Genomic DNA, 122,760 nt, shown 5'->3' with positions numbered 1-122,760 from the left:
TTGTTTCCACAGAAAACAAAGCTATGTATTCTTCCAAAATTAATAAAGATCATATTTGACCAAAGGAGACCTCTTGGGGATCTTGGCTGCATATGTGAGGGAGGAACCCAGGAAAGACTACAGGACAGGTGATCCCATGCTGATCCTTCTGCATGGGAACAGCTCTGAGACTGGATGAGACGTGATAAATCTTGTTGGCTACAGAGTCCTCATAACAGTTTGGTTATACAGCCCAAATGGACTTATACAGTTGATAGATGTCTTTTATCTTCTCAAACTTAAGTCAAATCATCTTTATCTGACTTGTGCACACCACACATTCCATACTTGTGCTAATACAGACATGTATATTACCTTTAAAAGTTTGTATGTTTTCAGAATAAAAGGGCCAGACATGAATAAAGACAAGTAGCCCAAATGATCCAGCCTCTCAGAATGCCTTAGTTAAAATTACCTCAAAAATCTACATCCAGAACAACTTCAAAGTTGCTAGCTGAGATGGTCCATCCTCACAGACTACTCCAGCCAGGACTTCAGATAAGCTCTACACTTTCCCACCGCACAAAGACTAAGCAAAAAATAGTACAGCTAGCTCTCACAGGACTTGACCATTATCCTAATTTTCTAAGGGTCCTTGAGAGAAGCCATCACCTCCCAGACCACAGGAAGTAGTCTAAAGAATACAATGTCCTCATTCCCAAGAGGTAGGATGGATAGATAGTCTCTGATCATTCCGTGGATGTTTGTCATTCTTTTTGGGGGCGTGCCTGTTGCAAGTTGTTATTGGTTATGGTCAAGGAGGAAACTAAACAAAGGATGTTAGATTCAGAGATCTTCTTTTTTCTTTCTTTTTTTTTTTAAAGGGCCTATATGAAAGGGGTAGATTATTGAATCTACTTTTAAAATAAAAATGATAGAATAAAAAGGTAGGTTGTTGAATCTACTTTTTTAAACTAAAAAGCAACTACTATTCTCAAGTTTTTCATATTGGTATGGATTTTTGTATTTTGATACAAATTTAAGGTTATTTTTGTTATACTGTATATATGTTTTTACTCTTATTGAAGATATTGTACCTGTAAAGTTCATTTAAAAATGTAATATATAATTAAGAAATACAGGTTAGTGGTTAGTCACCTATAATACTCAAACTTATAGTCATGTTAGTTATGTTTTCAAGTTTAAGCCTAGGTTTGTTTAGCTCATATATAAGTAATAGATAATGGTTCTCAAACTTGTCAGAGATGATGAATATGACATTTAAATTGTTTAATGAAAAAAGATTACTACAGCAGAGACTCCCAGCTCCTAGTAGTGACCCTGAGGTTTCCAAAGATGATGACAGGGAACCACAATGACTCCACCTGGGTTTGGTAATGCTAATCACTGGCCAAGACTGCCCCAATGCCACACCTGATGCCAGGAACATGCCCAAAATGTGGACAAGAGAGACACTGGAGAACTGATTGCCTACTAGGCAAAGTAAGGTCAGTTTTCCCCCAGGTTCCTCCTTCACAGGGAAGTCTTTCACCTTCTGGGCCTGTCAGCTGAAGATTGATGCTGTCCTGCTACTCATGCCCCCAAGACCATGGAGACCACAGGAGCCTGAGATGACCATCTAGGTAAGGGACTAACTAGTCTCTGCCGCCTTAATTGATTGGATTTTACTTAACACTATAATTTATCCTTTACAGATCTCTGGTGGTATAGACAGCTAGGATAGCTGTAGCTTTGTCAGCTTAACAGCAAAGGCAACCAGGTTCTTCCTGAAGGCCGCAGCCAGACTGTTAGCTCATTTCATATCTAAAAATCAAGCCTTGCTTTTTTCTAGCGCTACTAGGTCTTCTATTGAGAAAAGGTAGACAGGTTTGCCTTGCCAACAAGCTTCATATTAAAAGATAAACAGGTTTCAGGTACAACTTTCCACTAAAGGAACATGATTTGAAATGACTGTTCTCAGTAATAACTGCTCGTGTTTCTGGTAAATGATTAAATGAAAAGAAAGAATGTTAAAGTCTATGCAAATTTTAAGGGTCTAAGAAAATGTTCTAAGGTATGTATATGAAGGTGTGAGGATCTGAGAGTCTATATAAATTCTGGAGGTCTAAGATATATAACGGCTTGAGGCTGTAAAGGCTTAAATAAGTTCTGAGGGTCTCAGAAAATGATGTGAGATGTAAATGCAACCTGGTGGTGGCGGTGCATGCCTTTAATCCCAGCACTTGGGAGGCAGAGATAGGCATATATCTGTGAGTTCAAGGTCAGCCTGGTCTACAGAGTGAGCTCCAGAACAGGCTCTCAAAGCTACAGAGAAACCTATGTCTCAAAAAACAAAAACAAACAAAAAAGATGTAAATGCAAATTGTAGAGGTGTGAATGGATGATTTAAGATATGTGAAATGTTTCAGATTTCTTTCCCCTTCTGTGGTGTCAGAGCTTAACATTAACAGAGTTCTGAGAAAATGGTAGAGCAGTGACTGCTTACTATTCAGTCACAAGCTCAAGATTTTAGATTTCTTTTGGCTGTCATCTAAGTATAGATCCTAAGGTGCTTCTCACTGGGCCAAAGTCATTTCATTCCAATCCATGTCTTACTCTTTGGACAGAAAGAAAATGTTCATGCCTTTTAACCTCCATAGAGTTTGCTAGGACTTAAAGGTGTGAGTCTACTCCAGCTGTTTTACCTGTTAGCTGCTTTTTCTACAATATGGATTTCAGTACACATCAAGTAATGCTAATATATCTGAAACTTTTATGTCTTTTTGTAAACTAAGAAGTTCATGTAAGCTTCAGAGAATCTAGGGAGTCTTAAGACTTGGATCCACTTCTCACAGGTCAAAAGGACTCCAGACAAACACAGCTTAATTTTCCCTACCTGTCCATTCCTGAGGGTGGTGTTTCTCTCTCTCTCTCTCCTGGTCTTGGGACTCCTTAGGACAATGGGCCTGCAAGTCCCAAATATAATATTTTCCTAAATTTTAACTTCTGTTCCTAGTCTATATCTGTCTCAGCAGATTCCCACTTGCCCGGCAGACACATCCAAGCATCAGCTGCAAACTACAACCTACTCCAACAACTGCTAGCCCTGGACTTGCTAAAAGCTGATGTGGACCAGTCTAGTCCATGTCTTTGCTCTCTGTCTCTTCAGCTGGGTAGTGAACCAGATGCTTCTGATGGAAGCCCCATCAGCTGAATTCCCTCCTTGCCTTTGCCTAGCATTCCAGCCTCCCTGGGCCTTGACAACAACACCATAGTCTCAGCAGGAAATAATTACAAAAGAGAGTATGTTGCCCCTTGTCTCCCAAGAGGCCGGAATGTTAGATCAAAGGAAACTCCCATAGGGGACAAAATGGCAACCTAGAGTGCCCATTGGCATGCCAGGAAAGGTACCGGTTATTCAGGGACATTGCCTGGCCCATGTGGCTATTTTCTGTTTTTCTTTTCCCTGGCTGTCAGAGACCCCTACCACAAAACAAATATGGATCCACCCATCCTCCATGGATCCATCTATCCACTCACCCACTCATCCATGCATACATCTAAATGTCTGTCTGCCATGTATCTATTAACTTATCTCCTCACTCCACATATCATTCCATCTATCCCTCCATCCACCCATCGGTTCACTTGCCCCACATTCATATATATACCCACCCACCCACCTATGTATCCATCCAGCTCATCCATCTCATCCATCTTATCTATGCATCCATCCATCCATCCATCCATCCATCCATCCATCCATCCATCTATCCATCCATCCATCCATCCAGTGGCTTCACATACAGCTCTCAAGGGCAGTATTCTGTAAATCCAACTGCTTAGTGTTACATAGCATTGCTACTCTTAAAGCCATCAATTACAGGACATAAGTGAAATAAATGTGTTTATGTGGTAGGCATAAATGTACTTTATATATATTTAACTAAATGTTAGCACAGGTTTGCTGTGCCGTTCCATCTTACTCATGCAAACACTTAGGTTGTGATAGTTGGAAGCTCCTAGATTTCCTACACACCTGGGGGTCCTGTTAACCTATTGACTCTGCTGTGGCAGACCTGGCATCGGGTCTGAGATCTCTAACAACATGACTGCCACTGTCCCTCTGCAGTTGCTGATATCTGTCTGTCAGCCTCCTTGAGTGGCAAGGGTCTAGAGCAATGGTTCTCAACCTTCCTAACACTGCCACCCTTTAGTATAGGTCCTTATGTTGTAGTGACCCCAGGCAGAAAAGTATTTTTACTGCTGCATCCTAACTGTAATTTTACTACTGTTATGATTCATGATATAAATATCTAATATGCAAACCCCAAAGGGGTCGAGACCCACAGGCTGAGAATCACTGACTTAGACTAGATCTACAGCTGTGAAGTAAAAGGGACATAGGTCTGTACATGACTTCAAGTTCAGGGTTCTTATTTTGTCAGTCAAATCCACAAGTCTTGAGCTCTGGCATTTGTACCGAGGACACATACATGCAAATGGGATCTAGACAGATACCTCGACTCATTCATTGAATATTTATTGAGGTGGGGGCTGAGTCACACAGCGGTTTTGTTTCTACATCTCTCACTTACTAGGTTGTTATACAATTATAAGTCTGTTGAGAACATCCCATAGTACCTAAAATCCCAGAAATGCCACGCCCAGAAATACCCTCTTCTGGCCTCCCCAACTGAATCATGCACTTCAACGTCCAATGCTGGACCTTCCCATTTCATCAAGTTCATTGTCATCCTATGATGGTGGTGAGGCCGCCTTCGGAGATCTCTCAGCATATTTACTGTTGAAAGTGTACACTTTGTCCACCTGATAAAAGTTAGAAAACCCCAGGGCAAAAGCCAGAGCTGATAGTCTTCCTAACCGTCTAAAAAAAGATGGACACCAGAGGGCGCCCTGGGATCACACTTCCTGACAAATGAGGGTCAGGCTGGCGTCCCTTATAAACCATTTTTGATTTACGGCCTTATTTCCTAATGGTTTGAGTCAGTTACAACAGATGCACCTGCCACCCACCTCTTTCTTTTCAAACAGTGAGGTGCTTCACCTTTCAAAGTTCCCGATGACGCATCCCTTTGATTTCATGCTTGTAGAGATCACATTGAACCATGGAAAGGACAAAGGGAGTGGGTATTTATCAAGTGTCCTCTGGGAGACTCGCCCTGTGCAGTGTTTACACTGCTTTGTGCCACAGAGCAGGCTCTTCTCGAACCTTACATCGCTGCCCACTTGTTACCATGGTGGAGATATTACAGCTGGTCCTGTGAGAGGACTGTCAGAGCATCTTGTTTCTGGCATGGCTGCAGGCCTCTCCGCTGGGAGTCCTGGAATGGGCCTGGCAGGGTGAATTCCATCCTCTTCTTCCTCGGTCAGGAGCCTGAGCCAGCTCTGTGCTCACATCTGGACCTGGCATCTGTTAGGTCCGATTGACAAAGCCACACCAGAATGTAGCAATGAAGTAGCTGGTGCCAACTCGTGGAAGCAGGGAAGGACCTGGTGTGAGGGCACCTCTTGGGAAGAGTGTGCCCTCTCTGGCCCTCACATACCCATCTATCAAAAAAGGGATTGGACTAGAGATGCGGCTCAGTTAAAAGGTGTTTGCTTAGCATGCATGAAGCCCGGGGTTTTATCCCCAGTACTGTGGAAAACCAACTGTTCATGCATGTAATCCTAACTCTTAGGAGGTGGAGGCCGGGGGATCAGAAGTGCATAACTATTGTTGGCTGCATAGCAAGTTCAAGGCCAGCCTGGGCTACATGAATCCTTGCCCTAAAAAGAGAGAGAGAGAGACAGAGAAAGAGAAGAGAGGAGAGAGAGAAGAGAGAGAGAGAGAGGTCTTTCTTCCTTTCTTTTTGTTTTAAGTGAGGGTTAGACAAGATTTAGGTTTTTTTTTTTTTTTTTTTTTTTTTTTTTTTTTGCTTCTCATAGTAACCCATTTGGCCAGAAATGTCCCTTCCAGAAAGAATCACGACAGCCTTGGATACGACTGTAGACCAAAAAAGCAGAAGAGGCAGCATAGTCCGGTGTGGTGGGGCACGCCTTTCATCCTAACCCTCAGGAGGCAGAGGCAGGCGGGTCTCTGTGATTTCAGGGCCAGACTGGTCCACAGAGTGAGTTTCAGGCCATGGACAGAGAAGCAAGGAAGCATGGGCACTTACTCTTGTAGGAAACAAAGGATTTACTGCTGACCCTGCAGGCAGGAGCCACCAGATGGATGGATGAGTGAAGGGAAACTACCATCTAAATTCTGGGAAGACAATGGAAGACTATTAGACTTACAGGGAAATATAATGCCCTTGTTCAGAAGAGGGAATGGAGAGGCCAGGGGAGACTTAGCTGGCCTTGTGGGTACTGAAGGGTCCTGCGGCTCCTTTAGCTGATCCTAGGGAACAGGTGTGGCCCTAGATGTCAGGGCCTAGGAGCTCTGAGGGGAGGGATGCATTTGGAGGAGAGGGATTTGGGTTCCAAGCTTCATCAGGCCAGGGACAATAAGCGCCTGGGGTGGCTAGGGAGACCTTGGGGCCTCAGCAGGGTGGGGTTGGCCCGGTGCACAGCTTGTTGGGGTAGTGGGCATACTTGCGGTTATACGTGCCCAGGTTGTGCCGAAAGCAGAGTGCAGCTCTTTTGTCACATTCACAGGTCTGCCGCTGGCAAGTCGTCCTACCAGCTAGAGAGGAGTGGGAACAGTCAGGGACTCTGCGGTCTCTGACTCTCAGCCACTGGATGAGAGTGACCCTGGCTTCTCTGTGGTCCAGGTTCCCAGCCCCATTGCCCCCTACTTTCCCACTTTCTATGGAAGCCCACACTCAAGGGGGTGGTGATCCATAATTTTACCAGTCAAGGGCTGGGTAGGGGCTGGCATGCCAGGCCCAGGACACTAAGAACACCAACATTTTTCCCTTCCTCTCCAAGCCGGATCACATGGTCTCAGCCCTCTCCTGCCTTGAGAGGACCCTGGCTTCACAACTTCACACCTTCCTCCCGCCAGGGCATAACAACCCTCCTTTACGTGATGGCATCATTAGTGATAGCCAGTATCCAGGCTGGAGGCTACTAGACTAATGCTGGGGGCTTCTCCGGGCTTCAGCCTGTCTCTATCAGATCAGACAGAACCCGTGTCTAGCCTGGGTATCATACTGCCCCACCCCCACCTTCCCCAGAGCCTGATGGCATCAACGTGGCAGGTGCCAGTCGGCTAGAACCCTTACTTCAGTCCATTGTGATTGTCTCATTTCTGCCCAGAGTGGCTCTGCCTCTTTAGTCCCTGTCTGGAAGGGTCTGGTATCTCATTTCCCCCTTCAAACATGAGCATTTCCCTCTAGGATTCTGCCCACATCTGCCATCTTAGCAGGACCCAGCACTGTGCTTGAGGTCCTGAGCCTGGGCAGCTGGGGAAATGGGCATGGCTATCTCGGCACGCTAGGCAAGGGGTCACACAGCCCTTCCACAGCTCAGTTCCTTGTCAAAGACCCATGTCCCATCCACCTGACTCCTCCCCTAACATCCTCTAGGTGCAATGGGGGACTGTCCCATGCTTGCCCGAACCCTCAGTGGCAAGGACTTGATGCAACCTCCCTGCTGAGGGATCTGCAGGTGCGAGACAGTATTGAGCTCTCTGCCTCAGTAGCTCTAGCCTTGGCTCACGCTTTGGCAAGGACCTGAGTTCAGTGCCGAGCCTGTTCCTCGGACTGCCTGGGCCCTTCCCTGCAACCCACAGCCACCAAGCCCTACCCTCCTTCAGGGTTCCTGATTACACTGGGAGGAGAGTTGGATCCTCTGATCCAAGTATCCTTTGGGCATTCTTGCGTTCAGCTATTTTCCCAGCTGAGGCCCAGAGGAAATCTAATAGGGCCAAGGGGGCATTGAACTTGGCAAAGTGGAGGAGGTGGGCCCAGCTCAGCAGCCCCCCTGAGGGTTGTGTGAATGAAGCTCTGGTGTGTGTGTGTGTGTGTGTGTGTGTGTCCATGTGTGTCTCAACTCTGATTACCCCAGAGGCTGAGATAGGCTACACTGATGGGTCGTAAGGTTGTGGGGCCCAGATGTCCAGTAAGAATCCAAACAAGTGTTGTCACTCTTACATGATGATGGGGAGCCTAATGGGTCTGGCCCTGTGACAAGGACCAATGTCGCCAACTAGAGGAACTACTGCCTACCCAGTGTCTGGCTCATTCCAGGGTTGACCACCTACCGCAGAAAATGGTGTCTCGACCAACAGAGAAGAGGTACTTTTCCAGCTTGGGCTCACAGCCCAGCTTCTCCAAGCGTCCATAGCAGCAGTCATGGGCGTGGCAGCACCTGTGGGGTCAGAGTTAACCTGGAGGGGCTGGCTGGGCTGGAAGCAGGAGCTGCTGGGCCGCCAGGACTCAGAGGAGATGAAAGTAGAGTGTGAATCCCTTCTGGCTAGGTGCCCCAATGCCTTCTTCCTCCCAGGCTGCTTCCCCACCTGCTCCTCAAGGGTCCTCCTGCTCACCAATCAGTCTGGTCCACTGGCCAGTTGGAGCCGCCCACACCACAGTAGCAGCCATAGTCATTATACTGGAGGGCAGACTTCCCTGTCATCCTCTCAATCATCACTCCGAACTGGACCAGGTTCCCGCCAGCCAGGGACACTGCAGAAGAGGAGGCAGAGGCCGGTGAGCATCACATCCAAGGTCCCATCCTGAAGGTCTTCAGATGCAACTCCAGACATTTCCCCAACTATTCAGTTAAGCACCCCCCCAACATCCAGCTATCAATAACAACGATGCTGACAATACAATGGCATGCTTTGTGCTTTAATCCTCTAAGTCCAACCTCATCATTCTCTCTCCCTCCCCCCTACCCGTGTGTGTGTGTGTGTGTGTGTGTGTGTGTGTGTGTGTGTGTGTGTGTGTGTGAGAGAGAGAGAGAGAGAGAGAGAGAGAGAGAGAGAGAGAGAGAGAGAGAAAGAGCAATATGTGCATATCCATGGAGGCCAGTGCTTAGTATCAGTAGTATCAGGTGTCTTTTTGTTTGCTTGCTTTTTTTTTTTCCCCCCCAGATAGGGTTTCTCTGTGTAGTCTTGGCTGCTCTGGAACTTGCTGTGTAGGCCAGGCTGGCCTCAAACTCAGAGATCCACCAGCCTCTCTCTCTCTCTCTCTCTCTCTCTCTCTCTCTCTCTCTCTCTCTCTCTCTCTCTCTTCCTGCTGGGATTAAAGGCCTGAGCCACCACCACCCTGCTGGTATCTTAATTACTTCCCACCTTACTTTTTGAGACGGAATCTCTCAGTGAATCTAGACCTTGCCTATTTGGCTAGACTAGGTAGCCAGCAAGCCACATCTACCTATCTCTGTCCCCCCCCCCCCAGCACTGGGGTTACAGGTGTGTGCCACATGTTTGGCTTCTATGTAGGTCTTGGGGGGTCGAACTCAGGTCCTCATGCTTGTCCGTCTTCGCAGTCTCCTACCCACCCAATACTGCTCACCCCTTCCACATGCTCATGCTGTGTCAGAGCTCTCCATGACTCTTTAAACCCCCTCCGTTTTAATCTCCCCAGACCTCAGCCCTGCCTCCCCAGCAGCACTCTGCTCCCCACAAAGACCCTCTGAGTCAGCTGTAGGGAGGCGCCCATCTGGAGTGGGGTGCCACAGCCTCCCCCCCCCCCGCCCGCCCTTCCCCATTGCCTTCTCCTCAGCCCTCTCCCTGCCTTCCTTCTTTTCTAGTCACTGCTGGCTCGGGCAGCACATGCCCAGGGGTCACCAGGTGGCTGGCAGGAAGGCGGGTGGCCTTTAGCACTTGGTCCCCTTGATGCCCTGTGCAGGGCCACCATGCTCAGGCATCCAGAGAGCTTCCTACTGAAAGATGGGGTAGGAAGCAGCAGGGAGGTCATGAAGTTCACTTACCCAGGAGGCAAAGGAAGGCCAGGGCTAGGGGAGGTTTCATCTTGGGGGAGGTGAGCAGGGGCACAGGAGCCTGCTGCAGTGGGAGCAGGGGCCTCTGATCTCAGGCCACCTCCCAATTAGTTAAATACACAGGTCCTGCCCACTCCCCGTCATTAACCCTCGAGTGCCCAGTGATGCAATAACTCTTCCAGCTTTGACACTTTGGCTACACTCCCAGGGGAGGGGCCGGTTAGTGTCCTTGGGGTTCTGCCTCCAAGGGGGTGTGGGAACAGGGGCGGGGCAGTCTTGTGGCCTTCTTCCTTCCTGCCCACCTTCCGGACCCCTATGTTTCAAAATTGTAATCCTTGCTCTCCATGACTGTGCCATTCCCTCCCCCCTCCCCCAGCTTCGTATCATACCCATTCCCTTTAAGTCAACGCACAGGGCCAAGCACCAAGTCTGTCCAGCATCCATGGCTGAAGTGCCCCTCCCCATCCTTCCCTGACTGAGATAATGTGTCATTGTCAACACTCAGGGCCTTCTGAATCCACCTGTGATCACAAGGTCTTGGGCAGGCCTTTCCCCCTGCTTGGGACATCAGTGCTCCTGTCTGTTACAGAGACAGGCATCCTGCCTTACCTCCTTCATGAGACCTGGCCCTTGTCTGAGCATGTGCGTGGAGAGGCGGGCAGTCGAGCCACTCATAAACAAGGCCAAAGGACTTGAGCCTCCATTATTTCCCTGTTACAGAGGAGGGAACAGATCCACACACCCCAGTAAATGGGGAGCCACAATGTGGATGAAGGCAGCCCCAAAGGCCTTACCCAGGGCCAACTTAGCCGCTTGGGGGGAGCACATTATAAAACCAGAGGGATGAGTATGGTAGTCTGACTTCCTGTTACCACAATTACAAAGCCTGACTTCTTATACTCAGGTTTTCTTTCAGTCTGGGGAAGTGACCAGAGCCTGTGACTAAAGACCGTTCCTCCCAACTTCAAGCCTCAGCTGCTCATTTAGGGAATCTGTCTTCTTTCTTTGGCCTCATGAGAAGGGATCCAGACACCCTGGTCCAGAGGCCCCTGTCCCTGGAGGAGCTCAGGAGGAGGAGAAGGCTCCTGGGCTGTGCGATTTGGGACGAAAGGTTTTGAACACAGAAGGGAAACCCTGTAAACAAGACTGCATACAGTCCAAAGCCCTACCTCCAGCCCTGCCCATCCACTTCCTTCTACTAGGCCCCCACCCTACCTGGGGCCCCTGGGTGCTGCCGGCAGGCTCTGTCCTCGATGCAGAGGTGATGGAGACCAGAAATGAGTCCCCCTGCCTGGTACACCCAGCAGCTGTGAGTCACAGTCCAGTGAGAGGTCCCTTTTCTTGCCATTTCCTTTGATTTTAATGAGGCCTCTCCTGGCAGTCCCTGGCTTCTGGCCTGGGTCACGCCAAGGCCTTAAACCATGAGTCACAGGAAGAGCTACCTCCTAACAACAGGGCGACATCGATTTCGTCCCCCAAAAGCACGATCTTCAGCAGGGTCAGATCAGAAGAGCCTGAGTCTGAGAGAGTTGCTTTGTCGATCTATTTTGAATACCATAGATCTGTACCTATGGTGGGAAATCTGGGCTGCCTTCCTGGAGGAGGCTCCCCGCTGAAGTGCAAGCTGATGGAGGCTGGACTTGGAGGGGTTCAGACATTCCAGACGGGGTTGGTGTTTAGGCCTTCACAACTCTGGTACAATGAGGCAGAAATTACAGTAAAGCCAGGACTTGAATGGTAGCACCTTCACTTAGGGGCTTGAGTGACACCGGTCAGTTTTGTCACCTCTCGAGCCCAGCTTCGTCTTCTATAAAAATGGAAATACTTAGACCGACCTTTTAGGGCTATAACCCTGATGAAAAGGAAATGAAGCAGAAAGGCTTTTTATAGGTAGCTTTGTCCCCGAGGGGAGCCCGTCGATATTGAGTCCTGTTCCCCCATCCTTCTTTCTCAACCCCTCTTCTGAGTCCAGAGGAGACAGCTGCTGTGGGGAGTTGAAGGCACTGCATCCACCGGGAGAGGCATACAGGCAGCCTGTGGAACCTCTGTCACTGCGTGTGAGAATGTAGGGAGGGTGGAGATATAGGGTGATGGGTGGAGGAGGCGCTGAGGGGATGAAGCGCTCAGGAACTTATCACTGTTTTTGCTCCTGTATAAATCTGCATCTTTGGTGGGGCTGCAGATGGAGCCTACGCAGCACAATGCTTGCCTGGTGTATGTGAAGCGCTGGCTTTGATTACCTGTTCTGCATGAACTGGGTGTTGGGGGCACACTGGGAACCCCAGCATTCAGGAGGCAGAGACAAAAGGGTCTGAAGCAGATGTTCATTTTTGGGTAAAGAGGAGTTTAATGCCAGCTTGGGCTTTAAGTCTAAAAAACATAAAAAGGAATAGGGGTTTAGGGAGATGGCTCAGTGGGCAAGAGTGCTTGCTGTCTAAGCATGAGGCCTGGGTTCAAATCCCCAGCACCCAGTGACAGAGCTGACACTTGATGTCCTCCTCTGGTCTCTTCATACACATTCATGGGTATGCATACCTGTAAGTACATGTGCACAACACACACACACACACACACTCATGAATACACACAGACACACACACTCACACATAAACACACACACACACACACTCATGAATACACACAGACACACACACTCACACATAAACACACACACACACACACACTCATGAATACACACAGACACACACACTCACTCATAAACACACACACACACACACCTCTTTGTGCTCAGAAGTCAATGCAATCATCATTTTCATCAAGTCAAAGACTACAGTTAACTAATTTCCTACAGAGCACGGTGTTGCAAGCCTACTGTCGCCCCTCAGGAGATATACTGGAGAGCAGAAGCAGGGGACATTCCCTGCTACTTACAGCCAGTGAAGATTCTGGAAGTACAGAAATCTTCAGGCCTGCTTGGATCACGGAACATGTTCTCTACGTGCCTTTCCTTCCTTTCTCTCCTGATCCTTCTCTGCACCATTCTTGTGTTTAAAGCTGATTTCTGTGGTCACGTGTGAGGAAGGGCCTCCAGCTTTCTCCTCTCCATTAGGGAAAACAGAGAAGGCTGACCCTCACCAGTCCTTTGTTCTGTGGACCCAACCTGGCACCATCCTTGTTGCAATGGGCAGTGCCTGAAAGCTGGTTGGCTTGTCCTTCAGGGCCTAACTGGAGCTGTATGCAGTCATGAGCTATCCAATGTGGGTGTGGGGAACCAAACATTCTTAACCACAGAGCTAGCTCTCCAGCCTCTCTGAGGCATTTCCTATAACCCTTAGGTTTTAGTTCACATATCTTTTAAGAAGTCAACATACCAAGGGTGGCTGCCAACCAAGCCCCTAAAAATCTGGATTCTTTTATCCAGAGAGAGATGGCGAGCTTGGGAAGAAGAGCCAGCAAGAGGCAATGTAAATGCTGGGCTAGTGTTGCAGGTCCTGGGTAGAGCACTTGCACAGCAGGTGAACAGTCCTCTGCTACCTCAAACAGAAACTGTGTGAGAGGGGACTGGGGAGATGGCTCAGAAGTTAGGAGAATTTTCTGTTCTCTAGAGAACCCACATTTGGTTCCCAGCACCCACGTAGAGTAGCTAATAATCAGCCACTTGTAGCTCTGGGTTGGACACTGACCACTGAAAGGGTCCACTGAAGAGACTGACACTGTTCTGGAGAGTGGACAATGGTTAGAGAGACCACTGTCTTGATTTACATGTTTAAGTAGATTATATGCTCTTTTCCTTTCCTTAGGGAGTTTATTTTTAACTATATGTACTTGTAGGTTTATGTCTGTGGGGGTTTATGTACAGGGTGCAGTGCCTACAGAGGCCAGAAGAGGGCATCAGATCCCCTAGCGCTAGAGGTTGTGAACTGATTGGTGTGGGTGCTGGGAACCAAACTCGGTAGGTTCTCCTCAAGAACAGCAAACTTTCTTTCCTCTGACCCAAAGTCACTAGCACAGGCCTGCTTCCTGAGCAGTGTTTTCTCTCTTGGTGATTGACAGGCCTGTTTAAGGGAGGGGACAGTGACCTGTCCTTGCTCTTCATCTAAAAGCTTTCTGCCAGATGGTTATCTTGGGATCTTTCTGACAGTTCACAAAGTCATGACTCCACCCAGGGCCAGAGATGCATACAGTTCAGATCGCATTCTCCCGATAAGAAAAGCACATTACAGAACAGATTTAACTGAATTAAAGAAAGATGAAATTAAACACATAAAAATCATCCATGCATGGGACTGGGTAATGGCTGATTGCTGAGCAAGCATAGGAACCGGAGTTTTGGCTCTTAGCACTCTCTTTTTTGGTTCTTTTTTTTTTTTTTTAAATTAATTGTTTACATTCCAATCCCAGTTCCTCACCCCTCCTTTCCTCCTAAACCCTCCACCACCACCCCCCTTCTCGTCTGCTCCATGGAGAAGGTAAGGCCTCCCCTAGGAAGTCTACTAAGTCTGTCCCATCATCTAGTTGAAACAGGACCGAGGCACCTCTCCCCGCCCCCCGCCCCCCTGTATCTAGGCTGGGCAAGGTATGTCTCCATATAGAATGGGCTCCACTAAGTCAGTCTGTGCATCAGAGTTAGATCTTGGACCCACTACCAGTGGCCTCATATATTGTCCCAGCAACACCATTATCACCTATATTAAGGGAGTCTAGTTTGGTCTTGTACAGGTTCCCCATTTGTCAGACCTGAGTCAGTGATCTCTCACTAGCTCAGGTCAGCTGGTTCTGTGGGTTTCCCATCATGGTCCTGACTCCTTTGTTCTTATTTTCCTTCCTCCTTCACTTCGATTGTACTCTAGGAGCTTGGCCTGTTGGTTAGCTGTGGATTTCTGCTTTCATTTGTTTCTGGAGGAGATTCAAGCTTCTCTGGTGTTGTGGATTATAGGCTGGGTATCTTTTGCTTTATGTCTGGTATCCACTTATTAGTGAGTACATACTATATTTGTCTTTCTGTTTTTGGGTTACCTCACTTAGGATTTTTTTTTCTAGTTCTGTCCATTTCCCTCCATATTTTGGATGTCATTGTTTCTTACCACTGAGTAGTACTTCATTGTGTAAATGTACCGCATTTTCTCTATCCATTCTTCAGTTGAGGTGCATGTAGGCTGTTCCCAAGCCCTTGCTATCACAAATGATGTTGTTAGGAACATACTTGAGCAAATGTCCTTGTGGTATGAATATCTTAGCACTCTCTTATAAGTAGGTGTGGAGGCTTGTATCTGTGGGGATGTGGAGACAGGTGGGCTCCAAGACTGGGGGCAGCCCGCTTAGCCGAACTGGTGAGTTCCAGGTTCAGTGAGACACTGTCCTGTTCTCAAAAATGAAGGTGATAGAGCTATTGAAGGAGTATCACACCAACCCTGGCCTGTACCTGTGCTGTCACAGTAACGTGTGCGTGCGAATGCCTGTGTGTGTGAGTGTGCACACAGTTAGGATTTACTAGGATGGTACGGTCTCCCCTGAAGGGGCCTCTCATGTCCCCAACCCATCTTGTCTGTAATCTGTTAGCTGTCCTTTCACATAGAACTTTACATTTAAATTTTAGGGTAACTGTCATGAGCATGGTCTACTAGAAACATAGATGCGTATATCTGTGCCTTTCCATAATGTCTGAATTTATTGAATAACATTATTAGTTTCATTGGCTGTAGTTTACCAAGTAGTCCTGATTTCCCTAGAAAGCTGTGGGCAATCACAGGTCCTTTTTATTACAATCCTGGTAACTGATATTAACTCAGAACACACACTACACACTACACAGTTGAATATGTGTGTGTGCATGTGTGTAGGAATAGACACATTTAATATCTCACATATTATATCTCTCAAAGATCTCTCTCTCTCACACACACACACATGTTACAGAAAGAGGCCTTACTGGAGGCAGAGGCAGAAAGCTGCAGGAGGATGATAGAGGTTAACACAAACATGGAGAACTTCTGGGATTCAGACAGAACTGACCTGGGGATTCCGAGTTGCTGGGTCTGATCAACAGGGAAGGGGTGATCCTAACTGCAGAGGCGTGGGAGCATGGAGGTGAGGTGCAGACTTTGTGTGGGTGAAGGGATAAATGGGTGAACATACAGATGCCAATTGGGATTGGGCCACACCGGCCACACCAAGCATGTTTATGCTGAACTGAAGCCCCTGAGAGAGTTGGGGTGCCGTGGAATAGTCCCTTTGTACACTGGGAAGATGTGTTGCTGTGATTAGTCCAATAAAGAAGCCTACTGGCCAATAGTTGAACAGGATGAAGTTAGGCGGGAGAGCCAAACTGAGAATTCTGGGAAGAAGGGCAGAGTCAGGGGTTGCTAATGAGATGTAGAGGGAACAGGAGAGGAGCGCACCATGCTAATAAAGGTTTCACCATGGGGCAGAACATAAATAAGTAATATGGGTTATCTTAAAATGTAAGAGCTAGTTAGTAATAAGCCTGAGCTATTGTTGTAGCATTTATAATTTATATTAAGCCTCTTGGTCAATTACTTGGGAAGCGGCTGCTGTGCTGTGTATTTGGGAACAGGCTATTGGGGGAACAATGTCTGATTACAGTTGAGGGTTGCCTGTCAATTGGTCCTTTAACACACACACAAACACACACACACACACACACACACCAGGTAGCTGGATGACAGGAGGTTGGCAGAGCCATTGATCTTGTAATATTAGGAGGTTGTCACGCCCTCTGTTGGTCTGGTGTGTTTGGTCTCATACCCATGTGTTCTCAATGTACTTTGGTGAATGCATAGGTGTGGCTTTTTTAACTTCTGGGAATAAGTTACTATCAGTCCTTGCCTCCTGGGTGGCGCTGGACAGGGTGGTGTCTGCATGCACCTGCCCCTGCATTCTTGCTCAATATGGGACCGTTTCACTCGGTATGGAGGGACTGAGAACAAGTCAGTGGTGACGACATGCCCTCCCTCCTTTCATAGTCAGGCCAAATTCCAAGGGGAAGCAATTACAGCCTTTCCCTTCAGGATGAATGGCAGCGGGACACAGGAGATGAGGCCTGAGGCTGACTATGATGGAGGGATTTTTTGTTGAGGACCTCTAAGCCTGCTCATTTTCAACTACCCAGCTGTGAGAAGCGCAGGAGACCTAGAGATGAAATTCTGTAGCCTTAGGTTAAAATGCTTTTTTAAAATTAGTTGGGTGATGGGGCTGGAGAGATGGCTCAGAAGCTAAGAACACTGGTTGCTCTTGAAGAGGACCTGGGTTCAGTTCCCAGCACCCACACTGGGTGGCTCACACTTCCATTCCCTGGAGATTTAATGCCCTCTTCCAGTCATTTCAGGTACTGCATGTAGGTGGTGCACACACGTACACTCAGACTAACACACATGCATATATAATAAAGATAAAGACTAAATTAGTTGGATGAGATGACATGCTCTTTCAGGTCTGGGTTGACGGGAGATTGACTGTGACCATCACTACAGAAGCTTCCTTAATGGAAAGCAAAAATAAAATGGGCAAAGAAATCTCCAGAAGTGGTCATGGTATAGGAAACACTATATAAACTTCCATAGCAGTGCAGCATAACTTTGTATGTTGTAACTTTGTAAATAAACTAAATTCCCTTAAATCAAGGAGTGTTGGTACTTATTGCACTGAAAGCGAAATCTAGCTATCACTTTGAAGATCACAGATAGAGAACGGTGTCCATGATGAACAACGCCTCAGGAGCCTCCGCAGTCACAGACGGAGGAATGACTCCTGTTGGTTAAACCCCACAGCAGCAAACCCAAAGACCACAGTCACTCTGCAACCTTGAAGGACACGTGGCAGCACCGTAGAGTACCCCACAGCCAGGAGCTCACTGTACTCATGAATGACTGCCACGGAAGAGAAGACACCTCACAAAAGATACAGAAACGGAATCCCAAATGCATTAGCAGAAGGAAAAAAGAAAAGAAAAGAAAACGGCCATGTGTTTTTATTTTTAAGATGTATCTGCCTATGACTACACTGGAGATTTCTTTAAACGTTGGAAAGAGAGGAAGCAGACTTTCAGGTCGTAGCAAGGGATGGATGATGACCATTGGAAGCTGCCCACCTGCCTACCCTACTATTGTTATCTTCCTTCTCTGGTCTTTGATGAGGTTGAAGATTAGACTATCACAATTATTATTCTCTCTTCCTAGTTAGATATATTAGGTACTAGACTTAAGCTTTCCAGCTTAGGACAATTCTATCGTAAACCCTGTTATGCCTTCACCCTAGGACTAGATATGTAGGTCTTATGTTCTTGATTTTCCTTTTCTTAGAGCATACCTGATATTCACTGTTTTTGTATATAGTTTTGTATCAAGCCTAAATCTTTTCTTTAGACTAAAAGGAGAATTTTTAATGAGATATTCACTCTGTCTGCACCTGTTGCACTGACCACACCCATTGGGAGTGAGGACAGGTGGAGATGTGACCTGGGGGAACTAGGTCTGAGGTAGGGGACCCAGGAGGCTCTCTCGATTGCTGGATGGAGACAGCATCTGGAGGCATCCTTAGGACAGGAACCTGCTGGTGTTCATCTGTCTCTGTTATAAGTTATTTCTCCCTCAATAAGCATCTATTCAGCCTATCTGTTTTCCCTGATCCTTATTATTCCACAATAAATGGTAGTTGTTTTATTTTTTTTTTTAATTTATGTTTGTCTTGTTTTGAGTCAGGTTTTCATGCATCCCACACTGTCCTAGAACAATGTCAACAAGGATGACTTTGAACTTCTGATCCTCCTGCCTCTGCCTCCTCCCAAGTTCTGGGACCACAGCTGTGTGCTGCCTCGCCCAGTTTCATAGGGTACTCGAACCCAGGGCTTTGTGCATGCCAGACACATCCCCAGCCTGAGGATGAGTGTTCTTATGTGGGAACACTTATGCCCTGCTCATGATGTCTCTCTGCTGTGCAGACCATCCATTGGTGCAACTTCTCCCAGTTCCCCAGTACCCATACCCTATTCCTTCCTTATTCTTCCACGAGGGACAAATTTGGCAGAGGACTCTGGGTATGCCCAGCTCATCCCCTCTTTCCTTCGTGGCACAGTATTGCTTACCTGCAGAAGGCTCTTTGGGTTGTGTGGCCAGCTTAGCTGGAGAAGGCTGTCACACTCTGGTTGTTCAGCAGGGTTCCTGGCCAGGCTGGTTAGTCATCTAATTCTAAGGAAGTAGAATTAGGAAGTTTACTGCTTCCACAGTCATCAGCTACCTCCTCCAATTTAGCTTTAGTCAATACTTTTTGAAGTCAGGGGTAATTTCATCTCTACTGACTGACTCACTTGTCTCTCAATCGGTCTAGATCTAGACAAGGAAGCAAGGTGTTATTCTTCACTGACTTTGTCTCCAGGCCCTGGAGCTGATGACTGATCTGGGAGCTTAATAAACAAGGAGATGAACCACGGAAGCCAAGTGCAAGTGGCATTTGAGGTAAGCTTCCAAGACAATCTCAGGAGCCATAGCAGGGTCACAGGGCGGGGCATGGCAAAATGGGAGTGGCAGGGCCCAGGCACAGCAAGGGACTCCACAGGCTTTAGTATTTAGGTCACTGCAATGTGACCTTGAACCCCACAGAACTGGCCTGAGCATGAACTCTGGGATAGGGCTGGGGGTGGGAGTGGGAGTTGGAGTTGATGAAGGCTGCTCAAGGAGTAAGGACCCCTCTGGTCCTTAGCAAGCCTGCCTGCCAACAAATCCTGCAGTCACCACTGAGGAGCAATGACATCAGGCCGGGCCTTTAAGTCAACTAAATTCCTGTAAGTGTATAAAGGATAAGGGCAGCACTGCTCAAAATGCGGTGGGAATTTTGTTAAGGATGTCCATTCTGGTCCATTTGGTCTGAATTGAAGGCTAAGATGTAGGCATACCATGGGCACCATGGTAACTCCCTCCCCAAGACTATCAAGAAAGGTAGCTTTTCATCCTCACTAACTGCTCCATCTCATCTTTGGTGTATGACACTCCTGAACTTCTCAGGCTAGCCACATCAGTAGTACCCTTCCAGTTGCTACATACATGTTCTCTAGATGTTTCCAAGTGCCCCAGGGCAGCTAGTCACCCCTGGTTGAGAACAATGCTCTAGAGGACACTCAACACAATGGGAATGAACTGGCATCCAGGGAGCCATCCAGGCCTGTGATCAGTTCCAGTAGAAATCAGAGGTGAGCCCTGGGGATGGAGGGATGGCCGGGCAGGTCAGAGGGCTTGTGTTTCAGTCACAAGATATGGGCTGGTGCCTCACAAACACCTATTACTGTGCTTTCAAGGGACCCAACACCTTCCTATGGCTTTCTTGGGCATACACATACATTCCTACACACACACACACACACACACACACACACGTAATTTTTTTTAAAAGGCTAGTTCTGGATATCTTGATTACAGAAGATGGGTCACAACTAATTGCCAGATTCTACCATGGAAAGTTTAAAAAAGTTATGGACACTCTATGTATAAATATGACATGTCTGCTGATGTATATTAAGACACAGGAATTAATGCCATTAAGTTAGGTTCTTGTTGACTCCTGGGTCAGGAAGCAAAAACAGCCAATGTCATACAATTCTGCCTCTAAGATCCAGATTGCACGGGAGTTTAAAAAGAGCCCAGAATGACTTGAGAAGTGTGACTCAGTATACTTATTTTTTTTCCCTAAAAAAAGAATCTGAACAGGAACAGTGAATGAAGGAAAATGAAATAAATACAGGAAGACAGGAAAAGAGATTTGCACAGTCCCCTACCAGCAGAATCAACATCAGCTGCTGTGATGGTTCAGCCTGTCGACTCTATCTCCACAGAAACAAATCTTTGGGAATGTTAGGAGAGATCGTCTAGACTGATTGATTGAGGTGGGAAGACCCAACCGCCACATGAGTGGCGCCATTCCCTAGGCTGGGGTCCTAACTTAAAACAAAGGATGAAGGCAGCTGAGCACCAGTATCCATCTCTCTGCTTCCTGACTATGGACTGGATGTGGCCAACTGCCTAATGCTCCATGGCCATGATGGACTTTGTCCCCTGGAACTACATGCCAGCATGATCTCTTCCTTCCTTAGCTTGTTCATGTAAAGTTTTTGTTACAGCAAACAGTGAGCCCAGGGAACTAGTAGAAATAAATGTAGATGCTTGGGCCCTGCCCAGACCTGCCAAATCAGAAGCTCTGTGGATTGGGCCCTGGAAGTAAAACTTCCTGGCTCGTTATGGTAATTCTGAGGCTTGTCTACATGTCAAGACCACACTGCCTTAGGAAAAAGGGTGATGTACTAGGAGTGACAAGAAACAAGAAGAAACAAGGTTTTGTGTGTGTGCATGAATACACACACACACACACACACACACACACACACACACACACACACACGAGTGCAGGTGTGTGTCTGCCTTTGTGGACCTGTATAGAGGGCAGGGTTTGATAACGGTCATCTTACTTTTTTGTTTGTTTGTTTGTTTTTGAGACAGGGTTTTCTGTGTAACAGCTCTCACTGCCCTGGAAATAGCTCTGTAGCAAGGCTGGCCTCAAACTCACAAGAGACTCTTGCCTCTGCTGGGATGAAAGGCATGCGTCACCACTTTTTGGCCCAAAGCTCACTCTTTGACTAGACTAGCAGGCCAGCAAGCCCTTGGCATTTTCCTGTGTCTGTCCTTCAGGGCTGGGATTACAAAAGCACACTACCACATCCCTCTTTTATGTGGGGGCTGGGCATTCAAGCTCAATTTCTCCTGCAAGAATTATACTCACTGAGCTATTGACGAAGTTCCTAGGATGAGATCTGAAGGGCCAGACATCCAGCATCCTCTAGCCCAGGCTGAGCCAATGAGAAGCTGGGGAGAATTAACTGCATCACCATCCTTGGGCTTTCAGTGTTGGGGATACATCTCATTTTCTTTCACCTATCATGCTGCAGTCCTGACTTTAAAATTTTAATTTTGAAAGATGTTCTCCTATGTCGCTCTGACTGACCTGGAACTCACAGAGATCCACCTGCCTCTGTCTCCTGAGTGCTGGGATTAAAGATGTGTGTCACCACACCCAGCAGCTGCTGGCTCTTTATATACAGGTTTGGAGGTTTCACACAGCCTGGCCGTGAGTGAATGCCAGGTAATTGTAGGACACTGATTTAAGGCACATCCAGGTTATAGAGATGTTAAAACCAATAAGATGTCCTTTCATAATATGTGAATTTTTAAGACTGTGTCCTCTTCTTGAGCCTTGGATAATGACAGAGAGCTCGTATTTAACTAGGGTCACTTCCTTCATAGATTTGCTCTTGGAGTACCTGTCTCATGTTATTGGAAGTGATCGCAGACCATGAATCAGCTGTGCTGGGCAATGAAGAGGAAATGCGTGGAAATGGGACATAAAATATGAATTGCATTTTTGGCTTCCAGGATTCAGATCCTATTTGGATCACTCAAGCTGTGGATAATAGATATCCCTGAAAATGGTGACTTAAACATTGCATAAGGGTATATAGTCTTCTGGAGATGGCTCAGCGTATAAGAGTACTAGCTACCACGCTTGATGACTGGAGTTCAATTCCTGGGAACCACGTTCGGAAAGGAGAGAGCTAACTCCCATAAATTTTCTCTGCCTTCACACATGTGCTGTGGTGAGCATGTACCTATTACATGAACACACACACACACACACACACACACACACACACACACACACACACTAAATAAAACAATGTAAAAAAAGAAAAGTCTGGAAAGAAAGTCTTGAATACAAAGGTGAGTTCACAGAACTCGTGAAGGACAGTGTTGAATGTGCAACACCTCCTGGTTCAGTATGATTGCCTGAGAGCCAGCCATTGTGTCCACACTCCATCTTAGAAAAGAATGTTAGGAGAGAATAAGGATCTAGGACCAAGCTTAGGGGAACTGAGGTGAAGTAGGGGAGGAAGCCTGCCTTGGAGATAGAAGGGGAGGCAGGAAAATGGATGGATCAAAGTGTGGAGATGGGGGGTGGTGGCTGGCTATAGCTCTAACAGCAGAGTGCTTCCCTAGTATTCATGAGGCCCTGGATTTGATCCCAACACCACATAAAACCTGGTGTGATGGCACATGCCTGAAACTCAAGCTCATCCTCTGCTACATGGTTTGAGTCACCTATGCTACTTGAGGCCCTGTCTCAAAGAGGGCTGGGGTGTGGTGAGACCTTGATGGAGGAGAGATTGGGGAGCCTCTTTGGCCAAACTTACCAATTTCTCTTTGTCTTTGGAAACACTCTATTTTTTTTTAAAAAAAGTATGTATGTATGTATGTATGTATGTAAGCATGCCCATGTCTACATGAGGAGGTCAGAGGGCATCAGATCCCATGGAGCCAGAGTTACAGGGAGTTTGTGAGCTGCCTAATGTTGGTGCCAGGATTTGAATTCAGGTCCTTTGAAAGAACAATGTGTGTTAAATCATCTCTCTTAGCTCCTGGAAATAGTTTATTAAAAGATTCATCCCTTTGCAATTTTATCATCTCATCCACAATTGTGGACTTCTTTTCCCTCTGGCACTATTTGTACACACAGGACACTATGAATTTAGAATGTTCTGGAAATGCCTCAAAGCTCATCAGAAATACACAGCACACACTCGTCTCAGGAAACTCCTCTGTCCTAATGTCCTTCATTAGACCTTGAATCTCAGTCTCCATCCTGCCACGGGTTCCTGCATCCCCAGAGGCTGCATTTTCAGGGCCCCTTGATGCCAGAGGATTATTCTCCAGGGCGAATTCCTGCAGGGGAAGTCTGTCTTCATTGCATAGCTTGTGCCTGTCCATGGAGGATCCCACCTTGGGTCCCTGTCCTCACTACTGGCTCTGCATCTCCTTTTCCTTATCATTTTTGGCAACAGTAATATTGGTCTCAATGTTTCACATTCCCTGTGATTTCCCTGCTCCACCCATGTCCTTACTCAGTATCTTTCTTGAATTTTCTTGAACTGTCCAATTGGAAGGGCACCTCTTCTCCGCCTGCGCCCCCCCCAAGACCTTGAATTATTTGCATCTACCAACCAAGCTATCTCATTCTGGGGAAGTCATTAGGCTGCTCACACATGGCCAGCCTTCATCTCACCTCTCTGACCCATCACAGTTCTTCCTCTCTGGCTCCCTGGCTGCTCATCCCCCCTCCTCCAGCTCTCCTAACCCTCCTCCTCCCAGCCACTCCCCACTATTTTGGATCCCATCTTCTCATCCAAACTCTCCTGGAGACATCCATTTCTCAGGCAGCTTCAAACACCACTGAAGGGCTGGGAACTGCCTGGGGTGCAATTGCCTTTCTGGTAAGCACATCACACTTAACATGCTTAAGCCATCCTCCCGACCCACCCTGCTGACAGCACCGCCGACACCCAGTTGCTTTGGTTGAAAACCTTGTAGCCGTCCTGAACGCCCATCTCACCCTCACACCCCATATCCAATCATCAACAGGTCCTATTGGCGTGGCCACAAGTCAAAAGGACAATAATTTACTCTCAATGGGCCCCATTAGGGATTCTAGAACCAAGGAGTAGATTACTCTAGAAAAGAGAATGAGGGTCCCCCAGGCTGAGCAGACAGAGGAGGGCTCAGGAAGGCAGAAAGGGGACTGGGTGACAACTGAAAATTAACACCAGGCGATGTTAAGTCACTTTTAGTGGAGGGAACCGTATGATTATGCTGGCTGGACTGGTCTGTTTGGGAGATTTGGCTGGCATTTATGTCCCCATTTGTTTTTTAATTGATTCATTATGTTTTAAATTTTTAGTCACGTATACACATGTATAATCTGTGTGTATGTGTACAAGTGCAGTGCCTTGGTAGGCCAGAAGAGGGCGTGGCCTCCCTGGGAGCTGGATTATGAGCCACCTGATGGGAAAGCTGGGGTCTGAACCTAGCTTCTCTGCAAGAACAACAGATTCTCTCAACTGTTAGGCCATTTCTCCAGCCCCACTCTTTAACACTCTTCAAAAATTACCTTTATTTATTCCTTTGTTTGTTTGTTTATGTGTGTGTGTGCATGCCACCATGCACGTGTGGAAGTCTGAGGACACTTGCCAAGTTGGTTTTCTCCTTCCAATACATGGGTCTCAGGGACTAAACTTAGGTGTCATATTGTGGAATATTGGTTGAAAATGTGTCACATGTGTTTGTGCTGTGGAATATTTCTTTTTTTTTTTTTTTTAAATGAAGCAAAGATGTGTTTCATTCTTTTATGTTGCAGGTGTTTAACTCTGTGAAGCTGTGTTACTTTGCCTGTCTAAAACACCTGATTGGCCTAATAAAGAGCTGAATGGCCAATAGCAAGGCAGGAGAGAGGAATAGGTGGGGCTTCCAGGCAGAGAAAAGAAGAGGGAGGAGGAAAAAAAAAAAAAAAAAAAAAAAAAAAGGAGAGGAAGATGCCAGGGGCCAGTCCCCTATCTACCCAGGCACCTAGTTACACAGCCAGCCAGAGTAATATGGAAAGAAAGGTATGTAGACAAAAGGTAGTTGGGATAATTTAAGAAAAGCTGGCTAGGCTGGGCAGTGGTGGAGCACACTTTTAATCCCAGCATTCAAGAGACAAAGGCAGGTGAATCTCTGTGAGTTCGAGGCAAGTAGGGTCCACAGAGCAAGTTCCAGGTTAACCAGGGTTAGGCAGAGAAGCCCTGTCTGGGAAACAAACAAACAAAACCAAGGTTATATTTATTTACTCTCTGAGTTCAAGGCCAACTTGGTTTACATAGAGAGTTCTAGGACAGTCAGAACTGCATTTCAAATCAAAACAAAAAAGATTACATTTATTTATTTGTGTGTGGGTGGTTATTTTATGTAATACTCACCTGTGCATGACAGCAGGCATCTGGTGGCCAGAGGACTGCTTGCAGGAGTCATTTCTCTCCTTGTACCATGTGGGTGCTGGGGTTGGTCTCAGGTTATGCAGCTAGGTAGCAAGTCCTTTAATTGCTGAGCCTTCTCACAGCCCCCTTAGCTGCTTTTTTCCCTCTCTCTCCTCATTCCTCCTCCTCCTCTTCACTCAAATTAACTACCAGAATATTCAGGTTGCCAAGAACTGTGGGTCTCGCCAGCCATTTGAGGGAATTCAGGACACTCCTGGTACAGGGGACTGTTTGCCTCCATGGCCATTGCCCACCGGCTCGTCTCTGTCTTCCTTCAGTGTAGGCCAAAGCTGGCTGCTTCTTCCTTGGAAGCTTTCCCACCCACAACCTGCTCTGGCATCAACTGTCCATCAACTATAGACACATGCCTTGATTTCCTGGCCTTTCAGGCTTCCCCAACCACCTCTGTGAGTGTCTGTCTGTTTTCATTCCTGATGACAATTTATCAAATTGTTACAAACTTGATGGCTTAAACTAACATTAATTCTCTCAGCAGTGGAGGCCTGAAGTCCATGATCAGCTTTACTGTGTACAAAGCAAGTGCAGGCAGGACCCGATTCCCCCTCCAGAGGAGGAGAAGCATGCCCTTGCCTCTCGACCATCCTCCATCTGTGGCATCTTGCTTCAGTGGGTATGCCTCTTCCTTCCCCTGTGGCAGAACCTCCCTTTGCCTCCATCCTCTAATAATAGACATTGCGTGGCTCCATTTAGGACCCACCTCGCTAATCCAGGGTAATCTCTTCATTGTGCTTTCCTTCATTTCCTCACTCATGCCTACTTCCTGTGAGGCCACATTTACAGGTTGCAGGGATCAGGTCCTGGACATCTTGGGTACCATCTGAACATCTTCAGAGTCACATAGCCTCCATCCTTGTAACCTCTCCCCCAGGGCCTTTGACACCCAAGAAGGTACGTTTCTTTACAGCCTTGCCCTTCCACATCTGTCGTGATCCTAGGGGCCCTGGGAGGCTGTGCATGCTGAGTTTCCCTAGGAGGGGCTGAGAGCCCAGGGCCCTGAAGGGTGGGAGCTCGTCTCGATTGTGCTCCTGCCACCCGCTCTACGGTGTCCTTCCTTTCCATAAACCTTCTTCCTTGAAGCCTTCATCTTCGTCAGTCCACAACACAGACTCTGCTCTTGCTGGCTAAAGCATCTATCTTGAAACCTCCCCTCCTGAGCAGCCCCCGGGCCTTCTGGCCCCCACTGTTTCTGTCCTCATAGGAATGGCATCCCAACTGACTGAGGTACCATCCTTGGCCTTCTGCTTGCAGGTGGTCACTATGCTCCAGAGCCCCTGGGCCATCTCTGGGAATGTTTTTCTATTTGAGCATAGTGGAGATCCACTCAGCCCTTCCCAGTTTTAACACTTTCCCTCAGCCTTTCCACACTCCAAATTCCATCCCTCCTCTGCCCCTGTGGTGGAAGACAGAACTCCATCCACTCCTGGCTCCTCAGGAGCTCCACTCAGACCGCAGGCAGCCATCTTGGCAGGGTGGTGCCAGTTCACTCACCTCAGAATGGAACACTGATAGGGTGAATAAATCCCTTTCATGCAGCTGTTGAGGTCGTCTCTTAGCACAAATGACATTCCTTGCACCTTATTTCCTCAGAAGATGAGGAAAAGGAAGAAGAGAACAGAAGCTCTCTTCTGGCAGCCAGCTTTCAGGCTCTGTTTCCAGAGGGCTCCCATCCCAGGGAGTAGCAAGATGGGAGTCACTCTCATAAAGCCTATGGGGCATTATGTGATGGCATTTTGTTTGTGCTTTAACAAATAAATCTGGCCTGAAGATCACAGTGTGGAGCTAGTTAGCTCCTGAGAAAAGAATGAAGGCTCAGAGAGGGTAAGTACTTGTTCTGCAGTATTTCTTAAAGATTTATTTTATTCTAATTTGTGTATGTGTGCATATATCTGTGTCTTTGTATGTGCATGTGTGTGTGCGCGCGCACGTGTGTGTGCATGTGTGAGTGTGAGTATGTGTGAGTGTGAGTGTGTGTGTGCACGTGTGTGTGTGTGTGTGTGTGTGTGTGTGTGCATGTGTGCATGCACGGGTGCCTGCAGAGAGTGTTGGATCCCAGGGTTGCTCTTTGACAACAGCAAGCAGCTATGTTTGCCGTGTGGCTTCTTCAAGCACTCAGTGGAGTGTTCATGGTAGGTTCTTAGTATTTTACTCAAGGAAGCCAGGGCATCAAGGAAGTGTCTGACAACTGTCAATCAAGGGGTCAGAGCACATCAACCCCATGTCCCATCCCCACATTCCTCCCCCCCCCCAGCATTGTAGTTTACATTATAAACATCGTTAACACTAACAGTATTTCAATAGCATCTTCCAGTGCTTAACTTCTGCCTGGAACTCTGAGAGAGCAGTGAACACTTATTCTATCCTATTTCCTCTGCAAACACCACTCTTGGGGACACTTTTATCCAAGGCGGGACCTCTCTGAGCCCCTGACATGAGGAAAGGTCTCCACTGCAATGAATGCTCATGACTTGTAGTAAGGACTGACCCAAGACTTCTGTCTGCTTCCATGTCTGGATTCCTGCTGGGGAGCTGTGATGGGGGGGCAAGGTGAGGATGTGGGTTCAGGTCTCCCGAATCTTCTCTAGTTCTGTGGCCAATGCATGGGAACCTGTTAAATGTCTAAATTATCACTGGGAAGCTGACCATCAAGTTAGTCATTTGGCTGCATGGTGTCTCTGACCTCAATTGTTGGTTAGGAAACCATGAAGAGACCCAGATAATGGTGGCACCAAATAACAACTATGTTTTAAAGGAAATAGTAAGTCAGGCAGTGGTGGCACATGCCTTTAAACCCAGTAATCAGGAGGGGAAAACAGGAGAATATCTATGAGTTCAAGACCAGCCTGCTCTACAGAGTGACTTCCAGGACTGCCATTTCTTTTGGGAGGTAGGACCCCCACCTCCCAAAATAAATAATAAAATGATATTATCTGAGCCAAATACAGGTGAGCATGGCCTTGGGAACATAGACTCAAGTTACCCGGATGGCAAACTCTTCTACCCACAGAAAGGCTGCCTTACATCAGCTTGGGTGGTTGTACAGCATCATGTGGGGTCATGAAGCAGGCTGACTGCGGAGACATGGGCAGAGTAACAGTTCAGATGCTGTCTTTCACAAGCTCAGAAAATCTCTGCCAAGAGACACACATTGTCTCCTTCTTAGCTTAGGTTTGCTACAGCCAGAGGAACATCAAGCTTGATGTATATTCTAAGCATTGTATCCAATGGTCAGTGTGTGTGTGTGTGTGGGGGGGGAGCTAAGTTTACATGTTGCCTGGGCTACATGTGCAGGTAGATGTCAATCACGTGTGTGCAAGTCCATGAGGAGGCCAGACACTGCAGTGGCCTCTGCTCAGGCTCTATCCACCTTGCTTTTGAGATAGAGTCTATCACTGACCTGCAGCCCCTTCCCCCACTCCTGTTTTGGCTGTCCAAATCTCAGTAGGACTGGGCTTATAGGCATGAGCCACCACATCTGGTTCCCATCCCCATATCAATTATATCTTTTTATGGTTAATTTAGTAATGTGGGAAACAAAAAAACAAAACAGGCTCAGCTGAGATGATCACAGAGTACTGTGTGGGCAGACCTACACAGGCAAACAGACAAGCTCAAGGGTGTTTTTGAGCACAGATCAGCACTTGGGAAGGTGGATGATATTGTTGGGTTGCAGCAGCCCAGCATCCATCTGTGCCTTTGGGTTCCAAGAGTTGAACTCAGGACCTCATGCTTTTAGAGAAAGTTCTTTGCAAACTGAACTATTTTCCCAGCCCCCAAATAACCCATGATGACTCTGGCTTCTTCTTTTAAGATTTTTTTTATTTACTATATAAAGTGTTCTGTCTGCACGTGTAGCCTGCATACAGGAAGAGGTCAATAGATCTCATTATAGATGGTTGTGAGCCACCTCGAGGGTGCTGGAAATTGAACTCAGGACCTCTGGAAGAACAGTCAGTGCTCTTAACCTCTGAGACATCTCTGCAACCCTGACTCTGGCTTCTTGATCTCTCCAGAGCCACAGCGCTCCAATGAGCACACTCGCTTCAAGCCCCCAAGCACTGCAATAGTTTCTTAGGAACGCTTCATTTCTGTGGCTTGATAGGGTGAGATCGGTGTCTACAAGCTAGAGCAGGATCATGGGGAACCTATTTCTGGACCTGAGTCCATAGAAGCCTCCATAAAGATGGCGTTCATGGGTCAGTGTGACAGTGTGACAAGGCCAGGTGGTGGAGCTCAGGAGAGATCGGGGAAGGGTAGACGGTGAACAAAGATGCTTTGTTTTGTTTTGTTTTTAAGAAATTTCTATTGTAAATAGGAGAAGAGAGAGAATAGAAGGCTGCTGGGAGATTTATTTAGTATGAGTGGGATAATCAAGGGTGCTGGAAGATAGAACTCAGAGTTAAGATTGACGGTTCTTTAAGGCTTTCCGTCTCATACCAGGGCTCCTCCAATTCAAAGATGGTGTCCTCTCATTGTTGGATTGGGTTTTATACATCAGAGGAGAAGCTCTTTCTAGGAAGGGGCTGTCTTCCAATACTGTGGGAGCTCCCCTGAATAGCAACCATGCCTCCATCATTAGATGTATGCATGTTGGGGAGATAAAGGCTGTTTCCTTCATCACACTCAAAGTCCCTTGAGGGCAGTCTAAGCTTCCCTCAGAATGAGTGGTCCCTGGCTCCAGGTTCTATATCTCCTTTACTTGACTGAGAGGTCCTGATACAATGCATTGTCTTCATTGGTCTGGAGGTCCTAGAATAGCAGTTCTCAATCTGTGAGTTGAAATGCCTCTGGGGATTCAATGACTCTTTCACAGGGATCGCCTAAAACCATCTGGTATATCTACCATATAACACTATGATTAAAAACAGTAGTAAAATTCCAGTTATGAAGCCCCAATGAAAATAATTTGATGGCTGGCGGTTCTCACAACATGAGGAACTGTATTAAAGGGTGGCAGCATTAGGAAGGCTGAGAACGACTGCTCTAGAAACAAAGGTCAAGTACCCCCCCTTTCCTGTATATGTCCATGATGTATCCAGTGTTGATATCCAGGCGCTTCTCTTCTTGTCCTGTGTCTATTACTCTGGTTTTAAAGGGTGACTTCTGCCAGGAAGCTGCCTGATGCAGATGCAACTTGCTGTGTCCTTGACAACTGCATCACCTACAATAGGACTGTTATAGTTCGACTGTCAGTCACCCATGGCTCATGTTTTGAATGTTGTGCCCAGCTGGTGGTACTATTTTGGCATGTGGTCTTTAGGAGGCAGGGACTGGCAGACAGAAAGAAGCCACTTTGATGGGCTGTGAAGAGGGGACCATCCCTGGCTCCAGCTTCCCCCTCTGCCTCCTGGTCTGCTATGGTGTGAATAGCCTTTGCCTTATACCCCTGCCACTATGAACTGAGATTCCCTCCACGAGTCAATAGAAGTCTTCCCTCCTTTAGGCTGTCCACCATGTCATGCATTCTGTCTCAGAGACATAGAAACAATACAAAGCCACTGGGAGCCACCACAGCTCCTGGGTAAAAACCTGGTTCCCCAAAGCCAAGTTACTTTTTCCTGCAGTAAATATACATCATCCCATCGGTGGTGGCATTAATGAGTATGTCCCCCATAGGCTCGTGTATTTGAACACTTATTTGTATTTGATATTATCCTGTTGGCCAGTTACTAGTTTCTTATTGGCTAGCTCTATCTTAATTATTAACCCATTTCTGCTGATCTATGTATTTCTCTTACCGGGAAGCCGGCAACATACTGCTTTCTCCAGACTCTCCATCTTGACTCCTCCCCACTACTTCCTATTTCCTCCTTGTCTGCTAGTCCCTCCTATCTTTCTTTCCTATTGGCCAACAGTGCTTTATTATTAACCAGTATGAGAAACATATATACATAATTGCATCTCCCATCACTTATTCCCCATTGTGTTATGGGGAGGTTATGGAACCTTTAGGAAGTATAGCCTTGATTGAGGAAGTGTGTCTGTGGGGGGTGGGCTTTGATGGCTGATAGCCTCACACCACTTCCTGATCTCTCTCTGTCTCTGTCTCTCTCTCTCTCTCACACACACACACACGTCTTTCCTGACATGATAGGCTCTTTCCCTCTGATCATGATATTTTATCACGTTAACAGCAACATAACTAATATTATATTGCAGTATCAGTACCACATACTTAAGTAGTTACCCTCATAATTTATAAGGTTAAAAACATATAGAACTGGGGAGATGGCTTAGTGGTTAAGAACTAGCTGCTGTTCTAGGGAACCAGGGTTCAATTTCCAGGTCATATAGCAGCTCACAACTGTCTGTAACTCTAGTCCTGGGAGTATGATGTCCTCTTTTGGCCTCCTTGGCCACCAGGAGACATGCATGTGGGGCATATACATACTTGCAGGCAAAGCACCACACACATAAATGCATGTTAGAAACAACATAGAGAACACACTCCTGATTCGTTTAAAACATGAAATTCTTTACACCAAGAGAAGAATTCAGACATGAAGAGCCTCCTAGTGTATTATTTTATATAGCCATTCTAAAGCAAGCAAAGTAACAGGGTGAATATTCTACAATTGTGCCTTTCTGTGTGCTAAGGGTTTAACTGTGCCCCCCCCCCATTTATATGATCAAGTCTCTATCCCCAATGTTTCAGAATGTGACTATGTCCATGTGATCCCAGCAGTTGGGAGGTGGAGGCGGAGGATCAGGAGTTCCAAGTTCATCCTTGGCTACATAGTGACTTTGAGGGCAGCTTGAAGGACTTGAGATTTTTGTCTCAAAAACACATGACTGTGTATGGAGGTAAAGGATTTAAGAAACAATTGAGCTGAAATGAAGCCATTAAAGTGAGCCTCTACCAACATGACTGCTGTCCTCATATGAAGAAAAGGTCTAGACAGGGATGACACAAGGAAGAGGTGAGCATCCATGGGTTCCTAGAGACCCCTTGGGAGAAGCCACCCCACGTTCATTCTCCCTGTTTTCCAGATAGAATCTATTTCTGTTACTTAAGCTCTCAAGTTTGTGATAGTTCGCTCTGGCAGCCTCTGGAACAATCTTATACTTTTGTGTTGCTCTGGCAACCGTTTAAAGTTGGACTTGCGCAGATTCAGTGTTCAGCCAATTTCTAGTTAATACCTCTTCCAATTTCCCAAAAGGTCAGTTCAGATATCTGCCTCCAGTCCCTTCCTCCTAGGCGCCATCTCCCCACTATTCTGACTCACCCCACTCATTCTGCACAGCCTATAGGAGCCACACAGATAAACCTCCTGAGTGCTGGCTGACAGTGAGTGTCTTTGTTTGTTTGTTTCTCTGTTGCTGTGACTAACATCATGACCAAAATCAATTAGAGGAAGGAAAGGGTTTATTTCAGCTTGCAGTTTGCAGTCCACCATGAAGGGATGTCAGGGTAGGAGCTTGAAGCAGAAATGGAGGAAACGGAGCAGAAATGCTCACATGCTTTTCTCCCCATGCTTCTCCGCTGCCTCTGTTATACAGCCCAGGCCCACCTGCCTACAGAGGGCAGTGCCCCCAGGGGGATGCACATTCCCATGCCAACCTGAAATCAAGAAAACGCCCTACAGATATGCTTACCTGCTAATCTGATGGGGGGGGGCAGTTAGATTTCCAGCTGACATTCCCTCATCTTCGGTGACACACTAGGTTTGAGTCACATTGACAGCTGAAGCTGTGGCAGGTAAGTCACCACACCTGGCTACTTAGTGAAGCTTCCTAAGTTAAGTCAGTCTTAGAATGGGCGGCCATATTACCCGTCATCCTCTAGAGAACTTTCGGTGCAGTGAGGAACACTATGCCCCCATATGAGAGGAAGACTCAACGAAAGCCTGAGATCTTACATTCTAAAAGTATTGACTGGCCTACTTTCTGGTATGGCTACCTTTTACTTACATTAGAAAAATTCTCAGGAAGCTGCAAATCCAGAGGTCAACAGGGGTTGGTGGAGTTGGCCACTGAGGGGGAAGCCTATATTGAGGAACTACCTAGATCACATTTAGTCTGTGGGAGAGTGTCTCATTTGGTCATTGGTGCAGGAGGGCCTAGTCCAGTGTGGGTGGCACCATTCCCTACCCAGATTGTCCTGGGCTGTCTCAGAAAGGTACCTAAGCACAAGCCTCCCAGTTGAGCCAGGAAAGGAGCCAGCCAGCAATGTTCCTTCAGAGTCCTGCCCCAACTTGCCCCAAACATTGAATGGGGGCCATGGAAGTGTAAACTCAGTAAATGCTTTCCTCCTCTACATGGCTTTTAGGTCTGAGTGTTGTGTCACAGCAACAGGAAGGAAGCTAGAGCCCAGGGGAAGGGGCAAAGACTCGTCCTTTAGTTAACATGTGCCCATCACACTGTCCTTTAGTTAACATGTGCCCATCACACTGTCCTTTAGTTAACATGTGCCCATCACACTGTCCTTTAGTTAACATGTGTCCATCACACTCTTCTTAGTGTGTGTTCATCACACTGTCCTTTAGTTGGTGTGTGTCCATACATACCTCCTCAATCTCTTGATTGCTTAGAGGCTTTGATAGATGGGCTGGGGAGCTTCCTTTGGGGAATAGAAATGATGTGTTCACAGGAAAGCTCTCAATAGACTGCCTGCCATTTCCTTGTAGCTGTGGGGACAGAAAGAGGCCAATGTAGGTGAGTGTGGCTTGAGTGGCCACTAGCGCAGACCTAATATCTGACTCTAAACTTGGTGATAAAGGCATATATCTGAAACAAAGCAAATTCAGCTAGAGAGTTGTTTCAGGCATTGTCATAGCTGCAATAGGGAATGTTCCAGAAGGACGGGAAGACTCACCCAAGTGTTTCCCTTTTGGAGGTGGAGAGGGGGATCCTACACCTTAGAAACAATGAGATGTGCTTTTCATTCATAGGAAGAAGCTTCTAAAAATATCTCAGGATAGAAAATGTTGCCTCTAAACGATGCCTTACAAGTAGATGAATAAAAGCCAGGCAACTCATGGATGGAGAAATTCCAATCTTGTAAACAGAAAAATGATGAGTAAGTGCCTATGTAAAAAGCAAAATTGGTATAATTTAAAATAGCCCATGAGGCCATTGAGATGGCTCAGAGGACACTTTAAATTAGTTAATTCCGCATGTGCGTATTGCGTAGAACTCAGAGGACATCTTGTGGGAGTCACTTCTCCCAACTTGTGGGTGCCTGGGGTCTAACTCATGTATCAGGCTTAGTAGCAAGCATCTTCACCCGCTGAGTTACCTTACCAGCCCCAGGTGCTCTTTGGATAACAGATTCATTAGACGTTATGTAATACTATAGACAGCAGGGCAGGAGGTGTAGAGTTTGCTCACGCAAAGCAAAGTGCGGTTCCCTTCTCATGGGTTCAGAGAGCAGAGGAGGGTCCCAGGTCATGTAGTTAGAACAAAGTACCTTCTTTCAATCAGACTCTGGGTGTCAGGAGAAGTTGAGCCCATTGTAATGACAGGGTCACAGGGAGTGCCTGTCAGCTCCTCTGAGCTCTGTGGGCCTCTGGGGTGTGGCTTGACCTGTGAGACTATAGCTCCTGATCCAACACTTCCAAAGCTTCCCCCTCCTCACTGTCCCCTCCCTCTCGTCTTTTCTTCTATTTCTCCCATTGAAGGGAGAGCTCACTTTGCATTCCAGACTGGCCCCAGACCTGCATCCCCCAAACCGCAGCATCCTGGGTGCTGGGATTAGAGGTCTTTGCCTCCAAGAGGGGTCTCTGCCTCTCTTATCTGTAGCCAATAAGAATTTGGTTTTTCAAGACAGGGTTTTCTCTGCAGTTCTCTGCTGCTGATGTAAAGAATTCCGCTACAGTGGTGCTCAACTTTCCTGATCTGGGACCCAATGCAGCGGCCCTTTAATACAGTTCTTCATGTTGTGGTGACCCCCCAGCCATAAAATTATTTTGTTGCTACTTTGTCAACTGTAATTTTGCTGCTGTTATGAATCACGATGTAAATATCTGATATTCACAATGGTCTGAGGTGATCCCTGTGAAAGGGCCATTTTACCCTCAAAGGGTGGTGACCCTGAGAGCCAAGGACCTGAGAGCCAAGGGCCTAGGACTTGGCCTTTTTTCTACCTAGCATCTTAAACAGCCCAGTCAAGTTTTTAGTTTCAGATATCCTTCAGCCCGTTGGTTTTGCTTTCATGGTCCAGACTCCAGGAATTAGGAATTATTGTAAGGAGACATGACGTGGTTTGTGTCCTTGGAGAGTTCAGGGGGCACCTGGAAGATAATTTACTCTTCCCTGCCCCCAAATGTGGGGATGCCTATTACCCAGTAGATGGCAGCACAGGACAGGCCAACCTCATCCAATCCTGGCCCATGCACTAAGGGGTGAGGATCCCGTGTTGTTTTTGACTATTTCCTCTTCTCTTACCCTACCCCCACCCGTGTTTTGTTTTGTTTAAATACACAGAAGTCAGCAACAGAGAGATAGTCAAAGCTGTGGGTGACCATCTTTTCTCAAGAACAAACCTGTAGGCTGCATCTTACCACTTTAAAACAAATGGCAGAAATAAAGAGCAGTTAGTCATTTTATATAATAATGTCATTAGTTCCCTGCACAGAGAGGAAGCGATTTCTCTCAACCATGGAAGCTTAAAAAACACGCAATTCACCAATTAAGTTTGTCTTGCAAAGGAAAGGGCAGTGGTCTGAGGCTCTGTGCTCAGATATTCGTTGGCACTGAGGCTGACCCAAAGGGATTCCCTGGTAAGCCTCTGTCTGGGAAGCAGACATATCTTCTGTGCCCAGCATGAATCTGTGTTAACTGCAGCCCACTGCATTGTCTGCTGAGCCTGAGAATTGCAGCCATCTATGTCTCCCCAGTTCTCAGGGTAGGAAATGTCTTTCCTTCTGGAAATCAGCAAATGATAAATGGATCAGAAGAACACATATCCCCTCTCATTTTAAAATAGCTCATCAAAACTACATTTTCTTTAGTAAAGGAGTCACCTTTTATGCTGTTTATCTCTTTCTATTTGTTTGTTTGCTTGTTTGAGACAGGTGCTCACCTGACTGCCTCTGCTTCCCCTGGGTTGCTGAGACTAAAGGTGTGCACCACCACACCCTGCCAAAACCAAGGGGCTGACACACATGTTGATTTAAATTGCTGGTCAGAGAAAATCGAATTCAGGTATCATGGTTTATGTCTGTAATTCCAGCACTTGGGAGGCGGAGGCAGGAGATTCATGGCCAACCTGATCTACCTAATAAGTTTCAGGCCAGCCTGGACTAGAGTGGGGTTTTTGAAAGAAAGAAAGAAAGAAAGAAAGAAAGAAAGAAAGATCGAGAATCTATCCTTAAAGAGAGAGTTTTATTAGGAGTTATTAATGCCATAGGCAGGCAGGGGCATAGTGTAGCTAGGGTCTGAAGAAAGAGGGAGAGAAGGAAGAGAAGGTGAAAGGGAGGGAGAAAGACTAAGAGAGAAAGAGGAGAGAGAGAGAGAGAGAGAGAGAGAGAGAGAGAGAGAGAGAGAGAGAGAGAGAGAGCATCCTTCTTAAAGGATTCTGAGACAGGGTATTGGTGCACCAGGGAGCAGCATGTTTGGGTACTAAGTGTGTCCATGGTCAGGTGCCTGGATTCAAGGATGTTGGGGGAGCCATCCACTCTAGTGAAGGGGTGAGGGGAAGAAGGCCCAGTTACAGCAGGCACTGCAAGGAGCTTGTCAGCTCTTCACAGCAACACCTGGAGGGGACTGTGACTGAAGGTTTGTGTGGCCCATCTGTGAGACAGCAGCACCTGTGACCTGACTGACACACTGGGTTTCCAATTTTCCCAGCAGCGTTTCTGAAGAGACTCCATTGTCCATTGCAGGTTCTTAGCATTTTCTGTAAAAAAAAAAAAAAAACAAAAAAACAAAAAAAAACAAAATCAAACACACACACACACACACACACACACACGCACACACACACGCACGCACGCACGCACCCCAAACAAACAAAACCAAAAATAGAAACAACAACAACAACAAAAACAAAAAACCAAACCAAAACAAAAAACCCTCAGTAGGTTCCGTTTCACTAACCAGTGTGTCTGGACTCATGCCAGCAACATGTCCTCATTCCAGCCCTGGAATGTGGTTTTAATTAGGCAGAGCAGTTTCTCCTGCTTGAGTCTGCTTGAGATGACTTTGGCTCTTTGGTATTAGTGTTTGTATGTGTGTATGTGTGTCTGTGAATGTGAGTGTGTTTGTGCATCTGTGCTTGTGTGTTCACATGTGTCCGTGTGTTGGTGTCTCTATGCATTTGTATATGTGCATATACATTCATGCACATTGTGTCTGTATTATTTTATGAGTGCATATTTTGTTTATGTGCTTGTGTGTCTCTGTGTACAATAATGTATTTTCATGTATGAGTTTATGTTTGTGCACATGTGTAGTAGAACTGTGTGTTTGTGTGTATAATGCAATATGTGCTTTTATGTGTGCATATGTTTGTATGCTTGTGTGTACTTAGTGTGTATATGTACACATGTTCATGTGTCTTATGTGCATATGTGGGTTTGTTTTTCATGCATCTGTGTTTGTGGTTTTTGTTATTACCTGAATATCGTTTTCAATGTGTGTGCACTGTGTGTATGCTTATGAATGTGTATTTGTTGTGTTTGTACAATCTTGTATTTGTGTGTCCTTGTGAGTTGGTTGTGTGTGCTCGTGTATGTGTATATGTTTATGTGCATGCTTTTATATGCCTGTGTGTTTCTACTTATAAGTTTATGTGTGTATTTAGGCATGTTTATATGCATGTGTATTTGTGTGTTTATGCTGGTGGTGAGTTTGTATGTGTACGTTCGTGTCTGTTCATTTATGTGTTTTGTCTACTTGTGCATTGTGTCCTTGTTTGTAGGTGTGCATGTGTATTTGTGTGTGTTTCTGCATGTTTGTGCATATGTGTGCACATGTGCATGTAGAGGGCAGAGGTTGACATTGAATATGTTCCTCAATTACTCTCTGTCTTTTTACTTTTTCAGTCAGGGTCTCTCGCTGAACCTGAATTCACCAACTCAGCTAGACTGGCTGGCCCAGGATCCTTTTGTCTGCCCCCCACTCCCTTAGATGTTGGGGTGACTGACATGCCTAGATCTTTGCATGGGTGCTGGGAATCCAGACTCAGATCCTTGCACTTGTAGAGCAAGTGCTTTGCCCATGGGACCAGCTCCTGCCATTGGTATCTGCCAGTGACCACACTGGACTAGCAGGACCCTTCATGTCATCCATGCTGGGTGGGGCGGAGGGGCGTGATGGGCCTGCGTGGCTCAAGGTTGGTCTCTGTTGGATACAGCATCATGTCTGTCACATGGTTTCTTCTAGCCTCATATGTCTCCTTAGTAGTTACAGAGAAAATTCCCAGCCATCTCTGTGTCACCAGAATGAACCTGGCTAGATTCCAACTGTGACCAGGTTGTCTTTGTCCTAAAACTGGGGACAGGAATGGAATAAGATGGACTCCCCTGTTACCAACGAGCTCAGAGCTGAGATGGAGATGAGAAATCAGTGTCTCCCTCTGGCTAGGTGCTATGAACTTGTCAGAGGCCCAGCCCTCTGCTTTGGGAGGGGACACTCAAAGACCAGCCCTTATTCCAGATGGCTCTGGTTTTGACTCTCACTCTTCCCGACGCTCCCCAGGGCTCATTGTGTGCTTGTGTGCTTGTGTATGAACGCAAGTCTAGAGCCTTTTCTATAAGGAAGGTTTGTGAGTTCAGGGATAAGAGTTCATTTTTTATTTTAAAAACTATTACTTGTAGCACAAACTCTAACTGGTTTTAATAATAAAAACCCTGAGTCAGATATTGGGGTAAATGCTGAAAGATCAGAGAAGTAAAGGCCACTTAAGATTTTTCTTACCTTTATTGACTCCTCAGACTGAAGGGTTGAGTTCTGTTTCTTCCAGACTTATATTCCTCCCTCTGCTCAGCCATATCACTTTCGGTCTCCACCTCCCAAGTGCTGGTATTAAAGGCAAGTCCCTCCCAAGTACTGGGATCAAGAGCATGAGATCCCAAGTCTGGGTTCAAAGGTGTGTGCCACCACTGCCTGGCCTCTATGGTTAATTAGCGGCTAGCTCCACCCTCTGATCTTCAGGCAAGCTTTAGTTGTTAGAAAACAAAATACCACCATATTTCCCTCTTTTGTCTAAAATAAAAATGTTATAACTTGTTATGAGCACTTTTCCAGCAGCCTCAAATAACACACAGAGATGCTGTATTAGATATAAAGCTATTGGCCTGTTTCTAGCATTTCTTATTGGCTAGCTGTGTCTTAAATATTAACCCATTTCTATTACTCTAAGGTTTTCCATGTGGTCTTGGCTTACCAGAGAGAGGGTCTGGACCTCTTCTCTCTCAAGTCTCTATATCTTGTCTCTCCTCTACTACCCCTATCTTGCTTTTCTATCTAATAAATACAACAGGGCTGTATTTATTAACCAATAAAAGAAACATATTTACAGAATGACATCTCCCATCATATCCTCTTTTCTTTCTAAATAAAAAGAACTTTAAAATAGTAAAATATATAACAAAGCAGTTATCAATCAAATAAGAACTATAGTTAACAATATTTAGTTCATTAACTTTTAGCAACATTTTAAAAAATTCCATAATCTATCCTATCTTTGTGAGTCTAACATCATATATGTAACTTATCTTTAATCTTAACTAAGGAAAATTATAATCACAACTATCTGTCTTCAACTCCATCAAAGACCACAGAAGGATAATATATAAACTCTAGAAATGAAAGAGACATCTTGCTACCTGGTGAGTCACCCAAAGTTCTTCTGTAATGTTCCATCTTCAGCCTATAGGCCATAGTGTGTCTGGCAGACTCCTCAGCAAATCAAGAAACTTTAAACTGTCCACCTGTATTGGCAGTTTGTCAGTCATTTTTCACTGTGTCCTGTAGACTGTCTGGCAGACTCTTCCATGAAGCAGGAATCCTACGGCAATGTCCATCTTGAATCAGCAGTCACTTTCCTGTGGGTCCTGCATGTCCAGTTTATATAGCATAAAGTCAAACAGTCCAGACAAGAGCAGTATCTTGCCCAAATGGCTAGTCTTGCCATATTGGGAGTAAACTCCATAATGAATTTCTTAGATGTCCATCTTCCTTTCTGATGCAGGTGGTGTTGCCAGGAGCAGTAATGTCTCACTGGTAAGAAAAACCCTACACCATTTTAAATGCCATATTCTGTAGGTCTTTGAAAGGTTTGAAGAACCCCTATCCAATTGAAATATATCTCTCTATATCTAGAAAACCTAACTCACTTAACCATAAGTTTTGAGTATTATAGGTAACTATCTATAATCTGGACTAAATTACACATTGCATTTCTAAATGAGCTATGTAAACACAGTACCTAAACAGGAGGAGAACTATACTTATCACAAAACTGACCTTAAATTTGTATCAATAAATGAAAATCCATTCCAAAACAAAGTATTCATTTCTATACCATAATCCCCTTTTTACTTTAAAAAGAGATTGGCTGTGAACATTAACCATTTATAACCAACCCCATTTAAATGAAAACAAGCATTTATAGACAATATTTGGGAATTTTGGGCGTCATTCTTTCCAAACTGCTTCCTACTGCTTGGGGACGTGCAATACCATGGGAATCCTAAGAAGACACAGAAATCTTATCTGTAGTCTGCATGCATGGCTGCCTTGTCTAAGCTGTTTTGAATTTGGATCACCTGGGACACTATTTCAGGGGGTCTTGCTTGATCAAACCATGTTAGTCTAGAAGAAATCCACAGCTTTTCATTTTCTGTGGAAACAAAAATAGAAATTCTTTTCTCCAGTAACCTGTCCTTAGACTTAATTCAACACATTTTTAAATATATAAATTGGATTAATTCAGCAACATTGGTAATCAAGTGTATTTTAGTTGTTGTTCCTTTCTTAGCAATTGAGCAATTCAAAGACAACACAATAGTATAAGGTGTCCAGACTCTCTGTGTATTTCCATTTTTACATGGCTTTTTTATTACTCTATTTCGTTTACTTCTATTTTTTTTTTTTTTTGGAGACAGGGTTTCTCTGTGTAACTTTTACCTGTCCTGGAATTAACTCTGTATACCAGGTTCTCTTTGAAATCACAGAGATCTGCTTGCCTCTGCCTCCTGAGTGCTGGAATTAAAGGCCTGTGTCACCACACCCAGCTACTCTCTTTCTTTCTATTATTTTTTAAAAACCACTTTATCTTGTTTCTTTTTCTCTCCCAAGCCTACGTATATTTTAAAACACACTGTAAACCTTTAGAGATTTTTCTTAATCGGAATCTGTCTTTACTGCAAATCTTTATCTTTTTCTGGCCACGAGTCTTTTATCTGCTAAACAACATTGCTTTTCAATATGACAGGGTTACATTTACCACCAGCACTGAGAGCTGTGCTCACTGCCTTGGTCTATGCTGCCATCCAGCAGTATGCTGCCAGCTTGGAGATGTGGTCACTTCCATTGCTGGCTCTTGTACACACCAGTAAGTTGTTAGCAGGGTTTGCCACTTAATGCTGAGTCAGGAAACCTCCCTTAAAGGAGCCATGCAAATCTCTGCTTGTCTCTAGCAAAACAGAGCCCATCGGAGAAATATGCTGCTATCAAGACTTGTTATTTTGTTTTTAAAATCCTTTCTAAACCTTTTGCCAAGTTTTAAGTGGAAGTTCTTAGTACCCATGTTGCAGGCGCCACTTTATTACGTTCGGTTTTCCTGCCAGCCTGGTCCCACAGTAGAGCTCAAAGAGGTGAAAGGATCAATATTTGCTATGTACACCCAGAGTAAAATAACTTAAATTCTAGTTACTTGGTAGAGACTCAAATCATGTACAGGAATCTAGATGAAATCTTTTTCTAGAATCAGTACTCTAAATGAGCGTAGTGTCATGACAAAAGTTAAAAAATGCATACATATATTAATCTTACAAATTTGAGATAATAGTTATACCTTAAGAAAAGCTGTTAGAGAGTAAAAATAAAACCAAAGATATGAGATTAGTGGCAATGAAATAGTCCCTAAATATTGATTTTTCTTCTGTCCCTATCAGGTGGCTCTTTTGACATACAACATATATTTTGTATTTTACTTTAATAAGCATGTTTGGGTTTAGAGAAGGAGAGAGCCACACTCCAACTCCAAAGCCAGCTTTAATTTTTAATTGGACAGGGAATACAAAAAGGCCATTTGCATTATATGTCTGTAGAGAACTGCAGAAACAAACATTTGGAAAGGTTTATGAAATTTTATGCTGTTGAAGATGTGACATACCAATAGGCCAATTTACTCTTTTTCTTGAGACAATTTTTGTGGGTGATTTATCCTTTTGATTCAGATGTCTCATTTGTTCACTGGTCTTCAGCTTCCTTAGCTGGGTACCTTCATTCTCCTGAAAAGACAAAAAATAAAACCCTTCACTAACCCTAACTTTGGAGAGTTTCCTTTTTGGCAAGTTATAGCTGATCCAATGAGAAGCATTTGCTACTCATATAACTTAGTTTAGACTGAATGGTCACACTGTTTGATGAACTATCAGCTCTTCTAATCAAGAGGTTCCTCTTGTTCCAACTGAACCTTTTTCAATTTTGATGGTATCCATAGCTTTTCTTCTCCTGTGTGAAACAAAAGCAAAACTCCTTCCCCAATGGAACACATATCCAGGTTTCCATTCTGAGGTCAACACATCTTTAAAGTTTACAGGCTGATTTAATTCAGTAGTTTTTTTTTTTTTTTTCTACTAGCCAATGTCTCTCTGCAACTGTCATTCCTTTCTCATTAGCATTTAGAAAATTCAAAGTCAATAAATCATTATGCAATCTATTTCTGTGGGTCTTTATTTCCCCTTTCTGTTTATTTAGCATATCAATTTGATCTTTCTATAACTACTTGCCCTGTGGATTGTGTAGTATACCTGTAATATGCTTTATATTGTAATAAGCAAAAAACTGTTTCATTTTCTTATAGACATAGGCTGGAGCATTTGTACAGGTATTCCCATGATGGCCATAACTTCTAACAAATGTGTGATTACAGAGTCAGCCTTTTCAGAACTCAAAGCAGTTGCCTATTGACAACCTGAATAGGTGTCAATGATATGGTGTAAATATTTAAATTTTAAAAATTCTATAAAATGGAACACATCCATCTGCCAGATTCCATTCTTTTGACTACCCTTTGGGTTACTTCTACCACTGCAGGTGGTAGAGTTTGGTTATATGAAGAACAAGGAGGACATTTCCTAATAATTTCCTTGGCTTGTTTCCAAGTGATGGAAATAAATTTTTTCAAACCGTCGCTATTGACATGATTTTTTAAATGAAATTCTGAGGTCTCTAGCACATTTCCAATCAATGGTCAATTTCTGCATTATCTTGTGCTAGAGGTCCTGGCAGGCCTGTATGGGATCCGATGTGATTTATATGGGATGATTCCTATTCCTGATTATTATTATTATTATTTTTGTTGTTTTTACAGGGTTTCTCTGTATTGCTTTGGAGCCTGTCCTGGAACTAGCTCTGTAGATCAGGCTGGACTTGAACTCACAGGAATTAAAGTCGTGCACTACCAACGCCTGGCCTGATTATTTCTTGTAACTGAATAAATAATAAAGTCAATTCTGTATCATCTGGTATGAATCCAGCAGTTCCCATAAAATCCATTAATACCACAAGAAAAGCATATAATTCTGACTTTTGGATAGAACAACAAGGGCTTTGATTTGTATCCTGCCTTTCCTGATTTATTTGCACCAGTATAGAATGTAGGGGCTCCAGATATTAGTGTTCCTTGTACAATGTCAGGATGCATCCAGTTAGTTCTCTTTATAAGTTGGATTCTATTGTTTTTGGGATGTTTGTTAATCTTGCCACGAAATTTATTGCAAGTTCTTTGCCAAGGTTCACTTTGTTCCTGTAATTTGTTAATCTCATCATAGTAAAAGGTACTGTAATTTCTGCTGGGTCTATTTCTGGTAATTGACGAATTCTCAATTTTTCTTTTAGAATCAAGTCAGTGATCTTTTCCACATAATGCACTCTGTAACTTCTTTTCCACCAAAGCCAATTCTTGCTCAGATTTTGCTGATAATTTTCTTGGACTATTTAAGTCCTTGACACCATCTAATGTTTTGAACAAATTAGTCAGTTCATAATTTTTTTGTTTTACCTCAATAGTGGGCTGTTAGGAATAGGTTTTCCCTGCCGACCTGGTCCCACTGCAGCGCCAGCCCCAATTAACACACAGAGACTCTGTATTTGATATAATGCTGTTGGCCAGGTACTATTTTTTTTATTGGCTAGCTCTGTCTTAATGATTAACCCATTTCTATTAATCCAAGTATTTCCATGTGGTCTCATCTTACTGGAGAGCAGGCCCACATTCTCTCTCCCCAGTCTCTCCATGCTGACTCCTCCTTACTACTTCCTCTTTCCTCCTTGTCTCCTGGTCCCGCCTATCTTGCTTTCCTATTGGCCAACAGTGCTTTATTCATTAACCAGTATGAGAAACATATTTACAGAATGACATCTCCCATCAGTGGGCTGTAGATCAGAATGGTCTCCTAGCAATCTTTGAAAGTCATTAAGAGTCCACAATTTATCTTACCTGATTTGTACCTTTTGGGGTCTAATTTTTTGTAGATCAAGAATCTACTCTTTGTAGTTTTTCCAGAGCAATTTGTCATCCCCAACAAGGCAAAAAATTTCTTTACTTCCTCAAATAGTCTTACTAAAGTATCTACATTTGAATCAGTTAATAAGATGCCATCCGTGTAATGGTAAACTGTAGATTGCAGAAAGTGGTTACATAATGGCTGACTTACAAAATGTTGTCACAGGGTGGGGCCATTTTACCCCTTCTATTGATATCTCTTAACAGGTTGAGAATTATTATAAGTATGCACCGTGGAGGCAATTTTTTTCTCTGTCTTTTTCTTGTAAAGGTATAGTGAAGAAACAAGCTTTTAAATCAATATGTATAAGGGGCCATCTTCTAGGTAATAAAGAAGGCAAAGGAATTTCAGACTGTAGAGTGAACATTGGCTCAACTACCTTATTACCAGCTCTTAGATCTGTTACCATTCTTCGTTTTCCAGATTTAAAAAACAACAACAAATACAGGAGAATTCTAAGGTCTGGTTGATTCTTCAATACACTGAGCAGTTAGCTGATCTTGTACCAGCTGTTCTAAGGCCTGCAGTTTCTCTGTTGTTAAAGGCCTTTGCTCAACCCATATAGATATGTCCATCAACCATTTTAAATGTAGGGCTGTTGGTAGCTTTGACAGGTCAGCAGCTGTTGTGCCCTGTTCTTGTACTGCCTGAATGGCTAGTTACTGTTCTTTGTAATTCCCTCTAATATTTTTTCCAGAAACATACATTAATTTATGCTCTGTTTCTAAGATTGGAGTAATGCTAATATGAGTATTTCATTGCTGTAACAAATCATGTCCCCACGAGTTCATTGCTGTGTTAACCACATATGGCTTTAATTTTTCTCTCTGACCTTTTGGCCCTAAATATTTGATCCATCTCTGTGTGTTTTACCTGAGGTAAAGCTCCAATCCGTAAAAGCTGAAATTTGCCTCCTGAAAAGGCCAATTTGTATGCCAAGATTGTGGTGGAATTATTACTACATCCATGCCTGTATCTACTACACCTTCAATCACAACATCATTTATTTGTATTTTTAATTTGATCTTTGTTCATTCATAGAAGTTTGCCAAAATATCTGCTTTATGGTTTCTTCTGAATTTTTTGTTCTCTCTTCTATAGCTGTTCTATCATCCAGAGCAGTATGATTTCTTACAATTTCTTTAATTGTTCTGGGAAAGGAATTTTCTCCATGTTGATAGGAAATGACTGAACCAGGTTTGGCATAGAGAACTGCAAAAAGGCCCTCAAAAAGTTTCCTGCTAGCAAAGGATTACCTTGACTGTTCTACATTTATTAGTACAATGCCTGCCTTTGCCATATCTTCTGCATAATTCAGAAGAAAGGGGTGTTCTGCTTGGCTTATGCTTAGAAAACAAAACAAAAACAAAACCCCATTGTTTGTACGAGTGCCCTGTTTACAATCCCTTTTGAATTGATCTTGTTTACCACAGTTGAAACATTTGGCATTTTGATTTTCCTTCAAAATTCTTGAAATCACTTCTCTTCTCCATGTAACATCATCATAGTCATGAGATTCAATATTGATTGTATCTCAGATGTATTCCTCCAAAGTTTCTGATCTTGCCTTTAACAGCCTAATTACCTTTTCACATTGTGCATTTTTGAAAGATAGAGATTCAATTATTATTTGTCTAGTCTGAATGTCAATCTTTATAAGAAATCCATGAAGGTTTCTTTTCAACCCTGTATAACTTTAGTAAATGACTCAATATTTCCTATTTCTTCAATTCTGTCCCAAGCATTCAAAGGTGCTGCATGGAATAAAGCCAGTGTGTGGTCATAGAGAGATTGTCTTTGTACATTAGTATAATTTCCTTCTTCATGAAGTTGGTCTTGGGAGATTTCCATACTTCTAGCTCTACTTCATTCTTTAATGGTCTTAGCCTCATCTTTCCACCAGGTCTCCATTGTAATTGAGGACCAGGCTCCAAGACTGCTGTAACCAAGTCTCTCCAGTCTTGAGGGATAATTCTATTACAAGTTGACCAGGAGTTTAACATCTGGTTCACAAAAGGTGAATGGATGCCATATGAGACTATGACTTCCTTGGATCTCCTTAAATCTAACATTTCCACTGGAGTCCACTCAGCTCTTGCACTGCCTTGGGGATATCTATAATTTAGCAATTGTTCCTGTAAATTTACTGGATAAATAAAGTTGGATGTTTGAAAACCTTAGGCTGTTTTCTAATATTAAAGTATAATGCTGAAATTGGATCTTTTTAAACTTTCTCTGTCTGGGTCTGAATATCTCTGTGATCTGATGTAATAAGTTTTTCTAAAACTTGTACCTTAGCAACCATAAAACGAACCTTTTTGTGATTGATAAAACTGATATGTTTATTATTGACATCACATAACCATCTTCTAAATTAGTTATCCTCTCACTTAATTGTCTCATTTTCAGACTTCCCAGCATGTTATCATACAGGGACCGAACTCCCTCCATTGTAATAGTGTTTCCCATTTTTTAACACGGGAAAAAAAATCTCTCTTTCTGCTTTTAACTAATTACCTCCTTGAAAATTCCCAATTGTCTCACCAAATCTGCTGCCAATGATGATTCAGACGATGATGAAGGTGGGAGGTACGCGCTGCTGTGTAGAACTTAGAAGTTCAAAGCAGCTGCCTGGTGTGGCAGCAGCCCCAGGAGGGGTTCAGGGAAAACCCACATCACTGCGAGAGGGAACCTGCCGTCTGAAAAGTGCACACAAGGGACTGTGGGGGAAGGAACATGTGTGGCAGGAGCTGCTGAAAGGCAGAGACAGTTGGTGGTGAGGAGCTAACTTCAGCAGCATGTATCTCCAACCTCTGCCAATGGCTGCAAAGGCACAGGCAATTGGCTTTTTCATGAATTTGTGCATTAAAACTGGAATGCTATATCATGTACATCCAGTTCTAATTGGTGTTAATAGTACAAACCTGGGGCAGATACGGGGTAAATGAAGAAAGGTGGGAGAGGCAGAGAGGCAGAGCACCAGCCATTAGGGTTTTTTTTTTTTTTCTTTTGACAGGGTTTCTCTGAGCAGCTTTGGAGGCTATCCTGGAACTTGCTCTGTAGACCAGGCTGGCCTTGAACTCACATAGATCCGCCTGCCTCTGCCTTCTGAGTGCTGGGATTAAAAGTGTGTGGCACACCAGCCAATTGTTCTTTTCTCTAAGGAATCCTCAGCTGAAAAGAGAGAACTCCCCTCTCCAACCCACCTTATTATTTCCTCTTTCAACCTGGTATATCACTTCCTTTCTGTCTGAACAGACCTCCAGACCTCTCTATGGCTAACTAATGGCTAGCTCTGCCCACAGGTCTTGGGCAAGCTTTATTTCTTAGAGCACAAACAAAATACCACCCCAATCAGTGTTAGCCCAATTGTCCCTTGAGGGAAGCCTAGAGCTGCAGAGGTGAATCTCACTAGAATACACAACCTGTTTCCTTGCAGGAGAGATCCAGAAGGGTCTGGCTTGAGCTGACCTGGGTCCAAGGCTCTTCCCCACCAGAGATGGAGCCCAAGTCCCCTCCCAGGCACACATCCTGCCACAGTAGGCCTTTGTGGAATGACACAGTCTCTGGTTCCTTGTGGTTTCCCAGCCCACAGCAACAGCTTCTATTTTGTTCTGTCCTCTGCTCAGGAGCAGCCATGGGAGCGGGGTAACTCACAACCCTCTTCCTTCTCTCCTTCAGCCCCAACTTTCTCTGCAGCCTGTATGCTCCCCATAGGGACAGTGCAAGATGCTGCTTCCCTGGTCCAGCTGTACCACCTATTGTCATCTGACTCACTCACTGTTGAAACCCTACACCCAGCTTCTCTCCAGGGGCTACTTAGTAGCTGTGTGACCCTGGGCAAGTAACTACCCCTCTCTGTTTCTTCATGTGAAGCCTGAACACCATGGCCCCCACCAAAGCACAGTGAGGAGGGTACTGGACAAACTATCCAATAATGTCCCACAAAAAGCATGTGGCTCAGTGGGTAACGTCACAGATTGTCCATCCTGGGTTCGAATCTAGATGTTCTCACTAACTGAAAACATCATGTCAGGTAGTTCACCTACTTGGAAGAGCTGTCAGGAATCTTCAGTGACTCAGTGCATTTATTCACACTTGTAACAAAGGTAGAGGCTGAATAGTGCTAGCAAAAGAAAGATGGACATTGTGCACTTGTGCGGAACCCAGCTAACTGGCTGTCTCTCATCATCACTATCATCATCATCATCATTTTCTTCTTCTTCTTCTTCTTCTTCTTCTTCTTCTTCTTCTTCTTCTTCTTCTTCTTCTTCTTCTTCTTCTTCTTCATCATCATCTTCAGGCACTGCCCTCTTCACTTTTGGAGCAGGGTTTCTGACTTTCACTGGAACTTCCCAGGGCAGTCAAATTGTCTAGCTATGAACCCAGAAGAGCTAGGATTATCAGTGTTTGCTACCATGCCTGAGTTCATTTTAACACTAGGGATCAAAGTGGAGCCTCATACTTGTGTGGCAGCCACTCTGCTGCCTGAGCATCTCCCCAGGCCTCTTGCCTCTCTACCCCTCCTCTCTCCCATCTCCAGCAGCAGCAGGAGGAGGGGAAGCAGTAGGAGGAGCAGCATCATCCAGGAGCACTCAGAACTACTTCTCTCCCTAGGACCCAACCATAGGACGTCCCTTCCACTTGGCCCAGGAACTCAGACTCACACAGAAATACTTGTCTACTGTGTGTAGGCACTGAAGGGATCCCATGGTGAAGGAGACAGAGCCCCTGCCTTCTGGTGGGGAGAGACAGTGAACAAAGACACGCTATAAGCAGCGGCAGGTGCTGTGACCAGAACCATCTATTCTGTGTGCTCATTTCCCTCCTTGACCAGTTGTCTTCTCCTTGGGGAAGGCTGGGTGTGTGTGGCCATGGGACATGCAGATGTCAGAGAAAGCTTGTAGGAGTTGGTTCTCTTTGACTTAGTGGGCTCAGAGATAGAAGTCACAGAAGCAGGCTTGGCAGCAAGTCTTTACCTGCTAAGTCAACTTGCCAGCCCCTCAAGTTACTTCCTCTGTCACAAACACCTGCTGGCCTCACCATCCTAAATGGGACAAAGCTGACTAAATAATGGAAAACAAGGAGATGTCATTTGTAACTTTTATAACAATGATAAAGGCAGAACACTGTTAATAAATGAATGATGGAATGTTCTAAAAATAGGACATAGTGTGCCTGTGTGTATCCTGTGTGTGTGTGTGTGTGTGTGTGTGTGTGTGTGTGTAATAAGATTGCTTGCTTGGCCTGCAGAAACCACTGTGTTCAACCCTACCTCATGTAAACTGTGTGTAGTGGTACACACCTATAATTCCAGCATTCGGGAGGTAGAGGCAAGAGTGTCATTTTCCATAAGTATCAAGGCCAGCACCAGATATCAAAACTGTGTCTTAAACCCCCAAACTGCTACCTCCCTTCGCCTCTGATGGCTTCTCTGGCTTTCATGTTCCTCTAGACATCCCATTTCTGGGACGAGGCCTCCATGTCACCTGGTCTTTACCCTCCCAGCTGGGACCTGCAGTGCCCCAAGTCAGGCAGCCTGCACTTGAAGTTCATTCCTAAGTCTCTCAGGACATTTTTACCTCCTTCTCCAGGCTCCCCTCTGCTGACACAAGCCCCACTGGTCAGCCCCCTTTCCTGATCCTCCCCTGACCCTGCTGCCCATCCCTAACCCCAGACACAGGTGGACTCCCCACCACACATACACACCCTGACCCTCTCTCAGGAGTGTCCCTGCAGCTCTCCCTGGGTGGGCCATCAGTGTTCAGGGACTCCATCTCAGTCCTGAACAGGTGTCTAGGTGACAGGTGTCTGGGGGACAGGTGTTTGGGGGGACAGGTGTCTGGGTGACAGGTGTCTGGCTGACAGGTGTCTAGGTGACAGGTGTTTGGGGGGACAGGTGTCTGGCTGACAGGTGTCTGGGTGACTGGTGTCTGGCTGACAGGTATCTGAGTAACAGGTGTCTAGGTGACAGGTGTCTGGGGGACAGGCATCTGGGGGACAGGTTTCTGGATGACAGGTGTCTGGGTGACAGGTGTCTGGGTGACAGGTGTCTAGGTGACAGGTGTCTGGGTGACAGGTGTCTGGGTGACCGGTGTTTGGGTGACAGGTGTCTGGGTGACAGGTGTCTGGGTGACAGGTGTCTAGGTGACAGGTGTCTAGGTGACCGGTGTCTGTGGGACAGGTGTTTGGGGGGACAGGTGTCTGGGTGACAGGTAGTCTAGGTGACAGGTGTCTTGGTGACAGGTATCTAGGTGAGAGGTGTCTGGTTGGGTGTGGGGACTGGGCTGAGTTTGGTTATACTTTTGACTCAGCAAGTCAGGCTTAACCACCAAAGGACAGAATGTAGGGTTCAGAGGACTCAGTGCCAGCCAGGGATGCCACGTTTCCAGTCACAGACCGGATTCCAATCCGCAGGTCCTCACCCTAGCAGGGACTTTCCGGGCTCAGGAGCATAGTTTGCAAACACAAACTACAGTGAAGCTGAGCCTATCTTCAGCAGTGGCAAAGAAACCCTGCTGAGATGGGTTGGGCTCATGAGGGCAGAATTCCTGTGTGGTATTGTCTGATGAGTCCCAAGAATGGCTTGTCACACTAAAAGGGCCCCAGGAATCCCTGTGGGATAAATTGAGCATCTCACAATATATTCACTCTCTGAATTTTTCTGGATCTAAGAGCAGCAGGCCAAAGCAAGGAGTCCTGGCCACCCCTGCTCCAAGAATCCACAAGTACACAATAGCCCTGGCTGTGGACTCTGGTTTGTGATCCCCAGGACAGTTCACTCAGGAACCCCTGGCAGAAAAATCTGCTTGCAGGCCTCCTCCTGCAGGATGTCTTCCAGGACTCCTCTTCCTGCAGGGAGCTGGTGGGTCACAGGAGCGTGCTGGATCTTACCATATATAACTGTTCTCATGGGTACTTCCTGAGGATGGTGGTTCAGGAAGGAAGGTGGGAATTCAAGACCCACTGAGCAACCACTAGGTCCAAGACCAACCGGCATCTGCAGTCTTCTCAAACCCTGTTGGAGTGGGATGCACGGTGATTCCCCTCTCATGAGTAAAAGACTGGAAACACAGGGGCAGGAGTGGTGTGAGAGCTTGCTGAGGTCACACAGCTGGACCCTGAGTCTGACCTGCCACCCAAACACCTAGTGCTTTCCTCTCAGACAAACGGGGAAGGGAAAGTCTCAAGAGCTCAAGATCCCAGGCGTTTCCACGTGACTGGCCCAGGACATTTGCTTGTTTCTTTTCAGCCCAGACTTTGGAAGCTTGGGCTCTTGGAGCAGGAGTGGCCAGGCATCCTTGCTTTGGTCTGGGTAACAGGCTGCTCATTTTAGACTCAGGAAATTCCAGAGAGCAAATTTATTGTGTGTTCTCCTAGAAGGGCCTGGCTTAGCCCCTGTCATGCTTTTTCAAAAGATGTAACCAGGATAGGGAAATAGCTCAGTCAGTAAATTGCTTGCAATGCAGTCATGAAGATGAGTTCTATTCCCAGAACCCACATAAAAAAAAAAAAAAAAAAAAAAAAAAAAACATGATGGTTTTTCCTTGCAAACCTAGCATTAGCAAGGCGAGACAGTACTAAAGACATCCAAGTGTTGTTCTATCATACAGCTATTGCCTATGAAACACAAACAGGAGACTCAGCGCCCTCATGGAGTTTTTTTTTTTTTTTTTGAGAGAGAGGGGAAAGAAAAGCGGGGTAGCTGGTGGCCAACCGAAAGCAGGGGGAGAGAGAGAAAGGGGTGTGGGGACCTTGTTTTAAAAGGGGGGCTTGTGCATGCATAATTGAGTCCCCTGCACAGCCAGGTAAAGTTTGAGCAGCCAGGTAAAGCCTGAGGTAGGGATGACATGGCCATGAGTGTCCAGGCCATTGTCGGGGCGTGGTCAGCAGACTGCTGGTTCCCAACACCAAGAACTAAGGAGATGGTTTGTCCATACAATCATGCAAGCATGTAGACCTGAGCTTTCCCCCCAGAACCCATGGAAACAAAGAAACCAAACAGAACACTGGCACAGCGTGTGTGCCTGCCATCCCAGCACTCGGGAGGCAAGGAGCTTGCAAAAGGGCCAGCATATTCAGTCAGTGAGCTCCACGCTCAGTGAGAGGCCCTGCTTCCAAACATGGGTTGGAGATGTGATTGAGGTAAACCTCTGGCCTCCACATACATGTGCATGCATGCTCGTACTTATGTATGTGTGTACATATATACACAACCTTATACACATATACAGGCACATACACACACGTACATGTACAGACACATCTGAGGAAGTTGCACAAACCCTCAGGAGAATGTAAGCATTGAGCTTAACCACCCTGCTCATAACCCCGCCTGCCTTGTCTTTGTTCATTTAGGAATGGCCCTCTGAGTACCCTTACTTTAGACACGACCTGCCTCAGGAACTGTCCCAGCCCTGGTCTGACAAAGACTCCTCCTGCAAAGGATCCTGAAGTCCTAGGAGCTTCCTCTGGCAGAAGCTGTGCCCACACCTACCCAGGCCCCTCTTGGGTTCTTCAGACCCCACCTGCCCAGATTCTCTCTCTCCAGCCCGAGGCTCCTCCCTGTTTGGGGATCCCCTCTCCCCATAACTGACCTCTTTGGCCTGGTTAGTCTCAGCTCCTGCCCCCAGGAGCCTGTCCCCATGAGCAGCCTCAGTCAGTTTATGGTCTGCAGCCCAAGCATTAGGGCTGACAAGCTGCTAGATAGGAGGGGCCCAGACTCAGGGATGCTGTTTGTGGGAGCACACAGTGATCACTGGCCTGCAAGCACCCTGCTCAGCCCCCAGCAGTATTCATGGCTGCAGAAAGTCCAACAATAACAGAGACAGGCACAGCACTAGCCCTCCTGCCACAGGCCCTGGGCAGTTACCCAGCACATTCCAGCAGAGGGGAGTGGCCCAGGCCCAGGTTATCCAGGTCACAGCTTTATTTTTGTCACAAGCCTTTCTTAATCCCTTCAGTCCTGACTAACCCCCATGGAGCCTGCACTGGAACCTTGTTAATTACCTGAGAGGCTGCTAAGTGCCTTGACTGTCAGAAGGTCTCAGTGCTGTCCTGGCCAGGAGTCTGAACACAGATGCTGCAGTTGGGATGGCTCCAGGGACAGTGGAGGAGAAATCAATGCTGCTGAAGCCACTGGAGAGGCCAGAGCATCTCTGCATGCTGGGTCTGAGCCAGGAGAGCAGGAGCAGAGGAGCACCAGTTTCAGTTTCGATTACTGGAAAATTCTTCTTCTGACTAACAAGGGAAAACCTCTGTGGGAGTCTTTGGCTGGGGCTCAGATTCACAAGGGAAAGCCATGGCCCTGGGGAACTTGGAGTTCAATCCTGGACACTGCACACAAGCAGGCATGTGTCCAAAAACATCACCCAAGTGAGTGACAGGTGTACTTAGAGCAACAGAGGGAGCAGACAGCCCCTTCTTGCCCAGCCAAGACAACAACAGGGAAAAGGAAGGAAGGGACAAAGGAACAGGAATCATGGGTCACCAAGAACTCATGTGTCTCCCAGAATTTCATTCTGAAAAGTTCATAATCTCCTGAAAGTTAAGAGATGTACCCATAAATCCTTAATTACTACTGTTTTACTGTTCTCTCTCTCTCCCTCTCTCTGTCTCTGTCTCTCTCTCTCTTTCACACACACACACACACACACACACACACACACACACACACACACACACACTTGAGGGCAATTTGCAGAAACTTACCCTTAAATCAATCCCCATCCCCCCTCTAATGATTTGAGGGTATTTTACATAAACAAGCAAAATGTGACCGTGGAGAAATTTAGCACTAACACAATAACACAATCTGGCATCCATTAACTATCTAACAATCAAAGTTTCCTGCAGTAAAGACAATAATGCCCTTACATATAATTTTCTTCATCTTGTCTTTGCTTTTCCCCCATAGAATTCAGACACTGGGTATTCCTAAGGTTGTGACTTGTTCATCTCCTATAACCTGTAAGTCCTTACTCCTTGGTCCTGTACATGACACTGGATGTTTGGAGCCAGGACATTTGTTCAGCCAAAGCCCCTCCTGCTGGACTTGTCAGTTTCCTCCCAAGAACAATGTTAAATCTCTTTTTAATAAGACCATCACAGTGGGTAAAGTCTGGCACCTGTGTTTTCAACCTTGCTAGTCATTCTCTGTCTCAGGTATTTCTCATCACTGTGGTAAAATACCCAACAGACCCAGCTTAAGCAGGGAAGTTTAGCCCATGGTGGAGGGAGAGGCATAGTGGAGCCTCTCCCTTCATGGCCACTGGAGTGCATCACAATAGCTTCCTTGGTCTTGGTGAATAAGGAGCAAAAGCTCAGACAAGAACTAGAAACTCGCAGCAGTTTCAAGGCCAGCACCAGCTTTTACCTAGGCTTCTGTATCCGTCCAAACTCCAAAAACTCCTCCTAATAGTGCCTCCTTCTGGACACCAAGTGTTTAAATTCGTGACCCTGTGGGTAACATTTCAGATTTAAATCTTGACAGTTTTCCAATATTATCCCCAAGGGACCTGATTATTTTCTGTTGCTGTGATATAAGCACCATAACTCAAAGCAACTTGGGGAGAAAAGGCTTTATTTCATCTTACAGCTTACAGTCCATTATGGAAGAAAAGTGAAGACAGGACCTCAAGGCAGGAACCTAGAGACAGGAACTGAAGCGCAGGCCATGGAGGATGTTGCTTACTGGCTTGCTCCCATGACTTGCTCAGCTCACTTTCTTCTATAACCCAAGACTACCTGCCCCAAGATGGCAACATCCACAGTGGGTTGGGCCTCCCCTATCAATCACTAATCAAGAAAATATTGCACAGATATGCTGGAGACCAGTCTGATTAAGACAATTCCCAGTTGACATTCTCTCTTCCCAGGTTAATGCATTCGTGCCAAGTTGGCAAAAACTAGCCAGCACACACACCATCCGAGTTTACATTTGTAGCTACAGAAAATGGAGCAGTTGCTCTTCTAGACACTCTGACCAAATACCAACAAAAGCAACATAAAGAAATGAGGGATTTATTTTGGCTCCTGGTATGAGGGGATACACTCCATTGTGGCAGGAAAAGCAGAATGAATTCCAGGACAGCCAAGGCTACACAGAGAAACTCTGTCTTGAAAAACAAACAAACAAACAACAACAACAACAAAAAGCCATAATGGTGAAGACCTGGTCCCCAGCCTGTGGCATACTGTGAAACCATGGAAACTTAGGAAGATTGAGTACAAAGGGAAACCATTAGGGCTATGCCAGGATGGGGAATCTGAATCTTAAAAACTCTCTCTCTCTCTCTCTCTCTCTCTCTCTCTCTCTCTCTCTCTCTCTCTCTCTCTGTCTGTCTGTCTTGCCCCCACTTCCCCCTGTCCCCTGTCCCTGCCCCCACCGTTGCTTATCTCTCCCCTTTGTGTTTTGGGGATAGCAGCCTACACCAACCGTCTGGGGTTGCCATTTGTCTTCTGTCCCACTAACACATACATCATCACATTAACCAAGTGGTTACACATGGCTGCATGCAGCCCAAGCTGATCCTTTCCCCCATCAGCCACTTCCCACTGAAGTAAAACCATGCTTCTGGCTACACCATGGAAAAGAATTTCAGGGTGGTGTAGAGCCGGAGTTCACTAACAGGGGTTTTTGACTTAGATTTGAAGCACAGGTGCCCAGGGGAAGAGTGAGACAGACCCCAGTGTGGGCGTGGCTTCTCAAGGGAGAGTCACCCTGGTCTTGGCCATGGCTGCACATGGAATCCCTGGGCTTTGTAATCCCCATCACTAGGAGAAAACCCTTCACAGCAAGGTAGAGGTTAAAGCATTTCCTTTTATAGGGGTTGCAAGTCCTATGAGTCCAGAAAAGGCACCGTTTGCTCAGTTTACTCATTACCTTTAATGGTTTTGGCTTGTGATGTCTTAAGGAAAGTGCCCATCATCTCCTCGGGCAATTTTGGCTTTACCTGAGGTGTGTGGAGCTTCCTGAGTCTGCCAGCAGGACAGACAAATCAGCCAGATCTCAGGACACAGGGTTTCTTTTCCCTCTCCCACCTCCCCAATCTTCTCTCTGCCCTGCCTCTTTATGATTGGCAAGTTCTTGTTGGGTCTCAGGAACAGTTTCAGCTTCCCATGCTAGAACGTTGGCTAAGGCGTTTTCATAAACAGAGTTTGCATTTTATCTAATTGTTGAGAGGATTTTTTAAATCATAAAAGTAGATTGTATCTTAAGAAATGCCTGTTCTACATCTGTTGAGATGGCTGGATGGCTTTTGCTTCCTCCTCTCCCTTGACACACAATGCATTTTTCATCAGTTTGAAGATACCAAACCATCCTTGTATTCTGGGGATGAATCCCACTTGGTCCTGGTGTGACCTTTTTAATCTACTGTTGCATCTTGTTTGTGAGGATGTTGCTGAGGGTTTTTGAGTCTGTTCATCAGAGAGTAAATGTTTGCCTTCATCACTCTCAACCAGTATGTGATTCCCATTTGAGCAGGCATCTTGTCCTGGTCAATAATGTCTAAGAGCTTAGGGTAGACATCGGTGGAAGGAACATAACTTAATGGCCAGAATTCTGAGAAAAACATTCTGAAGATATAAGAAATGCCATCTGGTGTCACTAGGGTCCTTAGTGTTGATGCAGCCCTAAAGCTGAGACATGGTGGGGCCACCAGGATGTATGGAGTGGGAGGCAGCATCTGCCTATTGGGTAGTAAGTGCTCCAGAGTCTGAAAGGTTGAACCAAAGTGGGATGGTCCACCCCAGGGGATGAGGTGCTGAATGGGAGTATATCTCCCTGAACCTCGTTCCCTCCCTGCTGATAGAAGTAGCAGAAACTGATTGGCTCAGGGCCCTGAGGTAGAGACCAGAGAATTCCTGATGTTTGGGACCTTGTGAAGCCTCAGAGAGAGTCTGTCCAGGACTCCCCTGCTTTCTGTACTTTGCAGGCATCTTGTCCTCCTTGGATGATAGAAATGTTTTGTTACCCTGTGAACACTTCTCTGAACCTACATTTCCTATTTGTGTAAAGACATCAAGGTGTATAGGGTCAGGGTTCTAATGACATCATCTTTAGTATTCATGTAGGAATAATACCTGTCTTGGAGAAAGCAAACATCAAAGTAAATGAAGAAAAATTGAAAATGATCCCACTAAAACCAGAAACAAGACAAAGGCTGTCCATTCTCTTCATGTCTAGTCAATATAGTACTTGAAATTCTAGTTAGAGCAATAAAACAACAAAAGGAGATAAGGAGATAAAGAATATACAAGTTGGAAAGAAAGAAGTCAAGCTTTTGCTATTTGCTGATGATAGGATAGTGTATATATGTATAAATGACCCCCAAAATTCTAATAGGGAACTCCTCCAGCTGATAAACACCTTCAGTAATGTGGAAGGGTATAAGGCAAACTAAAAAAAAATAAAATAAAAAAGTAAGTAGGCCTCCTATATACAGATGATAAATGGGGTGGATAAATGGGCTGAGAAAGAAAATCAGAGAAACATCACCCTTTACAATAGCCAAAAACAACATAAAATATCGTGGGATAACACTAATTAAACAAGTGAAAGACCTGTATGGCAATAACTTTAAGTCTTTGATGAAAGAAATTGAAGAGGATATCAGAAAATGGAAAGGTCTCTTATGCTCTTGGATAGGTAGAGTTAACTAATAAAAATGGCAATCCTACAAAAGTAATCTATAGATTCAATGCAATCCCCATCAAAATCCAAGCATAAATCTTCACAGGTCTCAAAAGAACAATATTCAATTTCATATGGAAAAACAAAAAACCCAGGATAGCCAAAGCAATCCTGTACATGAATGGAAGTTCTGGAAGGATCACCATCTCTGACTTCAAGCTCTATTATAGAATTATAGTAATGAAAACAGCTTGATATTGGAATAAAAACAGAAAGGTGGACCAATGGAATAAAATTGAAGAATTGAAGAACCCGATATTAATCTACACACTTATGAACACTTGATTTTTGACAAAGGAACTAAAATTATACAATAGAATAAAAAAGCATCTTCAACAAATGGTGCTGGATGCTGGTGTATAGAAGATTGCAGATAGAGCCATATCTATCACCATGTACAAAACTCAAGTCCAAGTCCAACTGGATCAAAGACCTTAACATGAATCCAATCACATGGAAGAGAAAGTGGGAAATACTCTTGAGCACATAGGCACAGGAAATCACTTCCTAAATATAATATCAGTAGCACAGACACTGAGAGCAACAAATAATAAATATGGCCTCCTGAAACTGAGAAGCTTCTGTAAGGCTAATGACATAGTCAACAAGACAACGTGGCAGCCTTCAGAATGGGAAAAGATCTTCACCATATCTGACAGAGGGCTGATCTTCAAAATATACAAACAACTCATGAAACTAGACACCAAAAATATCAAATAATCCAATTAAGATGAGGTACAGATCTAAACAGAGAATTCTCAACGGAAGAAACTCAAATGACTGAAAGACATTGAAGGAATTGCTGAATACTCTTAATCACCAGGGAAATGCAAATCAAAACAACTCTGAGATGCTATCTTACACCTGTCAGGATGGCCAAAATCAAAAACACTGATGACAGCCTATGCTGGAAAGGATGTGGAGAAAGGAGAACACTCCTCTATTACTGGTGGGAATGCAAATTTTTACATCTGTTTTAGAAATAACTTTGGTGGTTTCTCAGAAAATTGGGAATCGATCTACCTCAAGATCCAGCAATACCACTTTTAGGCATATACTCAAAGTATGCATAATCATACCACAAGGACATTTGATTGACTATGTTCATAGCAGCATTAGTCATAATAGCCATAATCTGGTACCAACCTAGATGCCCCTCAACTATAGAATAGATAAAGAAAATGTACATTTACACAATGGAGTACTACTCAAAAGCAAGCAAGCAAATAAGCAAACAAAAAACAAAAAACCCAAACAAACAAATGATGATATCTTGAAATATGTAGGCAAATGGACATAACTAGAAAAAAAAAAACCAGAAAGGCAAATATAGAATGTACTCACTCCTAAGTGGATATTAGGTATAAAGCAAAGGATAACCAGCTTATAGTCCACAACTCCAGAGAAGCCAGGTAACAAAAAGGACACATAGAGAGACATACATGGATCAGCCTAGGAAGGAGAAATAGATATGATCTCCTGAGTAAATTGGAAGTGTGGGAGGGAAGGGAGAGGGTGGAATGGGAGAAGGGAATGGGAGTAGGGAGGAGAATATGAAGGAACAGGATGGTTGAGTTGAGGGAAGGACATAGAGGAAGATCAAGGAAAGAAATAACTTGATAGAGGGAGCCATAATGTGGTTAGGAAGAAATCTGGTGCTAGAGAAACTTCCAGGAATCCACAAGGATGACCCCAGATAAAACTCTAAGCAATAGTGGAGAGGGTGCTTGAACTGGCCTTCCCCTGTCATCAGATAGAGGACTACCCTAATTGTCATCATAGAACCATCATCCAGTAACTGATGGAAGCAGATGCAGAGATCCACAGACAACCACTGGGCTGAGATACCGGAATCCAGTCGAAGAGAGGTAGGAGCCATGAAATGAGCAAATGGGTCAAGATGAGGATATTAACAGCAATAGCTGATTCCACCCAGTGGGACCTCACTGACTGCGCACTAACAGCAGGGGAACCTGCATAGGACTGAGCTAGCCTCCCCCAATCACGGAATACAGGCGACAATGGGTGGCTTGGGCAGTTTGTGGGGCCACTGGCAGTGGGACCAGGATCTATCCCTAGTATATGAACTGGCTATTTGGAGTACTTTTCCTATGGAGGGATACCTTGCTCAGCCTAGACACAGGTGGACAGCCTTGGTCCTGCATCAACATGGTGATGGGACAGACTTAGTTGACTCCCCATGAGAGGCCTTACCTTTTCTGATGAGCAGATGGGGGTGGGGTGAAGAGAAGGTGGGGAAAGCATGAGGTGGGGAGGGAGGGGGAATTGGGTTTAGTATGTTAAAAAAAGATTAAAAAAAAAAAAGAAGAAGTGCACTGCCAAACAGGTGAAGACGAGGAGGGACAGTGGTGGCCGCAGTTTGGTGGAAAAAAATCAAAAGCATCTGCTGGATTTTTTTCCAGGCTTTAAAATTCATATGGGAATGGTGAGATGGTTCAGTTGGCAAAGTGCTTGCCGTGCAGTCCCAAGGACATGAGTTCAAATCCCCAGAACTGATGTAGAGAAGCCAGGTGTGATAGCACAAATTTGTAATCCAGTGCTGGGGAGGGGGAGGTGATCTTGGGACTGGCTGGACAAATAGATTGGCTTATTTTGTGAAGTCCAGGTCAACGAGAGGCCCTATGTCCAAAAACAAGGTTGACAGCAGCAGAACAATGTCCTAGGTTGTCATCTACACTTCACACTCATGCACACACATGTCCACACACAGCTGTACACATGTGTACACACACAGCTGCACAACACACAACTACACACACCTGCACACAGAGTTGCACACACAGCTACACACACGGCTGCACACATGACTGCTGCACACACATGTGCACACGTGTACACACACAGCTGCATACATGACTGCACACACACATGCACACACAGCTGCACATATGACTGCATACACGTGTGTACACATAGCTGAACACACAGGTGAACACATGCACACACAGCTGCACACACTCATGCACACACTCATGCACACACAGCTACACACACATGCATACATGGCTGCACACACATGCACCTGCACGCACAGAAACAACACAGATGCATAACACAGAGAAGATCATATGGGATGAAAGATAAGGAGGACCGAAGAGGGGAGGAAGAAGAGAATATAGAGGTGCTGGGCAGTGTGGGGCACAGAATCCACCCCATCCAATCCTCCCTATGCTGGAGTGGACTGTGGGGATACCAAGAACTGGACTCCTGCATTATCCTCATCACCCTCAAGAAGTTTGTGCAGCCTTGACTCTTCACGGGGCTTAGCATGTACCTTCTGAAACTGACTGAATGGTGGATGGATGAAATGAACAAACACTACTGATGATTCAGTGTCCCCTTTCCTATGCCCAAATGTCACAAGTGATCAGGAGAAAGGAACATTGTGAACACTCTCAGTCCCAGCCCTGGACAAAGTCCTTGCCCACTCCTGGATGTGGCTGCTGGGAGGTGACCTGTTGGCCACATCCAGATTGGATTATGGAAAGGTCCTTCTCCAGGAACTGAACCATTTTCCCAGAAACCAGAGAGGTTTCAAAATCAGCAGGGATTTATTATGGTGTCAACCCAAGGTATGAAGGATTTTCCAGCCGTCATGGCCCTCCTGCCAGTTGATGAGGGAGAAAAAAGGGGATTTCCAAGGGCACTGGGTATGTCTATCTATGAGGCCATTATTGGCCACACCCAGATCTCCATCCCCGTGCCTCACCAACCCCCAACCCTGCAGAAGGAAACACTATTTAAAGACAGTTGGAGTTCAGGAAAAACATGACAGGCCCCTGAACAAGAAACTGCAGCATCATCTGAGAGGTAAGTACCCAGAAACTCCTGCCTTGTGGCTGCATTTGAGTGGTTGTATAGGTGAACGCATGCATGTGTGTGCACATGGACATGCGTGTGCATGTGAGCCTCCATCGTGTAAACATGTACTAGGCAGTATTTGTATGCAAGTATTTTGTAGGGTTTGTGAAGGTGCTGAGGGAGAATCAAGAGCATGTGTGTATATGTGTGATCTACACAGGGTTAGAAAGGCTTGCAAAGAGAATGTGCAGTTTTAGCTAGAAACAAAGACGTTGGCAATGAGACTCCATAGATGGGATTCTCAAGCCTTGAATCTAATGTAAGGAAGCAGGTGGAGTATCTAATGAGGAGAGGATTTGCCTTCAACCTCTCAAATTTGTGGAACAAGTCCAGTCTCCCAGGAGGAATGAAGGAGGTGCAAGGATGGTCCCGGTAATGTATCATATTCCATAAAGTCAGGAAGGGACAAGAGGTGACATGTGTGACACACTGTCAGAAGCCACTCTCCATATATTCTGTCTTAACCCCATGCAAGAGCACATCTCTGCTCCAGGGTTGCTAAGTCAGACAGCAGAGCAGGGCCTGGGGCAGAGGCTGAGACTCCTGGGAGGAAATGCCCAGGCCAGTCCTTCTGCACTGTTCTTCACAGACTGACAACATGAAGGTCCTCCTACTGCTAGCAGTCTTGATCATGGCCTTTGGTAAGAGCTGACTCTGAACTCAGCAGGGTGGGGGTCTGAGGAGCGAGACACCCCATCCTCCAGCTTTACTTTCCCTTGCCCCAGCCCTGTCACAGTGGGAAGAGGAAGGCATCCATTTGTGGGGAGAGAAGGTAGTAGAGAGACGCTAATGCAGGGGAGGGGCACAGGGTTCACTGCCCTTCCTCAGCCATTTCTCCATTTCCTTTCAGGCCCAATCCAGGTCCAAGGGAGCCTTGTCGAGTTTTGGCAAATGATCTGGCTAAAGACGGGACAGAGACCTGAGATCAGATATGCCTTCTATGGTTGCCACTGTGGTGTGGGTGGCAAAGGAACCCCCATAGATGAAACAGATTGGTAAGGACACCCTATCTCTTGCTCACTCTAGTTGAGATGGGACTAGGACGGAGTCGATACCCTCTGTCTCAGCGCCCTGGGGGAGACCAGACTAGGGCAGACCTGGAATCCTCTGCCTTGGTGTCCTGGTGGATCACCACCAGCAAAACTGGGAACTCTGCTCTAGAGTGAGTCTCTGCTCAGGGTCCAGGGTCAAGGGAAGTACTGAGGCACCAGGACTGCAGAGATGAGAGAAGGCAGCCTCAACCAGTGTCCCCCACCCAGGTGCTGCTTTAAGCATGACTGTTGCTATGCCCGTCTGGAGGAACTTGGCTGTGGCACAAAATTTCTGACCTACGATTTCGACTACAAAGAAGGCCAAATCACCTGCTCTGGTAAGAAATACCCAAGATGCCTGCAAGCTTCCCTCAGGTGGTTTTTTTTTTTTTTTTTTTTTTTTTTTTTTTGAGCATACAAATCCTGGGCAGTTTCCTGGAGGAGAAGGGGAATTTATCCCTGCTTTAAGACCCTCACAGAAGATTCCAACGGGAAGGCAGAAAGAACCTTTGCACACCTGGGGCCTGAGGTGGATCCTGCAAGCAGCACTATCTAAGCCGAATCCTGAAAGTCAGTGAGGCATACAGCCAGAGAGGAAGGCTGGGCCACCGCACACACAGGGCACAGCATGGTCAAAGGGTCAAAGAGGACCACAGGCCACTCTGTGCTGCCCAATGGGCATGTGAGGATGAGTCTGAGCAGGGAGACAAGGAAGGGACAAGGTCAAGCCAGGTCGTCCTGGCCATTGTCGAGAGGTTTTTTTGGACGACAGCAACAGGGACCTATTATTTGCCAAAACAGCAAGAAAGATGTTTGCAAAAAGAGAGCTCATCCTGGCTGGGCGGATGGGCAGGAGGGAGGGGGAGCCAGTGGGCCATGCTGCCTGCAGGGGAGTGGCACATGGTGTGAAAGGGCCATGGTCAGATTGGAAAGGTCACAACCTGTGAGAATTCTAGAGCAGTGTGGTGCCAAGTCTGGCAACTTCTAAGCCCAGGGTCAGGCCTGCTCCTGAGCTCTGAGCTGTTGCCAACATCTGTGCTTAGACTATAAGACACAGGATAGCTCCAAGATCTCCCCAGCCTCCAACCACAGGTGGCTTTCTCTCACTAAGACACACTGGAGAAGGGAAACGATCACTTCCCAGCAACTTCTATTGACCTGCTCTTTTGGCACTGTATTCAGAATACAGCTGCATGCTACCTTAAGACCAATACCGGCCTAGGAGAAAGGGAGGGTGGACCACACCGGTATTCACCAGTTCCATCCATCCCAAGGCCAGTGAGGCTGGGCTTCTTCACACAAATAGGTCTGTTAGCAAGAAGGTGGGGGGGGGCAGAGATATAGCTTAGTTGGCAGAGTGCTAGACTAGCATACAATAGTGCCTGGCTTCCATCCCTAGCACTGTGTTATTTAGCATGCCTGGAATCCCAGAGATCAGGACGTGGAGGTAGGAAGATCAGAAGTTGAAGTCCATTCCCACTTACATAGATTTCAAGGCCAGCCTGAGCTACATGAGACCCTGTATTTTACAACAAAAACAAAAACAAAACACAAACAAAAAAAGAAAACAAAACAAAACAATGAAAACTAGAAGAGGGTGTCTAGGAAGAGAAGCAAACCTCTATTAGTGCCAGGCTTGGCGTCTGTGTCCCCATCAGATGAGGTTCTGCCTTCCCAGCAGCTCTAGCAATTTTATCAGAACAGGCAGGTCCCCACAAGCAGCCACAGGATATTAACAACCATCAGCTCAGTGTCTACTTTCTCTAATTTCAGAAAACCAGGACTCCTGTAGGAAACAACTGTGCCAGTGTGATAAACATGCTACTATATGTTTTTACTGGAACTGGCATAGCCACCGGAATAAGTACCAAAAATATGCCAAAAACTTGTGCAGAGGAAAGACACCCAGCTGCTCAGAGAGAATGTATCTCATTTAAGTCCCCCCAGGAAAAAAGAAAACATCCCTATTCTTCCTTAGAAGTCTTCTGTTCAGAGACTCAAAGCCTGATGTGTTAGACTGATCTTTCCCACCATTCTACTACCTTGGACTGACAGATTGTCCACATCTACCTCCCCTTCTTATCCAACTTCGTGCCTGTCAAATAAAGTAATTCATCAATGGACATGTGTGTTCTCCTAATGTGAATCGAGACTGATATAAAGCATGCATGATGAAAGTTCAGGCACTGTGGGAACTCATTCAGCCAATAGCTTTTGAGGTATAGGCCCCTTCTGGACATGGCCTCAGATGCCAAGCATGCACTGAGAAGCATGCTCTCTCTCTCTCTCTCTCTCTCTCTCTCTCTCTCTCTCTCTGGCTTGCTCTTTCTCCCTCTTCTTACCCTCCCTCCCCTTACTTTCCCTTAAGTCCCGTTGACTGTCTTGTGCCAGTATTTACCTTTAAAAGGAGTTCACCGCCCACTTTGGGTTGCATTCCCATCTCCATTCTGGGAAGACTAGGACTACCTGCCTCACACCGTCCATGGACTGGTCCTGCATCAGAAGGACATGATGACCATGAGTGGTGCCCAGGAGTGGGTCTTCTGCAAGCTCCTGCACGATGCTGCGTGGTCAGGATTCCTTCCTGGGGTCTTCCCTGTTCAGTTATCACTGACTAATATGCTTCAATTCAATTGAATACCAAATCTGATTTGAGGCCACACAGCACCAGAGACCACGCCAAAAAGAAGTCAGCACCTCAAAAGTTATTGGCTGAATGATTTCTCACAACATACATGCTTTGGGGTTGGGGAGACAGCTCAATCCATAAAGTGCTTACCATGCAAGCATAAAGACCTATATTCAACCTCCAGAACCCACATACATAAAGCACACACTTGTTTACAATCCTAGTGTTGGGGAAATAAAAACAAGTGGATCCCCGGGGCTACCTGGCTTGTCAGCTAGTCTATTTAAACCAGCAAGTTCCAGGCTAGTGAGAGACCCTGCCTCCAAAAACAACATAGATGGTGTCCTGAGGTCCTACACCAGCGCTTGATCTACAGCCACCACACATAAACGTGCATATATAGGTATATGTGGGCATAGGCCGGGACACAAACACACTGATATACACAGAAGAACAGGCTTCCCAGTCAGTCTAGCTGGGTACAACCATAAGTCCCCCACCACTTAAGCCCTGATTCTCTGGTACAAGTGGAGAGACCCTTGTCAAAGCCTCCTGCTAGGGTTTGTTTGGGAATTAACAGGGGACACAGAAATTAGGCAGTGTCCAACCACTGTAGCTGCCATCCCTGTCAAAGGCAGGCCTCCTCCCCCCCACCTCCCATCCTCAGGCAGAAGTCATTTCTCTGGCCAATCTGGGGGATATGGAAGCCTAAGTTGTCAGAACAAAGTGGAGTTCTTCTGTGAAGGTTCAGCCACTTTGAACTGAAAGAAAACAGAGATAGCTAAAGACAGCATCTTGTGCTCACACGCCTGTCACAGATCTTCTCCCGGAGGACTGACTGCCAGGGCCATGGCGTGGGCAAAGCTGGCCACCTAGCGAAAGATGCCTCTGCCTCTGCCGCCCGCATCTGTCAAACTGAGAAGTTTGCACAGGTCCTTAAAATGCCCCGACAGCTCCTCAGATTCTCTTTACCTTGAAAGAGCAGTCAGAAACCAGCGAGAGCCCCCAGTTCTGGGTATGGTCCTTGGGACCAGGGCTGACAAGTAAACACTCTCGGTCATTTGTGTCTGTTGTTTTGAATCTGCTAACCTTTACACTTACATCAAGATAAAGACAAACTGAAATATAAAATAGTTTAAAACCCTGCCAACCCCCAGAAGAAAGTTTCTCTTTGCCATTGTGACCCATAGAAGAGACAATATTTAATTCCTCCCAACCCCTAATAGTGATCTTACAACTTACAGCAACTCCTTGGAAACCCAGGCGCCTAAGGCACCCTTCTCTGAAATGAAAACTTGGGATTGGAGGCTTGGAATGAGAGCTTCATGAAGTTGTTCTGCCCTTTCAAGTTGCCCTGATGCCGCAGTCTGAGCCTTGTACAATAATAAGATCTCTGGCATGGAAAATCTGTTCTGACTGCCACGCCCACACAGAGACTGCCAACCACCTTTCAAAACTCATCCCCCAAAATGCTTCCTGCCCAAACTGATGCATTAAGTAAACCATCCAAGCAAAACAAGAAAAGGAATGGGGGGGGCATGCAGATAAAACTGGGCCAGCAAGATGGCTTAGTGAGTAAAAGTATTTATTAAACAGCCTGCCAACCCAAGTTTGATCCCTAGAATTGCCACAGTGGAATGGGAGAAAGTTGTCCTCTGACCAACATGTGTGTAGTGGCAGGCACCTGTGTGCTCATACTCACATGCACCATATATTAACACAAATTTTATATATATATATATATATATATATATATATATATATATATATAATAGTAATAAAATTAATCTTTTTAAAAATATTTTTTCTTATTTTACATATTGATCCCAGTTTCCTCCCATCCTCCCATGCTCCCCATGGACCTCCCATCCTATCCCCCATCCACTCCTCAGGGAGGGTGAAGCCTTTCAGGCAGAATCATCAAAATCTGCCAAGTCCTTTTGGGTACGATCTAGACTCTCCCTCATGTCTCTAGGTTAAGGGAGTATCCCTTCATGGGGAATGGACTCCTGGATTCTGTTCATGCACCATGGATACATCCTGGTTCCACTGTCAGAAGTCCCATAGACTGCCCAGGCCTCCTAACTGAGAGCCATGTTCAGAGGGTCTGGGTCGGTTCTATGCTGGTTTCCCAGCTATCAATCTGGGGTCCATGAGCTCCCCCTTGTTCAGGTCAGCTGTTTCTGTAGTTTTCTCCAGCCTAGTCTTGATCCCTTTCCTTTGCTCAACACTCCTCCCTCTCTGCAACTGGATTCCAGGAGTTCAGGTCAGTGTTTAGCTGTGTGTGTGTCTGTCTGCTTCTGCTTCCATCAGCTACTGGATGGAGGCTCTAGGATGGCATATAAGGTAGCCATCAATCTCATTATAGGGGAAGGGCATTTAAGGTAACCTTTCCACTATTGCTTAGATTATAGTTGGGGTCATTCTTGTAGGTCCCTGGACATTTCCCTAGTGAGGGATTTCTCTTTAAACCTATAATGGCTCCCTCTATTATGGTATCTCTTTTCTTGCTCTCCTGTATTTTTTCCCTGACTCAATCTTCCTACTCCCTCATGTTTTCCTCTCCCTTCCTCTTCTTCCCTTCTGTTTTTCCTCACTCCCTCTTCCCTCACACCTCACTACTCCCAATTTGCTCAGGAGATCAGGTGATCTTGTCCCTTTCCCCTTCTGTCGGGGAACATGTATGTTTCTGTTAGGGTCCTCCTTGTTTCCTGGTGATCCTTTGCTCTGTGTCTAAAATCCATATATAATTGAGTAACTACCATGTTTGTCTTTTTGTGACTGGCTTGTCTCACTCAGGATGGTTTCTTCTATTTCCTTCCATTTGCCTGAGCAAATTTCAAGATTCCATTGTTTTTTTTTTCTTTACCCAGTCTTCAGTTGAGGAACAGCTAGGTTGCTTCCAAGTTCTGGCTATTACAAATAATGATGCTATGGACATAATTGAACAGATGTCTTTGTTGCACGGATGTGCATCTTTTGGGAATATACCTAAGAGTGGAATTGTTGGATCTTGTGGTAGACTGATTCCCATTTTCCTGAGGAACCACCATACTGATTTCCAAAGTGGCTGTATGAGTTTGAACTCCCACCAGCAGTGGAGGAGTGTTCCCCTTTCTCCACATCTTTTCCAGCATAAATTGTCATTGGTGTTTTTTATTTTAGCTGTTCTGACAGGAGTAAGATGGTATCTCAGAATTGTTTTGAGTTGCATTTCCCTGATAGCTAAGGATGTTGAACACTTTCTTAATTGTCTTTCAGCCATTTTGGATTCCTCTATTGAGAACTCTCTATTTTAATTTGGATTATTTGGCGTTTTGGTGACAGGCTTCTTGAGTTCTTTGTATATTTGCATATTATCTTTTCCCATTCTGTGGGCTTCTGTTTTGTCTTGTTGACTGTGTCCTTTGCCTTACAGAATCTTCTCAGTTTCAGGAGGTCCCATTTATTAATTGTCGATCTCAGTGTCTGTGCTACTGGCATTATGTTCAGGAAGCAGTCTCCTGTACTAATTAGTTAAAGGGTACCTCCCACTTTCTCTTATAAGAGGTTCAGTGTGGCTGGATTTATGTTGAGGTCTTTGATCCATTTGGACTTAAGTTTTGTGCATGGTGATAGATATAAGTCTATCTGCAGTCTTCTCCACACCAGCATCCAGTTATGCCAGCACCATTTGTTGAAGATGCTTTTTCCACCCATTGTATAATTTTAACTGTTTTGTCAAAAGTCAGGTGTTCATAGGTGTGTGGATTAATATCAGAGTTTTCAGTTCAATTCCATTGGTCTACCTGTCTATTTTTGTACCAATACCAAGCTGTTTTCAGGACTATAGCTCTATGGTAGAGCTTGAAGTCAGGGATGATGATACCTCCAGAAGTTCCTTTATTGTACAGGGTTGTTTTGGCTATCCTGGGTCTTTTGTTTTTCCATATAAAGTTGAGTATTGTCCTATCAAGGTCTGTGAAAAATTGTGCTGGGATTTTTATGGGCATTGCATTGAATCTGTAGATTGCTTTTGGCAAGGTTGCCATTCTTAATATGTTGATCCTACCTATTCAAGAGCATAGGAGATCTTTCCATTTTCTGGTGTTTTCTTTAATATCCTTCCTTAAAGACTCAAAGTTCTTGCTATTCAAGTCTTTCACTTGTTTGGTTAGTGTTACCCCAAGTTATTTTATGTTGTTTGTGGCTATTGTAAAGTGTGATGTTTCTCTGATTTCTCAGTCCATTATCATCTATATATAGTAGGGCTACTGGTGTTTTTAGTTAATCTTGTGAAAGACAAAAAGTAAAGTTAAAGAAAATAAAGGACGGTCTGACGTGGAAAGCTAACCCAGGTCTGTTCCTTAGAATTCGCTAACTTCCCCTCACAAGGCCCTGAGAGAACAAGATACCAAGAATTCACACTGCTCCTCCTTTCCTGTGAGTCAGCAGGTGGTGAATAGGGTCCTTAGGAAACAAAGACAACTCTGGTTTGCCCAGACAAAATTAATTAGCACACCCTGAGGCCTTAAGGTCTGTTGATCCTAATAGCAAGACCATCTGGCCTCAAAGGGTCACATACTCAATGGACAGAGGGTCCCACCCCCTCCCCAAGCTTGTGGGTTTGCCTTTAAAAACACCTGTGCCCTGGGGGATGGGGCTTCTCTCTAGCCTGCATGCTGGAGGAGCCCATTTGTGCAAATGTTTCCTGTTCAGTAAAGCCTGTTGCATGTTGCAGCAACTGGACTGGACATTGATTCTTGGGGATACCGACCGAAATTGGGAGACTCCTCATTCTGAGGGTCTTACACTTGAATCTTGCCACTTTGCTGAAGGAATTCCCTGGTAGAGGTCACTTACGTAAACTATCATCTCTGCAAATAGTGAGAGTTTGACTTCTTCCTTTCCAATTTGTATCCCCTTGATTTGCATCCTTTTGTTTTCTTATTGCTCTAGCTAGAACTTCAAGTACAATATTGAAGAGATGTGGAGAGAGTGGACAACCTTGTCTTGTTCCTGATTTTAGAGGCATCATATTGAGTTTCTCTCCATTTAGTTTAATGTTGGCTATTGGTTTACTGTATATGGCTTTTATTATGTTTAGGTATGTTCCTGTTATCCCTGATCTCTCCAAGAGCTTTATCATGAAGGGGTGTTGGATTTTGTCAAAGGCTTTTTCAGCACCTGGTGAGATGATCATGCGGCTTTTTCTTTTTCAGTTTGTTTATATGATGGATTACATTGATGGATTTTCATATGTTGAACCATCCTTGCATCCCTGGGATGAAGCCGACTTGGTCATGGTGGATGATTTCTCTCATGTGTTCTTGGATTCAGTTTGCCAGTATTTTATCCTTGCTAGCTTTATTTGGTGATCAAATGTGATGATTAACTCCTTATGCCCATTTCTGCCCTCAATTGCTGGATATAAAAAATGAAACAATTAATGAATGGATATATTCCCTAAAGGTTTAAAGTAGAGCTAACAGATTCCTTTTCATAAATGAAATCTTAGGTTTGTGATTCCTTTAAGAGTCCTTATAAGATTTCCTTTCACAAAAAGTAATAAAGTAATTGGACATTTCTTTGTAACTGCCAAATGCGGCCTGCCAGTCAGTAGAAGACCTGACAATCTATCACTAGTTGCTTGGGTATAAATGTATGTGGGTTCTTGGTATAATTTGTTTTTCACTTCTAATACATAAGATGTTTAATCATGTGAGGGAGAGGAAAAACATGTTTTTACCTATCTATAATCATTCACTTGAGAAATGGAATGCAATTGTTTTGACTCTTGTAGTGCCTGGAAGATTCTGTTGGGGTATAAAAGCTGTGAAAAAAACATGAGAGAGAGAGAGAGAGAGAGAGAGAGAGAGAGAGAGAGAGAGAGAGAATAAAGACAGGGAGAATAAAGAATGAATTCATCCAGAGAATTTTGTGAGTGACTTTTCCTCTAACCCTCTCAGATAGAAAAGTCTAGGATCACTGACCCCTTGGATTTTTGTCAAGGCCCTGTGCTGCTGGAGGCTAGCACTCCAGACAGCAATACTGAAATCTAAAATCATGTACAGAATGCTAAATGAAGCCCTTTTTGAGAATTAGTTTGTACTCTATATGACCATTAATATCATGACAAAAAATTTAAAGTATATATGCTAATCTTATAAATTTGAGATAATATTTATATCTTAAGGAAAGCTGTTAAAGAGTCGAAATAAAACCAAAGATATGAGATTAGTGGCAATGAAATAGTCCCTAAATATTGATTTTTCTTCTGTCCCTATCAGGTGGCTCTTTTGACATACAACATATATTTTGTATTTTACTTTAATAAGCATGTTTGGGTTTAGAGAAGGAGAGAGCCACACTCCAACTCCAAAGCCAGCTTTAATTTTTAATTGGACAGGGAATACAAAAAGGCCATTTGCATTATATGTCTGTAGAGAACTGCAGAAACAAACATTTGGAAAGGTTTATGAAATTTTATGCTGTTGAAGATGTGACATACCAATAGGCCAATTTACTCTTTTTCTTGAGACAATTTTTGTGGGTGATTTATCCTTTTGATTCAGATGTCTCATTTGTTCACTGGTCTTCAGCTTCCTTAGCTGGGTACCTTCATTCTCCTGAAAAGACAAAAAATAAAACCCTTCACTAACCCTAATTTTGGAGAGTTTCCTTTTTGGCAAGTTATAGCTGATCCAATGAGAAGCATTTGCTACTCATATAACTTAGTTTAGACTGAATGGTCACACTGTTTGATGAACTATCAGCTCTTCTAATCAAGAGGTTCCTCTTGTTCCAACTGAACCTTTTTCAATTTTGATGGTATCCATAGCTTTTCTTCTCCTGTGTGAAACAAAAGCAAAACTCCTTCCCCAATGGAACACATATCCAGGTTTCCATTCTGAGGTCAACACATCTTTAAAGTTTACAGGCTGATTAAATTCAGTAGTTTTTTTTCTACTAGCCAGTCTCTCCTCAGCTGTTATTTCTTTCTCATTATCATTTAGTAAATTCAAAGACAATAAATCATTATGCAATCTATTTCTGTGGGTCTTTATTTTCCCTTTCTGCTTATTTAACATATTCTTTAGATTTCAGTTTGGCCTTTCTATAACTGCTTGCCCTGTGGATTATGTGGTATATCTGTAATATATTTTACAGTGCCTGCTTCATTTTCTTATAGACATATGTTGGAGTATTGTCAGTCTTAGTTTGTACAGGTATTCCTATGATGGTTGCAACTTCTAAAAATTGTGTGATTACAAAATCAGCGTTTTCAGAACTAAAGCAGTTGCCCATTGAAATCTTCAACTAATAGGTATCAATGGTATGGTGTACATATTTCAATTTTCCAATTTCTATGAAGTGCACACATCTATCTGCCAGATTTCATTATTTTGAGGCACTTTTCGGTTACTTCCTGCAGGTAGTGGAGTGTTTTTTTACAAAGAGCAAGTAGGATGCTTTTGGCTTATTGCCAAGTGATGGAAAAATATTTTTCAAACTTTTGATAATGACATGACTTTTTAAATGAAATTCTGAGGCCTCTAGCACATTTCCAATCAATAGTTGATCGATTTCTTCATTACCTTGTGATAGAGAGCCTGGCAGGCTTGTATGGGATCCAATGTATGTTATGTATTTTGGATGATTCCTATTCCTGATTATTTCTTGTAACTGAATAAATAATAAAGTCAGTTCTGTATCATCTGGTGTAAATTCAGCAGTTTCAATATTCTAAACTTTTCTGCATATTGTGAACCAGTCATTATGTTATGAGTTTCCATAAAATACATTAATACCATGAGAAAAACATATAATACTGACTTTTGGACAGAACATAAGGACTTTGAGCCACTTTACCTAAATTTTATGACTTGTATCCTGTCTTTCCTGATTTATTTGCATCAGTATAGAATATAGGGGCTCCAGAGATTGGTGTTCCCTGTACAATGTGAGGAAAGATCCAGTTAGTTCTCTTTAGTCGAATTCTTATTGTTTTTGGGATATTTGTTAATTGCTCCCCAAAATTTACTGCAAGCTCTTTTCCAAGGTTTACTTTCTGCCCATAATTTGTCAATTTCATCATTAGTAAAAGTTACTACAATTTCTGCTGGGTCTGTTCCTACTAATTGATAAATTCTCAATTTTTCTTTTAGAATCAAGTCAGAGACCTTTTTCCACATAAGTTTTTATTTTTTATTTTTTTTACTCTGTTTATGTGGTAAAAAGATCCATTTTAAGATAACATTTTCCCTCTGCATTAGTACTCCTGTAAGGGAATGCATAGAGGATGAAATAACCAGAATGCAATCAAGGTCTGTATCCAAATGATCCACACATGCATCCTGTAATTTCATTTCCACCAAAGCCAATTCTCTCTCAGATTCAGTTGTTAATTCTCTTGGACTATTTAAGTCCTTGTCACCATTTATGGTTTGGAACAAATTACTCAGTTCATCACTTTTTGCCTCAGCAGTGGGCTGTAGATTGGAAGTGCCCTAGCGATCTTTGAAGGTTATTAAGAGTCTATAATTGATCTTACCTGATTTGCACTTTCTGGGACTGAATTTTTGCAGACCTATTTTATATCATAAATAATTAATAGAATTTCTACTTTATATTTTTTCAATTTGTCATCCCTAACAAGGCAAAATTTTCTTTATTTCTTTATTATTTCTAAATTATCTACATTTGAATAAACTAATAAGATGCCATCCATGTAATGATAAACTAAAGATTGAAGAAATTGCTTATGTATTATTTCCAACAGCTGCCACACAAAGTATTGGCACAGGGTGGGTCTATTTAACATTCCCTATGGGAGAACCTTCCACTGATATCTCTTTACAGGCTGAGAATTATCAGTAACATAAAGGCAAACTTTTCTGTGTCTTTTTCTTATAAAGGTATAGTGAAGAGACAATCTTTTAAATCAATAAGTGTAAGAGGGCATCTGTCGTGCCCAACCTCGACCAGCACTTCGCAGCTCTCTACAGTTCCCCCTTTTTGTTTTATTAACGCAACAGGCAAGGGTAGTGGTCTGATCTCCAGTAACGTAGAGGACATTGTAATAACCCTGAATCCTGGTAGTCAGCCAAGTCAGTGCCACACCCGTCCGGTATCTTTTTCCTGGAGGTGGGGCCTCGGACACCAACCCACATGCAACCAGACTTATCCTCAGAGTTGCTCGCTTCCAGAGCCAACTCGGGAGTGCAGTGCTAAGCCATACAACTTGAGCGTGAAGGATCAATTCTTATTCATGACTTCGAGCCATGCCTAGGGGGACTGCCCTGCCTCAATGGCTATAAATGCCTGGACTAACCATAGCTGCATGCCGCCTCTGAGCAAGCTTCAGCCTGCAAAGGCACCACAGGCCCACGAAGGAGATAAGCAGCAAGCGGAAAGCCATGGCTCCCATTCCCACACCCTCTTTCAGATGATCCATGGCAACAGCAAGCCATGATGACAATCCGGCATCCACAGCGACGATGGCCACTCGAAGCTGTACCATTAAGTCATCGAAGTCAGCAGACCAATTTCCTAAGAGATGGTTAGACAATTGTCGTGACAAATTAGCAGCACGTGTAAAATTCTCATACTGAACGCTGGTAACACACAAGCCTGGATATCTCATTTCACATCCCAATTGGGCCAGCTGCCACAAGGTATCTATTTGCTCCTGCACCAGATCAATTCTTTGGTTCACGATCATAAGACCTCCTTTTAACTGAGCACCAATTGTGAACTGAGTATCCAAGGTGGTAGCCACATTCTTGGACAATTCATTTAACTTAGAGGCTGTCTGTACCGATGTGCTCATGGCCACAGCAGCCGTGACTGAACCCACAACTGCAAAAGAGATAGCTGCAACTATGGCTGCTGTAATGCCAAAATCTCTCTGTCGTCTAAACACCGTCATAGCACTCGGGGCATCAACAGGCACGGGAATCCATCTAGGCAAGCGTGCAACCACAGCAAGGGGAAAATTCACAGCATCCCAGCATTGGGCAAAAAAGCAGGTCATAGTATCACAGACTAACTTTTCACTATCCAATATACTACTATTACTTACAATAAAAACAAAAGGTGGCCACACACATACTGGGGTAGAAGAAAAGGTAGCATTAATATTAAATGGCCCTACCCTTCTCAAGGAAGGATTGGTGCTTACTTGGCCGCTAGGTTGAGGAGGATTAGGATTGAACAATTCACCAAAACTCTCAGAGGTAGACCAAGCAAATTCAGCCACCCCATGAACTCTGCCCTTATCATAAGGAAAGGGGACAAATCTGTGCAGCTGCCATTAATGCCGCACAAGAGCCAGAGATCAAAAGGGTTGGAAATATCCACCTGCTGTGGATCCTGATCAGTAAAGTTTCTCCCAGCAAAGGTTTTATTGAAGGTGGTACTAATTCCTGGCAAGAAGGTAAAATATCCCTTGCTTGCCCAAACAACCTCTTTTGATTGACATCCCGTCCAGGGAAGGAAACCACCTCCTTGTTTACTCGAACAATGAGGAGCCCACTTAGGCTGATGGGGTGCTGGCTTGTCAAACTCACTCTTAGCAGGCCACATCCACTTACCCAGGAGGCGTTGACCTCCCTAATGGGGCCTCCCCTGGTGGGTACATCAAACCAAGCTGCAGATTGATTAAATAACATAATGCACTGACTCTTAACACTAATATCACATAAAAGCATAGGCTTACTGTTAAAACAAAACTCCTATTTTCATTTATACTAGCAATCTCACTATCATAAGGCAAATAAGGTAAATCTAAGCTCTTATTAGTACTAAAAAATCGGGGAAACAGTTTTGCATCATAGCGTATCGGCATGGGTCTTGAGAACACCGACAGGCTCTCTCATCGTGGCTCCATCTGCACTGGTGGCTAAATCAGGCTGATGATCAACAGCAACAGCAGGCTCTTCATGTTTGTTGCACTTTCTTACAAACCTCTCCAGGACCCACAACGGTTCTTGGCAATCCTGGGGGAAAACACAAACAGACCCTCTCACCCATGCCAACACCGGATCAGGACCATGCCATAACCCGGTGATCACATCTTTCCATTTCACATAGCCTTTTAGACTCCCTCCTTGCTGCTGAGGACGATCAGCGGCAGAAAGGCCATCAACATCCAAAATTAAAAAATTGAGGGTAAAAAGGGCTAAAGATATTCTTTCCTTGGGAGTTCGTCCTTGGCCTACTCCCCCTTTTTGTTTTATTAAGCATTCTTTTAGGGTGCGATGAGCTCGCTCTACAACCCCTTGTCCTTGAGGATTGTAGGGTAATCCATGGACAAGCTGAACTTCTATTTGTTTGCAAAAGGAAGTAAATCTCTGAGCCGTATAGGCTGGCCCATTATCAGTTTTTAGCTGTTGAGGTTTTCCCCAAGCCGCCCAGGCTTCCGGGCAGTGTCCAATGACATTGTGGGCTTTTTCTCCGCTTAAAGGCATAGCATGTACCACACCTGAACATGTACATATTTCAAAGCTCCGAATTCTGAAATATGTGTGACACCCATCTGCCATATCTTTAGGGGCATTAACCCCCTAGGGTTTACCCCAACACCAAGTGGGTGTTGGTATATTATACACTGTGGACAGTTCAAAACCACCTGTCGATCATCTGCTCTGGACAAATGGAATTTCTGTTGAAGAGTCCTTGCATTCACATGAAATTGCTGATGGAATTGCCTAGCCTGATCTAAAGATCAAATTAAATGCAAATGGGCAAATTTTGAATACTTTGACTACAATTTTCAATTCCACAATTTGAAAGATCCTAACTTGCTTAGAGGCGTAGGAAAAAAGAGAGGATAACTTGGCTGTGGGGGTGGTGACTCCCTTGGGAGCACAGTCATGTGCCAGTGTCTGGAAATAGACAGGCAGGCAGGATTTTCATGAATTTGTGCCCCACACTGGGTGCCAGATGTGTATGAATTCTAATAGGTCTTAATAATAAAAATCTGGAGTCAGATAGAAGGGTAAATGCTGAAAGATCAGAGGAGTGGTCTCTCTTCACGCACGCTATTATCACTGGCTGGGGGAAGACACAGTTTTGTCGTATCTCATTCATTTTCCTCTCTCGCCCTCCCCCCCCATCCTCCACTGGAGCCACTCTATTTTCTTTAGCTGTGTGGTTCCTTGAAAGGGACTCAGTGTTTGTGTAACTCTGTGTGTACTTTTAAATTATACACAGGATCCGGCACTGCACACCACACCCCCCCTTTTTTTGTGCCAAGACTGCAAATTAGCAAAGACTCCTGGCTCCTTTGCCAAATCCAGTCTGACAGTATGACAGGCCTGAGAGAGGAGCTTGGATCTGAGGAAATAATGAAAGATCCTATGCCAAACCTTGTAGGAAGCTGGGGACAACCTGGACCTCAGGGCGCAGTTGTGGGGAGCTGAGTCAGTGGGTCCTGAGGCAGAGGATGAGCAGGGCCAGAGTGGTTGGGGCTGAAGGAAGCTGTTTCTTTTCCTTTCTCTCATTATGTAGCCTAGGCTGGTCTCAGGTTCAGGCTCCTCCTCCTCGGCCTTCAGAGTGCTGGAATTACAGGTTTAAGCTACTGCACCCAGCTAGAGAACATTCTAGACTGTGTTTTTCTTCTGTCTTGTTCCTCGGTTGTAAGATGATGACGCTCCAGAGGTGTGATAAGGTTGCCAGAACCCTTAGTTAGGGTCAGAGGCTGGGACCCGGCAGCCCTAAGGAAGCAGGCACAGACACCAACCTCAACCGTTCAATTAAACAGAGGCAACAGAGAAAAGGCAGAGACTTACGTCATCAGTATAGCCACGGCAGGAGAAACAAAGAGGTTCAGTGAAGCCTAAGTCCATCTTCAGGGTCCTGGCATGAGGAGATGAAGAGGGCAAGAGGTGTGCCTAACTAATCAGCCCTGGTCAAGGTGTGGTCCTGCCCACTGTCACCTCTGCCCTGGTCACCCTCGCATGGTAGTCTGCCAAGACATCAGAACCGTGCGAGTCAGATTCTTCCTCAGGTTAACACTGGGGAAATTCCATCTTTTGGGGACCTTCATTAAAGACTGGGCACAAGTGTCTGCCTAGGACACCTCCATTTCTGTCACAGTGACGGCTGCCCCAAATCACTGCTTAGTGAGAAACATGAGACCAAATCAGGCTCTTTCCATCCCTCCGGGTTCATTCCTTCCTCTTCTCATGTCCTTATTCCTGGGGTGGCCTCAGGATGGGGGTCTCAGCGAGTGCTGACAATTCTAGGTGCTTGTGACAAGGTGCTGAGCAAAATACCAACCCATGGTGGCAGCAAGGGGATGATGAAAAGGACGGCCTATCATCACTCTGTCCCCTAGCTAGAGTGACAGTAACCAGGAGCATAGGACATTGACTGGGCAACACAAAGCATCTGATTCAGTCCTGCCGGATCAGGGGAAGTGTCAGCTGCACAAGGCAAGAGCAAGAAACCGTCTGAAAGCCCATGAGCATAAACGCTAATTATAAAGAATGCAATTATGGACACAGGCACAGGACAGCTTGCTGGGCGTGAGGGAACACGCCTGTAGTCCCAGTGTAACAGAACGCAGAGGGTTAGCCTCTCGGTGCCTGTCTTAGTTTCTTTTCCTTTTGCAGAGACACCTCTATAGAGCAATTCAGGACAGAAGGCATGTGCTCTGGCCCCAGTTCAAGGTAAGTTCATTGTTGGTGGGGATGTCAAGGCCAGGGGAGTTTGAGGCAGCTGGTCATATGGCATCCACCAGCACAAGAAGAATGCAAAGAATGCTTCCTAACACTCAGCTCTCCGTTTTGTACAGTTCAGGTCCTCAGTCTAGGGGTTGGTGCCAACCACAATGAATTTGACTCTCCCCATGTCAATTAGCAGATAATATACACAGGCATTGTCTGCCAGGTTAGTCTAGCTTCTGTACAGTTCACATAGTGAGAATAACTGTGTTTTATTCTCCTGAGACACGATTTCCCAGTGTAGCTCTGGCTCTCCTAGAACTCACTCAGTTTACATGTGAGCTACCTGTTAGCTAGCACTGGAGGATAACACACTGCCAAAGCATCCTGAATTCAATAATAATAACAATTGCCTCTTAAGATTATTTTTATTGCTAAATGTATAGTATATATATATATATATATATTATTTGTGTTAATATATATGGTGCATGTAAGTATGAGCACACAGGTGCCTGCCACTACACACATGTTGGTCAGAGAACAACTTTCTCCCATTCCACTGTGGCAATTCTAGGGATCAAACTTGGGTTGGCAGGCTGTTTAATAAATACTTTTACTCACTAAGCCATCTTGCTGGCCCAGTTTTATCTGCACGCCCCCCCCCCCCATTCCTTTTCTTGTTTTGCTTGGATGGTTTACTTGACTCATCAATTTGGGCAGGAAGCATTTTGGGGGATGAGTTTTGAAAGGTGGTTGGCAGTCTCTGTGTGGGCGTGGCAGTCAGAACAGATTTTCCATGCCAGAGATCTTATTATTGTACAAGGCTCAGACTGCGGCATCAGGGCGACTTGAAAGGGCAGAACAACTTCATGAAGCTCTCATTCCAAGCCTCCAATCCCAAGTTTTCATTTCAGAGAAGGGTGCCTTAGGCGCCTGGGTTTCCAAGGAGTTGCTGTAAGTTGTAAGATCACTATTAGGGGTTGGGAGGAATTAAATATTGTCTCTTCTATGGGTCACAATGGCAAAGAGAAACTTTCTTCTGGGGGTTGGCAGGGTTTTAAACTATTTTATATTTCAGTTTGTCTTTATCTTGATGTAAGTATAAAGGTTAGCAGATTCAAAACAACAGACACAAATGACCGAGAGTGTTTACTTGTCAGCCCTGGTCCCAAGGACCATACCCAGAACTGGGGGCTCTCGCTGGTTTCTGACTGCTCTTTCAAGGTAAAGAGAATCTGAGGAGCTGTCGGGGCATTTTAAGGACCTGTGCAAACTTCTCAGTTTGACAGATGCGGGCGGCAGAGGCAGAGGCATCTTCGCTAGGTGGCCAGCTTTGCCCACGCCATGGCCCTGGCAGTCCTCCGGGAGAAGATCTGTGACAGGCGTGTGAGCACAAGATGCCGTCTTTAGCTATCTCTGTTTTCTTTCAGTTCAAAGTGGCTGAACCTTCACAGAAGAACTCCACTTTGTTCTGACAACTTAGGCTTCCATATCCCCCAGATTGGCCAGAGAAATGACTTTTGCCTGAGGATGGGAGGTGGGGGGGAGGAGGCCTGCCTTTGACAGGGATGGCAGCTACAGTGGTTGGACACTGCCTAATTTCTGTGTCCCCTGTTAATTCCCAAACAAACCCTAGCAGGAGGCTTTGACAAGGGTCTCTCCACTTGTACCAGAGAATCAGGGCTTAAGTGGTGGGGGACTTATGGTTGTACCCAGCTAGACTGACTGGGAAGCCTGTTCTTCTGTGTATATCAGTGTGTTTGTGTCCCGGCCAATGCCCACATATACCTATATATGCACGTTTATGTGTGGTGGCTGTAGATCAAGCGCTGGTGTAGGACCTCAGGACACCATCTATGTTGTTTTTGGAGGCAGGGTCTCTCACTAGCCTGGAACTTGCTGGTTTAAAGAGACTAGCTGGCCAGGGAACCCAAGGATCCACCGATTGTAAACAAGCATGTGCTTTATGTATGTGGGTTCTGGGGGTTGTAGGTCTTCATGCTTGCATGGTAAGCACTTTATGGACTGAGCTATCTCCCCAGCCCCAAAGCCTGTACTTTTAGCACACATACTTTTTATCAGTCTCACTTCACATTAAGAGAGCACACAGTTGAAAATTACTGTATTCATAAGAAACTCCCAGGACTCTCTTTAGTACTTTGAGGCAGGAAGTTGGATGCCAAGGGGAAATTGGGCATGGGCAATCTGTCAGTCCAAGGTAGATGAAAAATCAGCCTGACTCATCAGGCTTTGGAGGCTTATTCTGCCATGCCTCTAGGGTGGGAGAGGGGTGTTTGTCACAGGGGGAATTTGGCTGGGTTGCAGAGGGGAAATAGAGTAGACAATGCCCAGACATCGAGGAAGGCGGTTCTCTCAGCACTTAGGAGACTTTCCACTACAAAATTTGTTGGGATAGAATTGATACTTCAAACTGTAGCTTTTCCGGTTCCGGGCAAAACATTCAGCGGCAATTTTATCACACTGGCACAACTGTTTCCTGCAGGAGTTCTGGTTTGCTGAAATTAGAGAAAGTAGACACTGAGCTGATGGTTGTTAATATCCTGTGGCTGCTTGTGGGGACCTGCCTGTTCTGATAAAATTGCTAGAGCTGCTGGGAAGGCAGAACCTCATCTGATGGGGACACAGACGCCAAGCCTGGCACTAACAGAGGTTTGCTTCTCTTCCTAGACACCCTCTTCTAGTTTTCATTGTTTTGTTTTTTTGTTTTGAAAGACAGGGTCTGCTGGCCTTGAACTCTATGTACGTGAGGATGACCTCAAACTTCTGATCTTCCTTCATCCAAGTCCTGAGTTCTGGGAATCCAGGCATGCTAAACATGCCTAATGTATACAGTGCTAGGGATGGAACCAGGCACTTTTGTACTTTAGGCTAGCAGTCTGCCAACTGAGCTACATTTCTGCCTCTCCCTCTTGCCTCACTGGCCTTGGGATGGATGGAACTGGTGAATACCGGTGTGGTCCACCCTCCCTTTCTCCTAGGCCGGTATTGGTCTTAAGGTAGCATGCAGCTGTATTCTGAATACAGTGCCAAAAGAGCAGGTCAATAGAAGTTGCTGGGAAGTGATCGTTTCCCTTCTCCAGTGTGTCTTAGTGAGAGAAAGCCACCTGTGGTTGGAGGCTAGGGAGATCTTGGAGCTATCCTGTGTCTTATAGTCTAAGCACAGATGTTGGCAACAGCTCAGAGCTCAGGAGCAGGCCTGACCCTGGGCTTAGAAGTTGCCAGACTTGGCACCACACTGCTCTAGAATTCTCACAGGTTGTGACCTTTCCAATCTGACCATGGCCCTTTCACACCATGTGCCACTCCCCTGCAGGCAGCATGGCCCACTGGCTCCCCCTCCCTCCTGCCCATCCGCCCAGCCAGGATGAGCTCTCTTTTGCAAACATCTTTCTTGCTGTTTTGGCAAATAATAGGTCCCTGTTGCTGTCGTCCAAAAAAACCTCTCGACAATGGCCAGGACGACCTGGCTTGACCTTGTCCCTTCCTTGTCTCCCTGCTCAGACTCATCCTCACATGCCCATTGGGCAGCACAGAGTGGCCTGTGGTCCTCTTTGACCCTTTGACCATGCTGTGCCCTATGTGTGCGGTGGCCCAGCCTTCCTCTCTGGCTGTATGCCTCACTGACTTTCAGGATTCGGCTTAGATAGTGCTGCTTGCAGGATCCACCTCAGGCCCCAGGTGTGCAAAGGTTCTTTCTGCCTTCCCGTTGGAATCTTCTGTGAGGGTCTTAAAGCAGGGATAAATTCCCCTTCTCCTCCAGGAAACTGCCCAGGATTTGTATGCTCAAAAAAAAAAAAAAAAAAAAAAAAAAAAAAAAAAAACCACCTGAGGGAAGCTTGCAGGCATCTTGGGTATTTCTTACCAGAGCAGGTGATTTTGCCCCCTGGGTGGCTGAACTTGTAGGTCAGAAATTTTGTGCCACAGCCCCTTTTCTGCAGACGGTAGTAGCAACAGTCATGAGCCACACAGCACCTGGGTGGGGGACACTGGTTGAGGCTGCCTTCTCACAGCCCTGCAGTCCTGGCACCTCAGTACTTCCCTTGACCCTGGACCCTGAGCAGAGACTCAGAAATTCTAGAGCAGAGTTTGCAGTGACCTGAATATTGTGCTGGTGGGGATTCACCAGGGTGCTGAGTCAGGGGTCCCAGCTGTGCCTTGGTTTCATCCCAGCTAGGGCTAACAAAAGATAGGGATGTCCTCACCGATCGGTTGCATCCTTGGGGGCTCCACTGCCACCCACGCCACAGTGGCAACCATAGAAGGCATAGCTGCTATCAGGTCTCTTTCCCGTCTTTAGCCAGATCATTTGCCGAAACTCGACAAGGCTCCCTTGGACCTGGATTGGGCCTGAAAGGAAATGGAGAAATGGCTGAGGAAGGGCAGTGAACCCTGTGCCCCTCCCCTGCATTAGCGTCTCTCTACTACCTTCTCTCCCCACAAATGGATGCCTTCCTCTTCCCACTGTGACAGGGCTGGGGCAAGGGAAAGTAAAGCTGGAGGATGGGGTGTCTCGCTCCTCAGACCCCCACCCTGCTGAGTTCAGAGTCAGCTCTTACCAAAGGCCATGATCAAGGCTGCTAGCAGTAGGAGGACCTTCATGTTGTCAGTCTGTGAAGAACAGTGCAGAAAGACTGGCCTGGGCATTTCCTCCCAGGAGTCTCAGCCTCTGCCCCAGGCCCTGCTCTGCCGTCTGACTTAGCAACCCTGGAGCAGAGATGTGCTCTTGCATGGGGTTAAGACAGAATATATGGAGAGTGGCTTCTGACAGTGTGTCACACATGTCACCTCTTGTCCCTTCCTGGCTTTATGGAATATGATACATTACCGGGACCATCCTTGCACCTCCTTCATTCCTCCTGGGAGACTGGACTTGTTCCACAAATTTGAGAGGTTGAAGGCAAATCCTCTCCTCATTAGATACTCTACCTGCTTCCTTACATTAGATTCAAGGCTTGAGAATCCCATCTATGGAGTCTCATTGCCAACATCTTTGTTTCTAGCTAAAACTGCACATTCTCTTTGCAAGCCTTTCTAACCCTGTGTAGATCACACATATACACACATGCTCTTGATTCTCCCTCAGCACCTTCACAAACCCTACAAAATACTTGCATACAAATACTGCCTAGTACATGTTTACACGATGGAGGCTCACATGCACACGCATGTCCATGTGCACACACATGCATGCGTTCACCTATACAACCACTCAAATGCAGCCACAAGGCAGGTGTTTCTGGGTACTTACCTCTCAGATGATGCAGCAGTTTCTTGTTCAGGGGCCTGTCATGTTTTCCTGAACTCCAACTGTCTTTAAATAGCGTTTTCTTCTGCAGGGTTGGGGGTTGGTGAGGCACGGGGATGGAGATCTGGGTGTGGCCAATAATGGCCTCATAGATAGACATACCCAGTGCCCTTGGAAATCCCCTTTTTTCTCCCTCATCAACTGGCAGGAGGGCCATGACGGCTGGAAAATCCTTCATACCTTGGGTTGACACCATAATAAATTCCTGCTGATTTTGAAACCTCCCCAGCTGCTTGAGAAAAATGATCAGTTCCTGGAGAAGGACCTTTCCATAATCCAGAATTGGTGTGGCCCACAGGTCACCTCCCAGCAGGCACATCCAGGAGTGGGCAAGGACTTTGTCCAGGGCTGGGACTGAGAGTGTTCACAATGTTCCTTTCTCCTGATCACTTGTGACATTTGGGCATAGGAAAGGGGACACTGAATTAGTAGTATTTGTTCATTTCATCCATCCACCATTCAGTCAGTTTCAGAAAGTACATGCTAAGCCCCGTGAAGAGTCAAGGCTGCACAAACTTCTTGAGGGTGATGAGGATAATGCAGGAGTCCAGTTCTTGGTATCCCCACAGTCCACTCCAGCATAGGGAGGATTGGATGGGGTGGATTCTCTGCCCCACACTGCCCAGCACCTCTATATTCTCTTCCACCTCCCCTCTATGGTCCTCCCCATCTCTCATCCCATATGATCTTCTCTGTGTTATGTATCTGTGTTGTTCCTGTGCATGCAAGTGCATGTGTGTATAGCCATGTGTGTATGTGTGTGCATGTGTGTGCAGCCATGTGTGCTGCTGCGTGTGTACATTTGTGTGCAGTCATGTGTGCAGCCATGTGTGTAACTGTGTGTGCACATGTGTGTGCAGCCATGTGCACATGTATGTTCAGCTGTGTGTGTAGTTGTTTGTGCAGGTATGTGTGTAGCTGTTTGTGCAGCTGTGTGTGCAGCTGTGTATGGACATGTGTTTGCAGCTGTGTGTACACACGTGTATGCAGGTGTATGTGGACATATGTGTGCAGCTGTGTGTGGAGTGTAGAGACAACCTAGGTCATTGTTCTGCTCCTGTCAACCTTGTTTTTGGAGATAGGGCCTCTCGTTGACCTGGACTTCACAAAATAAGCCAATCTGTTTCTCTAGCCAGTCCCAGGGATCTGGTCACCCCCCCCCCCAGCACTGGATTACAAATTTGTGCCATCACACCTAGCTTCTCTACATCAGTTCTGGGGATTTGAACTCATGTCCTTGGGACTGCACGGCAAGCACTTTGCCAACTGAATCATCTCACCAATCCCACATGAATTTTTAAACCTGGAAAAATCCAGGAGATGCTCTTGATTTTCCCCATCAAACTGCAGCCAACACTGTCCCTCCTCGTCCTCATCTCTTTGGTAGTGCACTTCTAAATGATCCTGGGTTCAGATGTCTCTATTCTCCAGGCTTCAGGGATACAGTGATTCATGAGCTTTAGTTCCTTATGTAAATATCCCCCCACCACCCTCCAAACTTTGCTAAGAGTAAGTTTTCTGTTACCTTGTGGCCTTAAGTAAACCAGAAGACTCCAGTCCTTCCCACATCCCTACAGTGAAAGCTATGGGGGTACCAAGGCACTCCATCTGTCCCTTCTTCTTTCCAGCCAATGATAGATGAGTATCATAGACCCGCTTAGACATGAGCATGGGCTCAAAGGGTCACACCCAGGCTGGGACCAACCCAAATCAGATGCAATTTGTTTCCTATCTTTGCCATCTTGGAAGATCAGGAAGGTGGAAGCAGTCTTCTGGGACACTGAGTATTGCAATGGAGGACAGCTATTCTGGAACATTCTGGTATCCTCAGAGGATCTAGTGTGAGTAAGAAGTGAAGTATTTTAAGGATAAGTGTTTGATAAACAAGATCATTGCGTCATTGTATAGTTTATACCATGAGCCATTCAAGCAGATGTCTTCCTGAAAATTCAAATTTACATCATTTATTAAAAGGCAGATTTTCTTCCAATATGACACTGGTTGAATGGTGTCTCCCTTTCCTGACCTCACTCGATGTTCGATCCTTGAAACCTTAGACTAGGACTCCATTCGAAAATAAGGTCATTGCAGATATTGCTGTGCCAGCTTCCCAGAGCCCCAGACCAGCCCAAGGAGCCAGATGATTCCAATACCAATGCAAAGGTTTTTTTTTTTTTTTTTTTTTTTTTTTTTTTTTTTTTTTTTTTTTTTTTTATTGTTCAAGCTGGCCAGCTTGGATCTCCATGGGGGGTGGGGGTAGGGGATGAGATGCTTTTAAAGGGCAGACCACAAATTTCAGAGTTTCCATAGGTACAGAGATTTCACAGCGTACAAAGTTTCCATACAAGGTCATCATGGATCAAAGAGAACAGTAACTATCATCCATTTAGGTAGGTCAAGAAGCCATTGAGTTCTCTGTTCTCTCAAGATAATGGGGCAAGGGAGATATTGACACAGTTGGGGGATGTTGACACAGCTGGTAGTGGGCTTTCTTCTTTTAGTTATTAATTTTCCATCACAGTATGAATAGTTAACACAACGCCATCAGAACCCTGACCCTATATACCTTGATGTCTTTATCCAAAGGGGAAATGTGGGTTCAGAGAGGTGTTCACAGGGCAACACTTCTACCACCCAAGGAGGATAAGATGCCTGCAAAGTACAGAAGGTAGGGGAGTCCTGGAAAGATTCTCTCTGAGCCCTTACAAGGCCTCAACCATCTGGGCTCCTCTGGTCTCTACCTCAGAGCTCTGAGCCAATCAGTTTCTGCTACTTCTGTCAGCAGGGAGGGAGGTGGAGTCAGCACTCCAGGAAGTGTAGCCTGGATACTTCCTTTCCCCACTTAGAGCCTTTCACCCAGGTGAAGCCAGATTCTTGGCTTTTCCATGGATGCCTATCAGGCCAGGCCAGCAATGAACAGGGCTCATCGAAGAACTCTTAAAGCATAGACCTTAAGCACAGAACTTACCAGACACCCAGGAGAAAATTGAGACATCCTTCCTTGGCCCCATGTGTTTATAATTTCCATCACTTGGTGTAATTCACAGCAAGTCGAGAGGGCAAAGAGTTTCCTTTCATGAACAAAGTTGTAAAGTGAATTTATAACAGGTGTTGATAGGAATAAGAAGTGCTAAAAATCAAGGTTAGAAATCACTTGGGCCCTAAGCAGGCATGGTTTAATTTGTCTTTAACATTTTCAGTTGAGATGTCATTAGGAAAAAAAATAAAACAAACAAACAAACAAAAAAAAAACCATCATCTCATGGGCAATTCTGGCATTATCAGTGGTGTGGAGCTTCCTGGCTGTGCCAGTAGGAAGAACAAAACAACCATATCAGGATGAAGGGTTTCCTTCTCATATCACCCCAGTTGTGGTGATGCATCTATCTTGCATCATTTAGACTACTCATTTGGGGGGACTTTACTGTTACTAGAAAGATGCAATTAATACTTACCTGCCAGGGGAGACACCATGACCATGCGGGTGGTTTTCTCAGAGACGCTTATCCACGGCACCCTGGGTGTACTGTCCCTCTGCCAGTTCCCTAAATGTGAGAATCTTGACTATAATTTGTGGCAGTGGGAGAGCATTTATGATCTCCCATAAAAAACAACGAAAGAAAGAAAAAAGAAAAGAAAGCAGTAATGAAGAAATGCACCGTTCAAAGCTCCCTGCAAGCTCCTGCCTGCCTTTTAGTCCAGATCCTCCCCTGAGCAGCTGATGGAAGCCTACATCAAGGTTGAGGGAGATCTAGTCCCCTTCAGAGGCCTCATCCCCTGGGGTGGACCATCCCACTTTGGTTCAACCTTTCAGACTCTGGAGCTCTTACTACCCAATAGGCAGATGCTGCCTCCCACTCCATACATCCTGGTGGCCCCACCATGTCCCAGCTTTAGGGCTGCATCAACACTAAGGACCCTGGTGACACCAGATGGCATTTCTTATATCTTCAGAATGTTTTTCTCAGAATTCTGGCCATTAAGTTATGTTCCTTCCACCGATGTCTACCCTAAGCTCTTAGACATTATTGACCAGGACAAGATGCCTGCTCAAATGGGAATCACATACTGGTCGAGAGTGATGAAGGCAAACATTTACTCTCTGATGAACAGACTCAAAAACCCTCAGGAACATCCTCACAAACAAGATGCAACAGTAGGTTAAGAAGGTCACACCCAGGACTAAGTGGGATTCATCCCCAGAATACAAGGATGGTTTGGTATCTTCAAACTGATGAAAAATGCATTGTGTGTCAAGGGAGAGGAGGAAGCAAAAGCCATCCAGCCATCTCAACAGATGTAGAACAGGCATTTCTTAAGATACAATCTACTTTTATGATTTAAAAAATCCTCTCAACAATTAGATAAAATGCAAAATCTGTTTATGAAAACGCCTTAGCCAACGTTCTAGCATGGGAAGCTGAAACTGTTCCTGAGACCCAACAAGAACTTGCCAATCATAAAGAGGCAGGGCAGAGAGAAGATTGGGGAGGTGGGAGAGGGAAAAGAAACCCTGTGTCCTGAGATCTGGCTGATTTGTCTGTCCTGCTGGCAGACTCAGGAAGCTCCACACACCTCAGGTAAAGCCAAAATTGCCCGAGGAGATGATGGGCACTTTCCTTAAGCCATCACAAGCCAAAACCATTAAAGGTAATGAGTAAACTGAGCAAACGGTGCCTTTTCTGGACTCATAGGACTTGCAACCCCTATAAAAGGAAATGCTTTAACCTCTACCTTGCTGTGAAGGGTTTTCTCCTAGTGATGGGGATTACAAAGCCCAGGGATTCCATGTGCAGCCATGGCCAAGACCAGGGTGACTCTCCCTTGAGAAGCCACGCCCACACTGGGGTCTGTCTCACTCTTCCCCTGGGCACCTGTGCTTCAAATCTAAGTCAAAAACCCCTGTTAGTGAAGTCCGGCTCTACACCACCCTGAAATTCTTTTCCATGGTGTAGCCAGAAGCATGGTTTTACTTCAGTGGGAAGTGGCTGATGGGGGAAAGGATCAGCTTGGGCTGCATGCAGCCATGTGTAACCACTTGGTTAATGTGATGATGTATGTGTTAGTGGGACAGAAGACAAATGGCAACCCCAGACGGTTGGTGTAGGCTGCTATCCCCAAAACACAAAGGGGAGAGATAAGCAACGGTGGGGGCAGGGACAGGGGACAGGGGGACGTGGGGGCAAGACAGACAGACAGACAGACAGAGAGAGAGAGAGAGAGAGAGAGAGAGAGTTTTAAAGATTCAGATTCCCCATCCTGGCATAGCCCTAATGGTTTCCCTTTGTACTCAATCTTCCTAAGTTTCCATGGTTTCACAGTATGCCACAGGCTGGGGACCAGGTCTTCACCATTATGGCTTTTTGTTGTTGTTGTTGTTTGTTTGTTTGTTTTTCAAGACAGAGTTTCTCTGTGTAGCCTTGGCTGTCCTGGAATTCATTCTGCTTTTCCTGCCACAATGGAGTGTATCCCCTCATACCAGGAGCCAAAATAAATCCCTCATTTCTTTATGTTGCTTTTGTTGGTATTTGGTCAGAGTGTCTAGAAGAGCAACTGCTCCATTTTCTGTAGCTACAAATGTAAACTCGGATGGTATGTGTGCTGGCTAGTTTTTGCCAACTTGGCACGAATGCATTAACCTGGGAAGAGAGAATGTCAACTGGGAATTGTCTTAATCAGACTGGTCTCCAGCATATTTGTGCAATATTTTCTTGATTAGTGATTGATAGGGGAGGCCCAACCCACTGTGGATGTTGCCATCTTGGGGCAGGTAGTCTTGGGTTATAGAAGAAAGTGAGCTGAGCAAGTCATGGGAGCAAGCCAGTAAGCAACATCCTCCATGGCCTGCGCTTCAGTTCCTGTCTCTAGGTTCCTGCCTTGAGGTCCTGTCTTCACTTTTCTTCCATAATGGACTGTAAGCTGTAAGATGAAATAAAGCCTTTTCTCCCCAAGTTGCTTTGAGTTATGGTGCTTATATCACAGCAACAGAAAATAATCAGGTCCCTTGGGGATAATATTGGAAAACTGTCAAGATTTAAATCTGAAATGTTACCCACAGGTCACGAATTTAAACACTTGGTGTCCAGAAGGAGGCACTATTAGGAGGAGTTTTTGGAGTTTGGACGGATACAGAAGCCTAGGTAAAAGCTGGTGCTGGCCTTGAAACTGCTGAGAGTTTCTAGTTCTTGTCTGAGCTTTTGCTCCTTATTCACCAAGACCAAGGAAGCTATTGTGATGCACTCCAGTGGCCATGAAGGGAGAGGCTCCACTATGCCTCTCCCTCCACCATGGGCTAAACTTCCCTGCTTAAGCTGGGTCTGTTGGGTATTTTACCACAGTGATGAGAAATACCTGAGACAGAGAATGACTAGCAAGGTTGAAAACACAGGTGCCAGACTTTACCCACTGTGATGGTCTTATTAAAAAGAGATTTAACATTGTTCTTGGGAGGAAACTGACAAGTCCAGCAGGAGGGGCTTTGGCTGAACAAATGTCCTGGCTCCAAACATCCAGTGTCATGTACAGGACCAAGGAGTAAGGACTTACAGGTTATAGGAGCTGAACAAATCACAACCTTAGGAATACCCAGTGTCTGAATTCTATGGGGGAAAAGCAAAGACAAGATGAAGAAAATTATATGTAAGGGCATTATTGTCTTTACTGCAGGAAACTTTGATTGTTAGATAGTTAATGGATGCCAGATTGTGTTATTGTGTTAGTGCTAAATTTCTCCACGGTCACATTTTGCTTGTTTATGTAAAATACCCTCAAATCATTAGAGGGGGGATGGGGATTGATTTAAGGGTAAGTTTCTGCAAATTGCCCTCAAGTGTGTGTGTGTGTGTGTGTGTGTGTGTGTGTGTGTGTGTGTGTGTGTGTGTAAGAGAGAGAGAGACAGAGACAGAGAGAGGGAGAGAGAGAGAACAGTAAAACAGTAGTAATTAAGGATTTATGGGTACATCTCTTAACTTTCAGGAGATTATGAACTTTTCAGAATGAAATTCTGGGAGACACATGAGTTCTTGGTGACCCATGATTCCTGTTCCTTTGTCCCTTCCTTCCTTTTCCCTGTTGTTGTCTTGGCTGGGCAAGAAGGGGCTGTCTGCTCCCTCTGTTGCTCTAAGTACACCTGTCACTCACTTGGGTGATGTTTTTGGACACATGCCTGCTTGTGTGCAGTGTCCAGGATTGAACTCCAAGTTCCCCAGGGCCATGGCTTTCCCTTGTGAATCTGAGCCCCAGCCAAAGACTCCCACAGAGGTTTTCCCTTGTTAGTCAGAAGAATTTTCCAGTAATCGAAACTGAAACTGGTGCTCCTCTGCTCCTGCTCTCCTGGCTCAGACCCAGCATGCAGAGATGCTCTGGCCTCTCCAGTGGCTTCAGCAGCATTGATTTCTCCTCCACTGTCCCTGGAGCCATCCCAACTGCAGCATCTGTGTTCAGACTCCTGGCCAGGACAGCACTGAGACCTTCTGACAGTCAAGGCACTTAGCAGCCTCTCAGGTAATTAACAAGGTTCCAGTGCAGGCTCCATGGGGGTTAGTCAGGACTGAAGGGATTAAGAAAGGCTTGTGACAAAAATAAAGCTGTGACCTGGATAACCTGGGCCTGGGCCACTCCCCTCTGCTGGAATGTGCTGGGTAACTGCCCAGGGCCTGTGGCAGGAGGGCTAGTGCTGTGCCTGTCTCTGTTATTGTTGGACTTTCTGCAGCCATGAATGCTGCTGGGGGCTGAGCAGGGTGCTTGCAGGCCAGTGTTCACTGTGCTCTCCCACAAACAGCATCCCTGAGTCTGGGCCCCTCCTATCTAGCAGCTTGTCAGCCCTAATGCTTGGGCTGCAGACCATAAACTGACTGAGGCTGCTCATGGGGACAGGCTCCTGGGGGCAGGAGCTGAGACTAACCAGGCCAAAGAGGTCAGTTATGGGGGGAGGGGATCCCCAAACAGGGAGGAGCCTCGGGCTGGAGAGAGAGACTCTGGGCAGGTGGGGTCTGAAGAACCCAAGAGGGGCCTGGGTAGGTGTGGGCACAGCTTCTGCCAGAGGAAGCTCCTAGGACTTCAGGATCCTTTGCAGGAGGAGTCTTTGTCAGACCAGGGCTGGGACAGTTCCTGAGGCAGGTCGTGTCTAAAGTAAGGGTACTCAGAGGGCCATTCCTAAATGAACAAAGACAAGGCAGGCGGGGTTATGAGCAGGGTGGTTAAGCTCAATGCTTACATTCTCCTGAGGGTTTGTGCAACTTCCTCAGATGTGTCTGTACATGTACGTGTGTGTATGTGCCTGTATATGTGTATAAGGTTGTGTATATATGTACACACATACATAAGTACGAGCATGCATGCACATGTATGTGGAGGCCAGAGGTTTACCTCAATCACATCTCCAACCCATGTTTGGAAGCAGGGCCTCTCACTGAGCGTGGAGCTCACTGACTGAATATGCTGGCCCTTTTGCAAGCTCCTTGCCTCCCGAGTGCTGGGATGGCAGGCACACACGCTGTGCCAGTGTTCTGTTTGGTTTCCTTGTTTCCATGGGTTCTGGGGGGAAAGCTCAGGTCTACATGCTTGCATGATTGTATGGCCAAATCAGTGCCTGGATTTCTTTTTAATCCAAAGCACAGGAAAACATTCCCCTTTGGGGAAAGGGCTCATCCACATCTAGTTACCCCCCTTGTCTTTTGTGTGCCAGGTACTTATGGTACAAATAAAGCAATCCAGAAAGGGATGCTAGGCAATTGCTCATGCAAACAGCTCCCCCCCCCCCCGCCCCCAGCATCCTCTAGGCCCCTTCCTCCATTCCCTGCTCTGGAAGGTGTTGGCCTTGACATTGGAGTCATTGAAGTTCAACTTAAAGCTTAAGTCCTGTGTGACCAGGGCAAGCCATTTACTGGTCCTCCCTGTCTCGTGTTCTGATCCACAAGGGGCATATTGCTAAGGGCAAACATGGCAAGCCTAGTTTAGCAGTTTGCCACAGGCCTTCACTGTGGTGGTGACTGGAGTCAGGCAACACTCCAGACCAAAAAGTGGTTCAGGATGCCCCACCCTCTCAATGGCAGACTGTATTTATGGCCAGAGGAAAAGAAGTGGCATGGAAATTGAGGGGGAAAACACCCTGACTGGCTCGAACTCATCCTGTTCTGAGCACCTGGTTTGAACAGTAGGGAGCTTGTGGCAGCCCAAGTCCTGGATTATTAAAAGCAAAACAAAAAAGCCAGCCAAAGAAAAAACCTAAACCTTCAGCCCAACTATTCACATAGGCAGGGTTTTTTCCTTCTTGTATATGTAACATCTTTTTTCATTATCACATTGTGCAAAGGGATGGATTTCATCATGACATATTTATTTATTTCCTAATTTATTTATTTTGTGGGAGTGTGGAGGTTTGCATAAGTCACGGTGTGTGTAAATGTAGGTCAGTAGACAATTTGTATGAGACTGTTCAGTTCTTTTCTCCCACCATATAGGTCCTGGGGATTGGACACAGGTGGTCAGATTTGGAGGTGAGCTCTTCATCCACCAAGCCATCTTGCCGCTCTCACTATGATACTTTTACACATGTGTGTCACACACTCTGCTCATTTACCACCCACTAGCCATTCTTGTCTCTCTTCCCTCCTCTACTGGTCCTTTGTCTCGTCTCAATATTCCCCTTCTTTCATGTAATATGGATAATTATAGATGAGTCCTGATAGACAAATGGGTAGATGGTTAGACAGATTTCATATACAAGAGAAAATGTGACATTTATCTTGGTGTCCTTGTCATTTCACTTAGCATGATCATCTCCAATTCTGTTAGTTTTCCTGTAGATGATGTAATGTCCTTTATTGCTGAATAATTAATTCTCCATTGTGCATACCTGCCATTCTTCTATTGATGGGCATCTAGGTGGGCTCCATAACTTGGTGTGTGACTATCTTTTGTAGGTAAGTTTTATATATGTGTCAAATTAAGCTTTAGTTTATTATTTACGGAGAAGTCTTTGAACCAAACATTTGATTTAATAGTATACTAGAATCTACCCTATAGAAGAAAGGATTTTCCCCACACTGGACATGAGATGTCAAATCAAGGCACAATTCCTGTCTCTAGGGATTTTGGTGGAGTGAATATCACAACACCATGAGATTCTGTTAATCCCCCTGGGTGAGAATAAGACCACTACCACAGTTTTTAAGCCAAAGTTGAAGCAAGCTTCCTTAAATACTGGCCAGGATGATGGATGCTAGCCAGATCCATACCTGAAATTCCCAGAGAATGGCCGCAAGTTGTGTTGGTCAGGTTCTTATCAAGGCAAAAATTCTGGAGAGGATTCATTGCTTCAGCAGTCTGATAGTCAAAGGGAGGGTATGAAGGGCCACACATTCCTCCTTAGGACAGTTCCATGGATGTACTTGAGCCAATGACTGATTGGTAGCTATGATACCCATCCAAACTGTGACTTGCCATGAAAGACCGGAGAGGGAGGAGTAGCCATGTATCTGTAAGAGTAGCTGCCAGGCCGACACTGGGCTCTAACCCAGATGGAGTCACTGTTTCCTCCAGTCTCCAAGATTTTATCCAGTCAAATTCTTCATACAGTAAAGGATACAGAGGTGTCTTTGTCCTGTGATACTCAAGTTCTGGAGGAAGGGTTTCTCAAGGAATGTCAAGCCCAAAGAAGCACATAATGTTTTGACATTAAGGAAAGAGCATACTGACCTTAGGTAGGTCACCTGAGAAGGCATCTGTTAATCCCACCAATGGAGAGAGAAAGATAGAGAAAGACCACTACCACAATTTAAAGCCAAATTTGAAGCAAGATTTAATTAAACATAACTCAGGTGGATGAATTCTGGCCAGGTCCATCTCTGGTTCCCAGAAAAATGTCCCCTAATCAAGTTTTGCAGCAGCTTCAGTATTTTCCATCAGGGAAGCAATCAGGGGCAAGCTACATCCTGAGGTTCCTACAACCTATATCCAATCAGGAGCAAGCATACATCCTAAGGTACCTTCAGCCTACATCTAACCAGGGGCAAGCATACATCCTGATGTATTTCCTGCCTGTGAACCTCCTGCCCACATGTGATCGGGTGCAGATAGGTTAAACAAACTTATTGTGGGAAGTCACCCATAAACAATAGACTCTAGCATTTCAGAAACCATCTGTCCGTGGGCAAGGGGCTTGCAGAGCAGAGGCATTTTTGTTTCATGGACCTCTATGGCCTGGTAATTGAAAGTTAAAGTGTAATTTTGGCTTTCAGGCATCCTGGAAAAGGTGGCCTTTAAGATGAAGCCTGGAGGTTAATAAAGCAAGAAAGAGCTCTGTGACTGCTAAGTATTTTAGAGGGCATTCTGTGAGGAACCTGGGTAGAAAGACACGAAGGTCCCACAGCAATCCAGGCGCCCCTCTGGGGGAACTGCAGGCCTGGTAGTCCAGCTCCCACTTCGTGGACCTGTTTTCTCACTCTTTGTCATGGCCTGAAGAGAAAAATAAGGAGGGGCCCAGGGTACAGAGGGAATGGAGCGTTCCCTCCAGGTCATATGGCTACTCACTGGTGCATAATTGTTCTTAAAAAAAAAAATCCTGAGGCTGGAAAGATGGCTTATTTGCTGCTCTTCTAGAGGACCTGGGTTTTATTCCCAGCACCCACATGGTATTTTACAACCTCTGTAATTCCAGTTCCAAGGGACTGGACATCTTAATGGTCTCAGTGGGCACGATACGCCGATACATGCAGGCAAAACACCCATACATTTAAAATAAAAGTGATAAAATATGCTAATGTTAATAAAATATATTAATACTTGTGTTGTGGCACAAGCTAGTGTTCCCAATGTTCAGGAGCCTCAAACAGTAGGATTACCAGTCTGAGTAGTGAGTAGGCCAGCCTGGACCACAAAAGCAAAAGCCAAAATAACAACAGCAGCAACAAAATACCAAAAGCAAAACAAGCAAACAATTACCAAAATGCTTTTATTTTAATCCCTCCTCGCACCTTTTTGTTTGTTTGCTTGCTTGTTTGTTTGAGACATTGTATTCTATAACCCAGGCTGGACTTCAACTTGTGGTATATTGGCTAATCAACTTCAGACCCTCCTGTCTCCACATCCCAAGTGCTGGGATTATAGGTGTGTAAAAGATTTCTGTACCCTAATATTAAGTCTTTCTACCAACACAGCCAGTCAAACCAAGCCAGATTTATATTTACAAATCCAGGGTTAATAAGTAAAAACAAAAACATATACAAAGCAAAAAAAAAAAAAAAAAAAATCCCAGGCGGTCTGGAAGTGGGAGGAGAAAGCTAGGAGGAATAACCACTTAGCAGGTCAGGACCACATCTTAAATAGGCTGTAGGTGTGACCTTGAGCATCTCAGAAGGAGGAGCTATGGGCTCTCTCAGGGGTGAGGTCTGGAATGGGAGAAGTGGGGCTGGGTGGAGCTTCTCAACAGTGTGCACTGCCATATCCCATTAGTGCAATGCTGGGGAGGGGGGCTCAGTGTGTGCTAGACTAGTGCTCTACAGTTGAGTCACACCCCTGGGTCTTTGACAGTTTTACAAAGTAGCATGGAAGGGTTGCAATTGTTGACCTGATAGAGCATTGTGTTTCTAACCCTTAAAGGAAAACTTCCCTTTGCTTGGTAGGTGTGTCCCACTCTATCTATCCCTACATCCCACTCCTTATTGCTGGATAGAATGGTGGATAGAAAGTGCCCAATAAAGTAGCAAACTTCCTTGTCAGACTGTCTTTTGTGGGATTGCCAGCTCCCCAATAATGACATAGAGACATTATTAATTATGAAAGCTTGGCCTTTAGCTTTGGCTTGTTTCAACTAGCTCTCACAATGTAAATTAACTCAATTATATTAATCTATGTTCTGTCACATGGCATTACCTCTCTTCCATCTTGCACCTCCTGTTTCCTCTCCCTGTCTGGCTCCCAACTCTGCCTTTCTTCCTCCCAGAGTTCTCTCTCTGCCTGGAAGTCCCTCCTATAACTCTTGCCTAGCTATTGGCCATTCAGCTTTTTACTACACCAATCATAGCAATACATCTTCACACAGTGTACAAATGTCCCACAGCACTGTCGAGACAAGAAAGTCTCCCATGACAGCTCATTCTGGCCTAAGCCAAACTCCAAGTCCAGAGAACGAGGAACCTGGTGTTGACTCGTCCATCCGAGCCCCACTGTGCATCTGTGACCTTGGTGCCTTCAGCCCTTCAGAGATTTGAAGAGATGGGTTCCCTGAGCACCTTCACAAGGCCAGTCAGCCACTTCCTCTAACCCATGTCCTGTGACCCAGATGTTCCCTGCCCTTCTAGGCCCTGTTTAGTCCCAGGCTGAGCCCTGGGTTCCCTCCTGCTCTCCAGGGGTGGCCTGGGATCGGCCACCAGGTTCAAGGTGCCCTTTGCAGGTGACGTCATGGAAATTGGCTTGGGGTGGTGTCACTCCTGTGATGGCTGAGCATTTCAAGCCTAGAACGAGTCAGAGTCTCTTCTTAGGGACTCCATCAAGTTCTTCTACAACAAAAGACAGCATACTAAGCTTCTCTGCCTGGTCTCCTAGGTACCTTCTGATGCCACAGCTGTATGCTAGGCCTGCCCCTCCCACATCTTTTCCAGGATACCTATTCACTATTCAAAGACAGTTACCGTTTTTTTCTGTGGTATGTGGACTGGGAGTGTGTCCCTCCCTCCTACTGAAAATAGCCAACATTTATTGACACCTTCCTGTGTACCTGGTTTGTGTCATCTCAGAACAGGGAAAAATCACTGGCCCCCATTACTCCTTTATGCCTGATGCTAAACCAAGACAGACAGACAGACAGACAGACAGACAGACAGACAGACAGACAGACAGACAGACACACACACACACACACACACAGTAGCGAGAGTGTGCACACGCACACACAACAGTTAAGTAACTTGTCAAGGTCACGTGTCTTCTCAGCTCTATGTTCAGGGACCTTGTGGTGGTGGCAGAGGATGGTCCACTGTGGGAACCTGTTTAGCCACAGAATCTGGAAGGTCATTAAACACCAGGTCCACCACAGCTATTTTCAGTTGCCTGAAGTACCTGCCTGTGGGTCTGGTATAGGCTGCTCCTTCTACCTCAAATACCCTTCAATTTAATTGCCTTCCACCCAGTTCATGCCCTTAGAAACAGGGTTTCAGGTATTTCTGGCTAGCCTAGAACTTGATATGTGGCTGAGGGTGACCTCGAACTTTGGATCTTCCTGGTCCCATCTCAGGTGCTGGGATTGCCAGCATGTGCTGCTAGACCTACTTTGTTCAGTGCTGGGGCCTGAACTCAGGGCTTCAGGCATGGTAACAAAGCTCTGACAACTAACCAACTCACGCTGTAGGTGTCTCCAGTCCCTCCTGGAGTGGGTACCCTTCTGTGTTATGCAACAACTGTATATAGGGTTCGGAGCTCAGCACTTGTACTGTGAGATGGCCTAAGAGATGACCTTTGCTCTTTGAACTCTGAGACAAATGTCTAGAGAATCCTCCACACCCCCAGCACTGAGCCCCCATGAGTTAAGTGGGGCTAAAGACAATATAAGTATTGGTGAGAATTGCCATAAAGGAAACTGAGGCCAACACAAGACGTCAGACGTCTTAAGAGAGGTCAGAATTTAGAGTTTCAAGTAAGCTTTCAACACTGATAGCCTACTACTTACGTGTGTGTGTGTGTGTGTGTGTGTGTGTGTGTGTGTGTATGTGTGTGTGTGTGTGTGTGTGTGTGTGTGTGTTTGTATTCTGGTGTGTTCATGTGGATGGGTACATGAGGGCTTACATATGTGGGAACCAGAGGACAACACTGGCTGATTGTACTAAGGTTCTGTACACCCTTTCTCTTTGGAGACAGGCTCTCCAACTGGTCTGGGACAGCCCAGTGGAATAAGCTGGGTGGCTAGCAAGAACTTATGCCCTCATAACTGCATTGCAAGCAATTTACTGACTGAGCTATCTCCCTGTCCTGGTTACATCTTTTGAAAAAGAACCCTGGGGGCTAAGCCCAGCCACTTCTAGGAGAACAAACAATATCTTCACTCTCTGGAATTTCCTGAGTCTAAAATGAGCAGCCTGTTACCCAGACCAAAGCAAGGATGCCTGGCCACTCCTGCTCCAAGAGCCCAAGCTTCCAAAGTCTGGGCTGAAAAGAAACAAGCAAATGTCCTGGGCCAGTCACGTGGAAACACCTGGGATCTTGAGCTCTTGAGATGAACTGGCGCTCAGCTTTCCCTTCCCCGTTTGTCTGAGAGGAAAGCACTAGGTGTTTGGGTGGCAGGTCAGACTCAGGGTTCTGAAGCCTTTTCTCCAGCTGTGTGACCTCAGCAAGCTCTCACACCACTCCTGTCCCTGCGTTTCCAGTCTCTTACTCATGAGAGGGGAATCACCCTGCATCCCACTCCAACAGGGTTTGAGAAGACTGCAGATGCCGGTTGGTCTTGGACCTAGTGGTTGCTCAGTAGGTCTTGAATTCCCACCTTCCTTCCTGAACCACCATCCTCAAGAAGTACCCAAGAGGACAGTTATATATGGTAAGATCCAGCACGCTCCTGTGACCCACCAGCTCCCTGCAGGAAGAGGAGTCCTGGAAGACATCCTGCAGGAGGAGGCCTGCAAGCAGATTTTTCTGCCAGGGGTTCCTGAGTGAACTGTCCTGGGGATCCCAAACCAGAGTCCACAGCCAGGGCTATTGTGTACTTGTGGATTCTTGGAGCAGGGGTGGCCAGGACTCCTTGCTTTGGCCTGCTGCTCTTAGATCCAGAAAAATTCAGAGAGTGAATATATTGTGAGATGCTCAATTTATCCCACAGGGATTCCTGGGGCCCTTTTAGTGTGACAAGCCATTCTTGGGACTCATCAGACAATACCACACAGGAATTCTGCCCTCATGAGCCCAACCCATCTCAGCAGGGTTTCTTTGCCACTGCTGAAGATAGGCTCAGCTTCACTGTAGTTTGTGTTTGCAAACTATGCTCCTGAGCCCGGAAAGTCCCTGCTAGGGTGAGGACCTGTGGATTGGAATCCGGTCTGTGACTGGAAACGTGGCATCCCTGGCTGGCACTGAGTCCTCTGAACCCTACATTCTGTCCTTTGGTGGTTAAGCCTGACTTGCTGAGTCAAAAGTATAACCAAACTCAGCCCAGTCCCCACACCCAACCAGACACCTCTCACCTAGATACCTGTCACCCAAACACCTGTCCCCCAAACACCTGTTACCCAGACACCTGTCACCCAGAAACCTATCCCCCAGATGCCTGTCCCCCAGACACCTGTCACCCAGACACCTGTCCCCCAGACACCTGTCCCCCAAACACCTGTCCCCCAAACACCTGTCCCCCAGACACCTGTCCCCCAAACACCTGTCCCCCAAACACCTGTCCCCCAAACACCTGTCCCCCAAACACCTGTCCCCCAAACACCTGTCCCCCAGACACCTGTCACCTAGACACCTGTTCAGGACTGAGATCGAGTCCCTGAACACTGATGGCCCACCCAGGGAGAGCTGCAGGGACACTCCTGAGAGAGGGTCAGGGTGTGTATGTGTGGTGGGGAGTCCACCTGTGTCTGGGGTTAGGGATGGGCAGCAGGGTCAGGGGAGGATCAGGAAAGGGGGCTGACCAGTGGGGCTTGTGTCAGCAGAGGGGAGCCTGGAGAAGGAGGTAAAAATGTCCTGAGAGACTTAGGGATGAACTTCAAGTGCAGGCTGCCTGACTTGGGGCACTGCAGGTCCCAGCTGGGAGGGTAAAGACCAGGTGACATGGAGGCCTCGTCCCAGAAATGGGATGTCTAGAGGAACATGAAAGCCAGAGAAGCCATCAGAGGCGAAGGGAGGTAGCAGTTTGGGGGTTTAAGACACAGTTTTGATATCTGGTGCTGGCCTTGATACTTATGGAAAATGACACTCTTGCCTCTACCTCCCGAATGCTGGAATTATAGGTGTGTACCACTACACACAGTTTACATGAGGTATGGTTGAACACAGTGGTTTCTGCAGGCCAAGCAAGCAATCTTATTACACACACACACACACACACACACACACACAGGATACACACAGGCATACTATGTCCTATTTTTAGAACATTCCATCATTCATTTATTAACAGTGTTCTGCCTTTATCATTGTTATAAAACTTACAAATGACATCTCCTTGTTTTCCATTATTTAGTCAGCTTTGTCCCATTTAGGATGGTGAGGCCAGCAGGTGTTTGTGACAGAGGAAGTAACTTGAGGGACTGGCAAGTTGACTTAGCAGGTAAAGACTTGCTGCCATGCCTGCTTCTGTGACTTCTATCTCTGAGCCCAGTTAGTCAGAGAGAACCAACTCCTACTGACATCTGCATGTCCCATGGCCACACACACCCAGCCTTCCCCAAGGAGAAGACAACTGGTCAAGAAGGGAAATGAGCACACAGAATAGATGGTTCTGGTCACAGCACCTGCCGCTGCTGATAGCGTGTCTTTGTTCACTGTCTCTCCCCACCAGAAGGCAGGGGCTCTGTCTCCTTCACCATGGGATCCCTTCAGTGCCTACACACAGTAGACAAGTATTTCTGTGTGAGTCTGAGTTCCTGGAACTCAGGTGGAAGGGATGTCCTGTGGTTGGGTCCTAGGGAGAGAAGTAGTTCTGAGTGCTCCTGGATGATGCTGCTCCTCCTACTGCTTCCCCTCCTCCTGCTGCTGCTGGAGATGGGAGAGAGGAGGGGTAGAGAGGCAAGAGGCCTGGGGAGATGCTCAGGCAGCAGAGTGGCTGCCACACAAGTATGAGGCTCCACTTTGATCCCTAGTGTTAAAATGAACTCAGGCATGGTAGCAAACACTGATAATCCTAGCTCTTCTGGGTTCATAGCTAGACAATTTGACTGCCCTGGGAAGTTCCAGTGAAAGTCAGAAACCCTGCTCCAAAAGTGAAGAGGGCAGTGCCTGAAGATGATGATGATGAAGAAGAAGAAGAAGAAGAAAATGATGATAATGATGATAGTGATGATGATGATGATGAAGATGATGATGATGATAGTGATGATGAGAGACAGCCAGTTAGCTGGGTTCCGCACAAGTGCACAATGTCCATCTTTCTTTTGCTAGCACTATTCAGCCCCTACCTTTGTTACAAGTGTGAATAGATGCACTGAGTCACTGAAGGTTCCTGACAGCTCTTCCAAGTAGGTGAACTACCTGACATGATGTTTTCAGTTAGTGAGAACATCTAGATTTGAACCCAGGATGGACAATCTGTGACATTACCCACTGAGCCACATGCTTTTTGTGGGACATTATTGGATAGTTTGTCCAGTACCCTCCTCACTGTGCTTTGGTGGGGGCCATGGTGTTCAGGCTTCACATGAAGAAACAGAGAGGTGTAGTTACTTGCCCAGGGTCACACAGCTACTAAGTAGCCCCTGGAGAGAAGCTGGGTGTAGGGTTTCAACAGTGAGTGAGTCAGATGACAATAGGTGGTACAGCTGGACCAGGGAAGCAGCATCTTGCACTGTCCCTATGGGGAGCATACAGGCTGCAGAGAAAGTTGGGGCTGAAGGAGAGAAGGAAGAGGGTTGTGAGTTACCCCGTTCCCATGGCTGCTCCTGAGCAGAGGACAGAACAAAATAGAAGCTGTTGCTGTGGGCTGGGAAACCACAAGGAACCAGAGACTGTGTCATTCCACAAAGGCCTACTGTGGCAGGATGTGTGCCTGGGAGGGGACTTGGGCTCCATCTCTGGTGGGGAAGAGCCTTGGACCCAGGTCAGCTCAAGCCAGACCTTTCTGGATCTCTCTCCTGAAGGCTTTGCAGCCCTGAGGCTTGCATCAAGAATCTAGAGGGAAAGCAACAGGGTGTCTTCAAGGTGGCCTCTCTGGGTTCCCAGGAATCTTGGAGGTGGCCCAGGCAGCTTGTGGGAGACATCAGGACTGGCTGAGACCTAGCAGGCCCAGCTGCTGCCTACTCTCTGGAAGTGAGAACAGAGAGGGCTCTCAGGTGAGACTCTGATTCTTGGGGCTGCCCAGTAGGGTTGAGTGGGGGCCTGCCCCTCTGTGGAGGACCAGAGGTAGCATGGGTTCTGGCGTCTCAAAGCTGACAGATAGGAGATGGGAATGGGTGTCCTGGGCATACAGGGCTACCTCATGTGACCTTGAGGGACCTGTTCTCACATGACTTTGGCAGCTCCCACATCCTCCTCCATGCCTCCTTCTTGTCTGCCTGTGCCCTCCCCACCTTTCATTATCACTGCTCCACTCTTAAATTATGTAGTAGTGCCCCTGTGGTCATCAGATGACAGCAGACCAGCGTAGGCTTGTCTCCTGGCTGCCTTGGGCTCCAGTGATGGTCAGAGGGACAGCTGTCTCCAGGCCCTAGTGCCAGCTCGTCCCCAGAGATTGCCTTATCTTTGCAACCATGTTGTAGGGACTCCTGCTGTACCTGAACCAAAATGCTACAGCCCAGCTCAATAGAGTCCTGGGTGAGGACAGCAGGTGAGAAAAAGGATGGCTATTAAGAGCCTTCTATTTACAGTCCATAGAAGAGGGTTACAATGCGGAGAGTCACACTGGGTGGGGTTCTCACCCGTGTGATCGAGTCTGAAGGGAGAGAAAGGGAACAGAATGTGTAGGCTAGTGAGAGTCCCCTCGGCAGCTCCGGGCTTCCCTCTAGGGACAATCAGGCTAATAGTGACTGGCCTGACCTGGGAGAGTTGTCTGTGGGTGCTGGGGTTGAAGGTGTTGACTTGCTTGACTGGTATGGGAAAAGCATGCCTGCAGGAGAGCCAGGTCCTAGCTGTAGGAATTGGCTAGCCTTCAAGAAGCACATTCTATTCATCAAGATCCTTGAGATGTCAAAACTTCATGAAATAAAATATATGGGCTGGGGATGTGGCTCAGTTGGCAGAGCTCTTGCCCAGCAGGCATGAGGCCCCTGCTTCTTCCCTGCACCGTGGGAGGCCTGGTGGAAGTGGGATCAGGGATTCAAAGTCAACCTTGACTACATAGTCCAAGGTCCATGTAGACTCAAGGAGATCCTGACATCCTGAAAAAGAGGGGAAGAAAGGAGAGAGAGAGAGAGAAAAGAAGGGAGGGAGGGAGGGAAGAAAGGAGGGAGGGAGAGAGGAAGAGAGGAGGGAAGGGAAAGAAAGAAAAGAGAAAAAGAAAGAGAAGGGAAAGAAAATAAGACGAAAAGAAAATAGGAAACGAAAAGCAGAGAAGTGCAGGAGAGTCCATAGAAGGAGGGGATTCACCAGTTTGGGTTAAACCTTTGGGCAACTGTTTTCACCCATGCAAGGGCTCTCTCTCTTTGCCTTTCTGTCTCCATCAGTCCGTCCGTCTGTCCGTCCATCTGTCTGTCTGCTGTGTGTGCCTCCGCTACATGTAAGCATAGAGGTCTGGGAGCAGCCCTGGGTGACCTGCTCTATCACCACCACAACTATCTTCCCTCTTAAGCACCTCCTCCCTCTGCTTACTCCCTTTTGCCAGGGTCACTCACTCACTGATTCTAGAAAAGCTGGAGTCAGGCTGACAGCCAGCCAGTCCCAGTGACCCTCCTGTTGGTGCCCCAGAGCACTAGGGTTAGAGGGAGGTGCAAACACACCCAGCTTGCTTTATGTGGGTGCTGGAACCCAGAATCTCATCCCTGTGATTGCACAGTAAGGGCTTTAACTCACTGAGCCATCTTTCCAGCCCTTTGCCTGAGTCTCACAGTTCCTGAACCTGGAAAAGCTAGAAAATCAACAACTGTTATCCATGCATCCATTCACCCGGCAAACCCCTGTTGGAGGGGATTTGGTGGCTTGCTTGCCTGTGTGGACCTGTCAAGGCCATGGGTCGTTTGGGAGTGATGAGGATGGTGTCTGGCACATTGGAGATGCCATTGTGTAGCCCCTGGTGTCTTTGCTTCAGCATAGCCTCAGAAAAGCAGCCAAGGAGACTACTGTGCAAAGCCGTGTCTCCGCCGGTTTGATCTGGGTGCTTAGAGCCCCCAGAGCAGAGCCTGTATGGGGACAGAACTCTCAGGAATATTCTTGGAACTCACAGATGCTCTTGGACAAAGGCCTACTCAGTAGCCAGGAGTCTGAAATGCTGGGCATGGAAGCTGGGCCTGTGGGGGTGCAAGGACCTGGGCAGAGAGTAATGGCACAGAGACTGGGCTGCTCGGAGGCTTGGAGACAGTGTGGCACCCGAATGGAAGTTCTAGCTGACCACAGGCCAGCTGAACCCTGTGAACACTCAGGGATTTGGGGATCCCGGGGTGGGAGAAGAGCAGGCAGCCACCAGCAAAGGAACCTTCTAGAGGCCACTTGGAAACCTCGTGTTTCCTCTGCCTATGGTCACGACTGCTTGCAAACTTCCAGCCAGGAGTCGTGTTTTTGCCAAACACAGATACTAAGGTGGGAGCCCTAGAAGATGAACTTTGTGGAAGACAGAACCCCAGGGTTGAGAGAATGTGCCCCTCTAGGAGGGGTGGCATGGAGCAGTGAGGAGTCAAAGACCTGGCATTCTGATTCTACTCCATCAGCTTAGTGGCCTGTGGCAGATTCTGGGCAGTTTCTGAGCCTCATCTTCCCGATGGCACATGGGAACAGTGACACACGTAGTACTGTCAAAAGACCTGTCTTGAGGCCACAAAGCCATAGTGAAGCCCCCAGTGGCCAGGACTCATTGCCGGTGCTAGATTCCATTCTGGAGCACCTGTCTGGCCAGCCACCATCTCAGTGCTATAGCGGGGAGACCAACAGCTACAGGCCTCAAATGGCCAGCCGGGAGCTAGAGATGTCAGCCCCGTGAACTATGGGAACAACATACAAGTGTCAGCTCCCTCTGCCCTCAGTGCTCCAGCTCTCTCTCCTCAGTGCTCCAGCTCCCTCCCCCTCAGTGCTCCAGCTCCCTCCCCCTCAGTGCTCCAGCTCCCTCCCCCTCAGTGCTCCAGCTCCCTCCCCCTCAGTGCTCCAGCTCCCTCCCCCTCAGTGCTCCAGCTCCCTCCCCCTCAGTGCTCCAGCTCCCTCCCCCTCAGTGCTCCAGCTCCCTCCCCCTCAGTGCTCCAGCTCCCTCCCCTTCAGTGCTCCAGCTCCCTCCCCTCAGTGCTCCAGCTCCCCCCTCAGTGCTCCAGCTCCCTCCCCTCAGTGCTCCAGCTCCCTCCCCCTCAGTGCTCCAGCTCCCTCCCCCTCAGTGCTCCAGCTCCCTCCCCCTCAGTGCTCCAGCTCCCTCCTCCCTATATTTACATTTTATTTAGTGTATGGTGTATATGTGTAAAGGTGTGCACCTGGAGATCAGAGGACAACTTGTGGGAATCAATTCTCTCCTTGTACCATGTGGGTCCCAGGGATCAGAGTCAGATCATCAGGCTTGGCGACAGGTACCTTTACCCACTGAGCCACCCCACCAGCCCTCCACACTGATTCTTGCTGTGTCTAGGGGCTTTTAAGTTCCTGCCCTTGATCCTATGCAGCAATATCCATTTACACATCTGCCAGGGAGACAAATGTTGGGGGTACTTGTCACTGCCACATTCTGGTGGAGTCAATAATGACCTTCTGTCTCTAGGGACAAAGGCCTGGAGGCTTTGCCTTGTCTTTTCCAGCTGGGGCAGTCTGTGGATTACCCAACAAGGAAGGGAACACCCAGACCTAGTTTGGAGCCAGGTGGGGTCTGAACAGGCTTTGGCATCATGGGATGTGTTTTGTTTTCCAGAACCCGAGATGAAGGGCCTCCTCACACTGGCTTGGTTCCTGGCTTGCAGTAAGTGTTGGCTCCATGACCTCTGAACCCTGCCCCCTCAATCCCCTCCTGTCATCGCTCGAGTGACTAGGTAGTGGAAAGGAAGGTGACCACCAGCCTTTGAGGTTCAGAGACCTGTGTCTGAGTCTCAGCTCTGCCTTTACCAGGCAGGCAGGGATATCAGCGAAGGCCTTGGTCTCCCTGGGCCCCTGCTTTTGGGCTGGTGGACATGATGCTGTGGCAGGATTTGGATACTGTAGGTCAGGGTGTGAAGGCTGTGAACATGAAGAGGTGGCGCTTGTGAATGTGGGAGGCAGATATTTCCCTGAAAAGTAAAAGTAGAATAAGGACAAGTAGCAAGAACAAAGGAGAACACAAAATCCTTAGGAAATATCCCAGCTCCAGGCTTGGGGGAAAGCTCAGCAGCAGAGCACTTGTAGTATAGTGATACATTAGGTCCAATGAAGGATGAATGGATAGATAGATAGATAGATAGATAGATAGAGACAGACAGACAGACAGACAGACAGACAGACAGACTCCAGTTGATTCCCGAGTCATCCTCTGTTCAGTATGTTCGCATACTGCCCCGACTGGGAAGGGTCTGAAAAGCTGTGGGGCAGCCACTGGAGAAGACTGCTTAAACATGGCTTTGAAACGACAGAAAGTCTACTAGCTGGCTTGCAGCTACACTGGGTGATTGAAGTTTAGTCTTGAGCCTTTCTCAGGGTGAGCTTTTAAATACAAAAACTGTATTCTGGGTTGGCATACTTCAGTCAGCAAGAACAGTTAACCAGAAGCCGAACTACAGAAGCCAAGAAGCAAGGTTAGTACATTCAGAGACTTTCCCAGAACTTTGATTGACTTTGATGGATTGGGCCTTTGTCTTCCTTTTGGCTGGCAGTGCTGTGCCCATGCTGCGTTTTAAGGCCTGAATGGTATGAAGTCAGTCATGCTAAGGTCTGGGGGTTTGGTAGAATACATCTGGCTTGAGGCTTCATTGCAGCCCCCTAGCCACTCAAACAAGCCCTTGGTGGCAACTCTGCTCTTTGATGTCTTGCCAGCTATCTGGAGATCCTAGGAGGAACTTGAGGCCCAAGGCAGGGAAAGAACTTCTGGCTCCTTGCATTCATTGAAAACCCTAGACAAGGTACTTCCTTTTAGACCTACAGGAGCCTCGGCCTCCCGATTTGTAATGCAAGGGAGTTGGTTCCAAACTCTGCTCCTAAATTCAATTAATTTGTTGTTTTTTGTTTTGTTTTGTTTTATGTTTGTTTGTTTGGTTGGTTTGGTTTTTTTTTTTTAAGAAAGCATCTCATGTAGCCCAGGCTGGCCTTGAACTTGCTAAGTAGCCAAGGATGACCATGAACTTCTGAACCTCCTCCTTCCACCTCATGAGTGCTAGGATTACAGGCATACTTCACAGCCAGTTTACAAAGTTACAAAGTGCTGGTGATCAAAAGTATGGTTTCATGCACTCTGGGCTGGGTCAAGTCCTTTGTCAACTGAGCCATGGCCCTCAGCTCCCAAGTGCAAACTCTTTTTGCTAAGGGAGGGTGTGTTTCAAGACAGGGTTTCTTCGTGTAGCTTTGGCTATCCTGGAACTTGCTCTGTAGAGTCTCAACTCCCAGAGATTCACCTGTACCACCACTGCCTAGCTAACAAACTTTAACTTCTATTCCAGGTCACTTGCTGCTGTCATCTGCCTGGCCCTCCTCCCATTAACTGGGAGAATAAGAGTGGGTGGAGGGGTGGCAAGTGGGTTGCTTCCGGGTGCCCAGTGTCACCTGAAGACTTGGGCTGTTTTCCAGGTGTGCCTGCAGTGCCAGGGGGCTTGCTAGAACTGAAGTCCATGATTGAGAAAGTGACTGGGAAGGATCCAATAATCAACTATGGCTTCTATGGCTGCTACTGTGGCTGGGGCGGCAGTGGGACCCCCAAGGATGGTACTGATTGGTGAGCTGACATCATCTCCGTCTTCAACACTCTGAGCACTGCCCTCATCACCTCCTCTGATTCCATGTCTATTCTAGGAGATGAGAATTACAAATGAGGTTCGAGAGTAGAGAGATGTTCAGTGGTTAAGAGTGCATACTTCTCTTCTCAGGGGACCTGAGTTCAGTTCTCAGCATCCATAGTAGTCAGCTCACAATCACTTATAACTCCAGCTGCAGGGGATCTGATGCCTTAGGCCTCTTTGGGCACCAGTGCTTACACACACACACACACACACACACACACACACACACACACACCACTTGAAACTAAAATAAATTTCTATGTATTTTTATTTAATTTTTTTTCCAGACAGGGTATCACTATGTAGCCCTGACTATCTTGGAACTCACTGTGTATACCAGGCTGGCCTCAAACTCACAGAGATCCACCTGCATCTGCCTCTTAAGTGCTGGGATTAAAGGTGTGCACCATTATGCCAGCTTCTAAAATAAGTAAAACTCCTCTGAAGGAGTTAAGCAGCTTTTAAAGAAGATATGCCATGTCACTCCCAAGAGTCCCAAGATCTCAGTGGCCTAAAGTATCACTTGGTTTATTGAAATAAAACAAATGATTCTTACATGTTGACTTAATGCAACCACGATCGTTTACTTTGCTCATGAACCTGATATCCAGGGGAGGCCACTGCAGAATGACTCCTATCTGTTCAGTTTGCTTTTGCAATGGCTGGCTGGGGCTGGATGACCCATACCACAAGCAGCTCATGGCTGTGGCTCAGGTGGTTGCTGTCCATGGGTGGAGTCTCAGTCCTTTTCTATGGGTCCTTTTCAGGGCTGTCTTGCTTTCTAGCAGCCTGATGACACTTGGGAGGTTATGAACAAACATTCCCAAACTACATGGTGAAAGAGAATAGCTTGCTAGATGTGTGCGTGTGAGCCTGAAATCCCAGTCTTGGGCAGGTGGAGGCAGGAAAAGCAAGAGTTCAAGGTTGCTATGGGCTATATAGCAAGTTCCAGGTCAGCCTCAGCTGCATGGCAAGACCCTGTCTCAACAACATTTTTTTTTTTTTATCATAGACCTCTGAAACACCACAGTGTTGTTTATGTGGCTCTCTTAATTGTTCCTGTCACAAAAACTCAAGAGAGAAGAGACCTAGGCTAGCCAATGAGCACACAGATACACTTGGGGGGGGTAAACTTTGATGTTCTATGACTGCAGTCAATGTGTGGTGAGCAGTGAAAGAGATGAGCAGCCCAAGAGAGATCTCTGATGGTCTCGCCACCAAGAAATGATTGTTTGAGATGATGGATAAGTGGTTTGCATCTCTATGGTGGTTGTATAATGCCATGGTTATCTTAGCTTTTCTTTTTCTCTCACTGTGATAAAATAACTGTCAGATGACTTAACAGCATAATCAGCTATTTTGGCTCACAGTTTCAAAGGGTTCAGCCACTTGGATCCGTATTTCTGGGCCTGTTTTGAGGCAGGATACGATGGTGGGAATGTATGTGCCTAGAGTTCCTTCATGGTGAACAGGAAGCAGAGAGAGGGATACAGAAAGATGACAGGGCAAGATTGTCATTGCCAGAGATGCTACTTCCAATGACCCACTTCTTCCAACTAGGTCCTACTCCCATCTTTCACCATGTCCTAATAATGCCATCCTATTATAAATCCATCAGTGGATGAAGCCATTCATTAGCCCAAATAAATCTAATCTCTAGAGAATCTCTCATAGACACATCCAAGGATGGGATTCTATAGCCTCTTAGACAGCTATTAATCCAGCCAAGTTGACAGTCAAGATGAACAATCTCAATGGGATGGTGTATAGTACCACGTTGTGCCCATCAATATATCTAGTTACTGTGTGTCAGCTTGAAAAGAGAGAGGATCTGGATTTTACCTTTCGGTAGGGAAGTGTCACCATTCTAGAAGACTGTGAGACAGGAGATGTAGTTCTTTGGAAAACTCAATGTACAGAGTTAACAGTTCTGATGTCAGTGGGTTCCATGATGGATGGTGTCAAATGGACATCAGGGAGTCGGGGCCAACTTGAAGTGGGACTCTATGGATAAGCAAGGAGAAGGCTAGAATGATCTATGTGTTATGAGTGTTTTCCCCGCCAGCCTGGTCCCACAGTCCCATCAGCCCCAAATAACACACAGAGACACTGTATTAGTTATGAAACTGTTGGCCTGTTACTGGAGTTTCTTAAGGCTAGCTTTGTCTTAAATACTAACTCATAATTACCAATATATGTATTTTTACATGGTCTAATCTTACCAAGAACACCAGACTCGCATCCTTTCCTCCTGAGATCACATCTCAACTCTGTCCTACATTTTCCAGAATCCTCCACCTCTCCTAGTCCCACCTATCTTGCTTTTCTATTGGCCAACAGTGCTTTATTCATTAACCGATAAGAGAAACATATTTACAGAATGACACCTCCCATCACCTATGTGGTAATGGATTGTAGTTGAACACATCTTTATAAACTCTTGTTGGGTCTGAGGGCACAAAGGATGGGGGAACAGACCATCAAAGTCTGAAGCAGAAGCAAACTGTATTAAAAGAAACAATCACCACGGGGCACAAAAAGCTTAGCAGTTAACTGGGACCACAGCAAGAGACTGGGCTTCTGAAACTGTGGCAATCCGGAAGGTGGATTTGAGCTCCCCTTTTAGAGGAAAAAGTAAGCGGTTAGGCATGGGCAAAAGAATTTTTACAATCTCAAGGCAAAACTTAGTACAAATAGTTTTTTTACAATTTCCATTAACAAGGTCTTTGGCTAAGTCAGTGTTTGCATTAGCTTATTTGCACATCTGATGGTGTTTACTGTAATTGCAATTCCCTGGTAATTTCGGGTTTTCCCAAGGCAGGGAAGAACATTGAGCAATGTAACACAAAAGTTACAACTCGGTAGTAAAAGTTAACTTAGTTCACAGCAGTTGTCAGATTGTAAGTGGCAGGGGTTATTTCATAGCTAACCCTCAGTTGCAGGTCAGAAAGCAAGGAACTCCATTGTTGGAAGTTAATCCCTAACTGCTGACATGGCTGGTGACTGCCAGCTCTTACTTCTTTTTAAGCTACAAATTTACATTCCTATATTTTTCTATTTCTATTCCTGGATTCTTTACTTCCGTATTCCTATTTCTGGACCTTTCACTGTTTAGCTTAATATGTAATATTATGTACACATTTATAGATATGGGGCTGGAGCAATGACTCAGTCAGTAAAGCCCTTGCTGTACAAGCATGAGGACCTGCGTTTGGTTCCCCAAAATCGACATAAGGATTCTTGAATAAGCTGGATGCTGCTGTGAGAGGAGGTGGAGGCAGATTCCTGGGGCTCGCTGACCAGTCAGTCTAGCTGAATCAGTGAGCCTTAGGTTTCAGTGAAAGAACCTGCCTCAAGAAATAAGGTGGAGAGTGGTTAATGGAGACACAGGACATAGCCCCCTCTGGCCTTCATGCACACACACACACACACACACACACACACACACACACACACACACACAAATACTGAAGCTTGAATGGGAAATGTCACCCATAAGTGCATGTGTTTGGATACTTCCGGGTGGCCTTAGAGTGGGACCTAGCTGGGAGAAGAGGTTCACTTTGGTGGACCTTGAAATATCTTAGCCAAATCCACTTTCTTTCTCCACTCTGCTACCTGACTATAGATGCAATGTGAGCAGTTGCCCTGTGTTCCAGCCAGCATGCCTTCCTCACCATGATGGGCTGTTTCAAACTGCAAGCCAAAGCAAGCCCCGACTCCCTCAGGTTCTTGTCAGGTTTGACAGTGACAGGGAAAGTAACGAATAAACTAAGGAAATTAAAACAAACAATGGATTTTTTTTTACAATTAATGGAACTGATAATATATTATCAATACAGAACTGGTTACTTAGTTTAGAATATATCTATATCAATTGATTAATTAAAACAAATGCAGCATATAAACCATATGTTAGTAATAGAAGGAACCAGGAATTTCCCTGAATGGCCTCAAGTTTTCTGTCAATCAATCAATCACTCAATCAATCAATCAATAAATTCAGGCCTGGTGAGGTGGTCCAGCAGTTAGGAGCACTGGGTGCTTTGTCAGGGGACCTGGATTCAATTCCCAGCACAAGTCCATATTGCACAACTTCTGCAACTCCAGTTCCAGGGCATAGGACACCCTCTTCTGGCCTCCTTGGGTCTCAGACACAAGTGTGGTGTACAAACATACATGTAGGCAAACCACCATTGCATATAAAATAATTAAAAATACTCAAATGAAGCCATCACATCAAAAACACACTAGAAGTTAAGTTTTTGTTCACTCATGTAATTTGCGTTGATTAATAAACCTAAGGCACATCCCCTCTTATGGTTCAGCTGTCCTCTGCTGGCTCATTTCCGCCATTTAAAGATAGAGAAAGAGAAGAGGAAGATACATAGAAGGTTTTCATGGTAAGTGTGGAAGCCGTGTACATCCCTTTTGGCTAGAACCTGGCCATGCAGCCATCATACCTACTCCCAAGGGAGTCTGGGCAATGTAGTCTAACCATTGCCTTGCTGACATAGTTAGGGTTTCCATTGATGATGACCATGACAACTCTAATAAAGGAAAGTGTTTCATTGGGGCTGGTTTATAGTTCAGAGGCTTAGTCTGTTATCATCATGACAGGAACATGGCAGCATGCAGGCAGACATGGTGCTGGACAAAGAGTTGAGAGTTCTACATCTTGATCGGCAGGGAGCAGGTCCAGTGTCACACTTCCTCCAACAAGAATACACCTCACAGTGTCAGTCCCTTGAGCCTGTGGGGGTCATTTTCATTCAAGCTATCACATTCCATTCCCTGGCCCTCACAGACTTGTAGCCATTTCATAATGCAGAAATTCATTCAGTCCTACTTAATAAGTCCTCATAGTCGATCACATCTCAAGACTATTTAGAAACCTGAAGTTCAAAGTCTCTTCTGGGACTCATGACAATCTCTTAACTGCAATCCTCTGTAAAAATCAAAATGGAGAAGCAGATCACATATTTCCAACATACAATAGCACAGGAAATACATCATCATTCCAAACGGGTGAACGGGAGCATAGGGAGGAAATACTGCATCAAAGCAAGGCTGAAAATTAGCTGGGCAAACTCCGAACTCTGTGTCTCTATGTCTGAGGTTCAAATGCTCTTCAGATCCCCAACTCTGTTCAGCTTTGTCGACTGCGGCACACTTCTGTCTCTTGGGCTGGTTCCATTCCCTGTCAGCAGCTCTCCTCAGGAGCTATCCCATGCATCTGGCGTCTCTGACAGCTTGGGGTCTCCAAGGCAATCCAGGCTTCACCTTCACAGCTTTCTTTCTACACACAATGGGCCCCTCTAGGCCTCCATGCAGGGACACCCCGACACATGCCTGGCCTCAGTGCCTTTATAGTTGTGGAGGGAGACTGCACTGGCTGAAGCCACCGAATTCTGCTGCTTCCTGGGGCTGGGGCTCAAATACATTTTCACCAGTTCTCTGGTTCTGATGGTCTCCTTCACTGCCTAAGCCTGGCAGTTCTGAAGCTGAATCTGTAGACCAGGATGGCCTTGAACTCTGAAATCCACCTACCTCTGCCTCCCCAGTGCTTGGATTATAGGCATGTGCCACCACATCTGGCCCTAAGTTGGGAGCTTAGCTGGTAGGGTCTTGCCCTGAGGCCACCATTCCCTTTATTCCTCTAGCATCAAGGCTTTTCTTTAATCTTTTTATCTCCTTGAATACAGGATTTGTGTTCTACTTCCTGGTTCCCCTTTTCTCCTCAAACTAAAATTTTGTTAAAAATGTCCTTATTCGGCTTGCTCCTTTTCATTATAGATGGTTTTAAAAGTCCTCTGCCAGCTGTTTGCTCATAGCTCTTCATTTTAGTTTCAGGAGGTTTGTTTGGACAAGGGCAGAAAGCAGGCACATTCTTTGCCAAAGTATCTCAAGAACAGTCTCTAGGCCACAAACTAATATTCCTTTCCTCTAAAACCTCTTAAGCCAGACCCCCACAGTTCCAATCACCTTCAACACCACTGTCTTCCAGTCTACTAGTGTGGCTCATCAAGCCCAGCTTAAAGTGTCTAGTCACGTTCCTAGTCCAAAGTCCCAAAGTGTTTCACATTCTTCCTGACAAAAGCATAGTTCAGCCTATCGCAGCAATACAGTCCCTGGTACCAACTTCTGTCATTGTTTAGGTTTTATTGCTGTGAAGAGACACCATGACCATGCCAACTCTAATAAAGGAAAACATTTAATTTGGGCTTACAGCTCAGAAGTTTAGCCCATAATGGTCATGTCAAGAAGCATGGCAGCAGGCAGGCAGACATGGTATTGGAGAGGGAGCTGAGAGTTCTACATCTGGACCAGCAGGGAGCAGGCAAGGAACGGCACTGGCCCTGGTTTGAGCTTTTGAAACTTCCTCCAACAAGGCCATACCTACCCCAACAAGAGCATACCTCCTAATACTGTCAGCCCCATGAGCCTATGTGGGGGGCATTTTCATTCAAATCCCCACACTTATACTCCATCTAGCTATTAGGAGGCAAAAACGGGCCAGCTAACTTGTGATCAGTGGTGGTTCTAGACTTGAACTCTCTCCCGGCCACGGAGGTCAGGAGGGTGTCTCTCCACTCAGCACCCCTTTCTCTCACTTTGACAGACACCATCCCTGCCAGCTCACACCCACTGCCACAAAGTCTGCCAGAGGAACACGGTCACAGGTCCACACCTGCTAGGGGTGTCAGCCCAAATAGCACTCAGAGGGGATCTCTGAAGAGTAGCTATTGATTTGGGAACCGTGGTACCCGCCATGAGAATATGCAAGCTGTAGAAGCCATGGGCCTGTACAAGGAGGGTGAGGTAAGGGGAAGTTTTAATTAGCAGGAGAGCCAGAACTTTTATATACGCTGCTTAGATACCAAGCTCCTTGGTTGTGGAGACTGGAGGCAAGAGTTGGCATCGGCTCATTGGTGGAGGTGCTGTTACTAGGCAAGCCTTCTATGTAGAGCATCTTGTCTAAACTGTTGCAGTCGTAGAGAAAGTCAAACTTTGTCTCAGGCATCTGTGCTCTTAGGCAAGCTGTAGAAAGCAGGGGTGCATTCAGGACAAAGAGAGACCTTCTGGTGGGGGATGGGGGTTTAAACAACCAAGCACAGTGACACCCCCCCACACACACACAGGCGCCTCTGGCTCTGATTTTGTTTAGATTTGACCTGAACTGTCTCTCCCCCTTGGGATGTGTCCTGGGTACAGAGGTCAGGAAGGTACCTCTCCACTCAGCATCTCCATTTCTCAGGAGGGTACACCTCTCCACTCAGCATCTCCATCTCTCACTTTGACAGGTGCTGTTGGATGCATGACCGCTGTTATGGGGAACTGGAGGAGAGAGGCTGTGGCATCTGGACCCAGTCCTATGACTACAGATTCACACAGGGCATGGTCGTCTGCGGTAAGGGTGGCTTCCCATTCAGGTTGGGAGTCATGCTACTCAAGAGATGGGCCAGGCTGTATCTTGTGAGGCAGAGCGTGGGTGAGGGATATGGGCTGTTGTAGCCATTTTAGGTTTCCAGGGAAGGGTGGGCCCAGTTTAGACCCACTGTTCAGTAGGTACTGTGGGTTTGCAGATAATCTCTTCCTGGATAGAGTAGCTTTCATCTCCCTTAATTCATATGTGTAATGGAAGCTCAAAGGATTGTCAGTATGCAGCAGGAGGGACTCATGCCCAGAGCCCTGAGATCAAAGCTGGCCCTAGGTACAGCTCTACTCAATGCCTTCCACAGAAGCTACCTCCACCCTCCAGCTAGGCGCTCCACCCAAAGGGGATGTGTCTAAGTGGAAACCTCGTCCCAATCAAGATCTTGGCTTCTAGTTCAGCAGTCAAGCCTCCTGCATCAGATCACACATCTCCTTAGCTCTGGAGCTGAAGCTCTCCCATCAGATTACATATCACCCTGGTGCAGAGCCCTCCTCCCTGAGATTCCCCCAGAGCAGGACGCTGTCAGGTGGGGTCTATGCAGACTAGAAGCCACCCTCAGAAATGACTCTGAAGAAGGCAGAGTTGGTGGCACACAATTTTCTCATGCTCATTCAGACTTGATATCCCTTTTGTAGGCTACGGGTCCTTCTGTCAGATGAGGCTGTGTACCTGTGACCGGAAGCTGGTCTACTGCCTGCAGAGAAACCTCTGGAGCTACAGTCCATTTTACCAGTATTACCCCAACTTCCTCTGCTAATGTCCTGTGTGGGCCGTGCCCTCTGCTCTATTCCTGACTCACACTCCAGAGCCCCAGGGCTACACTTCCATCCTCCACAGTCCTAGAGAAGCACTCTGATCCAGGCTTGGCAAATTCCCAGGATGGCTGAGCCTGCCCTTGTGAAGTTGGCTCTGGGCCCAGGAGCTCCCCCTCTCCAGGCCAACACTGTGTTGACTTTGCTTTCGATTTCTGGAAACCGAACTGTCATTATCACCCTCCAGAGACCTTTTACTGGAGTAGAAACCAAATTAACTCTATAAATCTGCTATGTAGATAATATTAAATAAAACCAATTCTCAAGGCTAGTAAACACCTCCAGTGTTTTCTTTGATGGGGCTGGGGTAGGATTGTCTAACCCTTTCTAACCCCCAAGGGACCTGTATGCCCTCAGGGATGGAGGCAGAAACAGGTGGGAGCCTTCTTAGATGCCTTTCAAGTTTTGCCTGAGTTCATCTTCTTAAACCTTGGCATCCTTCGAGCCAGACCTGAGGCTCATGCTTGATGAGAGACAGTCCTGTGCCACCTTGGGCTCCTGGCTAGAGAGGGCAGCATCCAGCCCCCAGCCCTGGCTCCTGTGTCTGTGTGGTCTTGAACTTCTGGGCAGTCTGAATTGCTCTGATTTTACTCAAAATATAGAATGAGACTCCTTCCAGGAGCACTATTAATGCCCACCCCTCTTCACGGCGACTGGGAGGTGGAGGAGGCAAGAGAGTCAGGAGTTCAAGGCCAGCCTCTGCTCCATAAGTTTGAGGTCAGCCTAGACTACATGAGACTGTCTCAAAGACAGCCAAATAACTAATTAAAACAAGACTCCTAAAATGAGACTCCTAGCACTCCCCTGGTACAGATATAGGGCTACAGGGGTCCTGAGATGTCACTGAGTGGGAAGAAATGTTTTAAATAAGACTCAAGGGGGCTAAAAGTACAGGTTAGAGGCAGAGGGCCTGCCTATTTATTTTTCACCACGTTGAGGGCATTGGACATTCCAATTCATCTATCACCTTGTAAAAGAGCTTTCTCATACCAATATAAAAGGAAGAAGAGATGTGTTCAACCCTAAAGGAGGGTTCCTTCACTCAAATCTCCAAAATCTGCACAGGACACATGAGGTCTCTATTCAAAGAACCCCAGTGTTCAAACATTTTCTAAATAAAGTTAATTATATGAGACCACTCTGAATTCATACCTTTTGGCATATACTAGTGACTATATTTAAACAATACCAGAGTGGGTCTCACATGCTGATTTCACACATGAACATTTCAAAATCAGGGGGACTGGGAGAGATGGATCAATGGGTAAAGAGCTAGTTTCGAAAAGTATGAAGGCCTGGATTGGATCACCAGGACTCATTAGTAAAAACAAACAAGCAATGCTGGACATGGTAGTGTATGTTTGTAATCCCAGTAGTAGGGAAGGGAGATGGGCAGATTCCTGGAGCTCAACAGCCAGCAGCCATGGGAATGCCAGCTGAAGTTGTCACACGCACACACACACACACACACACACACACACACACGCACACACACACACACACACACGAGCATGGGCACAAATATGTAGACCCATGCACATTAATTTTTTTTTTTCAGAACCAGAGCCATTTTCCAAGTGGGTTTGTGGGGAACTCAGAAGTGTCCCTCTGATGCCTGGTGCCTGTTTTGATGGCACAAAGAGACCTGGACCCTGCTTGTCCTGTCAGGGTCAGGTGCCAGGCTGTATCATGCTGCTGGTAAGTTCTGAGCCCTGGTATCCAAAGATGTTCAGTCAGGCCAGGGATGCTGTGAGGTCAGAAAAACAGCAACACAGCATGGAGACTTTGGGCTGGATGGAACCACGGGGAATCTCTATCTACTAGCGCCAGGAGAGGGTGGGAGACTGATCCCAGAATCAGACCCACTCCTCAACTCCAGTTCAGTGAGGAGTCACAATTCAGTGACTATCCCCACACTAGGGGGTTCCAAAGAGATGCCCCTTAACTCAAACCAAGAGCCAGCCACTTTTTTCTCTGTTCTAAATGCCTCTTTGAATTGTCTCCTGGGTAGTTAGTCTGGCAGGATTTCAGGGTTCCTCCTGCCTCTGTGGAGCTGCCCATGGTCGTTCCACCCTGAGCCTACCTTCACTGCTGGGAACAGCTCTGAGGAATCAGAGAGCTGAGTGGACCCCCGAACCTGTGAAGAAGCCCCATCAAGAGAGTTATCTCCCTGAAATTTCATGGCTGCCCTTTAAGAGATATGCAAATGCACAATGTGTAAAAGTCATCAGGGAATGCGAATACACACTCAACAGGCCCCTGGGACTGCAGGACCCACACCAGCATCTGAAATTGTGCTTTGGACTCAAATGGAGCTCCGACATGGTCCAAATATATGAACATAACAGATGTCAGTGTGAGCGTGTGTGTGTGTGTGTGTGTGTGTGTGTGTGTGTGTGTGTGTGTGTGTGTGGAGGGGGGGTGTGTGCATGTATGTGTGTGTGTTCACATGCTTATAGCTGTTCCCCAGACTGAAAAGGAGATAAAAGGGAAGTCTCAGGAAGGACAAAGCTGCTTAGCTAAGAGGACCCACAAGGTAGGCAGATATTCTCACCCCACGAAGAGTGCCAGCAGAAGCTCAGGGAAGTGCTTTGCCTGAGGCCACAGAGGTTCTGAGGAATGCAGGTAGGAAGGAGGCAGCCAGCTGCTTGATGCCAGCTTCAGAAGCTGAGAGCAAGGGCCAGGTCTTGCAACAAGTCTGGGGGAAGATTCATTCTGTTTCCCTCAGGCTGAGTCCAAGCTGTGCTTCCCAGAGTTCCTTCCCACCTGCCCCCTTCCCCTCGGAGCCCTGGGTTTGCAAGGGAAGGAGAGGAGGTGTGTGTGTGTGTGTGTGTGTGTGTGTGTGTGTATTTTCTTTTGTGTGTGTGTGTGTGTGTGTTGTTTTGTTGTTTGTTTGTTTTTGTACCTCCTCTGCAAGGCAGAAGGAAAGTTGCAGACATTCTCACTTTGCACTTAGAAGGTTTGAGTCTAGCATGAAGTCAGATTTGCTCATGGCTCAGACCCGCTGACACAGCCTGGCTCACCTGGCAGGTGGGAAACCCCCCCCTGCCCGCTCGCTCTCTCCTTCTGTACTGGGCCCAGGTGTGTTTTTAACTCAGTGGGGGGTGGGGGAACTCAGTCTACGCTGTGGACACCTCTCACTCTCCCTGCTTCCAATCCAACCTCTCCCAACATCTCCATCCACTTCCAGCGATAGTGTCAGGAGGGAGGAAATAGCCTCCCTCCCATACCAGGGGAAGCCAGCCAGATTCCCACATCGCTGCAGAGTGGTGTCCTGCCTCTGAATTTGTTACTAGCTGTAGTTTCCGAGGAACAGAGCCCAAAGGAAGGCTCTCTGGCTTTCTTCGGGATTATCTGGGATTGGTTTCTCTTCTCGATTAAAATGCATTTATGACTGGGTTTCAGTGATAAAGGGGACATGCATTTTCCACAGCCTGCAGGGCTCAAGCAGTGACCCCCATTGGTCCTATGCATACCCCGCTCAAGCACTAAGTCCTCGGATGGCCGAGTAATTGGTACAACAGAGCTTTTTAGTGAAATAAAAACTACAGGACAGGAAAGCTTACAGGAAGAAGCCATGCGTCTGAGGTTTTAAATTCCCACTCAAGACCAGCAGACACACAGGAGGGTTTGCTTGCTGCCTGGGTAGGGCAAGGCTACCCACAGAGAGGGAGGGGCGCTGGAGCCTTCAGCTGATCTGACAGATCAGCTCAGTCCTGTTTCACAGATGTTGTCTGTTGGTTCACAAACACTGGCTTTAGCTGCCAGAACAGCACTGACCCCTTGTTTGCAATGGCCCAGCAGCAGGGGCTTTCTATCCTGGTCATGACCTGGCCAGAGGGACTGAGCTGAGTCATCTCTCCATCCACAGGACACCACCCTGCTCTGTCCCTCAGGTCACATTGGGCTGGATGGACCTGGTGATTCCTTTTGTCCCTTCCTTTCTTTTTTTCTTCCTTCCTTCCTTTCTTTCTTTCCTTCTTTCTTCTTGTTCCCTTGTCCTCCCTCCCTCCTCCCACCTCCCTGTCTTATGCCATCTTCCCTTCTTTCAGTCCTTTCTGTCTTGGCCAGTTGTGGGGACAGGGTCTTGATATATAGCCCCAGTTGGCTGCCATTCACTATGTAGACCAAGCAGGGATTACAGGTGTG

The 122,760-nt window shown here is 46.0% G+C and overlaps 4 protein-coding genes and 1 non-coding gene across 8 annotated transcripts; 3 read left to right on the top strand and 2 right to left on the bottom strand.

Annotated features, from left to right (window-relative positions):
• Nucleotides 1–6,496: 6,496 nt before the first annotated feature.
• Pla2g2e (phospholipase A2 group IIE) lies at nt 6,497–9,940 on the bottom strand. Its single transcript, XM_051173666.1, has 4 exons — nt 9,862–9,940; nt 8,471–8,609; nt 8,189–8,295; nt 6,497–6,667 (listed from the first exon to the last, which is right to left on the bottom strand). The coding sequence occupies exons 1-4, from the start codon at nt 9,899–9,901 to the stop codon at nt 6,525–6,527; spliced, it is 429 nt and encodes a 142-aa protein (XP_051029623.1). The 5' UTR covers nt 9,902–9,940; the 3' UTR covers nt 6,497–6,524.
• A 53,595-nt stretch (nt 9,941–63,535) lies between these two features.
• Nucleotides 63,536–66,159, top strand: LOC127213314 (phospholipase A2, membrane associated-like). The gene is made up of 4 exons (XM_051173657.1): nt 63,536–63,648; nt 63,858–64,002; nt 64,267–64,376; nt 65,812–66,159. The coding sequence occupies exons 1-4, from the start codon at nt 63,561–63,563 to the stop codon at nt 65,973–65,975; spliced, it is 507 nt and encodes a 168-aa protein (XP_051029614.1). The 5' UTR covers nt 63,536–63,560; the 3' UTR covers nt 65,976–66,159.
• Nucleotides 66,160–82,464: 16,305 nt separating this feature from the next.
• Pla2g2a (phospholipase A2 group IIA) lies at nt 82,465–84,944 on the bottom strand. Its single transcript, XM_051173665.1, has 4 exons — nt 84,897–84,944; nt 84,543–84,687; nt 84,203–84,312; nt 82,465–82,835 (listed from the first exon to the last, which is right to left on the bottom strand). The coding sequence occupies exons 1-4, from the start codon at nt 84,937–84,939 to the stop codon at nt 82,693–82,695; spliced, it is 441 nt and encodes a 146-aa protein (XP_051029622.1). The 5' UTR covers nt 84,940–84,944; the 3' UTR covers nt 82,465–82,692.
• A 4,148-nt stretch (nt 84,945–89,092) lies between these two features.
• On the top strand, nt 89,093–89,249 carry LOC127213396 (U1 spliceosomal RNA). Its single transcript, XR_007833628.1, has one exon. It is a non-coding gene; the product is annotated as a U1 spliceosomal RNA (small nuclear RNA).
• A 3,716-nt stretch (nt 89,250–92,965) lies between these two features.
• Pla2g5 (phospholipase A2 group V) lies at nt 92,966–118,856 on the top strand. Of its 4 annotated transcripts, XM_051173654.1 has the most exons (6): nt 92,966–93,148; nt 95,107–95,142; nt 108,315–108,362; nt 110,153–110,297; nt 117,666–117,772; nt 118,435–118,856. In XM_051173654.1, the coding sequence occupies exons 3-6, from the start codon at nt 108,323–108,325 to the stop codon at nt 118,554–118,556; spliced, it is 414 nt and encodes a 137-aa protein (XP_051029611.1). In that variant the 5' UTR covers nt 92,966–93,148; nt 95,107–95,142; nt 108,315–108,322; the 3' UTR covers nt 118,557–118,856. The 4 variants fall into 4 exon arrangements, with proteins under 4 accessions (XP_051029611.1, XP_051029612.1, XP_051029610.1 ...); XM_051173655.1 differs by lacking the exon at nt 95,107–95,142; XM_051173653.1 differs by lacking the exons at nt 92,966–93,148; nt 95,107–95,142 and adding an exon at nt 101,054–101,174.
• Nucleotides 118,857–122,760: the final 3,904 nt, after the last annotated feature.

This window comes from Phodopus roborovskii, unplaced genomic scaffold (assembly GCF_943737965.1).
Source record: "Phodopus roborovskii unplaced genomic scaffold, PHOROB, whole genome shotgun sequence".
Taxonomy (NCBI): domain Eukaryota; kingdom Metazoa; phylum Chordata; class Mammalia; order Rodentia; family Cricetidae; genus Phodopus; species Phodopus roborovskii.
This window is presented reverse-complemented; position numbering and strand designations above follow the sequence as displayed.

What these genes read in the sequence shown, in the direction of transcription:
- Pla2g5 (XM_051173653.1), top strand. Translation starts at nt 101,069, where the DNA reads ATGCCGGTTGGTCTTGGACCTAGTGGTTGCTCAGTAGGTCTTGAATTC. An exon ending in CAAGAGGACAGTTATATATG is followed by an intron (nt 101,175 to 108,314) that starts GTAAGATCCAGC and finishes TTTGTTTTCCAG; the next exon opens with AACCCGAGATGAAGGGCCTC. An exon ending in CCCAAGGATGGTACTGATTG is followed by an intron (nt 110,298 to 117,665) that starts GTGAGCTGACAT and finishes TCACTTTGACAG; the next exon opens with GTGCTGTTGGATGCATGACC.
- LOC127213314 (XM_051173657.1), top strand. Translation starts at nt 63,561, where the DNA reads ATGCCCAGGCCAGTCCTTCTGCACTGTTCTTCACAGACTGACAACATG. An exon ending in CCCATAGATGAAACAGATTG is followed by an intron (nt 64,003 to 64,266) that starts GTAAGGACACCC and finishes TCCCCCACCCAG; the next exon opens with GTGCTGCTTTAAGCATGACT. An exon ending in AGGCCAAATCACCTGCTCTG is followed by an intron (nt 64,377 to 65,811) that starts GTAAGAAATACC and finishes CTCTAATTTCAG; the next exon opens with AAAACCAGGACTCCTGTAGG.
- Pla2g2a (XM_051173665.1), bottom strand. Translation starts at nt 84,939, where the DNA reads ATGAAGGTCCTCCTACTGCTAGCAGCCTTGATCATGGCCTTTG. An exon ending in CCCAAGGATGCAACCGATCG is followed by an intron (nt 84,313 to 84,542) that starts GTGAGGACATCC and finishes TCCCCCACCCAG; the next exon opens with GTGCTGTGTGGCTCATGACT. An exon ending in GGGCAAAATCACCTGCTCTG is followed by an intron (nt 82,836 to 84,202) that starts GTAAGAAATACC and finishes CTCTAATTTCAG; the next exon opens with CAAACCAGAACTCCTGCAGG.
- Pla2g2e (XM_051173666.1), bottom strand. Translation starts at nt 9,901, where the DNA reads ATGAAACCTCCCCTAGCCCTGGCCTTCCTTTGCCTCCTGG. An exon ending in GGCCTTCCTTTGCCTCCTGG is followed by an intron (nt 8,610 to 9,861) that starts GTAAGTGAACTT and finishes CCTCTTCTGCAG; the next exon opens with TGTCCCTGGCTGGCGGGAAC. An exon ending in CCAGTGGACCAGACTGATTG is followed by an intron (nt 8,296 to 8,470) that starts GTGAGCAGGAGG and finishes CTGACCCCACAG; the next exon opens with GTGCTGCCACGCCCATGACT.